At 39.0% G+C, this 144179-nt stretch overlaps 1 protein-coding gene across 8 annotated transcripts; it reads right to left on the reverse strand.

Moving 5' to 3' along the window:
* Positions 1-16644: 16644 nt before the first annotated feature.
* Positions 16645-119577, reverse strand: DEUP1 (deuterosome assembly protein 1). Of its 8 annotated transcripts, XM_057507128.1 has the most exons (15): positions 119438-119577; positions 118269-118341; positions 108525-109667; positions 107081-107176; positions 100475-100609; positions 93488-93727; positions 87095-87240; positions 84793-84898; positions 80157-80354; positions 78549-78635; positions 61876-61899; positions 57936-58132; positions 52112-52226; positions 51656-51730; positions 42498-42576 (listed from the first exon to the last, which is right to left on the reverse strand). In XM_057507128.1, the coding sequence occupies exons 3-14, from the start codon at positions 108660-108662 to the stop codon at positions 51656-51658; spliced, it is 1557 nt and encodes a 518-aa protein (XP_057363111.1). In that variant the 5' UTR covers positions 108663-109667; positions 118269-118341; positions 119438-119577; the 3' UTR covers positions 42498-42576. The 8 variants fall into 8 exon arrangements, 5 of the variants coding, with proteins under 5 accessions (XP_057363110.1, XP_057363109.1, XP_057363112.1 ...); XM_057507127.1 differs by lacking the exons at positions 42498-42576; positions 51656-51730 and adding an exon at positions 16645-18838; XM_057507126.1 differs by lacking the exon at positions 51656-51730 and having other exon boundaries at positions 41567-42576.
* Between the last annotated feature and the right edge of the window lie 24602 nt (positions 119578-144179).

Below are 144179 nucleotides of genomic sequence, written 5' to 3' on the forward strand. Positions count from 1 at the left end.
TGGTGTCAGTGCAGGAAAAGAAGAATTAGGCCCTAGTAAGTTATTAAACAGGGTCGGGGGTAGTGAGGGAGGCCGAGGGAAGGTGACTTGCAGACCCCTCCCGCATGCAGTGACTGGATCTGCCTTAGCTGCAGCCCTGCGCGGGTCTGCAGGGACGCTCCCACTGCCGACCTGGGGATCTCCATAGAGCCTGCAGATGGGCCGCTGGCAAAATCAGGAACCTTCTCTTCAGGGCTCGAAAGCCTTCTGGTTCTGAACCCTGTGACCATCCTTATTGACTATTCAGATTGTAAACCAGCTTACTGTTCAGCAAAAAAGGTGGCATTTAAATTAAAGATCAAATATTTAATCACTTATTAGTGGTAACTCAACTTCAACAGCCTGAGTTCCCGGTCTGATGGGGGTCATTCTCCTTCCTCTGCCCCAAAGTCGACACCCTGGAGACCCCAGAGAGCATGGGCAAACCATCATGGAACTGTTTGGTGGCATGTTGGTTTACTGTCTGCCTTTTGCAGAGTATTTGAATTTTGGAGCAATCAAAGCCTGTAGTGAAGCACAGATAACAGGCTTTGAGGCATTCACCTGTGGGTCTGCACAGTTCTTTTTGGACTGATCTGTTTACCTCCTGTGCTATTCCTCTCCCTTGCCATCAGCCACATGCTATAGCCAGACTGGCACTCCAGGGTTCCCACAGACATTCTGGGTCACTCCTACCTCTGGGCCTTTGCCTTTCCCATTTCCTGTCTGGTTCTGCCTGAAGCTTGCTCCCACTTTTCCTTCAGGCCTCTGCTCTCCAGTCTGACCAGTCCCTTGTAAGTCTCTATTACAGCACATTGCTACTCCCTGTCACCTGGTGCACTTCCCTCCTTGACACGGTACATATTTATTTGTTACTTGTCTGTCTCCCTTTCCTAGAATGTGCATTCCGTAAGAGCAGGAACTTTGTTTTGTTCCTTATTCTGTCCCCACTGTCAGGACAGTTGCCCAGTATGTGGTGAATCAGTGACTGATAGATGGACCAGTTAATCAGGCTGTATATTCACAACAGTTGCTCGATGCCTGGCACATGGCAGGTGCTCAGTGAGTGTTTGAATGACTGAACTGGGAGTGAGGGACGCTGTGATCAGCCAGTGCCCGGCACTTGAGGTGCTCAGCAGGTGTTTGTTGAATAAGTGAATGGTGAGAGAGCTTGTCTGCCTCTTCTGAGACTGACCCTCTCGATGGAGTGAGCTCCCAGTGTCCTCGGGTGAGGAAGGCCTAGAGGTGTGGGCTAGGGTATGTGCAGTTGCAGTTGCTGTTTGTATTTGATGATTCAGTCAATACCTCCTTCTCTCAGTATGTCTACCTTCATCCAGGTGTTGCAATTAACTTGCTGTAATTTAACTTAGAGATGAATTTCTCATTTTAAAGATGCCATAAACAACCAGCGCTTGTGATATCCTGGTTGTTAATGAAGCTCATGCCTAACAGAACATGAGGACTGTGTTACCCATCGAGGAGAGAAGAGCTGTTAGCCTTTGCCCGGCCACAGAAGCGTTAGGACAGGCCGGTGAGTTGTGAAGGCATGATTCACCTTTCCCAGGTGCTCCGTGGTGTGTGGAGCCCTGGGGTGAGTGTGTGTACTTGTCTCGAAGGTCATGCTTTACCCAAAGATTTGGGGGAGGTAATATTTAAAGAATATTAAAACAAGCATGGATGTTTGTTAGAGGAGAATTCAGCACAGCTTAGAACTTAAGAGCAGTGCTCTGGGACAAGCCTAGGTTTGAGTCTGGCCCACCACTTACTTGCTCTGAGGTCCCAGGCAAATTACATTGCCTCTCAAAACCTCGTTTCTCACCTCTAAGATGGGAGCCTACAGCACAGGGATGTTGTCAGCTTTCAGTGAGAGCCACAGCAGGCTTTTATCACAGTGCCGTGCACATCCTAAGTGAACAAGGACTAATGATACATATAATTGCTTGACATTGTATGATAACAGAGGAGACAAATGAAGGTTTTTTTTTTTTTTTTTTTTTTGCTGTGGCTCTGCCCCAGACCTGGCCTTCAGGGATGAATGGTCACTCATTTCTGCTGTGTTTGAGCTGAAAAAGTTAGCTAAATAACCCAAGACATACAATTGGCTGGTATGCATGTCCCCCTCCCGCTTCCAACCTTGCCTTAGGCTTGATCTGTCACAGAGTTGAGCTGTCATTATCAAAGTGATCAATTTGTAAAGCTTGCTTCTAGTGCCTCCTATCTTAATGTACCTAATTGAGTGGCAGATGACGTTGAGGGAACCTACAAGTTTGGGTAAGAATTGCCATTTAAGGATTGACAGTACTTAGAAGAGCTTGTAACCTTTCTGAGGTTTGCACACCCATTACTTCGTTTTGTTCTCATAAGAGCTGGTTATTCATCAAGGTAGAGAAGACTGTCAGAGTGGAAAGAAACTTGAGCAACTCTTGGGTCCATCTCTTCCATTTGATTCTGGAATCTTCAGCAGCATCCTGTTCGTCTCCTGGATTCTCCCAGAAACAGAGCTCCCTGCTCCAAAAGCAGTCCAGTCTGGCTGCCTGGTTCAGCCTCTGTCTCCTAGAGCACAACTAAACCTGGCATTTCAACAAGGGACCGATGTTCTCTTTGATATACAGACCTCTGGACCTAATGGTCCACAGCTTCACTGGGGACGTGATGTAACCATTTAGTAGCCCCACTGGTGGGAGGGCTTCTTAACCTGGTGTTTAAATAGAAAATAGCAGCATGTGTTGTACATAGGAAGCTTGCAAACCTTGTAAAACTTTGGTTTCAGTTTAACTGCTGTTAATCACATTTCTTTCTGTGCAATATAACCATTTCAAAAGCCACTGTTCTGATCCTCTTGCAGGAATTTTAAGTTATTTCTTTTCTGTTCAGTCACTTTCTTTATCCTTTCTTAGTTGAATTTGCTTCTGGTCAACTAGCTAAAAGGTAAGCTGCTGTGCCTAAGGTGGCTGATTGCTATGAATTTAGCTCCTCTATAAAGAAGGACAGTGGGCTGGCTGTCCAGCATTCACAGCAAGATCCATCAAAGGTCCTGCTTCAATCTCTTTCCTTGCCTTGAGGGTTACATGGAACTGTAGGGCAGGGCCAGCAAAGCCCATATTTCCTCAGGGCTGGGAGAGATCCCCCTTTGCTGCTGGTTCTTGGAAGGAGCATGTGGGGTCCAGCCTGCACGCACTATGTGGGCTGCTTTGTTTTCTGAGACAAGCAGGAGAGGCAGCATCTGGTCACGTCTTAGCCCCAGAAACGTGGTAGTCACTTGAACTGAAAAGGGAGGGATGGGGCTCAGTGGGAAGAGCAGAACTGAAAGTCCAGCAGGGTTTCAGGTCTTGAACTCTGTGTGTATGTTGTGAGGGATGATGTGGGGGCTCGTTCCTTGGACAAACCCCTTAGCTCTGAGTGACAGCAGCATTGCCAGGTCCTGTGCCAGGCACTTTTGTAATCCCATGGAACCCCCACATTATCTTTCTCTCCCTTTGTCACAAGGGCCTGGCCAAAGCCCTGCCCTGGTTCAGTCTAGCGCTCCGACTCCCGACCCCATCCCCAGCACTGGCACCTGCGCATTTGGTGCCTCCTGACTCCTCTGGCCTCAAGGTCTGTGACCTGTGACTGCAGGTGGGCCCTGTGCTGCTGGTGGTTAGTGAACAGTCCTCTGTCCTTGTCGCCCTCTTGCACCGCAGCTGCAGAGCTTCCTGTGTCTCCTCCCTGCTTGCCTTCCCATGTTGCGGAGAACCAGAAGCAGTGGGCTGCTAACTTGCACGGACTCCCCCGCCCAGGGCCCAGCCTGCTGCTGTTCCAGACCCAACCCAGCTCCGCAGGGCAAGCAGCTCCACCAGGACCTTGCCCTTCCTTCTCCTGGTGCATTTTCACTCTACTACAAACATTCTGTAACTGCCTTAAGAAATAAACAGAACAAGACTCCTGTCCTCATCCCCTTCAGATCCTGCCCCTATGTTTATAGTGATGATGAACCAGGCATTGCTCTCAGGTAGCAGCATTAGGTATGAGCATTAACCTCATTTTCAGATGTGAAATGAAGCACAGAAAGATTGATAAGTACCTTGCTGGAGGCCACAGGGCTGGTAAATGGCAGAACTGGATTTCAGCGCGGACACAGCCTCCCAGGCCTGTCTTGAGAAGAGTTGCCTCCTTATGGGGGGTATCCCCTCGCCCTTCCTCCCTGGGACCTACCCAGACCTCTGCCCCCACCCCAGCTCTCCCCCAGCATGGCTCTGTCACGTCACCCATCACCCACATGTGACCAAATCAAATGCTCTGTCTTCTTCCCTGGGACCCTTTATTCACTTTCCTTCCATGGAAGTCACCATATTCTTCCTGTTTTTTGTTTTTTGTTTTTCCTTTCATACCGTTTAGTTTCTCTTATGGGATCCTCTTCTAAGGCCTGAACGGTGGGCTGCACTGGGTTGCAGGCCTTGGCCCCTTCTCTGGGTGCCCACTCACCAGGCTCACAGCCTTCAGTGCCGGCAGCTCCCTGGCCCATCTCCAGCCCAGCTCTCCCGCTGAGCCAGCCTCCTGCATCTGCCTGCTTGGCCAGGGTCTCCGCTGGAATCTCCCACCTGGCACACAACTTTCCTCACCCCCACACCAGGCCTGCGCCTGCTGCACCCAAGGCCCCTGCATCTTCCCACATCCCTAAATGGTGCCTCCACATTTCCACTTGCTCAGGCCACAGAGCCTCTAGTCTGTTTTCTTGTTTCACACTCCAGGACCTTCAAAGTCACTCAGGATCTGTGCACATCTGCCCCTTCCCTGGAGCAAACCGCTGTGTCTCACCTGAATAATTCATTAGCGTCTGCCCTGATTCCTTGCCAAGCCCTGGCCCCCCGGTAGCTGGTTGTCCAACAGTGCTTGTTTTAGATTCAAGCAGTCTCTTGTGGCCTCCATCTCACCATCTACCTGCTCCCGCTCTGACTTTACCTCTAAATGCTCCCCTCTGCCCTCCAGCCATACCAGCTACTATGTTCCTTCTCAGACGTGCGGGGGCCGAAGATGGGGGGCTACCTTAGAGCCTTTGCACGTGTCCTGCCCTGGCTGGGAGATCTTCCCAGGAATCCGCAGTGGTCATTTCCTCACTTCCCTTGAGTCTCTGATCCAGTGTCACTTTCTGAAGAAGTCTTGCTTGATCGATTACTCTAAATTTGCAGTCTCTGTGCCACACCCATGCCGCTTATTTTCTTTACTGTGCACAGCATCATCTCATACATATTCTGTTCGTTTGTTAGTTGTCGGCCTCCCACATTCCCTGTAAACTTACCTGAGGGCAGTGGTTGGCTCGTTTTGTTCATAGCTGTATCTCCAACATGTCCCCAGTATATAATAGAGGCTCAAAAAGTATTTGAACAGTAGATATTTAGCCCTATTTTACAAGTAGAATGATTGAAAATCTGATCCATTAAGTTACTTGCCCAGGGCCACAGACCCTAGAGTGCCAGGACGAAGATTGAAGCCCTGACATGAACTCAGTTGCTCTGTATGCACCTTTTTCTTATTCCCTAAGTTCAAAAATACATAACATGCAGAGTTCCTCTGAGTATGTAACAGATGATGTACAAAAAAGGTCTTTGCCAAAGAGATACTGCTTATGTAATATATTGAGAATCCTAGCTTTTTATGTCTGCTATTCAGGAACCCACCCAGAGGTTCTTTTGTACTCTTGAGTTTTTATTTAGGAGCACCTGATATTGGCACCACCAAATGACTATTTCCTGCTTCCTCTGCCCTTGATGAGAGAAGTGTGTGCTTCTGTCCATCTGCAGCCCTGACCCTCCACCCTGGCCATCACGTCCAGAGCCCCCAGACCTCGTGGCCTGTCAGCAGCGCGGCCCAGAGCTGGGGTCTGTGTGGCTGTCATTTATCATGCCTGTGCTCCCAGGGAAGGCGTTTATGTTATCAGCAGGTGCTTAGCGGGTGTCAGGAGGCCCAACTTGCACAATTCTCCTGGCAGCCTGCCCACCCCCTGCCCCGACTCTCTGCGGCCAACTGGAGCGAAGTGATCACAGGCCCATTATGGCTAAATACCAGGGACGTAAAACGAAGCAGGCCCACTTGATGAGCCGCAGAGCCGCTGCTGTCCAGCGCACAGTTTGTGTTTCCCTGAACTCAGCGCAGCTTCCCCGCGCCCCAAGCCTGGAGCAGCTCACCCTTCTAATATTTCTGTGGTGATAGTGACACAGCTACAAGAAGAGGTGGAGACCCCCTCCCCCCACCACACCCACCCACACACTGGTCTTCTGTGCTATTAGTCATTCACAGTCCTGATTCTGAAGTGGGAGAAAAATGCAGCCCTTTTCTTAGCCCCTGAAACTGCCTTCTCTGAAGACAGGTTTGCTGTGGCACTTTAGGAAAGGTGAACAGTGCTGCCATTTGTCCTCCCTCCCTGGGAGTGGTCGTCCAGGAGCACTTCTGCCTGAGCCTACTTCATGTTCTTGAATCTGTTATACAAGGAGGTGGGGGAGCAGTTGACAGAGTCCTGAGCCACTTACCATTGTCACCAGGCCAGATCGCAGTGTTCTGGGTAAGCACCCCTCCAACAGCTTGTCTGACATTCCGGGGGCCTGGAGCAGCCTGGCCCACAGTGAGAAGTCAAACAGGACGTGGTGCATCTTTACACCCAGGATGCCTGCCCAGGCATCTTCTAGGAATCAGGGCAGGTCTGGCTGCAAGGAACAGGCTTTATCTGCTGCCAAGTGAGGCACACCGAGGGCACCCCTGTTGTCTCTCACACACCCTCCCTGTGTCCTCAGCCTCTGGAGGTGATGGGCAAGAACCAAGTGTGGGCGCTCGATTCTGCCTCCCATTATTTTTTGTGCCTCTAGGGGGTGTCCAGGCCCCCTGGTGGCCCCCCACTGTGTGGAGCAGCACGAGCACCATTTCCAAGCCAGCTGGGGCTGGGTTTGAACCGCAGCCGTGCCATTTACATGCTGTCACCCTCTCTAAGCCCCAGTCCCTTGTCCACAAGATGGGATAAAGGCCGCAGTGAGGTCTGCGTGTTTGAAGAGGTGTTCCATGCAGTAGCCTGACAGACAGTGAGCCTTCAGGAAGTGGTTGCTGCTGTTCTTGACCGTGGGGTGGCTGGGGCACCTGGCTCATGCAGAGAGGATGGGCGGGCTTTGGAATTAGGTCTGAGTTCAGATCATCATTCTATTCGGTCAGTAAATACTTAATGAGTACTTGTTATGGATTTTACAGGGTTGAGACTGCTGATTTCCTTACGCTCTTTGATCTTGGCCAAGTCCCCATACTTTTCTGAATCTCAGTTTCTTCATGTCAAATGGGGGTAAAAATACCAATCTTGCAAGGCTGTGTTGAGAACAGAAGGAGGATTTATAAGGGGTAGCTAGCTGGTTTATAATTTTCTACTATAACTTTACTGTAGAATTTTCTACTGTAACTTTATGGTTTGTTCATAAGATAAACTGCTTAATTTTATTTGGTATTCTTAATAAATTCCAGATTTGGTATTCAATCCCACAGATGTTTGTTGAGCACCAGTTATGGGAGAGGCATCATGCCAGCCCAGGAGAATATTATTACTAGCAAGATGCATTTGCCATCTTCAAGGAGCATTGAGTCCAGTGGGGACATCAGAGGCTCAGCTTGTTAGGCAGGGGCCCCTGGTCAGGGCTGCAGTAAAGGTGCAGACAAGTGCTAAGACAGCGCCAAGGAGGGAGCCACTGCTTCTCCTTGGGGAGGCTGCTGAAGGCCTTGCATGCATACGGGGTTGACCAAGGAGGAGAGACTGCAATGGGGGGACAGCGCAAAGGGAGAGGACGTTCTGCAGAGGTGCTGCATTGCTATAAACGTGCATGGTGGGAGCTCAGGGTGTCAGTAGCTGTGGGTCACGTTGGTGCGAGGAGGCCAGAGAGATGAGGTAGTGCTGGCTTGTGATGGTTAGGAAGTCCTCACCCCGGTGAGCTGGGGCTCTGACGTGGAAAGCTTGCAGGCAGGCAGCACATGGTGCCCCGTGTTGCATGGAGCAAGCACAGCCCTGTCTGGTGGAAGTGGAATGGGAGCTACTTGTGGAATTTAAGTGTTCCTAGCAGCCACATTAAAACAGTAAAGTCAATGAAATTAATTGTAAAACATTCTGTCTAACCTAGTATATCCAAAATATTATTTCAACGTGTCATCAGTGTAAAAAAAATTTAATGACGTATTTTACATTCTTTGAGTACTACATCTTCAAACTCTGGTATGTACGCTGTACTACATTACCACTCAGCTGGGACCACAGCCAAATTTCAAATCTCATAGCCACCTGTGGCTAGTGGCTACCGTGGTGGGCGGCGTGGGTTAAGTGAAGTGGGTCTGCAGTGTGCAGTGGGAGTGATCCGTGTAACCCTGAAGCTTCCCTCTGTAAGCTGAAGCAACCTTCTTCTCCTAACAGACCTTTCAACAAGCCTGCCCAGCAGCAGGTTGGCGACTCTGGTTTTCAGCAGGGAAAAGAGAAAAAAAACTGGGGGAATCCCATCACCCACGAATTATATGGTTCAAAGGCAAAACAAGGCAGAATTCCCTGGCATTTACCCCCTTATGCGCATCTCCGCTGGACAGACCTCCCTGTTAGCAGGTGCCTGTGTGCCATTTACCGAGCATCTGGTATGGCCTGCTAATAATGTACTGGATACTCAGAAGATTCTTTTAATTTTGTCAGTAACTCTACAAAGCGAGTGTTCTTATTCCCATTTCACAGAGAAAGAGAGCCAGAACAGGAGAGATTAAGTGCCATGCCCGAGGTCATATAACTAGATGTGGCAGAGTTGAAGCCCAAACCTGGTCTCAAACCTGTGTTCCTACCTCTGCTCCTAGCTGTTAGCCTCATAAGGGTCCAACTCTGTAGGCTGATCTCTAAACTGGAAAAAATACACACAAGGAACTTAGTAGGCATGTGTGTATGTACATGTATATAAATATATATGAAGAAAGACTGGAGAGCTATAATTAAAGGTAAATCACAAACTTAAAAATGATTCTATCAGAAGGGATTTCCCCCCTCCCTCCCTCCCTCCCTTTGCCCCCCTAACCCCTCCCCCCTCACCCCCCACACACTGGGGCCAGTTGGAATGTTCCAGTGCTGACCAGCTGCTGTGGGGGTAGAGCAGGTGGAGTTTCATCGGAATTGGGTGGAACTCAAGTGTTTATGAGGTCTTCCGTTTCCCTGGTTAGGGGAGCCTAGAGGCAGTGGGGGGACAGGGTGGCAGTTGCAGCTGTAAAGCTGGGGTTCAGCTAGTGGTGTCTCTGTCCTGTGTGGGCTGCCTGCTGGGAAAAGCCAGGTTGTGCTGTGTGAGCGTCACCTTTGATTTCCTCTCTGCGAGGGGCCGGTAAGCGATGGCAAGGCCCCAACGTGGGGGACAGTACAGGACCCAAATCCAGCATTGCTGCTCCGTCCTCACCGAAACAGTGAGGAGGTGCTTTGAAGCAGTGCCCTTCCTGCTTCTTGGTCCCTGGGACCCCTGCTGTCTGCCTTTCTTCCTCCTGCCTCTTCTCCCCAGGCTCCTGGGCTTGCTGATCCCCTGCCTGTCGTCTGTTGGGTGCTGCAGGCCTGTGTCAGGCCCTTTTCGCCTCTCTCTTGGCCTTCGTGAGCTCACCTCGCCCAATAGCTGACGACTTTCCAATATACACTTTCAGTCCCGACCAAGCGCCTCTTTTCTCCAAACGCCCCCTTGACATTTCATGGCGAAGTCTAGTAGGCATCCTCACACACGGATAGGCGTGGGCAGAGCCGGTAGTGTTCCTTCCCAGATCCATCCTCCCGCACCCTGCTCTCCCCCGTGTGCAGGACCACCCAGCCCCTTACTCAAGCTCTAGACCTCAGGTCCGCCTGTGGTCCCCCCTTACCCCCACACAAATTGGGAGCTACTAATTTGTCAGCTCCTTCTGCTGTACCCCCCAAATATTAAATATGACCTGACTCCATCCTCCTCTGAGCCACCCCCCTACCTCACTTGTTCCAAGAGCCTCCCTTCCATTCCCCGTGGCCCACTGTCCATACACCAGTCAGAGGGAGCTTTTTAAAACGAGTGCCTGTGTGAAGCCTTATTATGCCGCTGGAATAAAGTCAGATTCCTTACAGTGGCCTGTGAGGCCCTAGGTGGCCCCACTTCTGCCGCACACTTTACATTCATCTCCTGTCCCTCTCCCGGTTCCTTCCACTCCCTCTGCCTGCCGCTCTTCTCCACCTCTGTTCCCGTTGGTCCCCAACACTTCTCAGTTTGCATCTCAAGATGCTTCTCTGACTCTTTGGCCCCAGGGAGAGTGTGGTTTGAGGTCTGCACCAACAGTGAGTGACAGCAGGGTGGCCGATGGCTGCAGCCTAATGGAAAACCCAGAATTCAGACCCAAGTGTTTGTCCTTTAAACCTGACCAGGCCCGTGCTGTCCCCAACAGCTCGAGGCTTTTCCCCAAGGCTCCAGGAACTTTCAGGTGCATCTTGCAAATGTCAGGAGCTGGTCATCATGAGGCTGGTGGCTTTGAATGTCAGCTGCACACCCACGGGCTGTGCAGACAGCAGCTAAAAGGCCGGAACGAAAGGCAGGGCCCGGGCTATTTCCCAGAGCAGCCGGGGCCCTTGTTGACTCTGGACCTGGTGTTGCCTGCCTGCGGCCCATCCCATGACGACAACCGTGGGGTCCTCCTCCTTTCCACAGGCCTGTCAGGCCATTAACCCTGTGGGGAAATGGCTGCAAATCAGAGTGCTGCTAAGGGCTCATCTCTTTTTAGACAATTTTGTGAGTCCATGTCAGGGAGAGAATGGACTGTGGTTCGTAGCTTTGCCCAAGGGCTCTGTTGCTCTGTTAAAAGCCACTGATGCCATTTTCAGATGGGCTGACTGCTGGCTGGACAGTCTTCCACTTGCTCCTTGGTCTCCTTGTCTCTAAAATGGGGATGAGAAGCCTGTCCTGTCAACCCGCAGGCTGTCAGTGTAAGGCCCCTGGTGCCAGCTAACGCGGATTGAGTGCCTTCTCTACACCAAGCACCGTATCACGTGGATTCTTGTCTCATGCTCACCACAGCCTGTGAGGGGGGAACCCTGATTACTGCCACCTTCCAGGAGGAGGCTGAGGCTCAGAGAAGCTCAGTGAGCTTGCCCAGGGTGGCAGAGCAGCTGGGCGGAGGGGAGAGAGGGCGCCGGCTCCGTCTGCATGGGCCGCCCGTGCTGCCTCCCTGCGGGCAGCAGAGCACCTCGGACTGTGTGTCTTTACATCCTCCTGGTCAGCCCCTGTGAGGACAGCTGTTCATTGTTCAGACGAGGACATGGAAGCCTAACGTAGTTAAACGACCTGCCCAGAGCCGCCTAGTCATGAGTGCTGAGTCCTGGGTCTGTCCCCAGGGCTGTCTGAAAGTTCTTTGAAAGATGTGAAAAAGAGAATTGGTAAAAGCCAGGGAATCTTAACACCTGTCAGGTCTCAAAGTAATAATGGGTATTTTTAAAAGCCCGATGGAACTTGTACATTTGCCCACATGGGGCTGCCCTCAACTTTAATACTTGCTTCTGGCTGGCATTTTATCATCCCAGTGCAATATTAATCATCTTGCCCCTTAAGAAACTCTGCCAGATTGTGGATGATACAAAAAAAGTTGTGGGGTCCACATAGGATGAGGGAATTGGTAAGAGATGAGGACCCCCGTACCCACAGGAAGCACCAGACAAGACCTTTCCTGACTCGGAATCCAGCTTTACATCCTGCCACTTACCACCGTCACCTGGGTATAAATGTCATCGTCTTCATCAAGGTGGTGGCAGGCCACCCGCTACCCTGGCTCAACACATGCAAGACTTATCACAAAAGTCCCTTTGTTAGAGGAATACTGTGCATACTGCTCTTCTGCCTCTGAGGGCACTAAACTCCATGCTGGTCTCCCCAGATACTATGGTGGGCATTTGTCTTTTTTATTTCCCTGCCCAGGATCCAACCCGTGCTTCTGCACTGTGTTTAGAAAACACTGCACTTGCCACAGAGGCTGTGGGCATATTGGCCTCCCCTTAGGTAGTCCCGCACACGTGGGAGCCAGGGCACGGGAGGGTTCTTCCAGAGGCAGTGACAGCAGCTGTGTCTAGTTTCTGGGGGCAGTGGCCTCAGCACCTCCTGCTCCAGGGCAGCATCCAGGAGGCGATTCGGCCAGTGGCACCCTCACGGCCCGCAGTGTAAGCCAGGCCCCACCTGGGTCCCCAGAGCTCCCTTGTCCTGCCAGCTTCCTGAGCCTGGTCCTCTGGCTATCCTGGGGATTCTGTGAGGTGCCAAAGGCCTTGGAGTGAAATTCTCAATTTAAATGAGACAACGTCTGTTTCTTGTGCCTAAAGCTCAGAGTCAGACGTGCTGGAGCTGGTGCTCTCTGGTTATTCATGGGTTTTCATTCATCCCCAGGCCCCTGAGAGCACCGCCTCACTTCTCAGGGCACAGAATTTACGAGACTACTGGGTTAAGAGGGCGGCACCACCGCAGGCGCAGCCAGTCTCCCTTCACCGTCTGTCTGACCCAAAGCTCTGCCCTGCCTACAGCCACGGGGCACCTCTGCACCACAGGCTCTGAGGACAGGGCCGAGTCTCCCTGCCTTCCTCAGCCATGCCAACACCTACTAGGTGCTCAGGGAGGTTGGATGGGTGGGTAAAGGGACCAACGGAGAGATGTGAGAAGTTGGTGCCTCTGGGCTCTCCTCGGCCCCAGTGAGATGGATGTGGCCTGGGGCTTGGCAGGAAGGTGGCCTTTGGTTACACACTGGAGGTGGGCTGGGGGGATCACCGGGTGTAGGACGGGGAAGTAGGTAGGTAGAGCCTTGGAAGGGCAGTGTAGTTAGTACCCTCCAGGTCTTTCGTGTCATGGTGGCATAGAAAGTGGTGATGTTTACATGGTCCCCAGGGCCTTGTCCTGCCGCCCAGGAGCTGAGAGGCCCTCTGAGCATGCTGGTGACCTGTTGGCAGTACGCCTGTGCTTGCCAGCCAGGATGTGCCAACAGGCGGGACCCTGGGGCATGGTCCCCACTGCCCCCACACACACTCAGAGGGGCAGGTCTGCTGTGTGACCTTGCTGTTCCAAACCCTGTCTTATTAAGTTGCAGATATGTTTCCTAGCTTAGCATTTGCGTTTAAGATTTCTTTTTCCTTTCACTCCGTTCGTTCTTGATGATGGTTTTCTCTACAGGAAGTTCTGCGCCTTGACCTGAGGAGTGTGGCCCCTCCTTCAAAGCTCTCTGTGGACGTGGCTTCATAGCCTCTCCTAGAAATATGCGGCAGCTCAAAGGGAAGCCCAAGAAGGAGACATCCAAGGACAAGAAGGAGCGGAAGCAGGCCATGCAGGAGGCCCGGCAGCAGATCACCACAGTGGTGCTGCCCACGCTGGCCGTGGTCGTGCTCTTGATCGTGGTGTTCGTGTACGTGGCCACGCGCCCCGCTGTCACCGAGTGAGCGCCAGGGTGGACACCCTCCCACCGCCTCCCGGCAGAGCCAGGAGGCTTGGGAAGGGGAAATGCCAAAGAAAATGGCTTTCATAGAGGTTTTCCTGTGCTGAGCTCTAAGCAGGAGCCCGTGTGTTCTCTGGTCTTTGACTTGATTAAAGTTTCTCCAATTTTCCTGGGAGGGAATAGGGAACATTATATCAGTGAGCGTGCCACACACCCTATGGTCCACTTCATGTGCCTTTCAGACTTCAAAGCAGTGTGTATGTGTGTGTGTGTGTGTGTGTGTGTGTGTGTGTGTGTGTGTGTGTGTGTGTGTGTGTGTGTGTGTGTTTCTCTCCTGAAATCAGTATGGAGCTCCACGCGGTGAGAGGGGGCATCTCTGGGTCATGAATCAGTTGGAATCAGTGTTCACCCCATCCCTATTGCTTTGAACATGACCCTTTTCCTACACGTGGTCACAATTTCCAAAGGGACTGTATTTCTTCTCTGTGCTTAATGTCATTTGAAATATGTCGACTCAAAAGTGAAATATTTATTTTTTGAATAAAGGAGATAATAGCCTTAAACTAGATGTTTGTTTTGTTTTGCCAGGAGGTGGCCATGCTCTCTGTGGAGGTGCAGGGAGGCGCTGTCTGTCGGGCGCTGTCTCTGGGCTGTGTCCCTCTCCCCCCCCCCACCTCCCCTGAGGCTTTCTATTCCCCATCCCTGGCTCCTTGCTGTGACTCCCTGCCAGGAAAACTGTGCCTTTTGTCTGGATCCTTTTATGGCTGAGAGAATCTTGAGAGGGACTGGAAGCGTGTGTTAATTGGTCTGTTTTGGCAAAATAAAAGTTCTCATTGGACTATGACCATAAGTGCTTTTTACACCAGTTTGCAAACAGTCGCCCAAAGGTGGTCCTGGAGGTAGAGGCCAGGCTTGGCTCTGCTGGGACTGAAAGGATGCAGTGTTGGCAGCCCCGTTGATGTTTTGAGGCAGCCTGGCCTTGCAGGCAGGGTTGCGTCATTGTCCTGCTTCCTGGAGAAGTGGCCCCGTGTTGGAAGCCAGATTCATGGTAACTGTTCAGACTACGTCTGTTCTCCTATCATTGCCGATCACAGAGAGATTTGTGGGGACACAGGCACTTTTCTAATCTCATTGTCTGCGTGGCTCGCTCAATAATGGCCCAGGCTGTTGCTGGGGACCTGGCCTCTTGGAGTGAGTCTCTCAGGAAGACAAGCAGCTGCTGAAAGTGAGGATCCAGCTGATACTCGGAGGTCCCAGAATGAGGCAGGGCTGAGAGCCCATCCCAGAGGCAGACCCCCTGCTGCTCGCTCACGGCATCCCCCTGCACCACCCCTCCCCCCACCCTGGAAGGAGATTGGCTAAAGTAGGTATCTAATGTGGATGCTGCTAGCGTAGAGGTCCTCTTAGGTTTCCGTCCCCCGCTCCCCGCCCATTTGGTTCTCTTACGGTTGGTGCTTGTTGGTCTGGGAAACACAGAAGGCTCCTGCCCGGGGACCGGCTCTTCATGGTGGCCTCAGGGCCACTGAAACGCAGGATGCCGCCTTCTCCCTCCACTTGCCCCTGGGGAGGAGGTGGGAGGCTGGTGAGAAGACAGCCTGTCCTCTCTGGTAGGAAGAGCCAGGCTGCTTGTGTAACCTCCTGTTCTGCGTTTAGTTCCCAGCCTACCCCTCAGAACTGTGGATCACTCAGACCCACTGCACCTCAGTTTCCCCACCTGCGGGTAACTGGTCAAGTCACTTTTGGGGAAGTACACCATCTAAGAGAAAACAGGTATTAGAAAAACCTGGGTTTTTATGAAGGTTTTGCTGCCAGAACCGCACTGAGTCCAATTCTTTGTAAATAGTTATCTTGCCTCATAGGATTTTTGGAGGAATCAGTTGAAATAGTAGTACATTTGTAAAGCCAAGTCTGGGACCTGGATGTGGTGGTTATTCTGTAAAGAGTCATAGTAGCTCAGTGTGTTGCATGTATTAACTCTTTTATTTTGCATTCAACTCAGTGAGGTGGGTACTCTAAATACTCAATTTTACAGATGAGGAAACTGAGGCAGTCCAAGAAACTTGTCAGTGTTACACAACTAGTAAGTGGAGGAGCCCAGGTTTGCTGATTTTTTATGCTTTTTTTTTTGAAATTTCAAATATACAGAAGTAGAATAAATCACCTCATGTACAGGTTGACCAGCTTTAGCAAACCCCAACACATGGCCACTCCTGCCCAGTCATCTCTCCCACTCCCCACACCAGACACCTCAATGCACACTTTGGTTTGCTCTGCAAGAAAATGGGAAGGGATTTAAATCCAGACAGTCTGGCTCCAAGTCCATGCATGTCACCATTAAGATTTATTATCTCTTAATAAACACTTCTTCCTCTTCACTCTCCTGATGTAAAGAAATCCTTCCTGGTGAGGTGTGTGCAAACAGTCTTCATGGTAATAGTTGCAACAGCCTTAGACAAACAAGCTGTGAATTCAGCTTCACCCATGGGGTATCTCACGCCTCACCCCATCTCTCATCTTTTGGTGGAACAGGAGCCTTACCCCAGGCACGATCAAGGAGAAATATGTGTTCCTTATTAAAACACTTTGATATTTTTGCTTAGGACATCTTGGGCATGATGTGGGAAGAACATGAGCTTTGGGGAGCAGAGACATATGTGAACCCTAACTCAGCCCCTTTCCAGCCAAATGACTTCAGTCAGATCCCAGTGCCTGAGCTGAAGCTGCCCCTCATTTACCAGCTTCTGTCAAGGTTTATTTTACTCTATAGAGGATGATGGGAGGATAAATTGAAATAGGAAACAGGCATGAAATCATGCCCAGTACCTTGTAGACATTCACTAAGTGACCTTTCCCTTCTTTCTTGTCAGTGTGTTCAACCCTCCCAGAACATACATCAAGGCCTTCCTCCCAAGGCTTGACTTGCCAGGCTGACACTACCCCACACATGGAATAATAGATCCTTTAGGTGCACCTGGCTCTTATTTTCACCCACTGTTTTTCTCTGTTGTCCATCAGGAGGTTTAGTGAATTTGGACTGGGTTTTCAGGAGAAGGCAATTACTAGACAGGCTTGGTGAAAGCAGGCTAAAAATGGACTCTTGAAAGTTAACACAACTTTGATGTGAGCCACCTCCTGGCAGGGATGAGATGCTAGTTTACTGTGGACTTGCTGGGTGGAATTGAACAATTCTTAAGGTAAATAAGACACCAGCTTCCAAATTATCCCCAGTTACTCATTGGATTCCAGGCAAAACTGAATGATTTACTAGGAGTTTCACAAAAAGCCATGCCAGGTTCTGTGGGAGGATCTGGGGCTCTTGGCTTTCAGAGTCCTCATTACTGAGCCCAACTTTCTTGAAGAGCAAATAGGAATTAGGTTAGAAATCATTGTCATTGGTTTAAAAGATATCACTTTACATTTTAAAAAAATCATGATATCAAGATATGTTTGTGTATTTGCGGGCTCTGAAGCCACCAGCTTTAATTCCTTCCAGGTCGGTTCAAAGACAGAGCAGCACATACCCATCTTTCCTTCTTGGTCAGTGTTGCTCTGGGAGGAGGGGGCTCCTCGCTCTGGGCAAGTTCACTATGAATTTGGGGAGACGAAATAGTAACAATGGAATGTTGGAGGTAAAAATGGGCAGCTCATACCAAGGTATGAATAGATTGAGTGCTAGACTCCTGTCCACCCATCTCAGTCTCTGGCCGCAGCTCCAGGCTCTAATGCCCAGGTGCTGCCTTCACTCGTGGCCCCAGCTCCATTCCCTCATGCTGTTAGCATCAGGCTCTGCTCTCCCCTCTCCTGCCTCCCTCTCTCTTCCTGTTCTCTTCTCTCTTCCTAGCATAGGGCTCCGAGGCATAGGCTTCTCTTCTTAAAGCAATATTGGCTATAAACAGTTTACTTCTAAAGGATATGCAAGCAGGTTAAGTATTATGTCATTGCATGTATATAGTGGGTGATATTAAGATCAAGTGAGAATACTAGCCATAAAATTTCCATTTTCCCTATAGTCAGTTTAAAGACAGAGCAGCAGACACCCCTCTTTCTCTCCCAGTCAATTTAAAGACAGAGCAGCTCACATCCATCTTTCCTTCATGTGCTATTAGGAAGGAAACCTGCAGCCGGACTCATCTTTAAATTGGAGAGGGTAACACCTGCCTCAGGGTTGTTAGGAAAACAAAAGAGATGATTGTTCTTCCCTTTTCCCCAAAAGAAATGCACATCATTATTTACTTGCTAGAGGTAGAAAAGAAGAAAATCTCTTGAAATTATGGCCCTTAGATTTCTTTTGGGAAGTTTACCATCAAATGTGTGTGTGTGTGTACATACGTATATCTCTAGCGTTTACAGTCCTGTAATGAAAATGCTTCCCATCGTCTGTCACCTGAAGGTACCTGCCTGCCTTTGGATGCAGTTCTTTTTTTTCAGGAATCATCTAATAAGTTCTAAAGTTAGAAACTGTCTAATTCTGTGTTCTCTACAATATTTGCCATAGACTTGCTTAAATATTAAAAATGAGATACTAAAAAATATGTAATATTTAAACTTTAAAAATGATTGGATAGGAACTATATGAGTAGCTTCCTCTTGATCCTTTCAGAATATCTGTACAAGAACTGGATAAGGGTTTGCACATCCTCTGGGTTCCTGTTCCACTTTTCTCCATGGGCTTCAAAGATCAAGAAGAGCAATGATGCACATATATCTTGCCTCACCCACTCTATTAGGCTTAATTTTTCTTATGGCTCTTTGTGTAGTCCTGTAGCCAGTCTGTCCTCTTCTGTTTGAGTGTTTTCTCATTACAAGGCAAATGTGTCTGACTTCGTTGTATTTCATTTGGGTCATCTGTATCATCTCCCTACCTGCCAGTTCTGTAGAAAGTGGAAAGGAGCTAGTCTTTTCAAAAAGCTTTTAATCCCTTGAACTGTTGAGTAATAATTTAAGGAATGTAGACCAGAACATGCATTTGGGTCAGTAATGTCATGGTTAAAGATCTCTCTCCTTCCCTTGTTCACTTCCCCATCATTAGATGAAGGCTGGCTGTCTTTGAACCCTCCTGGGAAGGAAACTTCTTCAGCCTATGAATATTCTTTTTTCAGTTGAAACAAGGCATAGCTGGCCACTTGTTGATCACTTAAACTCTTTCAGGAAGTATATTAAACCTTTTGGGATTAGACCTAACCCCCAAGCCATCAACTTGTTTGGACTGGAGTAAATTAAGGAAGCCATCGTGTCTCCTTTTACAAGACCTTCCACCTTGAAATATCTCTGCCCCTCACTGTATTACAGGCTCACTCAAAGTTCAGCCCATCTATCGCATCCATTCAGATTCTCTGGAGTCACTGAAGTTCCCTGCCTTGTATAGTCCTCCCAGATTGGATTTTAAAAGATGTAGCAATATCTGCAAAAAACATATTTAAAACAAAAGTGTACCAAAGTTTAAACATTAAAAAGGTGGGCAACGGTGTGTCAGGCTAATTGAACAAAAGCTGTGGCAGCAATTTTAACATTAGCAGAACAGTTACAGGATGAACATGCCATAAGGGGCAAAGGATGACATATACTAGTAATGTAATAACAAACGATAATTACGATCATGGACTTGTATGTTGCTAACAGTATAGCTTCAAAATATGTAAAGCAACTATTGACAGACTAGAAATAGATCCAACAGTTTAAGTTGAGGAGTTTTAATATATACCTTCCAGAAATGGATAGATCAGGGACTTGAAAGAGCAAAGATGTAGAAGACTTGAATGATAAAATTAATAAACTTGAGCTAGTAGATCAATGCACGCATACCTTGGAGATATTGTGGGTTTGGGTCCAGACCCCACAGCAATAAAGTGAAATCACAATAACACAAGTCATATGAATTGTTTTGTTTCCCCAGTACATATAAAAGTTATGTTTACACTATTTTGTAGTCTAGTAATTGTGCAATAATTGTCTTAAAAAATAATGTGCATACCTTAATTAAAATATACTCTCTTGCTAAAAAATGCTAACCATCATCTGAGCATTCAGGCAGTCATAATCACTAGTTATATTACCATAACAAATAATGATGAAAAATTTGAATAAAGGAAATAATAATTCAACAATAATGGAAAACTATCATGTGAATTGTCAAAATGTGAAGCAAGCAAATGGTGTTGAAAAAATCGCACCAATAGACTTGCTTGATACAGTGCTGGCACAAACTTTGATTTTGTGAAAACATCTGCAAATTGCAGTAAAGCAAAGCACATTAAAATGAGGTATGCCTGTTTCAATCTTTTCACTCAACAGAGAATAAACTTTGTTTTTTAAAGGCACATATGGAACATTAATAAAAATTAGCTTAAACACTTTAAAATTTGATGAAAAATATAAACCCACAGATTCAAGAAGTTCAACAATTGCAAGCAAGATAAACACAAGTCATGTGAATTGTTTTGCCACATCTCAGCACCTCATGGTCAAATTGCTAAAAACCACCACAGATTGTAATGGGAGTAGAAATCACATAGTCCTCCAGTTTCCTTCTTTATCATTTAGCACCAGAAGAGCGATGCTAATAAAATTCTTTGGAGGAAAAAGCCAGACTCAAGACCTTTTTTTTTTCTATTTTTCCTTTGTGTATTATTCATTTAACAAATATTTATAGTGCAGTTATATGGCAGGTTCTGTTCTTTGCATTGGAGATAAACCAGTGAGCAGAACAGACCCATACTTCCATCTATGTAATTTACATTCTAGTGAGGGATTGTATCAATCAAACTACCACTTATGTGTGAATGCATTACATAAACATTTATAAACATGGAAAAGTTCAGGAATGTATTTCTCATGAGCATTTTGTAAAGAAACTACAAGAGGATAGAATCCAACCGATCAAGAGATAAATGGAGAAACTACAGCAAAAGAAGCTACCGTAGGATGAACGGACCAACTGTGGAAATTATGGTTACAAAGATGTTTCGTAGTAGAAATTGGAAATGAGAAGATACAAGGTGGCATAACTTATTAAGAGTAAACATTAGAGTTGATAATATACTTTATAAGGGTAAGTACTGAAAGAGTAAATAGAAAAAATCAGCTAATTAAGTAGAAGAGGAGGTGAGGAAGTAAAAGCATATTATTGTTGCTTATAAATGGTGTCAGTAGTTAGAAGTTAAAGCAGTAGATTAATGAATTTGACTAAAAGTAAGACAAAAACTTTCAGAATGATCAGAGCATACAGATGAACAAAGTCAAGTCACATATTGGACGTTGTTTTAATCGATCAAAGTAGAAAGTGTGATGTAATATATGATAGAAACAAACCAAACATCTGTCACATCTAAATGCAGAAGGCTGAATATACTTATTTTAAGAAGAAAGCCAAATTACAAAGGAAAACCCAAGTATATCCCATATTAAAAAAATACACCTTAACTGATTCTAAACGGTTGAAATACAATGGATGAACAAAAATGTATATTAGTAATACATGTAGAAAATAACAATACCTCTAAAGGAGTGCTGAGAGGAAAATCCACAGCATTAAATACTTATATCTGTAAATGTGGAAAAACTAAATTGTCAGAGAAACAAAGGAAGCAGTAGTCACAGCTCCATGATTAAAGTTGAATGGAACAAAAAGCTTAGAAGACATAAAGGACACGTGATGATGACAACGTACATAACTCATGATGAAGATCTGGAAGGTATGGATATATATGCAAAAATCAAATTTTTCTTAACGGCATTACAGAAACTACAGTAAGTGGTCATAGAAACAGTAAATGGAGACTTAACATTCACTATCTTTAGCCCCTGATGGAGCAAGCAAATAAAAGAGAAGGGTTTAGAAGACACAAACACCAAATAAAATAGATCTGACTCACATATGTCCGTAGATTAATGAATGTAATAAATTCTGTCACTAAAAACAGGTTATTTTTTTTTCAAGTTTCAGAAACATTTACAAAAAAACTATTGAATTATGTGCTTACTCCAAATCATGAACTCTGTGAGACGGGAAGGGAACTTGTGTGTCTTGTTAACTGTATTTCCCCAGGAGTTAACAGAGGTGACCAATAAGCATTTTTACATAAAAGAACACAGAAGTCACAAAAGGAAAATACAAATGGCTGGGGAGTGGAGCCAAGATGGCGGCGTGAGTAGAGCAGCGGAAATCTCCTCCCAAAACCACATTTATTTATGAAAATACAACAAAGACAACTCTTCCTAGAATAGAGACCAGAGGACACAGGACCACATCCACACCTGCAAGAACCCAGTGCCTCGGGAAGGGGGTAAGATACAAGCCCCGGCCTGGTGGGACCCGAGCGCCCCTCCCCCCAGCTCCCGGTGGGAGGAGAGGAGGCAGAGCGGGAGGGAGACGGAGCCCAGGACTGCTGAACACCCAGCCCCAGCCATCCGGATCAGAGCACAGACACAGTGCATGCGTGGGGTCCTGGATACTAGGGAAACAGGGCAGCAAGACCGGTGAGCGGGTCCCTGGGGCCGCCCGGGGACAAAGAAAAGTGAGCGGCTTATTTATTTATTTATTTATTTATTTATTTGGCGAGTGCTTTTTGGAAGTCTTAAAGGGACAGTGACCCCAAAACCGGACGGAAGCATCCCGGGACACTTAGTCCAGAGGCAGGGAATCTGGGGATCTCTGGGCACTCTAACCCCCTGGGCAGCAGGGAGCACGGAGGCCCCTCATGGAGATAAATAGCCTCCCAGCCGCTCCTGCTCCAACGCGACTCCACCATATCGGAGCAGCAGCCCGAGGCAAGCCATGCCCACAGCAACAGCAGAGATAAACTCCATAGCAGCCGGGCAGGAAGCAGAAGCCCTGTCTGCGCGCAGCTGTCCAGCACAAGCCACTAGAGGTCGCTGTTCTCCCAGGAGAGGAGGGCCACAAACCAACAAGAAGGGAAGTCCTTCCAGCCGTCACTCGTCCCAGCTCTGCAAACTATTTCTATCACCATGAAAAGGCAAAATTATAGGCAAACCAAGATCACAGAGACAACACCAGAGAAGGACAAAGACCTAACCAGTCTTCCTGAAAAAGAATTGGAAATAAAAATCATAAACATGCTGATGGAGATGCAGAGAAATATGCAAGAGCTAAGGGATGAAGTCTGGAGGGAGATCACAGATGCCAGGAAGGAGATTACAGAAGTGAAACAAACTCTGGAAGGATTTATAAGCAGAATGGATAAGATGCAAGAGGCCATTGATGGAATAGAAACCAGAGAACAGGAATGCATAGAAGCTGACATAGAGAGAGATAAAAGGATCTCCAGGAATGAAAAAATATTAAGAGAACTGTGTGACCAATCCAAAAAGAACAATATCCGTATTATAGGGGTACCAGAAGAAGAAGAGAGAGAAAAAGGGATAGAAAGTGCCTTTGAAGAAATAATTGCTGAAAACTTCCCCAAACTGGGAGAGGAAATAATCGAACAGACCACGGAAATACACAGAACTTCCAATAGAAAGGACCCAAGGAGGACAACACCAAGACACATAATAATTAAAATGGCAAAGATCAAGGACAAGGAAAGAGTTTTAAAGGCAGCTAGAGAGAAAAAGGTCACCTATAAAGGAAAACCCATCAGGCTATCATCAGACTTCTCGACAGAAACCTTACAGGCCAGAAGAGAATGGCATGATATATTTAATGCAATGAAACAGAAGGGCCTTGAACCAAGGATACGGTATCCAGCACGATTATCATTTAAATATAATGGAGGGATTAAACAATTCCCAGACAAGCAAAAATTGAGGGAATTTGCCTCCCACAAACCACCTCTGCAGGGTATTTTAGAGGGACTGTTCTAGACGGGAGCACTCCTAAGACTAAACAGATGTCACCAGAGAAAATAAGATCACAGCGAAGAAAGCAGACCAACCAAATACTAACTAAAGGCAAAAAAGTAAAATCAACTACCCACTAAAAGCAGTTAAAGGAAACACGAAAGGGCGCAGAATAAAAGAACCAACATATAAAGAATGGAGGAGGAGGAATAAGAAGGGAGAGAAGAAAAGAATCTCCAGACAGTGTATATAACAGCTCAATAAGTGAGCTAAGTTAGGCAGTAAGATACTAAAGAGGCTAACCTTGAACCTTTGGTAACCACGAATCTAAAGCCTGCAATGGCAATAAGTACATATCTTTCAATAGTCACCCTAAATGTAAATGGACTGAATGCACCAATCAAAAGACACAGAGTAATAGAATGGATAAAAAAGCAAGACCCATCTATATGCTGCTTACAAGAAACTCACCTCAAACCCAAAGACATGCACAGACTAAAAGTCAAGGGATGGAAAAACATATTACAGGCAAACAACAGAGAGAAGAAAGCAGGGGTTGCAGTACTAATATCAGACAAAATAGACTTCAAAACAAAGAAAGTAACAAGAGATAAAGAAGGACATTACATAACGATAAAGGGCTCAGTCCAACAAGAGCATATAACCATTCTAAGTATATATGCACCCAACACAGGAGCACCAGCATATGTGAAACAAATACTAACAAAACTAAAGGGGGAAATAGACTGCAATGCATTCATTCTAGGAGACTTCAACACGCCACTCACCCCAAAGGATAGATCCACCGGGTAGAAAATAAGAAAGGACACGGAGGCACTGAAGAACACAGTAGAACAGATGGACCTAATAGACATCTATAGAACTTTACACCCAAAAGCAACAGGATATACATTCTTCTCAAGTGCACATGGAACATTCTCCAGAATAGACCACATACTAGCTCACAAAAAGAGTCTCAGTAAATTCCAAAATATTGAAATTCTACCAACCAACTTTTCAGATCACAAAGGTATAAAACTAGAAATAAATTGTACAAAGAAAACAAAAAGGCTCACAAACACATGGAGGCTTAACAACATGCTCCTAAATAATCAATGGATCAATGAACAAATTAAAAAAGAGATCAAGGAATATATGGAAACAAATGACAACAACAACACAAAGCCCCAACTTCTGTGGGATGCAGCGAAAGCAGTCTTAAGAGGAAAGTATATAGCGATCCAGGCACACTTGAAGAAGGAAGAACAATCCCAAATGAATAGTCTAACATCACAATTACTGAAACTGGAAAAAGAAGAACAAATGAGGCCTAAAGTCAGCGGAAGGAGGGACATAATAAAGATCAGAGAAGAAATAAACAAAATTGAGAAGAATAAAACAATAGCAAAAATCAATGAAACCAAGAGCTGGTTCTTTGAGAAAATAAACAAAATAGATAAGCCTCTAGCCAAACTTATTAAGAGAAAAAGAGAATCAACACAAATCAACAGAATCAGAAATGAGAACGGAAAAATCATGACAGACTCCACAGAAATACAAAGAATTATTAAAGACTACTATGAAAACCTATATGCCAACATGCTGGAAAACCTAGAAGAAATGGACAACTTCCTAGAAAAATACAAACTTCCAAGACTGACCAAGGAAGAAACACAAAAGTTAAACAAACCAATTACGAGCAAAGAAATTGAAGTGGTAATCAAAAAACTACCCAAGAACAAAACCCCCGGGCCGGATAGATTTACCTCAGAATTTTATCAGACACACAGAGAAGACATAATACCCATTCTCCTTAAAGTTTTCCAAAAAATAGAAGAGGAGGGAATACTCCCAAACTCATTCTATGAAGCCAACATCACCCTAATACCAAAACCAGGCAAAGACCCCACCAAAAAAGAAAAATACAGACCAATATCCCTGATGAACGTAGATGCAAAAATACTCAATAAAATATTAGCAAACCGAATTCAAAAATATATCAAAAGGATCATACACCATGACCAAGTGGTACTCATCCCAGGGATGCAAGGATGGTACAACATTCGAAAATCCATCAACATCATCCACCACATCAACAAAAAGAAAGACAAAAACCACATGATCATCTCCATAGATGCTGAAAAAGCATTTGACAAAATTCAACATCCATTCATGATAAAAACTCTCAGCAAAAAGGGTATAGAGGGCAAGTACCTCGACATAATAAAGGCCATCTATGATAAACCCACAGCCAACATTATACCGAACAGAGGAGATGAGCTCCTGATGCTAATAGAAAATCTACAACAGTAAAGGGATTTTGAAGATTCCAAACCCAGAGGAGTCCATATCCATGCTCTTGCCCCTTTCAAATGAGGATTGGCAGTAGACAGTTGCCCTCTAGAAAACCACTACATTAATTATAAGAACTAATGACTGAAGACACATTTTAGGACCTGACTGTGTTTAGATCTCTGTAAAGTTCTAGCATCTAAAACACCATTGAATGAACATACAGTGCTTCCTGTGTTTGCATTGAGCTATAAACTTCTACAGCCTGTGAGCCAAATCCAATCGGCTACCCATTTTCAAACAGGTGGAGAGCTAAGAATAGTTACTTTTTAAGTGAAGCTTTTTATTTAATGGAAACTGTAGATTCAAATGCAGTTCTAAGAATACAGAGAGATCCTGTGTACCCTTTACCTAGTTCCCCCAATATTAAATTCTTCAAACCTGTAGTATGTTTTAGTACAACGAGGACGATGGCCCAGTCAAGATACAGAACAGATCACTGCAAAGGACGCTTAGGTTCTTGTTTATAGGCACACCCACCGCCCTCTTGCCCTCACTCACTCACTCATTGTCTCATGACACCCAGCAGTCTGGTCTCCATTTCTATAATTTTGATATGTCAAGAATGTTAAATAACAAAATGTGACCATTTTGGACTGATTTTATTTGCTCATCATAATTCTCTGGAGAGTCCTCTATGTTTTATATGAATCAGTTGGGTTTCTTTTTTTAAATTTTTATTAAGGTATGACTGATATATGCTCTTATGAAGGTTTCATATGAAAAAACAATGTGGTTACTACATTTACCCATATTATCAAGTCCCCACCCACACCCCAGTGCAGTCACTGTCCATCAGTGTAGTAAGATGCCACAGATCCACTATGTGCCTTCTCTGTGCTACCTCCCTGTGACCCCCCACACCATGTGTACTAAACATAATACCCCTCAATCCCCTTCTCCCTCCCTCCCCACCTGCCCTCCCACACCCCTCCCCTTTGGTAACCACTAGTTCATTCTTGGAGTCTCTGAGTCTGCTGCCATTTTGTTCCTTCAGTTTTGCTTCATTGTTATACTCCACAAATGAGGGAAATCATTTGGCACTTGTCTTCCTCCACCTGGCTTATTTCACTGAGCATAAAGTCCTCCAGCTCTATCCATGTTGTTGCAAATGGTAGGATTTGTTTCTTTCTTATGGCTGAATAGTATTCCATTGTGTATATGTACCACATCTTCTTTATCCATTCATCTATTGATGGACACTTAGGTTGTTTCCATATCTTGGCTATTGTAAAAAGTGCTGCGATGAACATAGGAGTGCATATGTTTTTTTGAATCTGAGAACTTGTATTCTTTGGGTAAATTCCAAGAAGTGGGATTCCCAGGTCAAATGGCATTTCTATTTTTAGTTTTTTGAGGAACCTCCATACTGCTTTCCACAATGGTTGAACTAGCTTACATTCCCACCAGCAGTGTAGGAGGGTTCCCCTTTCTCCACATCCTCGCCAGCATTTGTTGTTCTTAGTCTTTTCGATGCTGGCCATCCTTACTGGTGTGAGGTGATATCTCATTGTGGTTTTAATTTGCATTTCCCTGATGATTAGTGATGTGGAGCATCTTTTCATGTGTCTGTTGGCCATCTGAATTTCTTCTTTGGAGAACTGTCTCTTCATATCCTCTGCCCATTTGTTAATCAGGTTCTTTTTTTTTTTTTAATTGTTGAGTGGTATGTCATGGTATGGATGTACCACTTTTTCTTTGTTAAAATTGTTTTTAGTAGCATTTAGTCACATAATTTGTAGTGCCATAGGTTTATAAAGGATTTTTAAGACTGGCTGGTAACTTAGCCTTATCTTGGGTTGTCTTTCAAAAGTGAGATAGGAGACTAGTCATGAATTAAAGGATTTTTCAGGATGATATGTTAATTTAAACTTAAAAAGTACACTGATATAAGTTCTATAAACAGCAAATAAGAGAAACATATTTAAGCTTATTCACTTTTTAAAAAACACCCTTATTTCTTTAAAGTTAAGTAGTATAATGGTTCTTGAAAGTCTAATCTGAACATAATCTACTTAGTTCAAGTTGGGGGCTGGAGGGTGAATTTGTGACCCATTCAGAATCTGATTTAGAGTTAAAAATCAAACTGTATTGCAAAGAGGTCACCATCACGAGTAGCATAATTAGATCCTCAGATAATCCAGCTCCTAAAACTCTCACCATCCTGTTACCCTCCATTTTTGCTTTCACTTACACATACCTTTCTTTCAGAGAAGCAAATAATGTAAAATTTCACCAAGATTCTGAAAGTCAAAGTTTGTTTAGCACTGTACATTGGCATTTGAAATTATAAACTTTATCTTGTTTTCATCACACAGATTTTCTTCCTTCTGGGTCAAGCCAGGTAAAACAAGAAAAAAATAAGATTCCCAAACACGGGCTTGAGTTATGCAGTGTCCAGATGCGTGTGAATGCTTCAAAGCTGCCTTTTGCTGGGGTGCAAATGCGCTGCTGCTCGACATGACCCTGGAAGTCCTTAACAGAGGATCTTGGGAGTGCAGGCTAGCTTCAGGCTGAGTTGTTGAAGACTGGTTCTGCATTAGTAATTTTCTTTTCTTTTTGTCCAATTCTGCTGAGACTGTAACTCTATTTTTGTTTTGAAAATCTTTCCAGCTTCTAGAAGCTGCCTGAGTTCCTGGGCTGGTGGTCCACCTTCAGGGTCTACCTTGGCTTGTGGCTTGCCTTTCTCCACCTTCAAAAGCCAGCAACATTGCCTCTCTCCCACCCATTTGTGGTCAATTCTCTCTGCCTTTTTTTTTTTTTTTTAATCATTCACTTGTTGCAGCACATCTGTGCTTCTACTTTGGGGCTGTTATGAATAAAGCTGCTATGAACATTTATGTATAGGGTTTGTGTGTGTGTGTATGTGTGTATGTGTGTGAACATGTCATCACTTCTCTGGGATAAATGCCAAGGAGTGCAATTGCTAGATCATATGTTAGCTGCCAAACTGTTTTCCAGAGTAGCGGTACCATTTTACATTCCTACCAGCAATTTAATCCAATTTCTTTTCCTTCTTGCCAGCATTCCATGTTGTCACTATTTTTAATTTTCAGCTATTCTGATAGATGTGTAGTATTATCTTATTGTGGTTTTATTTCAAATTTCCCTAATGGTTAATTATCTTGAACATCTTTTTATGGGCTTATTTGCAACCTGTATGTTTTACTCTTAAGTGAAATATGTCTTCATGTCTTTCAATTATATTCTGTTTGGATTATTTATTTATCTTTTTGCTGTTGAGTTTTGAGATATTTTTATACATTCTAGGTGGTAGTTCTTTTTTGGATATGTGGATTGCAAATATTTTCTCCCAGTAGCTTTTTTCAGTCTCTAAACAGGGCCTTTAGCAGAACAAAAAGTTCTTAATTTTGATGACTTCCATTTTATCTATTTTTCCTTTTATGGATTGTGCTTTTCCTTCATGTCTAAAAACCTTTTGCCTAGCCCTGGGTCCCATAGCTTCTTTCCTGTGTTTTTGTTCCAAAAAATGTTACAGTTTTACATTTAAGTCCATAATCCATTTTTGTGTAATTAATTTTATAAATTTTTAATTACAAAAAAATTACTTTTGTATAAAGTATGAGACTTAACATGTCTTATGTCTTGCTTACTTTTCTTATGTATTAACAGTTGAACTGGGTAGACTGAATCCTCTTGTCTTCCAAATTGTTTTAGCTATTCTAGTTCCTTTGCCTTTCCATATAAATTTTAGAATAATCTTCCTTATTTACCAAAAAATCTTGCTGAAATTTTGATAGGAATTGTGTTCAACCATTTTATAGATTTTCAGAGGACTAAGATCTATACTATTTTAAGTCTTTCATCTGTGGTATATCTCTCATTTATTTAAATCTTCTTTGATTTCTTTCATCAAGTCTTTAGCATACAAGTCCTGTACAAGTTTTGTTTGATTTACACGTAGATATTTTCATTTATTTGAATGGTTGTAAAAGACACTGTATTTTTAACTTCAGTGTCCATGTGTTCATTGCTGGCATATAGAAAGACAATTGATTTTTATATGTCTTCCTTGTATCCTGTGAACTTGCTATACTCACTTATTAATTCTAGAAGTTTTTAAAATAGATTACTTGGTACTTTCTACTAGACAATCATGTCATCTGCAAATAGGGAAGTTTTCCTTCATTTTTGATCTGGGTACCTTTTATTTCTTTTTCTTCACCTATCACACTGGCTAGAACTTCCAGCACTGTGTTCAGTAAAAGTGGTGAGAATGGACATTCTTGCCTTGTTCCTGAATTTGGAGAGAAGCCTTTTCTTTCACCATTAAGTAAAATGTTATCCATAGGTAGTTTTTTTATAACTGTTATCAAGTTGAGGAAGTTCATTTCTGTCATAATTTTTCTATGAGTGTTTTTTAATTATGAAAGGGTGTTTAGTTTTGTCAAGTGTTTTTCCTCATTAACTGACATAATTGTGTACTTTTTCCTTTAATTTTACAATGTCTTTAGTTGGATTACACTGATTTTTTAATATTGATACAGCATTGTATCTCTGGAATAAATCTCACTTAATCTTGGTGTATAATCATTTTTATATATTACTAAATTCTATTTGCTAAAATTTTGTTAAGGATTTTCATATCTGTATTCATGATGGATATTGGTCTGCAGTGTTTTTGGTACTGACTTTGTCTAGTTTTGTTATCATGGTAATAATAGCTTCATGAAGTGGATTGGGAAATCTTCTATTTTCTGAAAGAAATTGTGTAGAATTTATGTTAACTCTTACTTAAACTTCCATTATAATTTTCCGGTTAAGCCATCTGAGCCATGAGATTTCTTTTTTGGTAGTTTTTAAATTATGAGCTCAATTTTCTCCTAGCTTTAGGGCTTTTCAAGTGATCTATTTGATAATGGGTGGGTTGTGATATTTGTGTTTTTCAAGGACTTGGAGTATTTTAATTAAAGTTGTCAAATATTTGTGTTCATAGCATTCCTTTATTATCTTTTTGGTTTCTGCAGGGTCTGCAGTGATATTCACTGGTAACTTCTGATATTGGTAATTTGTGTCTTCTTTTTTTCCTTCATCAGTCTCCCTAGAGATTTGTCAATTTAATTGATTTTTTTTCAGATAATCAACTCTCTGTTTCATTGATTTACTCTATTGTTTTTCTGCTTTCAATTTCATTGATTTATGCTCTTTTTAGTTCCTTCCTTCTGTTTGCTTTGTATTTATTTTGTTCTTTTTTCTAGATTCTTGAGAAACTAGCTTACATTAATTGATTTGAGACTTTCTTTTTTTCTAATGTGTGCATTTAGTGCTATAAAGTTCCCTCTTGTCATTGCTTTAGTTCTTTTCCATAAATTTTGAAATGCTGTATTTTTATTTTCATTCAGTTCAGTGCATTTTCCCTTGAGACTTCATCTTTGACCCATTGATTTTTTTAGAATGTTATTTAGTTTCCAAGCCTGTATTGATTTCTAGTTCTTCTGTTATTAATATCTAGTTTGGGTCCATTGTGGTGGTAGAACACACAATATTATTTCATTTCTTTTACATTTGCTGAGGTTTGTTTGAGGTATGGTATATCTTGGCATACATTCTAAGGGCACTTGAAAATGTGTAGTCTGCTGTTGTATGGCATATCTATACATGTTGATTAAATTTTGTTGGTTGATAGCATTGTTGATTTTTTTTCCATAAAACTTTTTCTAGTCTCACATTCAATCAATTGATGAAAGAAGTGTTAAAGTCTCCAACAATTATCGGGATTTGTTTATTTATTTAAACTTTTGTTCTATCAGTTTTCTTTTATATATTCTGCAAATGTTTGGTGCATGTACATTTAGGATTGCTTTCTTTGTGGGTTGACCTTTTATCATTATATAATGTCCCTCTCTGTTTCTGATAATTTTCTTTGCTCTGGAATCTACTTTATGTGATATTAATTTAACCACTCCTACTTCTTTTCATTAGTTGCATGATATATTTTTCTACACTTTTACACTTTTTAACTTGCCATTCTGTTTTTTAATTGGTATATTTAGACCATTTGTATGAAATGTAACTATTGATATTTAAGGGCTTAAGCCTGACATTCAAAATTTTGTTTGTTCTTTTTAAATTTTTTTCTGTTTATTTTTTCCTGCCTTCATCTGAGTTATGTTTTTAAAGAATCTGGATGTGTATATATATATGTATATATATATATATACATATATATATACACATACACACACACACACACACACACGTATATATAACTTATCACAGTCTTCTTGTATTATCATTTTACCAGTTACAGTGATGTGAAAATAACCTTACGTTCTTTCTGTCTCTTTACCCTGCCTTTTATAACATAATTATTTTAAACAATTCTTCTACATATAGTTAAAATCATATTATGAAGTGTAATAATTTTTCTTTAACCATCAAACACTAAAAAACTCAAGAAGGTCTATTGTATTTAAACATTTTTACCTGTCTGGTGTTTTTTATCCTTCTGATATTCCAAGATCCCTTCCACTATCTATCCATCTACCTATCTATCATCTATCTATCTATCATCTATCTATCTATCTATCTATCTATCTATCTATCTATCTATCTATCTATCTATCTATCTATCTATCTATCTATCATCTACCTACCTACCTACCTACCTACCTACCTACCTACCTACCTATCTGTCATCTATCTATTTTGTTTAGACAACTTTCTTTGGCAATTCTTTTAGGGTGGATCTAATGGTAAAAAAATTCTCTTAGTTTTCCTTCATATGTGAATATCTCAACTTTCTCTTATTCCTGAAGGATACTTTCACTGGGTATAAGATTCTGGGTTAATGGTTCTTTTCTTTCAACACTTCAAAATATTGTGCCATTTACTGCTGGTCTCCATGGTTTGTGATTAGAAATCTTCCTTAATTTAAATTGTTTTCTCTGGGTAAGTACTGTGTGGTTTCTCTCTTCCTGCTTCTCAATTTTTCTTTGCTTTTGTTTTCAGAATTTTGACTAACATATGTCATAATGTGGATTTTGTTGGGTTTATCCTACATGGGTTTTGCTCAGTTCTTGGGAAGTTTTCAGGCATTACTTCTTTGAATACGTTTCCAGTCCTGAGCTTTCTCTCTTCGTCCAAGACTCCAGGGACACAATTGTTAGGTCCTTTATTATAGTTCACCTATTCTTGAGATTCTGTTATTTTTCCCCATTCTATTTTCCCTCTGTTGTTCAGTTTCTGTTGTTTACTGATTGTTTCTTCTGTCTCCTCCATTCTACTATTCAGCCTATCCACTGAGTCTTTATTTGATAATTGTATTTTTCAGTTCAAAGATTTTCACTTGGTTTTACTTTTTATGTTCTATTTCTTTGTTAAAGGGGTCTTTATTTTCATTTTTTCAGGCATGTTTCTAACTGCTTACTGAATCATTTTATGATGATTAAGTTTTTGCCAGATAATTCTAACATCTGCGTCATCTTAGTGTAGTCTTCTACTGATTGTCTTTTTTCATTTAAGTTGAGATCTTTGTATGAAAAGTCAGCTTTGATTGACACCTAGGTATTTTGGGCATTATACTGTGGGACTCTGGATCTTGTCACTGTTCAAGTAGGGAAATGTGGTGTAGCGTCATTACTGCCAGATAGTAGTGGAAGCCCAAGTTCTTTACTGAGCTTCTTTTGACACCTGGGCAGAGGGGCTCCTCATTGCTGCTGAGTGAGGGTGGGAGTTCTGGCTCCCCATTAGTCTTTTGCTGATACAACCCTGGCTGAGAGGGCCAGGGGTGCCTTATTACTGTTTCCTACATGGACTCTAGTGACACTGTTGGGGGTGGCATGGTTGTAGTTTCATTGCCACTGAGCTGTGGTGAATTTCCTGACTCTCCACTAGGTCTACTGACACTACCCTAGTGGAGAAGAGTAGGGTTGCCTTGGTAGTGCCTTATGGGAGCTCCCCACGTAGTCTCCATTGATACTGTGGAGGAGGATTGCCCCATCACCTGTTGGCAGACATGAAGTTTTTGCCAGCCTATTCAGCCTTCTCTGACACCACTGCAGTAGGGAATTTGGGACAAAGTTGGAAATCTAGGCTCTCCATCCACTTTTGCTGGTGGGGGTGAGAGTGGTTTTTTTTTTTTTGGTGTTTGGTTGTGCCAAAGTGGTTATTGTCTAAATGTTTTCTGCCTCTGTGTGTTTCCCCCCTTCATTGTCTTTTGTCTAGAGAGAGCAAGCTTTGCAAGGGCTTTTTTGTTTGAGCCCACTGTTTCAAGGTTGTCAGCTTTTCAGCTTCAAGTCTGGGATATATACGTGTACTAGTTTGCTAGGGCTCCTGTAACAAAGTACTACAAACTGGGAGGTTTAAACAACAGACCCAAAATGTTGAGTGCCTTATATATCTAGCATAGTGTCTTCAAGGAAATAAATGCATTTTCTAAAAAATGAAGATCCTGTGTTTGGCCATTAAGTCCTATATTTCCTTAAATACTCACATTTTTAATATTAAAAATAGTGACCAAACTATGTGTTTGCTTTATAAACTCTGAGACTGTTCCTGACTTGTTTGTGTTTGTAAGCCTCTATATTGAGATACAATTGACATACACAAAAGCTGTGCATATTTAATATATGGAACTTGATTATTTGGAGTTTATGTACATGAAACCATCACTGCAATCTATGCCATAAACATATCTATCATCTCTAAAAGTTTCTTCCCACCCTCTTTATTTCTTTTATTGATGATTATTTTCAGAGCTTCATGTGTATCTATATGTATGTATGTGTGTGTATACACTGCATACATATTTGTATATGTACACATGTACAGACATATCTGTGTATGTGTGTGTATTCTCCCAAAATTATTGGGTGCAACTCTTGTTAATATAAAAACATTTGGTTATAAACCAAACTCTGTATGTAGCAAACTTTATCTTTGAAGCCAAAGAGCTGTTTTAGTTTGGTTATTCATAGTTTTATCCATCAAAATCATTTGGAAATGACTCATCAGATAATTTATCTCAGCCAGGAGATATGTTTGGGATTGGAAATGTTTTGTGTTCAAACAGTACAGCCTTCTGGAAGATTTTTCTCAAGTGATGCAAATGAGGAATTTCAAAGCTGCAATGTTGTTTTCAGAAGCACAAAAGCAAAAGAAATCATACCAAGTGGGAAGAAGGTTAGCTCAGTTCTTTTCTCTTTTTCATTTTAATGTATAAAATTTTCTAACAGAGAGCTGTTGTGCATGACTCAAGTATAACATAGCATCTTAGTGTGGGTCCTTTGGCCTCATCTTATGTAATAATCTTTTAGGCAGTTCACCGTACCTGATAAAGAATTATTGGCTGGAAAAGTCAAAAGCTTTATATCTTATTTTGTGTGAAGCACAAAGCCAAAGAAATGTTATCTCTGCTGAGTTCTTTGTTAGGGGAAAAACCATATCATTTCTGTTTTTAATAAACAACATTTAGGAAGTCACACATCAGGTTCTTATCTAGCAGAGGCCTTGATTATCAATGTCAACTGTTAATGTCAAAACAAGTGTGGTTCATTCTAACCACTTAGGTCCTTGGGTGTTTTGTTTTCCCCCTCTCTGGTAGGCAAAGGAGGGAAGTGTCAGTTTAAATTGTTAAGTGCAGCCTGTCATTGGGTGCCTTCCCAGCAGGGCTTCCCTGGGAGCATCATTCTGGCACTCATAAGGCAGCAGTTCTCCATGGGGCTGCCTTGGAGAACCCTGGTCTGTAGGCAGCCTCCCTGCTGCCAGCAACTCCCATTCCAGGGAGACACAGTCTCTGAGAAAAGAAAAATTTGGATGGATTAGGGCATTTATAGTGGTGATCCTGGGGTATGTGTGGGGGTCACTTTAAAAAGCCCTCCATCTGTTTTGAGGCAATGTGGCCTGGTGGAAACAGCATGGACTTTGAAGCCCTACAGAGTGGCCATTTTCCAGATATCTGACCTTGAAATAAATCACTCTGTCTTTTAAGTCTCAAAATAAATTGGGCCTAATTCTTACTTTGAGGGGTTATTATAAAGATTAAATTTAAAAGCCTAAGTAACCAAAACTGACTCAAGAAGAAATAGAAAACCTGAATAGACCTATAACAAAGAAAGACATTGAATTAATTAAAATATTTTCCCACAAAGAAGGCCCAGATAGCTTCACCAGTAAATTCCTCCAGAAATTTGAAAGAGTAATACTACTCCTTTATGAACTCTTCCAGAAAATAGACGAGTAGGGGAAACATCCCAGTTCATCCATGAAGTAAGAATTACCCTGATACCAAAGGCAAACAAAGACATAACATGACAAGAAAACTGTAGACCACTACCCCTCATGAATATAGACACAAAAAACCTCAACAACATATGAGCAGACAGAATCCAGAAACATATGAAGAGGATTATACATCACAATCAAGTAGGATTTATCACAGGGATGCAAGATTGGTTTGTCCTAAAGCATAAAATTAACATAATATACTTCATTAAAAAAAGACAAAAACCAAATGATCACCTCCATAGATGCAGAAAAAGCATTTGACAAAATCTAACATCTAATCATAAAACCTCCCAACAAACTAGGAATAGATGAGAACTTCCTCAACCTGATAAAAATCATCTCCAAAAACCTGTAAGTACCATCATATGTAATGGCGAAAGATTGAAACATTCCCCTTAAGATCAGGAATAAAGCAAACATGGTAACTCTCAGGACTTCAATTTAACACTGAATTGGAGTTTCTAACTAGTGTGATAAGGTAAGAAAAAAAACAACACCCAAAATGGTAAGGAAGAAATAAAAGCTTTCCTTGTTTAAAGACAACATGATCCTGTATATAGAAAAATTTAAGGAACACACATTGCTATAATAAATGAGCTCAGGAAGGTCACAGACTACAAGACCAACATACAAACATTGATTATATATTAACAATGAATCACATGGTCAGAAAAAAATAAGAAAATTCGATTTGTAATAGCATCAAGTAGATAATACACTTAGAAATAAGTTTAAGAAAAGAACTGCCAAGACTTAAACATTTAAAACTGTACAGTATTTCTAAGAGAAAGAAGATCCAAATAAATGGAGTATTTCATGTTCACTGATTAATTGGAAGGCTCAATATTATTAAATGGTAATCCTCCCCAAATTGAGATTCAGTATAGGTCAGTTTGGAGAGAATTGCCATTTTAATCTTTATCAAAATCCCAGTAGGCTTTTTCTGCAAAAATTGAGAAGCTCACAAGCTAATCTTAAAATATATGTGGAAATTCAAAGGGCCCCAAATATCCAAAACAGTCATGTAACTTGGAAGATTAACACTTCCCAATATCAAAACGTACTACAAAACTACTAATTAAGACCATATGGAACTGGCATAAGAATAGACATACAGATTAATGGAACAGAATTAAGAGTCCAGAAATAGACCTTTATATTTATGGTCAATTGATTTTTTTTTTGACAAAAGTACCAAAACAGTTCAATGGGGGAAAGAAGTCTTTTCAACAAATGGTGCTGGAACAATGGAATATCCACCTATAGAAAGATGAATCTAGACCCTTGCACCATAGAAAACCTTAACTCAAAATGAATCATAAACCTGATGCAAACCTTAAAACTATAAAACTGTTGGAAAAACTATAGGAGAAAACATTTGTGACCTTGAGTCAGGCAAATATTTCTCATATATGATGCCAAAAGATAAGCCATAAAAGAAAAAAATGGATGAATTGTACTATATCAAAATAAGAAATGTATGTTTACAAGATACTCTTAAAAAAATGAAAAGATAAGCCACAAACTGGGAGAAAAATATATGCAAATGATATATATGATAAGGGACTTGTATCCAAAATATATAAAGAATTCTCATAATTTGAAGGAGAAATAATTATAAAATGGGCAAAAGGAATAGACATTTCAACCAAAAAAAAATACATGAATAGTCATTAAGCACACAAAAGGATGCTCAGCATGATTATAATTAGGGAAGCACAAATTAAAATGAGAAAGAAATACCACTTAACACACACTGGAAATGGCTATAATAAAAAAGATAGATGATAACAAGTATAGGAGACATACAGAAAAGTTGGAACTCTTATACATTGCTGGTGGGAATGTAAAGGGGTACAAGTACTTAGGAAAACAGTTTGACAGTTTCTTTTAAAAGTTAAGCATAAATTTATCATGTGACCCAGAGATTCTGCTCCTAGGAATCTACTCAATAGAAACACAAACATGTCCACACATGGACTTGAATGTAAATGTTCATAACAGCTTTAGTCTTAATGGCTGGACTGGAAACACCTCAACTGTCCATAACTAGTGAAATGGATAAATGTGGTTATACAACAAAATAATACTCAGCAATTTAAAAAAAAAGAACAAAATTCCAGTCCATGCTGCAATATGAACCACAAAAACATACTAAATGGAAGAAGCCAGATGCAGAAAGCCACATATTCTATGAATCCACTTATATGAAGTGCCCAAGTAAATCATAGAGACAGAGCATCGTTTAGTGGCTGCCTGGAGGGCACAGGAGTAGGGAGTGACTGCAGATGCGTGTGAGGGATCTTTCTGCGGTGATGGAAATGTTCTGAGGCTGGGTGGTGGCAATGGTTGCACAACTTTGTGAATAGTGAAAGTCATTATTTTACCCTCAAAATGGGCGATTATGGTATGTAAATGATTAAATGAGTTTATATTATAGTGGCTGGCACATGGTCCTCAAAAAATGATAGTATTATTCTTAGAGGATATATTTCATCTTCTGAGCTCAGACCTGATGGCTAAGAGGGCAAGGATGGCGGTAAGTACTAACAGCTGGCATTCACGGAGTACTCAGAAGGTTCCTGACTCTGTGCTAACCACTTTATGTACATTACCTCCTTTAATCCTGACAACAGTCCTCAGACATAGATGGGATTATTATGCCTGTTCTACCGATAAGGAAATGGAAGTTTCCTTAAGGTCATGGGACTAGGATATGGAGAATCCCTTGCCTCCAACAACAGATCTAACCTCTCCTAATGAATCAAGAACCTTTAAGACTTAAGAATTTCTAGTGTGGCCCAGGGGCCAGTAAGATTGCTCTGTGCATCTGCTCTCTTCTGTGCTTGGCCCTGTTAAAGCCTTCTCCCTGTTTGAAACCTTGCTGTTCTAGATTACCTAGCAGTTCAGTTGTGCAATTTAGTTGATGGTTACTGTAAGAGGAATTGCCTGCCTGACTCATATTCATCCTTGTTACAAGACTGTGACCCCTCTTGACTCACGATGGAGGATGGTGACGTGTGGCGACTTCTGAATGCTGCCTGGGTGATGGCTGTGACTCATGCCAATGTTTGTGCCTCACTTCTGGCCTGGGAGTTCCTCAGGAGTCAGGAAAAGTTTCCCCAGGCTTACCCCTCAGCCTCACTCTGTAGCCCCACAGTCCCTTCGGTATCATCCTTTGGCCACGGTGCTGCTGCGCTATCAGAGAAAGGGCCTCCCATCTCCTTGGAATGCTTTATCCCTTAGGGATTACACTGCTGGTGATGCTCTAGACTATGTGTTTGGAAGGATGGAGCAGATTGTCAGTTGGTAGTTGGGCTTTAATGTCCCTGGGCCCAGTTCCTTCTCACCTTTCCTACTGCATTGCTCAAGTCCTGGGACTCTTAGGGTTTCCTTTGTTCTGACCACTAAGCCCCATGGCTAATGTTCTCTATTAGGTTCCTATTAGAAATATAAACAGAGCGTGTAGATGCTCAGAGGTCCTGTGTGAGATCAAGTATGCATGCAAATCAGCCCCATCTACCAGCTTTTAGGCAAATTCAGTGTGTGCACTTTCCTGCAGCTGATAATTTGATATGTTTAGAATTTTGTCACTGTGCCCTAAATGCTTCAGACCCCTCTCCTCTTTGCCTTTGTAAGACATCCCTGGTGTCTCAATTCAGGTCACCCATCAGTCACTACTTATCTTACCTCCCAAGACAAGGACCTGGGCTAGGAGCACAAGGCAGGCAAAGCAGCTCAGAATACTCCTCTCTCCTGGGAGAGTTCAGGCCAGTTGGAGAGATGAGAGTGGAAATACAAAGAGGAAATCTACACTGAGATAATGGGGTGGGGAGGGGTTAACCCCAAATCATTGTTAAAACTACAATCAATTTGATTCTAGATTGCTTGGGTCAGACTGGCCTTGGCTGAGGCCTCACTGGGCCCTAGACAAACTCACCTGCAGGGCAGGCTGCTTCCATTAGGCCGCCAAAGCTGCCTGGCTTTGAGTGCTCTGCCCGAGTGGGAGGGAATAGTCAGGGCCTGGGCGGGCCAAGGCTCAGAATAATGGTACTGGGGAGCCTCTAAGCTCCCCTTAGCCAGAGCAGCTCTTGACAGATAATCAAGAGTTGTCTGTCATTTTTGTTTTAACTGAAGTTTGGGGGTTATCTGTGATTTCCCAGCAGCCCTCCCTCCTCCAAATTTGCTTAATTCCTAAACCCGTTAACATGCTCCTGGGCAATTTCAAAGTAAAGGGATATATTTAAGCCACTGTAAGGCAACAGTTAACTCAGGTCACTTTGAGCTGACTTCCAGAGTTGGATGGCCTGATTGGCCTTTCTCTCACGTCCCTCCTTCTGCTTTCATCATGTTTCAGCTAACTCATGGGCTAAACTGGCTTTCTGTGGTTTGGAGGAGGTTGTAGCCATTAGCCATAACATGCTTTCTACAGGAAAATGTGTTCTGTGCTGAAGTAAAACCTATGCAAAGCTGCCTTTTCTTCAGTGCTTCCCAAATCTGGGGCCACTGCTCCCTGGAACCGCTCTGGTCTGTCTCCGTAGCAGAAAGGAAAGGAGTGCAGCGGGGGTGGGGATGGCAGGGAGGTGTCACTGCTCTCCTTTCCACATTCAACCAGAGCTGCTTGCTTTTTGTCTTGATTATATATGTGTTGGGCTTCACCATATGATTTCTTCTGAACACTGAATCCTGCTCTTGAGCAAAAAATATCGAAAACTACTCTTATGAAAGCCAGTATTAAGTGGAATGCTGTATTAAGGGATTTAAAAGGAGTTTGCTTATAGACTTGAAATAATCCAGATGGGAAAATTCACTGTTAGTCCTGGACATACTCCAAGTTCATGCTCTCTTGACTGCTGAATTCTAAGAATATTGTAGCCTAGATCTTCCTTTCAGCATGCAATTTTCAATCACATTTTAACCCTGAAGAAAATGAAGTGGCATTCAAGATTTAAGGAATCATAAAGGTATGTATATTTAAACCTTTGCATAGTTTGCACTTGCATTACATATGTAAAGGTTTTAGAATTTGTTTATGGAATGCCATTTTCCTAAACATACTTTTTATTCCCATCTTGTAAAGATCACATGGAAAAATATTTTATTGTCTTGGTGTCCAGATTAAATAATTGAAAAGTATTGCAACTTTTATTACTATCCTCATGTGGGGCTTTTTGGGGTACACTAAGGGCTTGGTACCCCTCTGGTGTTGTGTCATGAAACATGACTTCTGTGGATACAGCACTGCTCACCACCTGCTTGCTTACGAGAGGGCAGGAGTAAGAGCTGGAGTCAGGAAGCAGCAGCCAGGCGCTTCTGACTCTTTTTACCAAGATTCTAGTTAAGTTTCTTAACTGCTTGATTCCTAGGAATAAGGATCCCAGCCTTGCTGACTTCACTGGCCTGTCTTGAGTTGAGATGAATAGTGCTAGGAGAATGGATGTTGCAAATATCAAGAGCTGTATAAACCCACGTGGTCGTGTCACCTACAGTGAACAGGGCTCTGCATTTGTCACGTGACAGTGACCCACGTTACCTAAAGGCATCTTGACTTATCTTTCAGTATGTTGAGACTGAGTTTCTTCAAAGAGAAAAAGAAAACTGTAAAAGCTGTAGGACTTACCTCGATTAAAATAGGGATTCCTAAACTTCATATAAATGTCATTTTAAAAGAAAGAATAATGGATATCATACTTGTGTTTTATTATACTTTGTGATATAATAATGGATATCAAACTAGAGTTTTATTGTTTGCTGTCATGCTATTGCTCTTCGCTACAGATTTGGCATTTATGCATTTAAGTTCATCGAATTTTACATTTCTTTATTGTATGAAAAACAGAGGTCTTACAAAGGAAAATGTAACAACAGTTACATTTATACCTCTTTTATCTCTTACAAAATATAAAGCATTACTTTATTTTTTACCATGTTCATGTCCATAAAGTAATTAGTACTAACAGGAAAGCATTCATCTTAGGCACATATATGTCACTGTGTAAACAGCATATTCCATGTCTTGTCTTGTGCTAAAACAGAGACATTACAAAGATGACTGCAGGAACAGTATAGCTGTACCTTTCTTTTTCCTAAAATAAATTTTAGGATGTTTATATATAGCCCCAAATACTTAATACTTTTCATTTGTAAAAATTCTTGAGTTTTCAAACCTTAGACAACTGAGCGGTACTTGATTTGCTTACACTTGAAATAAGAAGGCTCTTCCCTTCCCTCATGTTATCTTGTTACAGAGGAAATGGGTTTTCAGTAAACATGATTCAAGTGGGAAAGAAAAACTGCATATTTAATTCCAAAATATTCCTTAGACTGGAAAAAAAGCCTCTTTTGTAGTCATGTTTATTTTATAGTAACTCTACAGCCAAACAATTTATTATGTTAATGCAGAAACACAAACAGCTTTCATGAAGAAAATACTTACTATTTTCTAGCTGCCTTACAAAAATGAAAACAGAACAAAATTTCTCAGTTTCATTAATCAGCTTTGTAAATATTTTGCCAGAGCTTTTTTTCTTGGGGTAGGAGAAGCAAATAAAAAAGTTTAAAAGCTCATATGTGTCTGTTCTGTTTGAGCTTGGTGTATTTATTAAGAGTAAATTCTGTATGTCTTTGCAGTTCATCAATATGTGTATTTAGAAGTCTTTCAAATTCTTTTGCTCGCTTTTCTTCCTCCAGAAAGAACTGCTGTGCAGCCAAAGAAGCTGGGAAAGATATATCTAGGGGAGACTAAAGAAAGAAAGAAAAGTTAGATAAGGAACACAAAGCCTTCTACCTCTTGCTATTTCCAGGCATGCTTCATCCCTGACATATTGTCAAACCCTGCAACTCTTAATGAAAGACTGTATCTTAAGCGGAACTCCCTCTACCAGTGTAATGCAATCACTGCTAGCAAAATCCTCCAGGAACGTCGCAGACGTTCAAGACGTCACAGCCTTAAAGAGCTCTGGAAATGAGTATATAGTGTCTGACTGCAAATGCAGGAACAACATAATTACCACGGAACATGCCTAAGTCATACTCCGTGAATTTGCAAAGCCAGTGATTTCCATCTGAAAATAGGCAACTCCAAAAAGCTAAAGTAAAGATTATAGTAGAATTAGGCAAAAAAAGTTTATATAGGGAAAAAAAAATTAAAGATTGGCCTAAAAGGGGGCTAAGTGTTGTTTGGAGTTAGCCAGGTGAGGAGGAGTCAGGTAAGGCTGCAAGCGGCTCCTGAGTGGGGAGGGCCGTAATGCGGCTGGTTTGCCCAATCATAGTCCAGAAAGCTGCGCTACGAGGGCTCAGCAACTCCCTCCATGGTGATACGGGAGTGCTCGGTTAACTGCGTGCGACCTGTTTAGTGCTCGTTTACACACACACACGAAATCTGTGGCTGAGGAATAAAGATCAGTATTAGATAATTTTACAGTGCTTCATTCAAAATAATTTTTAGGTTAATTAAAAAAAAATAAGGTGGAAATTCTTTAATTTTCTAGGATTGTGGTCTCTAGACTCTTCAACTTTTGTTTGGGAAGAATGGGACTTTAATAAGTGTTTGAAGAGTTGACAATTTATACGCAGGTGAACTTTGTTACAGGGAGATTTAGTTCGCAAATGTGGCCCCTGCCGAGAGTGTGTAGATCATGGCAGATGACAGTAAGATACTGTAAACTTATCCCATAGTAGCCCCGACTTTAGCCGCTGTGCAGAAATATTATCTTTGTTAAAGTAGAATATCACATCTGTGGGTGCATGATACGCTGTGGTTTATCTGGCAAATGCATTCCTTTTTTATTTTTTGAGTGTGTACAATGAAATGCACAAATTTTGGTGTGCAGCTTGATGAATTTTGACGTGTATACACTCATATAAGCATCACCCAGATCAAGATATCAAACATTCTAGTTTAGTTCCCCATTCACCTATTTCACCCATACCCCCACCTCCCTCCCTCATGGCAACCATCAGTCTCTTCTCTGTGTTTATGAATCCTTGGTTTTCAGATTCCACATATAAGTGAAATCATATGTATTTGTCTTTCTGTCTGACTTATTTCACTTAGGACAATGCCCTCTAAGTCCAACCATGTTGTCACAAATGGCAAGATTTAATTTTCTTTTATGGCTGAGTAATAATACAATAGTCCATTTTGTGTGTGTGTGTGTGTGTGTGTGTGTGTGTGTGTAAATAAATATATATATATATATATATTTATGTACACACACCACATCTTCTTTATCCATTCATCTATTGATGAACACTGGTTGCTTCCATGTCTTGGCTATTGTAAATAATGCTGCAATAAACACAGGAATGCACATACCATTTTGAATTAGTGATTTTGTTTTCCGTGGGCAAATTTCCAGGAGTGGAATTACTAGATCATATGGTAATTCTATTTTTAGTTTTCTGTGGAGCCTCCATACTGCTTTCCATAGTGGCTGCGCCAGTTTACATTCCCACCAGCAGTGTAGGGGGTTTCCCTTTTCTCCACATTCTCACCAACACTTGTTATTTCTTGCCTTGTGGACGTTAGCCATTCTGACTGGTATGAGGTGACATATCATTATGGTCTGGATTTGCATTTCTCTAAGGATTCATGACAGCATCTTTTCATGTTGACCATCTGTATGTCTTCTTTGGAAAAATGTCCTTTCTCCTGAGCAGTAAACTCTGTGTAATTCTTGCCCTTTTAGCGCCCCTCTTGCTATTGGGAAGTCTTTCTAAGTGCCTGCCTTTTTTTGTCCCAGAGTGGCTGGTTATGGGTACTTGTTCTCCACAAGTGTCTGGAATCTCAGTCTCTCCGAGTTTTCTGCCTAATCTCCAGAGCCCTATGTAATGTGGTCTGTGCTCCTGGAGCAGATCTCCAGGGGTGGGTAGTTAGCGGTCCTGCGTTTCTATTCCCTCCCTGCTCTGTTTCTTTTCCTCCTGCCTGTGAGCTGGGGTGGGGGAGGGATTGGGTCCTGCTGAATCATGGCTTTGCTACTTTACCCTTTTCTCTGAGGTTTTTCCCCAGATATAGGCAGTCTGTTGCAGTCTTCAGGTTGCTCTTTCAGGATTAGTTGTATTTGCTGTATTTTCATGTTATGTGTGGTTCTGGGAGGTGGTTTCTGCCTCACTTCTCATGCTGCCATCTTTTTCTGGTTTGAGTTCAGTCATTGGGCCATTTTAACAATATCAATTCTTCCTATCCATGGGCATGGAATATCTTTCCATTTATTTGTGGCACCTTCAGATTCTTTCATCAGTGTCTTTTACTTTTCAGAGTACAGGTCTTTCATCTCCTTGGTTAGATTTATTCTTCAGTATTTTATTCTATTTGAAAATGCATTTTAAAAAAATATCCAATGAGGAGGAAGAACAGAAGCAGTTAGCATTCATGTGGGATACCCAAAAGTACACATCCACACTCTTGCCTCAACATTATGTTTACATTAATGATGCTGTCACAATACCTTCTGAAGGATGCTGGGCCATCTGGACACTAAGGACTATAGACTGTAGGACTTCATTATTAACTTTAACATCATTCTAAAACCTAATGAGCAAAAAGTGCTAAGGCTTGGAAAGGTTGTACTCCAGAGAGTGAAAGATAAATGCCATAAATGATTCAGAGGCTTCACACATTGTTTTTAGGTATCCAGTCATATGGAGCATGTCAGGACATCTCTTAAGCACCAATTAATGCATCTTGCATTTCTTATCAGTATGAAAGAAGCACAGAGGTTGGTAGGTTTTGAGTGGAATAATCGGATTCTTTATTAGTTGACAGAGAAGGCTGTTTTGGGGGGTGGGTCTAAAGCAAGAAAGGGCTCTGAAGTAGTTTGGGAATGGAGTACAAGCCCTTGGGCCAAATGACTTAGCAGATCCAATACTTAAAGACTCTCTAGTAGAGAAAAATGCCTTGTGGGACCTCTGGAAGGTTTTAATGGGAAAGTTGTGCTGCATATCCTTAAGATTCTGGAGCAAGGCCATGCCATCTGCAGCAGAAATCTGTATATTATTTTCAGAACAGCTCATCATGCTATTAAGCCCTGGTTGAGACAGAGCATCTAAGAAGTGGACAGCCCCTTGATCCAGCCTCTGTCCTTTAGAAATTATGCATGGGCCCCAAACAGCTTGGTTTCCAAAGGTTAATCAAGCTACTGTTGCTATTGAGTGATCTGCTTACAATAGAGACCAAAGCTGAGATGCTGAGGTGACACCATTCCTCAAGAAGACCAACCAGCTTCTTGGTGGCAATTACATCAGGTCCCTTACACCTTGGAAAGGGCAATGTTTTTCCTTACCAAAATGGGCATGTACTCCATGGGTTTGCCTTTCCTGCCTGTAGGGCCTTGGAGTGAGGGCGCACAGACTGACTGATTCACTCACATGGGGTCCTGATTAATAGTAAAAGAATCTACCCTATAGCAGCGGACTATGGCAGTGGGGGCATGACCATGGTGCCCATTGGTCCTACCATATACAGAACCATCTGGAAGATGACAACCCGAGAGGCTTCTTGAAGGCACACTGAGGCATCAGCTTGGAAATTATATGCTGTGAGGATGGGGTGCCAATCTTCAGGATATGGTATAAACTTCAAACCAATGGCCATTATATGCTACTGTGTTTCCAATAGGTGGAATGCATGGATCTGAGGGAAAAAAGGCAGGATGTAGGAGTGGCTCCATTCTCTATCACTTCAGTTGATCCACAGATTGGAGAATTTGTGCCTGCCTTCTGTCTCTGTATCTTTAAGTTCTGTTGGTCTCACAGGGGGAATGCCACCAAGAGACCTGTAAGAGGCTCAGTAAACTTAAAGCTTTATTGGCACTTAGTCACTGTGGGCTCCTTGGGCTGACAGATCAGAGGCACAGAAAAGAGGCACTATACTGGCAGAGGTAACTCATGCAGAGGTAAGACGACTGCTACAGAATGGGGGCAGTGGAGTACATGAAGTGCCAGCTGATGGGGAGGGGAATCTAGAATGGGCAAGGAGATAATGAGTTGCAGTTAAGTCCTTGAGACCAAGTGCAGCATTTAGGCTATAGTTTGTCCCACTGACCCTCTTCTTACAAGTTTCCCCAGAAAGTATGCCAGCCAGAATCTTGGAGAAGCTGTACTTGAATGGAATGAACATGAAAAGAACATGGATCTGTCAACAGGTGGCCCCTAGGGGATGCAGTGGGTGCCCTACCCAAGTGCCCTTCACTAGGTTAGTACATCTGTGCTTGGCTGCTTTGGGTGTGGCTGCTTATAGCTCCCAGCTAGCCACTTCTCCAGAGACCTGCCTTTGGCCAAACTGGAGCCTCCTGCCTCATCTGGAAGTTGCAAACCCCCTCAGCCCATCCGCTTTCCTCTCAGAGACAATGACTGATTAATGCAGGTACACAAAAAGCCAGACTTATTGTCTCCAGGGAAACCAACTCTTCGGCAATTCATGCTTCAAGCTCCTGGGGAGATGAAGCTAAACTAATCGCTAGCTGAGACCTCTTCCTTGTTTAGCTTTCCTCCCCTCTCCTAGACTGCTTGCCTCACTGCTGCTGTTGAGAATATTCCCTTAAAAAATTGCTTTCGCAAGCATCTCCATCTCAAGTTCAGGAAGCCTGACCTCAGACAGATGACTTCCTAGATTCTGGCTTGAGTGACTGGGTGACATCGATGCCACTTATTGCAAGAGGGAAAACAGAAAAGGAGCCCATGGATAAGATCTTATTTATTTTTGACAGATTCTGGCAAAGTATATTTTCAATAAAATTTTTGAATTAATATATGAATGAGGGAAATGCATTTGATTCTGCAGAATACTTGGGACTCAGATTGTCAAGTAGGAAGTGGGATAGATCAGTCTAGATCTCATAAGATAGGTCTGGGTCAGAGATATATATTTGGAAGTTATAAATAATAATTAAAGCTGTGAGTCCAACTGATATCATCCAAGATATGCAAATAAATACTTGGTATAACCCAGGCCTAAGCCATGCCTACACCCGGGCTGCTGAATGCTGGGGAAGCCGGACGGAGGAGGAAGTACAGTACTGCAAAGCATGGCTCTCTTTCAATTCATGACCACAAATGTCAAATGGTTAGTTCCACTGCCTGACCATTCTACTGTTCAGTCTCGCAGGCACTTGCTCGTGGCCTTGACTCTTATGTGGGGGCGCCTTCATCTCTCCACACCTGTTTGTACCTGTAGCCCTATCTAAGGCCATGCTCTATTTCAGAGACTCTTCCTTCTACCTGTACTGTGGATTCTATTCTTCCCCAGTTTCTGATGATTGTACCACTACAAATGATTCTTGCCCCTCCCTGAGTTCCATCTCCTTTACCTTCAGACTTTCTTGTTCTCCCCAAGGACTCCCATTGGACCTCTAAATGGTATGGTCTAAGGCTTTGCCTTGGAATAATTTCTCTATTTCTATTCTTTTAAGTATTCTCATCCAGTCCTGCAGATTGAAATATCTGCCAAATGCTGATTACGCCCATATTTTACTCCCAGCTCTGATCTCTCCCTTGAATATCAGATTCGCATATCCTAAAGCCTATTTGATGTCTCCACTTGCATGTCTAATGTACATTTTAAATTTAAATGTCCACCCTAGAAGTCATGATTTTCTCCTCTAACCTTGCTCCTTCCCCTAGTCTTTTGTGTCAGGAAGTGGTACTAGCTTCCACCCAATGCTCAGGATAAAATCCTCAGAGCCATCTTTGCACCCACCCTCTTTCCCTCACTCCCCATAAACAACCCATTGTCAGTTTGGTCTATTTTCCAAAACATTTCCTGAATCCATGTTGCTCTACTTCCACTGCTACCAAACCCAGCCTCATCTCTTGTCTGGACTGAAATAGCCTGATGATTGTTCTCCCCAATTCTACCTTTGCCTCTCTAACTAATTCTTTATTTTGCAGTCAAAAGGATCTTTTAATACAATTTTAAACAGATCATGTACTCCCCCACTTGTGATTTTCCAATGGCTTCCTAGTACTTTAAAATAAAATCCATATTCTTTCCCATGGCCTACAGTCTCTACACATCTGGATTTCCTCTGTCCCATTTCATTCCATTCTCTCTTCCCTAAGTTCTAGACCCCACCCCCCACCCTGTCTTGGTTCTCAAACTTAGCAAACTTACAGATGTGCACCAGTAGTTCCCTCTGCCTGAAACCTTATTCTTCCAGATGTTTGTGAAGCTGGATCTTTTTTTTTTTGTTATTAAATGTTCAACTTAAACTCAACTTAAACGTTCCCTCCTCGGGGATCATTTTCCTGGGCTCTCAGCCTGAAGCAATTCCCACACGCCCATCACTTCCTTCGTGTGTGCCTGCTTAGCTGAGAACGAACAGCAACTAGTGATCCTAAAATCATCTGCTATTAGGACAATGGCACATTTAGCCACTTATCCCTCTTTTATTTCTCTTGTTTGACTGGAGTATGTGCTTACTTTGGAGTCCTGAAAGTTGAGATGAACACAAGAGAGTATTTCAGGGCTTTAGAGATCTGTAAAACCTCAAAAGTTAAGTTTTAAGTTTTCTTCTTCCACAACAGCTTAAATCTTATTTCCAGTCTCTACCAGGAGAAGGTGAAAGAGTCGAAGAAAAGCAGAACAGAACTCATACTCTATCCAGTTTAAAATTTTTCTGTGTTTGCTTGTTATTTTTTAGAAGATGTATGCAATATTAGTATATTATGGAGAGGCACCGAAAAATGACATAATATATTTTGAATACAAATGATGGTACTTGCTAAGAATACTGCTACTTATTTTCTGAATTGAAAAACTACATACCTTTAAAAAAGTGTGATTATTATGGTCAATAAATTAAATCACAAGATAGAAAATTTCATCAGAGAGCTAGAAACTGTAAAAAAGAATCAAGTGAAAATTCAAGAACTGAAAAATATTAAAACTAAAATTAACCAATATGAGGCTACTTCCTCAAGACTGGGAGAGTTGCTCTTTTTATCTTTTACATAAAGACCAACACAGGGAGTCAAGGAAAATGAGGAAACAGAAGAATATGAAACTAAGAACCCTTCCTACCTGTTTTTTTGGGTCAGTATAATTTAATACCAAAGCCTGACAAGGACAACAAAGGAACATTACAGGCTAATCACTCCTGTGAACACAAAGCAAAAATTCTAAACTAATGTGAACAGATCAAATCCAGTGATCAAGCAGGGTTTATTCCAATTAATTCAATTAACCAAAGTTGGATTAATGATATAAAATCAAGAAAAAACATCACATTAACAAAGGAATGGAGAAAAATTGTATGGTTACTTTAATAGAGCCAGAAAAAGAATTTGATAAAATTCAATATCAATTCATGAAAATAAATTTAGCAATCCAGGAATAAAAGGGAACTTCTTTAATCTTTTAAAAAGAATCTACAAAATATCTACAGCAACTATCATACATAATGTTAGCATATTGAACGCTTTCCCTTTGCAATGAAGAATGAAAGAAGGATGCTGGAAAAACCACTTCTACTAAACATTTACGGGAGGTTGCAATAAGAACAATAAGGTAAGGCAAATTTTAAAAGGTATGAAGATTTGGAAGTAGAAAATCAAACTCATTATTTTGATTCTGAATATAGAAAATCCAAAAGAATCTACAGGACTGTAATACATGTGCAAATTCAGTTGAATATTTCCAAAGGGATTGAGAATCCTACCTTACACCCTGTGCAAAAATTAATTCCAAGTGCAGATCTAAATATGAAAAGCAAAGAGCCAAAGCTTCTAGAAGATAACATAAGATAATTGTATAACTTTGTGACAGGGCAAGTTTAAACAGGACACCAAAAACATTAACCATAAAGAAAAAAATTCATAAGTTCAAATGCAAATGTATTAAAATTCGGAACTTCTGGCCATCAAAAGATACCACTAAGTAAAGATGCAAGTTAAGAGTGGGAGAAGAGGACTCTCTTGTCCCCTCCTGGCGTGAGCCGGGAGCTCTGTCCTTTCACTGTATCTCTAAATAAAAGCCTGAAAATAAAAAAGAGTGGGAGAAGATATTTGTAATACATATCATCAACAAAGGGCCTATATCCAGAATATATAAAGAACTCCTACATATCAATAAGAATAAAGACTATTCAGTAGAAAATTAGGCAAGGAAATTGAACACTTTACAAAGGAGGATTATCAAAATGGCCAAGAAATATGTGAAAATGTATTCAACCTTATTAAGCACCAGAGAAATAAGAATTAAAACCACAATAAGATGTTAGTACACACTGACCATAAAAGCTAAAATTTAAGATTAGTAATACCAGAAGGTACTGGAAAGAATGTAGGATAAGGAGAGCATTCAGACACTACTTGTTGGGGGTATTAACCATCTCAAACAGTTAGGAAAACAGCTTGGCAGTACCTTCTAAAGCTACCTTATGGGTATCCTATGACCTAACAATTCCACTCTTAGGAAATATGTATACATGTGTACCAAAAGACACATACAAGAATGTTTTTAGTAGTGTTATTTGTAATAGCCCTAAACAGGAAATAACTGAAATGCCCAGTCAGCAGTAGCCTGAATAAGTTGTAATATCATTCTATGTGTATCTATATACAATGGAATACTATAGAGAAACAAAAATAGATAAACTACCACTACATAAAACAATGTAGATAATGAACTCAGAAACAATGTTGAGCAAAAGAAGCCAGACATAAAAGAACACACAGAGTATGATACTATTTATATAAAGTTTACTGATGGCCACAACTAATTTATGATATTTAAAGTCAGGACAGTGGTTACCTTGGGAGCAAGTCATGAGAGTGCCTGGAGGGGACGTGAAGGGAGTGCTGCTAATGTTCTGTTTATTACCTATGTGGTAGTTGCAGTGATGTGTTCCCTTTGCGATAATTCATCAGGCTGTCCAATTCTGATCTGGTCATGTTTCTGTATGTATGTCAGAGACAGTAAAAAAGATTTTTTCTTTAAACTAGCACAAAAGATCACTTGTAGTTCTTTAAAAATACAGATCCTTGAGGACTCATGGAATGTCCAGGGCTGAGTTCCAAGCACTTGAATTTTTAAAAAGCACCACCAGTACTTCTAGCGTGCACTAGAGGTGAATAACCACCACTGATTGAAATGCTTCATGGAACATCACGAATATCTCTTCCTACCATAGATAGGTATGGCCAAGAGACTCACAGACCCATCTTGGGGTCCTAGTCAAGGAACAACATTTTTTAAAACAACTATGTACACATCAGTACATCAGTAAGAGTAAGCATCCCTTAAAGGAAAAAATATAATCAGTAGCCAGCAACTCACCAGTGGGAATACTTCATCATCACCAACCAAAGGACTTGCCATTTCTTTGGTTTGAAATGGCAAAGGCGGCGACAGGGACGTTGTGCTTCTGGTCGGCTCACGATCTTGGCTGAGCCTGAGAGAGAAGAAATGGTTGTTCTGGTTAGCAAGGACTCATGCTTGATTAGGTAGCTAAGGATTTATATTTCTGGATGTCTAACTTGGGGGAAAACACAACATGTTTGGGCTTGTTATCTGGGTATTTCTTTGAAGATAATTTTCCTGATGAATTATTTCTACTCCACTTAAAGGACTTAAAACAATTAATAGTGAAGCAGAAAACTGTATAATTGTCAGAAATATTCTCCTACTTGTACTGCTTCCCTTTCTGCGTTTTACTTTTATATCTGTTTGCCACTTAATTAAAACACATGAAACCAGTCTGAGAAAAATCTCAAAACAGCTAACACTGCTGCCCTTGACAGTTCTAAGTAGATGCTCTTTTTCTATTCTCTAGTTCACTTAACCTCTCTGACTTTTCTTAAAAGAACCATATTTTTTGATGCTAGAACAAGTCTCTGTATAACAATGATTCTGATTCCTATAGGGCTTGATAATTTACGTTTTCAGTTTACATCATCTCCTTAAGTTCCTTCACACTTAGTTGTATGGCTTTGACCAGGTGACTATATCTGTCTGAGACTTTCATTTTTCATGTATATAAAGGGTTGTGATGATAACTGAACTTCATGCTATAATATAGGGTAGAAAATGAGACTGAGTAAAATACCATTGATACTTAAGATTCTGGTATGCTGACTAATCAAATGAATAATAAAAACAAAGGAACAAACCTGGTTTACTCTAAAATTTTCACAAAAAGGTCTTAACAGCATGGGCTGTTTGGGACTAAATAAATACCTTTCTGAATGTTAATTCGTGAAAATGGGGTTGAAATTGAATCAAAATCATCAAAGACTATGAAAATATAAAAATCCCTTCAATTTAAAAATATTTATTTATTTTTACTAATGATTCAAGTCCTCCACAGGCATTGATTAACCATTTTCAAAGTCTTCATAGTCTAATTTCACACAACTCAAAAAATTTTTACTTTATTTTTCTCTGCTTGTATCCAAAGATTGTCTATGTAGATTTGTTTCTTATTATGTAAACATCTTCAAAGCTGTGCATACAAATAGCAATAAAAGTTAAATGAGGCATCTGTAAATTAGTACAAAAAAACAAACAACATGTTTTCCATTTTTACTTATCTTGAAATATATCTTTTTAAAATCCATTCTCCCAATCCATAATTACCATGGAAACAGAAAAGCAAATTAAACTGAAATAACATGGTTTATGAAGTGTACAATAAGTTGAAACATCCCACAGTTCAAATAGAATTATAACAATTGCATAGGACATCTGCACAGAATATTCAGCTGAACCTTTTAATTTGAGTGAGGTTACCATCTATACTTCAAAGCACAGTGGAAAAATAAGATAATTATAGAAGTGATTCAAGAAATCTCTCTCTGTAATCTCAATTATACAGAGATTTCAGGGAAAGTATTATTTTTCCTAAATTATCTAAATAATTATCTCAATCATCCATTTTGCTTTGGATGTATAGAAGCAGTCTTATGGTATTAATTACTAAAATTTATATATGAACAAATTCTTTTTATTGTAAGATCAGTAAGATGTAGATATTGGAAGTGAAGACCACATTATGAAGTAAAGTACTTTGTTTTAAATCATCTTTATATCTGACAATTTCTTCTCCTAGAATATAACTATTCAAATACTTCATAAAAACACCTTGCAAAAAATGCTAAGTGTATCAATTTAAAAGCTATCTTAAAAGTTATTTCAGAATGCTTTTAATACCCCCTCACAAGCTGGTCTGTTCAGTTAGCTTTTTCACAGGCCCTATTCCATGGCCTCTGCCCACTTTTGCTAAGAGGGTAGGAGCTGATGGCTTTCTTGGGGACCCAAACCCTAGCCACTTGAGATTTGAGTCATTTCTCTGCACAGCTTTCAGAATTATCTGAGTGTACAGCTGGTCCTGGCCCTCCATTAATTTTCCCTGGACTCTAGGATAGTGTCCTCAGGGGGGAACAGGGTCCCTTCACAAACTATGCTAATTTACCTGCTTCCAACCTCACCTTCTAACACACCACATAATGCTCCCTCTTCTATGACCTACTCATTATTTCCTGGCCTAGAATTCTTCATACTGCAAGTTTTGCTCCTTATTGAGTAACACCATGGTACAAAATTCACTTCTAGATGATGATTCCTTGACAAAGAATCCTGTGACAGTGGTTATGACAAACCTACTGACTGTGTGATTTTTTTAGGATTAGAAACTTTTGATTTACTAACCACATGTGAAGCAATTTTAATGATTAATGTTTGTGATTTCTAAAATCTTTCCAATGCATGATGTAACTTAAAACCAAACATTCATTATTTTAAGTATGTACTGTAGGTAATGGTACAACTCCTTTTATTAAAAATTGTCATTAAAATTAGTTATGTATTAATCACTGTAGATACCACTATTCCAAATTAGCTTGTAAATTGTCCTTAAACTTCAAAACTTTAACTTTTAAAAACTTTAAGAGTATTCAGTATGTCCTCACCAAATTCAATTACATCTCATTCATATATTTTTTTAAGTGCTAGATAAATTTCTTATTGGAAAGAAAATCCTTTGGAATATCATAAAATGCTTCACATTTTAAGTGGAGAAGCATGACAAACGTCTTATTTCTAACAGGAGTAAAAAACAACAAAAATTGAGTTACTTCCAAATGGATAGATTATTTCAATAATGTATTACACAAATCTCTCTCAGTTAAAAGCAGGAAGTGGCTAAAAATTAGACCACAGACTTTAAAATCTGTGGAACATTTATCTTTATATACTTTTACATAAAAGCTTTTTCCTTCCTAAATAGTTTAAAAAGACCTTATTGCACTAGCCATTGATATGTAAATATAACCTACACATTTTCTGATTATTTTATGCCTAACAAATATATATACATATATATTTGACTTCAGTGAGCTTGCTGTGAGGGAAATAAAGAATATTTTATTTTTCACTTGCTAAATTAATAGATACGTGCTTTACAGTTCTCCACTGCTGAGTTCACAGTGTCCTTGCATCTCAACAACTCTTTCCCCATGGTGGGTTTTACATGGGTAATAATTTATTCAGAACATTTGAAATGCTGTTTCTTTTAAAAATCAGGTCACTGGAGAACACTGAAATCAGACAAGGCATTAAAACAAATTTAAAGACACTTTCAACAAATGGGATTGCAGGACACAAGGCGTTGCAGCAGGGAAAGAAGTGCAACCAGCTTATTAAGATAATCGTCCGCTGAGCATTTTGTCTCTTACCCTGCTTTCTGTGTCCCCTACTGTCTTGTTTTTGCTAGGCACTTTAATACATTCTGTACTGCCCAACAAGAAGAAAAAAGGGGCAACCCAAACAATAAAAATACTTTTTAAAAAGAATAAAAAGTAGACTTTTTGTTTAATTAACAACACCTGGTACCTTATCTAAGGCTAAGTTACTCCCAACAAGCAAGAACAGGAAACAATATTCTGTGCTGAATTGGTGCTCAGTACAGACTAGTCCTCACTAGCATACCCAGGAAGACCCTTTATAATACCTTTAGGGGCCTGCTTTTCTCTTATAATGAGAGAACTATATGCACCTGACTCTTAAAAAACACGGGTTGGGACACCAACCACTCATGCAGTCGAAAATCCACATCTTTCTGACTCCCCCCAAACTTAACTACTGATAGCCTACTGTTGACCAGAAGACTTACTTATCACATGAACAGTCAATTAACGTACATTCTGTATGTCATATGTATTATATACTGTATTCTTAAGATAAAGTAAGCTAGAGAAAAAAAAACATTTTTTAAATTGTTACAAATCTCCAAAAAACTTTTCCAATATATTTATTTGAAAAAAATCCATGTATAAGTGGACCTGCTCAATTCTAAATCATGTTGTTCAAGGGTCAACTGAACATGGGGTTGTGATTTGATGAATGGAGAAATGAATCCATAGGGTAGGGGTAGGAAAGCATTTTGTAAAGGGCTTATTCTATATTAAGATATATTTTTATACCCAAATTGAGATTAGACCCCTTTTGGACAGATTTTCAGTTCTATCAGCCAGTCAACAGAGGTAGTCACCATAACCCATATTCACCACAGCCCATGGCTATGGCTCTGTGACCCCTTCCCCCCTCCCTGTACTGCCTTTGTGCACAATGCTCTGTCACCTTCCCACCCCTCTACCAGGGTACTTTCTCAGGGTAGCAGGCAGTGTTCCCTCATTCCCTTCCTTCACTACCTGAAGAGGTAATTAATTTAGTACTTTGGAACGGTTGCTATTTCTTACATTGGACTAGGATATATCCTAATACACACAAGGCTGAGGTGGTGAAAATGGGAGTATGCTTTACTACATCCACCACAAGGTCTGACATGTTTTTTTAATACGTTCCATGGATTTCTGGATTTATCTAGCTTGAAGAACTGGGGATGCTTGGTTCCAGGGATGAGCCTCACATCACCCCTCCCCCACAGGGCTACCTTTAAGGAAATGTCAAATTCAGCCATTCGTCTACCCACCAAAACATACTTTAGGCACTGTGCGTTGTTGAAGTATTAGTATTACTATAAACACTAACAACTTTGGTAGTAATAATAATAAGATAATGATAATGGTTAACATTTATGGAACTATATGTTTTATATGAAACTATATGTTCTCTTATAATCATCCTCACAAAAAACCCATAATTATTATCCTTATTTGTCAGATGGGAAACTGAGGGTTACAAGGGTTGAATAAATTTCCCCAGGTTGTAAATATTAATTATGTTGTTTGAAAACAATAGTAAGGTTTTCATGCTCAGTATTATGAGCAAAGGAGGTTGTTTTGGAGTTGGGTCTGGACCTATTAATTCAGCATTTCAGCACCACAGAATGTTAATAAATCTGATATCAGTAAGTTGGGGAGATGTCCACACCGGACCCCTCCTTGGAAGCTCATGATGTATTATCAGCATATTAATGGCTCTGAGATCTTAAAGCAAAGAAACTTGTTCTGTGGAACATTCCCCAAGTTTGGAAAAATACTTTCACTGTTTTTTCAGGCCACCAGAGACAGTTTTGACCCCATAAATAAATATTTTATTGAATTTGAATAAGTTATGTGATTTTATGGTTGCTATATTTGCTTAGGTTTTGAACTAAGATGTTTTGAAGAGCATGGGGATAATGTGGACAGCAGATACTGCTTTTCCATATGCTTCTCTTCACTAAGAAAACCTCTCTTACCCATCCACAGATTCTTTCCCTGTGAAATGACCAAATTTATTTCCACTGCTGGAGTGTCAGTATAAAGTGTATATATTTTTGAAGTTAAATCAGAAGCAACACTTCCTATTGTTTCTATTTTGTTTGAACAACATATGTATATTATAATCCAGTTTTTCTTCCCTATGACTATGAATAAAAAATAAGATTACTTCTTTGTGTATTTTGTATGTCACATCAGCTTCTAAGAAGGGTCTGAAGTGAGTAACTAAAATTCACTCTACCCATTTCACTGTTACATTTGGAAAGCTATTGAGAACACAGAATTTCATATAAAGCAATGTGTTCTATATTACTGCATTATCACTATAATAAAATTTAAACTGAAGAGAAAGTGTATAAATTTATAATTTAAACTATTTAAAAATAGATTTCAATTAAATGTTTATACAGTCATGTCCATATAGAATGGAGTTAGCATACCTATCTTCATCTTTTTCCATTTTTATTTGGCTGTGGTAGGCGTACCGTCCTGTTTCTTCACAGGTATTTTGATTAGCCCATGCTGATTTTACACTGGTATGGAGTTTTGCAAGATCGTTTCGGAGCCTTTCATTCTCATATTCCAGTTTGTTAATAGATGCATACCTTGAATGTTCCCTGTTAGTGAAGCCCATACCCTAAAGAATAGAATAAACCATCACTGAAAAAATCCTTCCTTATAAGTGATGCATATTTTCTGTGCACTTGGATGTGTGCTTGGAAAGGCCCTTTCATCTGAGTCCAGTGACGTGGCTGTACCCTCGTGTACCTCCAAGTGCTCTTTCCCACCCTCACCTCCTCACCACACAGACACTCAGTGGCCGCCACTCAACACATTGCAGCAAAAGTAATGCATACACGTCTGCCTATGTTCTGACACAGAAAAGGTTCATTCATGCCTTAGTATCTGTATCTAGAACAAATTGGCTAGACTTAAGTGTTTTGGTGTTTATAGGGTTTGCTTTCTAGTGTTGGTTAAGGATGGAAGCAGAATTTAATACATTTCGATTTTAAAAGAATTTTTTTTTCTGATTAAAAGAATATATGTCACTATAAAATCACAGACTGGATGCTGCAGCAAATGAGATACTGAATCCCATGCAGAGCAGGGTCTGATGCTGGGCCCCTCAGGGCCCAGGACCTCACAGCTGAGATCGTGCCAGTGCCACCGTAGCCTCATGATAAACTTTTACTATCTGGTATGTGCCCACCAATTTTAGGGTGTCTTTGGAAGAGAAGAAACATGTTCAAATCAGAAAATGAGAAATTTAGACCAAGAACAAGTATTTCTGATGCTGTTTGAATTAAATGTTGTAAGTAGTTTCCTAGGGAGGGTCTCAACTTTTCTTTTTACAAAGTTTTTAAAACAGGGTATGTTCTCACATGAAAACTGATGAAAATGTTTTAAATGACTCTACATAGTCCTTTTTAGTCCTATGATTTGAATATTTGTGAGTTTCATAGTTACTGATGAAAGCACAGTTCCCTGCTGTCAGAGGGGTAGTATTTTAGCACAAAAAGCACCACATAGATAAAATGTCTCCTTTGAAGCTTCAAATTTCAATTAAAAGCCCATGAGACTTCAGAAAAGTATGGCTTAGAACTTTGATTTTGAAGTTCCTAGATTTTAGAACGTGAGTGCCATTTCATATGGGCTAGCACCCCATAAAGTCATTCAAAAAAAATTTAACTGTACATTTTGAGTTATTCATCTACTATCATATTAGTATCACTTCTGATAAAAAGTATAGAAATATATATATATTAGGTATTAAAAATGTTTACCTGTTTGCTTTATTTTTTGCATCAAAGGCCAAGCCTGCTTACTACATTTTCTATTTACTGCCTAACATATTAGTTTTGCAATATAATGAGTCACAAGAAATACATATTTGGTCATTCATATGACCAAATATCTATTTCCCAGGTATATTAGGTCTTCATCCACAGTTCCTGAAAACACTGCAGGATCTTAAAGGGGAAATGGGTGTCTTGTCAAGTTAATGAAAGGCTTCTGGATTCCCATCCCAGGGCGGGGGCTAGAGGTTGAATCAACCGATGGCCAATAATTTAGTCAGTCATGACTATGCAATGAAGCCTTCACAAAAACCCCTGAGAAGAGCTTCTAAGCTTGGGGAAGCAGAACGCCTCCCCATGCCACCGAGCCAGGCCCCAAGCTCCACAAAGATAGAAGCTACTTTATTTGGGACCTTGCCTGATGTCTCTATTCATCTGGCTGTTATGTTGTACCCTTTACCAAACTGGTAAACATCAGTGTTTTTCTGAGTCATGTGATCCGCTCTAGCAAATTATTTGAACCTAAGGGGAAGGTCGTGGGAACCTCCAGTCTGTAGCTGGTAGGTCAGAAGCAGAGGTAAACTGCCTGGGGCTTGGGACAGGATTCTGGAGCGGGGGATGAAGGGCAGTCTTGTAGGATGGAGCCCTTAACCTGGGAATCTGGTGCTATGTACTGGCAGATAGCATCAAAATTAGAGTTGAGTTCTCCAACACCCTCCTGGTGTTTGAGAATTGCTTGGTGTAAGTATGTGTGAGAAGACCACCTCCCACATACTTACACACATTGGAATCTGGTCCGGGTACCCGAATGGAGTTATACTACTATTACTGCTGTATATAATATTGTTTTATATATATATATATATATATATATGTAGAAAAAGAACACACCCTTGTGAGTTAATAAATCTTTAGGAAGGTCTCACTTTTGAATGAAAGAAAATGTTCCCAGAGGGCAAACCTCTTCAAACAATTCAGAAAGGGTTAAGTACTTACAGATCTACTGATCAAGGTGTCCTTTGGAAAAGAAGGACCACTGAAGGTGTTTTTCTGCTTACTAGGCTCTTCCCTTTATTATGTCTTTAACATTTGTTCATTTGAGATACACCAGTACAGATAAGAGAGTACTCTGTAGTCTGATTTAAAAGAGAAAGGTTTATTCTAAAATTAGGGCAGATTTGCAATAAATATAAAGGAAGCACAGTCTTAAAAATTTTTGCCCTTCACAAGGAAAATATTCATTTAAGCAGATCCAATAGGAAAAGGTCATGGAAAAGATTTAAAATTTTACTCCTAAAAAGGCATCTTACAGTCATGTAATTCCTGATGGTCTGCTGCTCAGGTACAATTTTATTCAAGCTTTTTCTATAAAATTAGATTTCAACGGTGACTCTTTTTGGTCCAGTGTGGGTTTAAAGTAATTAAGAATGAAAGTGATGATTTTTTTTAAAAACCCACAATTTTCTAATGTACCATAATTAAATAAATGTTGAGAGCATGACCTGAAAGGATTATGCAAAGTATTTACATGATTTATATTTAAAAGTGTATCCCATTTTCCTTGACAACTTTCTTGGGCTTTCTCATTTCATCTTTTTCTTAAATACTTTTTTTAGCAATTTCAGGACCCTATCTTCCACTAGATGGTTATCATGTGAAAATAGGCATTGGTTAAATTCTACTTTTATATTTCTGATGGGTTATTTTATAGGCCTGTTATCTCAATTTCTTTTTCTTTTTTTTTAATTTTAGGGTTCTGTAGTTTTAATCCATTTCTTTATTCTTACAATGGCAAAACCTCCTAGTATCTATCTGGATGCACTAGCATGAGACCACTTGAATTATTGCAGTGTCTGAATAATAGTATTTTATATATATACTTTTTCTTTTAAATTCTGGTATATTCAACAATGATAGGCTGACAAAGTATTTCTACAGAAGGACTGGCTTTAATCATATTTTATGGTTAGTATGTTAATGGATATTTTTAGATACTTGTGAAGGTACTCATTTTTATGCTACTATTTTGTATAGCAAACTTTATGGATAGTAAAAGGCAAATTGGTCTTAAAAATTACCATAAATTCTGAGTTCTGATTAAATCTGATTTTGTGATGCCTTCATTAAATGAAAGGAAATTTGATAAATACATTTACAGGTCTAAGTAAATATGGGATTGCAAAAATCATAATAAACCTGATTCTTCTAGTTTTCCAGAAGTAGAATAAAGGTAAATTCCTTACTTTTCTCCATGTAGCCAGGTTTTTGCACAAATCTAAGGAAAGCATCATTTTCTGAGCCAAGAATGTCTCACTGGTTCTGTTACTATTCTAAGTATCTCACTGATACTGAGGAGAACTTAGATGCCAGGTGGTCTGTCCCATCAGTCCGTTCTCAGAGGGAAATGGGAGCTGCCACGGCCCCAGACGTGCAGGGGACGCTGACTGAGTGCAGGGCTCCTAAGCCTAACACTGGCTGGGTGCTTCTCCACAATTTTCTTTCTCTAAGTGTAAATAAGCAAGGACTGCCACAGTAAGTCAAGTAGAAAAATTTTCAAAGCTCTAGTTATTTAGAAATGACCTACCTTAATATCAGTAATTTCATTTGTCTAGAAAGGAAAAAAAAGTAATTGTTATTTTAATATTATCCGAATACCACATATTTTAGAAGACCTAAAAATAATGATATAAATATTTTCTTCCTTATTGCCTGAGGTAAAATTTCAGCACCAGTATTTAATTCTATGCTTACTTATCCATTCCACTTATGTCCAAAAGAATTAACTGTCTAAATTATGGGATCTTAACACATAACAGATAAGAGATTTCCACAGGAAATCTTTAAAGTAATGATTGCTAAACAAGTGACATAATAGATTGTAAACTCTTAAAGAGCAAAGAATTGTAATATAACTCTTTCTTTTTATTCAATAGAGACTTAAGATTTTTCTCTTCAGGTAGTGGCTTGACTACTTCAATTATCAAAGTTAATTCCAAATCTTCACATACAATTATAAAGTCAGCTTCCTATATGAATCACAATCCTACATAAAATATATATGATTAATATTATTTTAGTAAGCATCACCTTGAGGACTATACATAAATGGCATTCCATTTTCTGATATCCAATTAACCAATCTTTAAATAAATATGTATTGTGCGTGTATGTGCTAAGTGCTGGTAACCAAATATGAAAAAGTGACCCTACCTTCATGAAAAATACAATAAAATTGACTAAACTAACATGTATGAAAAAATAGTGAATAATATAAGGTATAATTATGTGTTAAATTATGTTGCACCAAGTAGGTATGCAAATGTTCTTTTATCAATGAGTGGCAACACTTATTGGGACTGAGATAATGCAGGAAGTGGGGTAAGACAAAGCTTTGGTGGTATCTTTAATGACAGGAACATTAATTTCCATTATAAAAATTTTTTAAGACTGTGCTTCCTTTATATTTATTGCAAATCTGCCTTAATTTTAGAATAAACCTTTATAATTTATTCATACCTCTTAGGCTAAAGGTGAGAACCATAATTCAAGAAGCCCTGCTCTCTATCAAACCCTCTCTGAAGTCGGACGTATAGTCTACTTCTTTCCTCAAGGAGTCAATGACTGAGGACACAAAACATACATATACTGAAATTTAAAAACTAAAAGAAGGGAATTCAAAACTTGGTGTTGAACTGTTATGACAGTACTAAAGAAAGACAAAGAGGAAGAAATAAATGGGGCCTAGAGTAAACAGATGAACTCAAGAAGGAGAGAATTTAGTCTTGGTCTTAAAGGGGTGGTAGGATTAGTAGAGCAAAGAATATCTACTTTAGTAAAAGAAAAGCATTCAAGTGGAAGACATAATATATTCATTCGTTCATTCACTCACTCATTCGTTTGTTCAGTCATTCATCTAACAAACATTGTTTTCACTGCCCTCTGTATTCAGGCATTGTGCTAAGTGCTAAGGTGTACTGGTAAACTAGGGCCGTAACTGCCCTTGGTGAGTAGACTGGTAACGGGATGGGTAGCGGACAAGAAAGAGGTAATTTTAATATTGTGCTATGATAAGTGTTATAAAAGGTGCTATGATGGCTTCAAGGAGGGTCACTTAACAGAACGGAGAAAAATCGTGGAAGATTTTTGTATAACATGTAAAGTTTATGCTGAGAAACCTGAAACATTAATAGGGCATGACATGTTAGGTAGGGAAGGGGGATTTTTAGTAGAAGGAGAGTATGTGGGAAGACTTGGAAGGAAGGAGGAGCATGAGAAATAAGCATCACATACGCAGAGGAGGCTAGGACAGGTCTAGTCAGAGCAGAGGGTTTGTGCAGGTCACTAGCCCACTAACTTCACAGAGAAGGAGGTGAAGGAAGCCATGGAATATGAAGAGTTCTGACTTGCTACCGGAAATTGAGCCCATGTTATTGATTGGAAGAATAACTCAGAAAAGGTTATGTAAGGAAAGTACATCTGGTTTGAGAAGTGGACAGCTTGGAAGCCACTTGGTGATCCCGAGGAAAAAACTGAGGTGGCTGATGATCTACCCTGCAGGGAAAGCTTATGGCCAAAGGAGCAGAGGGCCAATGGCAAAACTGGGGGAACATGTAGAGGAACAAACAGAAGGGTGAGGAGCTAGTGGAGAAAACAGAAGAAATGGTGAAAACTACAGGATACTGTAACAGTTAATATTCATTTGGAGTTATCCAAACCAACTTACAAAATAGGTGATCTTGGGCAAGTTACTTAAAAACTTAAAAGTCTTAATTTCTTTTTTTTAATTAATTAATTTTATTTATTTGTTTTTGATAACTATTTTTTTATTAAGGTATCATTGATAAACATTATAAAGGTTTCATGTGATAAATATTGTAGTTATTACATTCACCAATATTATCAAGTCCCCCACATGCACCCCATTGCACTCACTGTCCATTAGCATAGTAAGATGCTATAGAGTCACTACCTGTCTTCTCTGTGCTATACTGCCTTCCCCATGACCCCATGACATTATGTGTGCTAATCATAATGCCCCTTAATTCCCCTCCCCCTCGCTCCCCCCCCCCCTCCCTATCCCTATACCTTTGGTAACCACTAGTCCCTTCTTGGAGTCTGTGAGTGTGTTTTGTTCCTTCACTTTTGTTTCATTATTGTACTCCACAAATGAATGTAATCATTTGGTACTTGTCTTTCTCTGCCTGGCTTATTTCACTGATTGTAATACCCTCTAGCTCCATCCATGTAGTTATAAATGGTAGGATTTGTTTTCTTCTTATGGCTGAATAATATTCCATTGTGTATATGTACCATACCTTCTTTAACCATTCATCTACTGATGGGCACTTAGGTTGCTTCCATATCTTGGCTATTGTAAATAGTGCTGCGATAAACATAGGGGTGCATCTGTCTTTTTGAATCTAGGATCTTGTTTTCTTTGGGTAGATTCCTAGGAGTGGAATTCCTGGGTCAAATGGTATTTCTATTTTTAGTTTTTTGAGGAACCTCCATATTGCTTTCCACAATGGTTGAACTAATTTACATTCCCACCAACAGTGTAGGAAGGTTCCTCTTTCTCCACATTCTTGCCAGCATTTGTTGTTTCTTGTCTTTTGGATGTTGGCCGTCCTAACTGGTGTGAGGTGATATTTCACTGTGGTTTTAATTTGCATTTCCCTGATAATTAGAGATGAAGAGCATCTTCTCATGTGCCTGTTGGCCTTCTGAATTTCTTCTTTGAAGAAGTGTCTGTTCAGATCTTCTACCATTTTTTTAATTGGGTTATTTGCTTTTTAGGTGTTGAGGGGTGTGAGTCCTTTATATATTTTGGGTGTTAACCCTTTATTGGATATGCTGTTTATGAATATATTCACCCATATGTAGGATGCCTTTTTTTTCTCCTGATGGTATACTTTGCTGTACAGAAGCTTTTTAGTTTGATGTAGTTCTATTTGTTCATTTTTGCTTTTGTTTCTCTTGCCCAAGGAGATGTGTTCAGGAAAAAGTTGCACATATTTACATTCCAGAGATTTTTGCCTGTTTTCTTCTAAGAGTTTTATGGTTTCATGACTTACATTCAGGTGTTTGATCCACTTTAAGTTTACTTTTGTGTATGGAGTTAGACAGTAATCCAGCTTCATTCTCTTATATGTAGCTGTCCAGTTTTTCCAACACCAGTTATTGAAGAGGCTGTCTTTTCCCCATAGTATATCCATAGCTCCTTTATCATATATTAATTGGCTGTATATGTTTGGATTTATATCAAGGCTGTCTATTCTGTTCCATTGGTCTATGGGTCTGTTCTTGTGCCAGTACCAAATTGTTTTGATTACTGTGGCTTTGTAGTAGAGCTTGAAGTTGGGAAGCTTAATCCCCCCAGCTTATTCTTCCTTCTCAGGATTGCTTTGGCTATTTGGGGTCTTTTGTGATTCCATATGAGTTTTAGAACTACTTATTCTAGTTTGTTGAAGAATGCTGTTGGTATTTTTTATAGGGATTACATTGACATTTTGACAATATTAATTCTTCCTATCCATAAGCATGGGATGTATTTCCATTTATTGGTGTCTTCTTTAATTTCTCTTAGGAGTATCTTGTAGTTTTCAGGGTATAGGTCTTTCACCTCCTTGGTTAGGTTTATTCCTAGGTCTTTTATTCTTTTTTATGAAATTGTAAATGGAAATGTTTTCCTGATTTCTCTTTCTGCTGTTTCATCATTAGTGTATAGGATTGCCAGATTTCTGTGTATTAATTTTGTATCCTGCAACATTACTGATTCATTTATTAGTTTCAGTAGTTTTGGAGTGGATTCTTTAGGAATTTTTATGTACATCATCATGGTATCTGCAAACAATGACAGTTTAATTTCTTCTTTACCAATTCTGGATGCTTTTTATTTCTTTATGTTGTATGATTGCTGTGGCTAGGACCTCTAGTACTATGTTGAACAAAAGTGGGAAGAATGGGCATCTTTGTCTTGTTCCTGATCTTAGAGGAAAAGCTTTCAGCCTTTTGCTGTGAAGTATATGACGTTGGCTCTGGGTTTGTCGTATATGGCTTTTGTTATATTGAGGTACTTGCCCTCTATACTAATTTTCTTGATAGTTTTTATCATGAATGCATGTTGAATTTTGTCAAATGCTTTTTCAGATTCTGTGGAGATGATCAGATAATTTTTGTCCTTTTTGTTGATGTGGTATATGATGTTGATGGATTCTCAAATGTTGTACCATCCTTGCAGCCCTGAAATGAATCCCACTTGATCATGATGGATGATCTTTTTGGTGTTTTTGAATTCAGTTTGCTAATATTTTGTTGCGTATTTTTGCATCTATGTTCATCAGGGATATTGGTCTGTAATTTTCTTTTATTGTGGTGTCTTTGCCTGGTTTTGGTATTAGAGTGATGCTGGCCTCATAGAATTAGTTTGGAAGTATTCCCTCCTCTTCTACGTTTTGGAAAATTTTAAAAAGGATAGGTATTAGGTCTTCTCTAAATGTTTGATAAAATTCAGTGGTGAAGTTATCTGGTTCAGGGTTTTTTTTCTTAGGTAGTTTTTTTTATTACCAATTCAATTTCATTGCTGGTAATTGGTCTGTTCAGATTTTGTTTTTTTCCTGGGTCAGTCTTGGAAGGTTGTATTTTTCTACAAACTTGCCCATTTCTTCTAGTTATCAAATTTGTTAGCATATAATTTTTCAGAGTATTCTCTAATAATTCTTTGTTTTTCTGTGGTGTCCATAATGATTTTCCTTTCTCATTTCTGATTCTGTTTATGTGTGCAGACTCTCTTTTCTTGATAAGTCTGGCTAGGGGTTTATCTACTTTGTTTCTTTTTTTTTTTTTTTATCTCTATGTCAGCTTCTATGCGTTCCTGTTCTCTGGTTTCTATTCCATCAATGGCCTCTTGCATCTTATCCATTCTGCTTATAAATCCTTCCAGAGTTTGTTTCACTTCTGTAATCTCCTTCCTGGCATCTGTGGTCTCCCTCCAGACTTCATCCCTTAGCTCTTGCATATTTCTCTGCATCTCCATCAGCATGTTTATGATTTTTATTTTGAATTCTTTTTCAGGAAGACTGGTTAGGTCTGTCTCCTTCTCTGGTGTTGTCTCTGTGATCTTTGTCTGCCTGTAGCTTTGCCTTTTCATGGTGATAGGAATAGTTTGCAGAGCTGGGACGAGTGACGGCTGGAAGAACTTCCTTTCTTGTTGGTTTGTGGCCCTCCTCTCCTGGGAGAACAGCGACCTCTAGTGGCTTGTGCTGGGCAGCTACGTGCAGACAGGGCTTCTGATTCCTGCCTGGCTGCTATGGAGTTAATCTCCGCTGTTGTTGTGGGCGTGGCCTGGCTCGGGCAGCTGCTCCAAAATGGTGGAGCCGAGTTGGAGGGGTAGCGGCGGGGAAGCTATTTATCTCCGTGAGGGGCCTCCGTGCTCCCTGCTGCCCAGGGGGTTAGAGTGCCCAGAGATCCCCAGATTCCCTGCCTCTGAACTAAGTGTCCCAGGATGCTTCCGTCCGGTTTTGGGGTCCCTGTCCTTTTAAGACTTCCAAAAAGCACTCACCAAAACAAAACAAAACAAAACAAACAAAAAAATTAAATAAATAATTTAAAAAAAAAAAGTTGCTCACTTTTCTTTGTCCTATGGCACCGACCTCAGGGACCCGCTCACCGGCCTTGCTGCCCTGTTTCCCTAGTATCCAGGACCCCCCACATGCACTGGGTCTGCGCTCTGGTCCGGATGGCTGGGGCTGGGTGTTCAGCAGTCCTGGGCTCCGTCTCCCTCCTGCTCTGACCCTCTTCTCCTGCCGGGAGCTGGGGGGAGGGGCGCTCGGGTCCCGCCGGGCCGGGGCTTGTATCTTACCCCCTTTGCAAGGTGCTGGGTTCTCGCAGGTGTGGATATGGTCTGGATGTTGTCCTGTGTCCTCTGGTCTCTATTCTAGGAAGAGTTGTCTTTGTTATATTTTCATAAATATATGTGGTTTTGGGAGGAGATTTCCCCTGCTCTACTCATGCTGCCATCTTGGCTCCACCCTCCTACTTTGTTTATTTTCTTGAAGAACCAGCTCCTGGTTTCATTGACTCTTTCTATTGTTTTATCTTCTCAATTTTATTTATTTGTCCTCTGTTTTTTATTATGTCCCTCCTTCTCCTGACTTTGGACTTCATTTGTTCCACTTTTTCTAGTTTCATTAATTGTGAGTTTAGAGTGTTCATTTGGAATTGTTCTTCTTTCTTGAGGTAAGCCTGTATTGCTAAATACTTTTCTTTTCAAACTGCCTTCACTGCATCCCACAGATTTTGGGGTGTTGAATTGTTGTTTTCATTTGTCTCCATATATTGTTTGATATGTTTTTATTTGGTCATTGATCCATTGATTATCTAGGAGCATGTTGTTAAGCCTCCATGTGTTTGTGGGCTTTTGTTTTCTTTGCATAGTTTATTTCTAGTTTCATACCTTGTGGTCTGAGAAGCTGGTTGGTACTATTTCAGTCCTTATGAATTTACTGAGGCTCTTTTTGTGGCCTAGGAGGTGATCTATTCTGGAAAATGTTCCATGTGCACTTGAGAAGAATGTGTATCCTGCTGCTTTTGGGTGGAGTGTTCTGCAGATGTCTGTTAGGTCCATCTGTCCTAGTGTGTTGTTCAGTGACTTTGTGTCCTTACTTATTTTCTGTCTTGTTAATCTGTCCTTTGAAGTGAGTGGTGTGTTGAAGTCTTCTAAGATGAATACATTGCATTCTATTTCCCCCTTAAATTCTGTAGTATTTGTTTCACATATTTTAGTGCTCCTCTTTTGGGTGTGTAAGTATTTATAATGGTTATATCCTCTTGTTGGACTGACCCTTTTATCATTATGTAATGTCCTTCTTTGCCTCTTGTTACTTTCTTTGTTTTGAAGTCCATTTTGTTTGATGCAAGTACTGAAACTCTTGCTTTTCTCTCCCTATTAGTTGCATGAAATATCTTTTTCCATCCCTTCACTTTTAGTCTGTGTATGTCTTTGGGTTTGAAGTGAGTCTCTTGTAGGCAGCATATAGATGGGTCTTGCTTTTTTATCCTTTCTGTAACTCTTGTGCCTTTTGATTGGTGCATTCGGTCCATTTACATTTAGGGTGATTATTGAAAGATACGTACTTATTGACATTGCATGCTTTAGATTTGTGGTTACCAAAGTTTCAAAGACGGCTTCTTTACTATCTAACAGTCTAACTTAACTAGCTTATTACACTATTTCAAACACAATTCAAAGGTTCTTTTTTTTTCTCCCTTTTCTTCATCCTCTACTCTATATTTTAGGTGTCATATTCTATACTCTTTGTGTATCCCTTAACTGACTCTGTGGATAGCTGATTTAATTTTGCATTTGCTTAGTAAATAATTGGTCTACTTTCTTTACTGTGGTTTTATTTTCTCTGGTGACTTCCATTTAGCCTTAGGAGCCCTTCCATCTAGAGCAGTCCCTCCCAAATACTGTAGAGATGATTTGTGGGAGGCAAATTCCCTCAACTTTTACTTATCTAGAAATTATTTAATCCCTACTTCAAATTTACATGATAATCTTGCCACGTAGAGTATTCTTGATTCAAGGCCTGTCTATTTCATTGCATTAAATATATCATGCCACTCCCTTCTGGCCTGTAAGGTTTCTGCTGAGAAGTCTGATTATAGCCAGATGGGTTTTCCTTTGTATGTGATCTTTTTTATCTCTCTGGCTTATTAAAAATAGCTTATTACACTTTTTCAAACACATAATACTATGTCCTTGTCATTTTAATTATTATATGTCTTGGGATTGTCTTCCTAGGGTCCCTTGTGTTGGGAGATCTGTGCACTTCCATGGCCTGAGTAATTACTTCCTTCTCCAGATTGGTGGGGGGGAATTTTCAGCAATTATTTCCTCAAAGACACTTACTATCCCTTTTTATCTCTCTTCTTCTTTTGATACACCTATAATACAAATATGGTTCCATTTGGATTGGTCACACAGTTGTTAATATTCTTTCATTTCTAGAGATCCTTTTTCTCTTTGGGCCTCAATTTTTTGTATTCCTGCTCTCTAATTTCTATTTCATTTACCATCTCCTCTATCTCTTCTAATCTGCTTTTACATCCCTCCATTGTATGTTTCATTTTAGATACTGTATTTTTCAAAGTTTCTATCTCTTTCTTGAAGCCTTTCTGATGTGTTGAATATTTTTCTGTAACTCCATGTGTTGTTTTTATTTTGAAATCTTTATTAGGAAGATTGGTGAGTTCACTCTCTTTGTGGTGTTTGAGAGATTTGGGTTTGTACCAGGTTCTTTTGCCATTTCATATTCCTAATGATTACTATGGAGTAATAAGTTTGTGTCTGTGGCACCCTCTAGTGCCAGGAATCTCTACTCTTTGAGCTTCCCAGTCCCTGGAGCAAGGTGGGGGTCTCAGGCACCCAGGTCCATTGCCTACAGGAAGGAAAGAGCTCTTGCCTGCTACCCAGCTGCAGGGCCTGCCTCCACAGCCAGGTCCAGTTGACCGAGTGCACAGGGAGGAGCCTCTGTGTTATACCCTTGTAGCTGCCATAGGTGGGGCCACCCTCTGGCTGGCGTGGCATGATGGCAGGCACAGCAGGTTTGTGAACCTGTGCTAACTGGGAGGAGGGAGCAGCAGGCTGCATATAGCAGTGGAGGACCTTGATGCTGCATTACCATCCAGGGGGATGGAGCATGTGAAGCTCCTGAAAGTTCCCAAGCTGCTGGGCTGAGTGTGCTGGGAAAATTTTGTCCACCTGTCCTTTTTTCCCTGGTAGCAAGCTGTGTAATCCTTGCCCCTTTAGCAGCTCTCTTGCTGTTGGGAAGTTTTTCAAAGTGCCCGCCTTTCTTTTGTCCCAGAGAGGCTGGTTGTGTATACCTGTTTTCCACAATTGGCTGGAATCTCAGTCTTTCTGAGTATTCCACCTGCCTCTGCTTTCCAACCCCTCTAATGTCCAGAGCACCATGTAATGTGGGTTCATGCTGCTGGAGTAGATCTCCAGGGGTGGGTATTTAGCAGTCCTGGGCTTCTACTCCATCTCTGCTATGTTTCTCTTCCTCCTGCCAGTGAGCTGCAGTAGGGGAAGGATTTGGGTTCTGCGGGATCCTGGCTTTGCTACTTCACCCATTTCCGGGAGGTCTTCTCTCTTTCCCAGATGTAGGCCATCTGTTGTGGTCTTCTTTCTGGTTGCTCTTTCAGGATTAGTTGTATTTGCTGTATTTTCATGTTATAGGTGGTTTTGGGAGGAGGTTTCTGCCTCACTTCTTATGCCACCATCTCGTTTAATCTCTTATCTTTCTTCAGTCAAGTGAGAAGAGTAATACCTACCCCTACATGTCATTATAAGGTATAGAGGCTAATGTACGTAGAGTTCAGCAGGATGTAAGGCATGGAGTAAACAATGAATTAGCAGCTCTTTGTTACAGTCCTTCCAGTCTCCCTAACTCACTCTTATCTCTGGTCTTTGTACATTCTCTTCCCTCCCATCACTCTTTCCCACCAATCTGTCTGGCTAACTGCTCCTCAGGTTCCTTTTCTGACTCCCAAGACAGGATCATAAAACCCCTGTTAGGCCCTCTGTACTCTGCACTTTACTATCATTCTTTAGCATAATTGTCTAATTAATTATCTGTATCCATTAATGTATGGTCTCATTCTACTAACATTAAGCTCCATGAGCTCAAGGATCTAGAGACATTCACAATTTGAGCATGCTGCCAGACACACAGTAGGCATTCAAATATTTAGAGAGTGAATGAAAGCATTCTGTGGTGGTTGTGGCATGCAATGAATAGAGAACAGAACAGAGAGCCGAGAAATAAACCTACATATATGTATGGTCAACTAATGTTTGACAAGGGCACCAGATACCATGGGGAATAGATGGACAGTCTCTTTAATAAATGTTGGGAAAACTAGAAATTCACATTCAAAATAATGAAACTGATACCCTATATTACACCACTCACAAAAACAAACTTGAAATGTATTAAAGACTTAAATAAAGTCTTCAGGAAAGACTTCTTTAGTGAAACTGTAAAATTCTTCAAGGAAAATTCAGGGGCAATAGATTCTTGACATTGGTCTTGGCAATGATTTTTTTGCATATAATGCTAAAATCACAGGCAACAAAAACAAAAATAAACAAGTGGGACTATATAAAACTAAAAAGTGTTTTAGCAATCAATAGAGTTGAAGAGGCAACCTATGGAATGTAAGAAAATATTTGTTTACCATATATATGATAAGGAGTTAATTTCCAAAATACAAAAGGAGCTCATACAACTCAATAGCAAAACCAAACACAATTAAAAATGGGCAAAGGACTCAAAATAGACATTCTTCCAAAGAAGACATACAAATGGCCAACAGGTAAGTGAAAAGGTGCTCAACATCACTAGTCTTCACAGAAATGCAAATAAAAACCATAGTGAGCTGTCATCTCACACCTGTTACTATGGCTGTCATCAAAAAGGCAAAAGATAACAAGTGTTGGTGAGGATGTGGTGAAAGGAAAACTATGTACATTGTTGCTGGGATTGTGAACTGATGCAGCCACTGTGGAACACAGTATGAAAGTTTCTCAAAAAATTAAATTGATCAGCAGTCCCACTTCTGGGAATAAATCTAAAGGAAAGAAAACCAGTATTTCAAAGAGATATCAGCACACCCATGTTCACTGCAACATTATTCACAATAGCCAAGATAATGGAATCAGTGGGAGAGTGGACACAGAAAAATGTGGTGTATACATATATACATACACACAATGGCCTGATCAACCATAAAAAAGAAAGAACTCCTGCCATTTGCAACAACATGGACGAAATTGGAGGATATTATGCTAAGTGATGTAAGCTAGACAGAGAAAGATAAGTGCTGCATGATCTCACTTATATGTGAAATTAAAAAAAAAACCCTAAACTCATAGAAGCAGAGAATAATAGAATTGTGGTTGTCAGGGTTTGAGGGGGTGGGGAAAATAGGCAGATTTAAGTCAAAATGAATAAGTTCTGGGAATCTAATGTACACCATCGTGATTATAGTTAATAATACTGTATTATATACTTGGAATTTGCTAAAAGAGTAAATCTTAAACGTCTTCACCACACACACCAAAAAAATAACCATGTGTGTGATAGACATGTTAATTAACTTGATTGTGGAAATCATTTCACAATGTATACATATATCATATCATCACATTATATAACTTAAATATATACAGTTTTATTTGTCAATTTAGAAACCAGTTTGAAACTGTATAATTTCATTGAAACGGGAGCGTGACTTTCCCTGTGGGTTACACAGTTTCTACTATTCTCGTTTCGAGCAGTAAGGGGGCCATAGAAGCTGGCATCATGTGTGCATCCCCCTGTCCCATATCTATTTCTAACCCTTCCTTCCTGAGCCAAGTAAAAGGGACTCCTTGCTGCCAGGACTCCTTCCCTCCCTCAGAGCCAAGCAGGGCCACACAACCTGGGAAGGGCTGGGCTGCGTCGCCTTAGCCGTCGAGTGGGCGTGGTCTCCCCTCCCTACTCTCGGAGACCAGGCCCGCTCTACTCTATGATCAGGAGGACGCATGCGGAAAGAAGAATACAGGAGGGCAGTTCGTGGCAAAGTTGAAGGGATGCAGCAAAAGCTAAATCCAGAGGAACATATTTGACTTTAAAAGCCTTTACAGTTAAAGAAAAAGAAAGAAAATTAAGAAAGTCAGCACTTACCTTGGGAGATTAGACAAAGTGCAGCAAAACACAAAACAAACCAGGAAGAGAAAACTGGTTAAAGCTAAACATAATGAAATTAGATAGATTGAATAATAATAAATCCAAATGGCCTATACTTTTAAATAGTAATAAAATATAAAATACCCTAGTGTACCAGACTTAAGAAAAAGAAAGAGGTGAGCTGAACCAAGCAAGTTGAGGAACAAGAAAGGAAACATAAACATCAAATGAAGAAGAGCTGAAAAGAATTGTAGGGTACTAGTACTACCGTTAGTGATAAGGAAACAAATCGTAATGTGTAAGTATTTCCCAGAAAAATACAAGTTACCAAAAACAACCTTAGAAGGGAGATTTTAATATACCAGGTACCCCAAAAGAGAATGGGAAGGTAACTGAAGATCTCCTTTGTCGAAACTTCAATGTCCAGATGGTTTTACAGCTAAATTCCTTCTAACTTTAAAGAATTGATAATTCCATATTACTTAAACTATTTTAAACCACTCATAAAGATGGAAAGCCCCAGTTTGTTATAAAGCCAGCATAACTTAAAACACATAGAAAAAAGAATTATACACAAATCTCATTTCTACACACATCTTCATTTCTAAATAATATATCATCACATGTAATCTAGCTATATATCAAGATTTAGTTAGAATATGACTGTTATGGGTTGAATTTTGTTCCCTAAAAAAGATATGTTGAAGTTCCTGACCGCTGGTATCTCAGAATGTGACCTCATTTGGAAATAGGATCTTTACAGAAGTATTTAAGCAAAAACGAGGTTGTTAGGGCAGGCTCTCCTCCAGTATGATGAGTATTCTATGAAAAGGGGAAATTTGGACACAGAGACAGACAGGCATGAAGGGAAGATGATAAGAAACAGGAAGAAGAAATGTGAATGATACCATGTGAACACAGGGGGTTAGAATGATGCCTCTGCCAGCCAAGGACTGCCAAAGATTGCTGGCAAGTCACTAGAAGCTATAAGGAGGCAAGGGAGACCCCTCCCTGTAGGTTTTAGAGAGAGCTTGGCCCTGTTGACACCTTGATTTTGGACTTTAATTTTCCAGAATTGTGACAATATGTTTCTGTTGTTTGAAGCCACCCAGTTTGTGGCACTTTGCTATGGCAGCCCTAACAACTAAATACAATGACCAAGAAGGTTTATTCCAGGAATTCAAAGGTAGATCAAGATCAGGAAATCTGTCAACGATGGTCTATTAGACATCAACAAATTAATGGACAAAAAATACATGATGTCATATATGCTGAAAAGGCATTTGATAAAAACCGGCAGAAAATCTTAAGAACTCTCAGGTAAATTAGGAATAGATATAACACACCAGCAACCAAGAACAAATATCCTGAACAGTAGAACTCTAAGTCGATTTTATCTAAAATCAGAAATAAGAGAATTTGTCAGCAATCTATTTTTTTAAATGTTCTTTTGGAGGTTTTAGCAAATGCAACATGACAAAAGTAATAATAGGAACAGTAGAAGAGATAAAACTATTTTTGTGAATATGAGTATAGATCTCAAAGAAATTTAAGAACTTCTAATAAAATGCCTACTAAATTTAAAAGATAATTTGGCTTTTTTTCTATATTAGCAGTAAGTTCTTAGATATGGAGAAAGGTAAATATTCTACTTAAAACAGTGACAAGAATTATAAAATATCTGAGAATATGTTTTTTAAAAAGACACAGAACCTATGCAAAGAAAACTGTAAGATCTTATTGAAAAACATAAAATAAGATATGAAGAAATGGAAAGCCACTTCATATCTTTGGATGGGAAAAGTTATTATCATAAAAATGCAAATTCTTTCAAACTTAATATATAAATTTATTTTCATTCCAAATAAATCCAAGAGGAAGTTATCAGGAGAAACTAGATAAACTTAGCCAACATTCATATAACATTTTAATTTGGGTTCCTGTTTTATATCACATATAAAATTACAATTCAAATGAATTAAGAACTTAGATGAAAAATATAAAAATCTTTGAAAAAACTCTAAGAAACTATACTGTCTAGAAGTTGGAAGAACCTTGTTATTCAAGAAAGGATATTCAGAACCTATAAAAAACAGATATACATATTTGACAAATGAAAGTCTAAAACTTTTTGTAAGGTAAAAATATGACATAAACTTACAGGAAATTTAGAAAAGTACTGTTATAAGAAAAAGCTGGCCCAACAGAAAAGTGAGCAAAGAATATGACTAATTCATAGTACACTGCCAATAAATATACAAAAATATGGTCACTGTCATCAGGGAAATGCAAATGTAAGTACTATTGAGAAATCACTTTATAGTCATCAGGCTGACAATCCTGAAAAGCAGTAACTATTGCTGCTAAGGATGAATGAGAAGGTACTCACATACAGGGATGGTAAAAATATAATTTGACAACAAATGTTTTAGAATTAAAACACACATATCCTTCGAATCAGCAATTCCATTCTTAAAAGCTATTCCAAGATCATGTCTTTGACAGTAGTGTTTGTGCAAAAATCTAGAAACAGAGTTGAAGGAATTGTGAATGACTCAATTCTGAAAAACAGTTGAATAAGGTCTGATACATTCACATCATGAGATATTATTAAGCCATTATACAAAATGAAACAGGCCTAGACCAATTCAGTTGTAAGGATTTGCAAAGGATGTTGAGTGAAAAAAACAAGACCCAGAGAAGTGTGTATAATGTAATCCAATTTTTGAAAAAAGTTAAATGACTACATATATGTGTATACACACATACATGTGTATATATATATATATATTCTCACACATACATATGATTTCATATATGTAAAAAAATACAAAATGACAAATACTGAAGAGTTAATATGTGTTACCTGGTGGCTGGGTATGAGGTGGGTAGAAAAATGGAGGAAAGGAAAAGGTGAGAAGCAAGAAAGAGAGACGTCACTAAAATCACTGGTATGGAAGTTATGATTCAATTTACTAAAATTATATATGTTTACATGAGCATGTATTTATCTTTCCTAAGACATTAGGAGAAATATAAAGATGTTTCTCTGCTGTCTTGCAAAGATGTCCATGAAATAGAGTAAAAAGCCAGTTTACTATACATTTATTTCTGTAAAATAATACTCAACGCAGCTCTTGTATATGTGCACGAGCAAGGAGAAGGTGACAGGATGCTCCACATGAGCATGTAAGCACTGGCTGTCTCTTGAGCCCAAACAGGGGTTGGGGACAGGAGTTGGCATGATTAGCAGCTTCTTTACACATCTTTAGGTGTTTTGTTTCAAAAAAACAAAAAGACATGAGCAAAGCCAAACGCCTACAGGAGCCAGAGTGAAGCAGACTCAGAGTGGGCGAGAATACACACCTAAAAACCTTCAGACTGAAATTTAAAAAAATAACACGAAACCATTTCCTGAGAGAAAAAGAAGACCCTCATGGGGGCAGGATCCAATTTAACTTCTTATGTGTCCAGTGTTTAGAAATAAAAGTCCTACGTGTCACACAGATTTTATGTAACAGGTAGAAAGCCACATATACTTTTTACCTATACTCCAATCACGGGATCCATCACCAGGCATAGAGGAAGGCAGAGTGCTTCCAGAATGCCTCTGGTCTTTGATGATAGAACATGAGAACAAGTTCATACTATCATGGAAATGCAGCACATTGGGGTAAGCAGGGACCGTGGTGAATGCCTAACCTAACGTCCTCATTTCATAGCTGAGGACACTGAGGCCAGGTAAAGCAACTACTGTACTCATCTCTTATCCTCTCCACTCCCTAAATGGTTGAAAAATTACTTTATTTCATAATCTTCTCTCAGAGCAAACAAATGGTAAACAAAATCACTGTATTTCATTAGTTCAAAAAATAAAAGTTCTCTTATTTACATATAAAAACTTACCTTCAACTGTTATATTCAATAATTGAAATGAAAAGCACAGAGCCTGTTTATGTTGCCTTGTGTAAACCTGCAGAGCTACTGGTTTAAACCACAAGGTCAATCCTCAATCATTCATTTATTCATCCTTCGTTTTATTCAACTAACTTCCACTGAACTATACCCCTGATGCTGGGAGGCGCTAGTGATACGAACAATACACGGGGTCTGTTCACCATCCAGTGGGGAAGTGACAAGCTACAAAACAAGTCTGGCCAAAATACAAGCCAACTGTGGATGCAGCAATTCATTCTCTCTGGAGTTCCAGGGCCAGGTTGATGCTTGAGTCAGGCCATGTAGGATGGAGGATTCCAGAGGCACCAGCAAGTGCAAAAGCAAGGAAGGAGCATGTTTGAGGAAATGATCAGAATGAGCCCCATCCAAGAACAAAGGAGAAAAATAGAAATTCACATGTGCTGGCCTGAGGATCAAAGTAAATTCACTCTAAGTGCAAGATTATTTCCCGACCCCAACTCCTGTGAGTATGATACATAGGAAGGGCTCAGTAAGTAACGTCCTAAGTAAATAACCACCTAAGTCATCTTTTGGTTCAATTTACTGAATGATTTCAGCATATTACCATGTACTGTCCCGGGTCTAAATCTCCCATCATTCCTTTTAGATGTGTGTTTTCAGTTCTGACGGCTTTATACCTCATGTTTGAGACCTGAAAGGAGATTAATAAGTAAAAGTGTAGAACTCACAAGAAAAGCTCACAATTCTATTAAAGTTAGTTATATGCTGTTAATATAAATACTTTATAAGTGTGCTGAAGGGAAACACTTCTTAGGCATGGGCATCATAAATCAGGTATCTCGTGCTGTCTTCTATCTTTGGCAGGCCCCACTTTACTTGTTTTATAAAAATTTAGTGCTAAATTAAAAATGGATACTTAGGACAATGATTCATTTAATTTTTTTCCTTTCCTATTCCAAAATCCCATTTCTCGCTTCTGTTTTCTATTGAACGCAAATTGTCACCAGAAAAGCACAATTTAAAAACATACTTGAATAACACTGTCCATTAAATTTCTTCACTATCTGAACCATTTTTATAATATGCAAATATGACTTTCATGTTTAATTTTGTTCTTCCTGATATTTCTGCCAAATTTTCCTTCTTTTTTTGTGACTACTACATTTTGTCTCCTAACTTCTTCCCCTTATTTCTTCTACTTGACAGTGTATATGCCCTTTTATTTATCCTACATAAAACACTTTCCTTAAGAGGATTTACTTTTGCAAATTACAAAATATATTCTCCTTGACAAAAAATGAAAAAATATAGAAAAATATAAAGGTGAAAGTAAAAGTCATTTATAATCCAACTACCTAGATCAACATTAACACCTGTAAAATACCCTTTTCAGGTACTACCAATGCTATCCCACCTATGAGGTTTTCCTGTGTATTGTACAAATTAATCACAGGCAAAGGCTGAATCTTTTCTTGTTTTTATAATGCACAGGATTTAAACAGCTATGGAGTGACTATCAAATGCCTAGAAAATTATTGACTGGTGCTCTCAAAACCTCTAATGTGGGGTAAAAAAAGCAGATAAACTCTGCTCTTGGGAGCAGGTCATCATTTTGATGATGAGTAAGGGATTGAGGGAATTTCAAAATAAGTAGGAAGGAAGCAAGGGAGGAGGGGGGGAAACTTAGAAATTACCTGCAGTATATTTACAGTAGAATGTTTTAATTGCTGTTTTTCCCCCATGAACCATGAAATCAGTGTACTGATTTTCATGTTTCAACACCCATATTTCTATATCCTAAAATAAATATATGAACTGGGAGTGGGAAATATCCAAGAAAAGCTGGAATAGAGGCTTTTTTTTAAAAAAAAGATGAAAGTGTTAATGGAAGGGAACATAGAAAAACTGAGGAAGAAATCTTTGACTAGAGCATTCTGTGGGGGGGTGATCAAAATATGGGTTGTAAGAAAATGTTAGGGTGAGATTTCATGAAATTATCTTGTGCTGCCACTTATTTCCCTGGTTCTTTTTGGTGATATTTGCATTATCTCACAAAGGTCTTAGGTGACTCCACAAAGCATTTCTGTGACATTAGTCTAGTCACAGAAACAATACCAGAACTTTTATGCTTCTATTAGACAATAATGAGGGGTGCTCTGTGCACTGAGCAAGATGGTGACCTGGGCAGGTGCTGTCCTGCCCACCTGCATACCTGTTGTTTTGCTAACATTTTTTCTTTTATTTCTAACTCCATTTTTAACTGTCTTTCCAGAAGGGAGGCTTTCTTCATGATTGTTGCTATAGTGATATCCTTCTGATGAAGCTCCTCTGTTAGGTCGCAGATCTCATGCCTCATTCTTTCCCGCTCAGAGCTGCGGTACTCTTCCTCCTGATAGAGTTGGCTTCTTATCTGCGGCAGATATATTCCAGAAAATATTAACAAATCCTTTTATTTATAAAGCAACTTAAAGCTTTTTGAGGCATGTTCAGTCTTTCTAGACTATCTTAAAACGTTGGCAGCCCTATTTCACCCACCTTACCTGATCAATGCGAACTTACAATAATGGTTCATTTGAATTTTTCCTTCCAATTTCATATTTCCATTTCTCACTTCTATTTTCTATTATATGCAAATCATCACCTCTTACTGATATTACTTTGATACATACTTTGATGGGAAGGTGGAGAAAGTATTATATGATTTTTCCCCAGCTTTACTGAGTTATTAATTGGTATACAAAATAATTGCCCATAACTAATGTGTGCAGTTAGGGTACACACTTACAAATGTTGCTATCACCACAGTCAAGGTAATACATCTGCCTCTTCACTCCAAAAGTATCCTCATGTTCCTTTGTTGTTTTTAACTTTTTTGGGTGTGTGGCAACAACACTTAACATGAGACTACCCTCTTCACAAATTCTTCAGTGCACAATGTCTTAGTGTTAACTCCAGGCACTATGCTGTGTGGCTCATTCTGGAACTTACTCATCATGTATAACATAACTTCATACCCACTGAACAACTACTCCAGAGTGGTGTGGTGGAAGAGCACGAACCCACAACTCAGAAGCTGAAGGACCAAGCATTTTTGGGAGCAGAAAAAAAATGGCTAAGTGACTTGCTCAAAGGCATAAAGCTATTAACTGGCAGAGCAAGGGCTAGAACCTAGGACTCTTGGCTTTAAACTGAGTGCCTTTTGGGGGAACAAAATTGTGCTGTACTGTTTGTAAATACACACTATGTTTTTTAGAATCATGTTATAATAAGTTTCACACATAATATGTCCATGAAAATGCATCAGCTCCTCCCCTTAAGCCAGTGGACTCTCAGGTCTTTAACCACAGCTCAGCCTTCCACGTGAGGGACCTCTGGATCGCCTTGACTCTGTCCTGCCCTTGGTCTCCCAAGTCCAGTCAGGCAGCAAATTCCGTCCCTTCTATTTCAACCTCTCTTAAATCTCACCTCTGCTCTCCATTCTTACTACTATTGTCTTAGTCCAGCCTCTTACCGTCTTTCTGGAAATCATTCATTGCCTCTAGATAAAGTACACAATCACCAATCTTAAAAAAAATCATAGTCCACTGGGGGAAACAGAAAAATAAACAGTTATAACACAGTGTAGCAACGGATGTCAGTAGTAGGTAGTGGAGTGGTACTTAACCCCACGGGGATCTCAGGATAGGATTCCCAGAGGAGTGGACATCAGGCCAAATACTGAAGAATGAATGGAAGCCAGACAGAAGACAGAGATGCAGAAGGGCTCCCAGGCAGAGAATACAGTGAAGGCAGAGGGATGAGAGAGCGCACACTCGGGGAACTGAAAGTGTTTGGAGGGGCTGGGATGTGGCATGTTTTGAAAAATAAAGCTGGAGAGTTTAAGTAGAGGCCAACCCACAAAGAGATTTATATGAATTTGCCATCAGGCACTTACTTTTAAAACTTAATTTTTTTTCATTTAATCTTTAAACATAGGATATAACTTTGTGTGTGTATGTGTGTGTGTGTGTGTGTGTGTGTGTGTGTATGTGTGTGTGTGTAAAAGAGGCATAAAAGATATATTAAAAGGATAAGGGCACTTTTTTCAACATAGCCAGAATACCACTATAATGTCTTAAAAACATTAATAATAATTCCTCAATATCATGAAATATCCAGGCAGTATTCAAATTTAAAATTGTGTCACAAGTGTAATGAATGTTTTTAAAATTTATTTGAATTGAGACTGGCTCATACCTTCTTAAAGCCGCTCTTTTTGTACTACTCATACATGATCTCATTTAATCCCCACAGTATCTATTTTTCAGATTAGAAAATTAAGGTACGCAGCTTTTCACAGTCACATTCCTGGTGACAGGCAGTCTGACTCCAGGACCTTACCAACCGTGCATGTAACCTCTGTGAGCAGAGCCCTAGAAGGTGGTTCCTAGGCAGGAAAGAGATACAGTGGGATGACCCAACGTGGAAAGCATGCAAGTCCAGAAGACAGGCTTGATCCATCCTCAGGCTTCATACCACCAGCCCCTCATTTGATTCTATTCTTACTACTAACATTTTTAGAATTTCAGATTTGGACAGGACTCTAAAAATCACACGATCTAACCCCATCATTTAAAAGAGTGAAAAAACACCCAACTCACATGGAAGGGAACTGACTGGGCCTAAGTTCTCCAGCAGCTTAGAGCAAAAGAGGAGCCTAGGAGACTGGGAGACAGATACCCTCAGCCAGAGGACAGTGTTCCAAGTCGCCTTCCATCTCCCATCTTCTCTCTCCCATTTTTTTCCTTACAATTATTTGGTGTAATAAATGGGCTGTTCTGTAGTTTGCCGCAGTTTGGATTTGCTGAGTGCATCCCTGTGGCGCAGTTAGTTAACATGTGCTCTTAAAATGGAACTTGTAAGATGGGAAAAAAAAATGAATATACTATTATGAAAAAGGAGTAAACTATTCTTATTTTCACAACATTTAGATATTAAAACAACATGCTCTACTGCAAAGCTTCTTTCTAAATGAAATTAATTTATCTAGTGCTAAATGACTTTGGGCTTTATTAAAAATGTCAATTTTATCACAAAATAAATGACTAAAAATAGTCCTGGATTGGATTAAAAAAAAAAAAAGAAATATAACACTTGCAAGATTCGTAATACATGGATTTTGGTGGTTTTATTATAAGAGAATGAAAATCCTCTACACAAACACTTCTGGGAAGCTATTGCTATTTATACGCAATTCATGTGTTACCTCTTCTACACAGCAATGCATTCTCTAGAGGTCTCCAGAAGCCCATGAAGAGATTTGTGCCTCGGATTCTCTCCTTCCATATCAAAACCATGCAAAATCAGTAGATTCCTTATATTACTCAAAGTTTTGTTACTCTACCTAAATCTATGAGGTTAAGAATGCTTTAATCCTACTTTAGGTGGCATTAGTCACACTTGTATCATAATGCATTCACTGGGGACACCACTCAAGAGCAGTTTTTTAAATTCTATTTTTAAATAGGAAAATAAGTTTCACGGGTTATGTGAAAAACATAAGGAAAATGATCATCAATTCATAACACCTTTTCTACACTGAACAGTCACCTGACAGCCATCTCTTTGGGAGACAGGATTTGTCTTTTGCATTATTGTATTTCCTATGGAAATAAACAGAATGGCTATTGTCCTACTACATGCTCAATAAATGTTTACTGAATGTATATAAACAGCTAAATTTATGACGCTACACAATTATGTGAGACCTTAGCCTTAATGTTAATGAATTCATTCTCTAAATATTTCTTTTATTTATTGTGTATCTGGTACTAGATGATAATTCAAAGCCATGCCTAAGTTTTTCCTACTTTTCACCATTGTTTGATTATATAGCATTGAATATTCTGTTTGATCCACAAACCTAAAGACCAGAGAAGTGGGTAGTAGCCATGATAAACTCATGCAAAGAAAGCCACCACTGGATCTTACTAGAGGGAGAAGAGAATATACTTTTTGTAGGAGAAGCAAGAGCCATGAGGTCTTCAAGGACAGTGCCCAGGTCTTATTCATCCTTGTATTCCTAGCTCCTGGGAGAGTACCAGGCACAAGTTAGATGTTCAGTGCCAAAATGTGGGTGTAACCAATAAAATTGGGCAGCCACCATTTGCTACGTTTACTTCTGAGCTAGCCAGGCCCTGTTCTGAGCACTTTACATGTGTTGCTTTATGGATTTTAACTTAAGGGAAAAGTACGGGCTCTGGAGCCTGATTGCATTCAAATCTGGCCTCTGCCACTTACTAGCTGTTTAATATTTTCTGTGCTCTAGTTACCGTAAATGTAAAAAGAGGATAATATTAATATCAATCTTGTTAAGATAGTTGTGAGGAATAAATGAATTAGGATTTGTTAAGCCCTTGGAACAGCAACTGGCATATGGCAAATGCTGTTTAAGTGGCCACTATTGTTAGCTCATTTAACCCTCATCACAGCCTTAAAGGTAAGTACTAATTACCCCATCCTGCAGAGGGCTCTGATCAACCTGCAAGGGCAACTTCCCCCAGCCTATGCACCTAACATGTGGCCGAGTGCCAGGGTCTGTGCTTTCATACTTCCTGCTGTAAGCTGCTTCTCACAGAGCTACAGGCCCTCCATGTTTCACGGGCTGTCTCCCAGCGACACAGTGATGACCCAACGTTTGTGTTTTTTATAGCATCACACAGAAGAGTGTCAGAATTAGCGGCTTGATAGGCTATTATCTTAGAAAATATAGAAGGAAGAAGAAGGGAATGAGAAGGAAGATTTTTTCCCCCTTTTCTATTAAAAAACTTCTTATCTACCTGGAGAATGGAACTCATTATTTTCCATACCTTGCTCAATTCTTTTTCATGATTTGGTTTATCTGGGGTCACTGAAAACACCTCTTTCTTTTTCCTTTCTGGTTCTTTAAGAGGAGGTGAATAAGATGATTCAAGTCTACAAATTAAAATGAGTAAAAATTAAGCTTAACTTGATAAATTGGTATGATATACTGTAAATTTAGATCATTGTAGTTTAAGGGGTTATTAGTTTGTTGGAAACATTACTAGTTTTCTGGTACAAACAATTAGAATGTGTTGTACACATTATTTTTCAGTCCCCTTTTGTTTCCCACTCAGTGATATACTGTGAACATTTTATGCAATATTTTCCTAAAGCATTATTTCAGGACCAGTCTTATGTTTTTCTCATTTGCTATGATTTGGAAGAGGTAAAAAATGAAATTTCCTGTTTTTCAATTCTTCCTAAGCAATTTCAGGGAGTGAAATGCTGAACTGAATGGATAAAAAACTCATGATCTTGTAAATGTCATTAAGTGAATGGAACAAATGTCAAACTTCAATGTGGACAAATTCAAAGAAGAAGACAGTAATCATGCTAATATTAAAATGCTAATATAAATATATAAAGGAAAGATCATTTGTCAGGTAGGAAAGGAGTGTTGGAATTACTTTTAATAACTCTCAGAACATGTCAACCCCAGGTGCTTCTACAACTGAAAAAAAGAAAGAAAAAGCTAACAAAATGTTAGCATTAATGAAAAAGTTTCTGAAAATGAATGAAAACACTGCAGTGCTACTTCTATAAAACTATTGTGCATTTGAGCTGCATTCGGTATCTGGGCTGCGTTATCTTAATACAACTGTAAAGAAGAAACAGAGTCCAAAAAAAAGAAACCAAAACATTAAAGAAGATAGAACTACATTCACATGAGAACCAACTCAAAGGATTATAAACTTTCAAATGGGAATGATGAAAGCTAAGGAGTCTTATACACAAAGTCTAAAATACAACGTAATCTGGAAAAGTTAAATATCTTTCATCAAATCTCAGAATACTAGAACTGAGGAAAATCGTGAAAAGAGAAAAATACAGTTTGGAGACCAAAATAAATACAAACTTAGAGGAGAGCAATGAGGCATAGCAAAAAAGTTGTATTGGTCAAATATGTGAACAACTGCAAGATTTTAGATTAAATCATGTGTTGAAGGAAAGTTGGCAATGTTTGCAGTTCAGCAATGGCCTTGTGAGACAGCTTTGTAGGAAGTACGTACAGTGCTCTTCCCAGAACTAGAGCTAGACGTGGGCTGAATGGTTTGCTCTTCTAGGCAATTATGTTTTTAGGCAAGTACATTTTTTGTGCAAAGACATTTCTCACCAACTCACCGCACAGAGACAGTACCTTGCATATAATATTTTTCCATTATATTTATTAATGATTGGCGAAGATGATATATAGCTTGCATGTGGAGTGTTCAATAATGCTGACTAGCTAATAGGCATTCTGCCATCCTTAGTGAGACATACAGTAGGCCATTTTGGGGGATCTTAATTTGGCATTTGTTGTTAAGTGTAGACCTTAAAGAAATGTGAGCAGGTCCCACAACTTTGAAGAAATAATTATTGCCTTTAAAGCAGTATAATTATCTTTCAGTAAAATATCCCTCACTCACCATGTGGCTAATCAATTGTCTGGCCTTAGCCTTCAGATTTAAGAAGGATTCAAGTTCTAATGAGACTTAGAACATCATTGAATGGTTAGAATAGTCAAACTGCCTAGTCATAAGCATAAAACATTTAATAATCCTCAGCAATCCCATTACCTTTGTGGTTATGCAGTCTGCAATATCTGTCTGATTTTAAAAGAAAAAAAAATATCTCTTCTAACAAAACCCATAATGGAACTGACAAGATGGTGAATGTGGAGGCCAATATAAATAATATTTACAAGTGAAAAAGTTAATAACAGGTTTATAGGAAGTCAAAATAAAAGCATTTGGAAAATATGGAATAAATCTTATTTATCAACATACAAAATTAAATACCAGCTCAATACTATTATTTTTACAATATCCTGAAGAATAAAAGTTCTATGAAAATTTCTGACTCAGTGTGACACATTAAATGTCCACAAATCAGAACATGATATAATTTTCTAGGTAGGTAAAGATATTAATTTTGAAGATAAAATAATCACTAATTTTACTTTTAATATCTAATATTACCCAATAATTAACAGTATCAAAACAAAACAAATAGACTTTTAATTCTACTTGCAAATATAAAGTTCTTAAAAGTATTCAAACGTCATTATTTTGAACAGTGTCAGGCTTCTGAATATAAAGAATTTACCTTTTTTTATTTTCTTGAGCATTTTGGCACTCTTCTATTCTTAATAATTCTCTGTGCAACTGCAGTCGTTCCATTTCTGTAATTCTCAAGAGATCATCACGTGACTGCAACTCACTTTTCACCTCTGAGAGTCCTGCTTCCATGGCCTAAATAAAAATATAAAAAATTTTCAATGCTTATATTTGGATATCATGATGCATATGATACATTTAAAAATATTTAACATCTGTGAACCAGCCTAATTTCAAATCAGCTGATATTTAGTCCTTACTTATGTTTAGGCTCTGTCTTACAGAATTTCATTCCTTCATTCATTTATTCAACATTTACTGAACTCTTATTATGAGCTCAGCACTGAGGATACAGACACTGATTTGGTTCTCAGGGAGCTTACAGTCTAGGGATAAAGACAAAGAATAACTAATCACACAATATGGTTACACTGTATATAAATTTGAAAGCAGAAAACATAAAAGTATGAATAAAACATCAAGGCATAAAATTTGGATGAATGCAAATAATTCCCAATTTAAACAAGATAACAGCCCCCCCACCCCACCAAAAAAAGAATTTCAAAGCTGGCCAACAAGGTAAATTGTAAACCATGGTAAATGGTTACATTATTGCCCAAGAGTAGCCCCACTTTAGCTGGTAACTAGAAATACCAGCAATCCTGTGAGTCTCATGTTTTATTTTGTTCATAAGAAAGGCTTAAGCACATTTAAAAGCTGTTGGGAAGGATGCAGTTAGGAGAGAAAAGGTGTTAATAGTAATGGTGTCACATTCCTGAGAAGGTAGGTGGGATGGGTCCCAAAGCAAAGTGGAAGAATTGCCTGAAATCAAGAGAGACCCTCTGCTATTGCAATAGGAAAGGAAGGAAGGAAGATGGAATGTAGGCAAGTATATGCATTTGCATAGACAGTGGCAATATGATAGACAGATTTCTGTTTTCCTTGTAAAGTAAAAAGGCAACATCAGTGGAAGGAGAAGGGGAGGTGGTGGTAGTGGAGTGATTTTGCAGAGTGGAGGTTTCAACGACCTGCAGTGGGACCCGGTAAGCTCGTTGACGGAAGCAACAGAGTTAAAAGAGTCCCGGCCGTGCTGAGTACTCATTTGAAATTTGGGACCGTGACCTGTTAAGCCATTTTGTCCAGCAGTACTTGGCTGTTTTCAGAGGAATGGCAAAGTCCTTCCCTATCATCAGGCCTCTTTCACTCAATTTTTCAGGGAAACTATTATTTATAAAGTGTACTTGACCCAAGCCGTCCTATCCATTGCCATTTTTATAGATGAGGAAATTGAGGGCCAGACTTGATCCAAAGTTACACATTACATAAGTGGCAGATTTTGGAGCAGAAAATTCCAGATCTTTTGTCTACTAGTCTAATTAGAATATGCAAGATGCAAAAATAATGTGTTTCATGTAAAATAAGTGAAACAGACCTGTAGTTTATTGGTAAATACAGGGTGGGGTGTTCTAAGGGCATAAGTTTCTGCAGGCTAACGAAGGCTATAAAAAACACTATAGATTTTTAAAAAATCATTTGATAATTCCTTACATCAACAGATTTATTCAAATATAACCTACATACCATGGGATTAACCCATTTAAAGCATACAATTCAGTGGATTTTAATTTATTCATGAAGTCATGCAAGCATCACCACTATCTAACTCCAGACATTTCATCACTCCCAAAATAACCCCAACACCCATTAGCAATCACTCCCCATTGTCCCTCCTCCCAGCCCCTGGCAGCCACTTCTGTTTCTATGGAATTGCCTACGCTGGGCATTTCATACTTATGGAATCATACAATATGTGGCCTTTTGTGACTGGCTTCTTTCACTTAGCATAATGCTTTCAAGGTTCATGTTCATGTATCAGCACTTCATTCCTTTTTATTGACGAAAAATATTTAATTGTATGGATATACCACATTTTGCTTATTTATTCATCAGCTGATAGACATTTGGATGTTTCTTCTTTTTGGCTATTATGAACAATATTGCTATAAAATTTCATGTACAAGCTTTTATGTGGACATATGCTTTCTTATTCACTAATTCCTACCCCAAAATTAACAAAACCTAAAAAAATGACTGTGTGGACAATATAGGACATACAAGTCCCCAAACTTTTTTTTACAAAAACCTTAAACATTTATTATTTTCCAGGATATCTAGTGACCTGGGTTCAGTGAAGAACCTAATTGCAGAAGTTCCTGGCTGACTGGGAAATAAGTATAACAATATATTCAAATAGGTGATTTAATTGTTTGGATAAAGATTTGTTTGGTTAAAGTCCCTCTTTCAAGGGATTTTTCAGATGAGATTAAAATTTCAAAATAAAAGAAAATTGAAATAAGAGATAAGCAAATAGAAAGCAAATTAATTTGATGTGAATGTCATCCAGACTTTGCCCAGTCGAAGGGGACACTAACCCGGTTCCCTGCTCCGCACATTTGCCCCCAGGGAGCAATCTAACACGTAGGAAGGTAGGACTACCTTCACTTGTGGGAGAGGGGCAGGCACAAAAGTCTCTAACTCCAGGTTAGCAAATTATAGGGTCTGTTATTAGAAAATAATGCCCAGCAGGGTGACACTTGTAGATGTTATTAAGGGGAAAACATTTGTTATCTAGCTACACAGATATTTATGTTAAAATGGAAACTTTTCCTAATACAAATCAATAATAATGATTTGACCCATTTTTCTAACATGTATGAAAAGGCAAACTTTTATATTATAATTGACAGCATTACGTAAATTGATATAAAAGTAAGAGACTTTGTTGATATTGATAAATTGTGGGTTGTTTTTTGACTTATGCAATATCCCTTTGAATTCAATGTTAGTAACACTGAGTTGACATAAGAATTGGTGAATTTATTTAATTTAGATGAAGTTTTAAAATTGGCATGCTTTTGCATAAAAGTCAAATCAATTACTTGTCAATGTGGATGCAAATTTTCAGGAAGATGATTCTCTGGTACTTGATTTAGTTACTGGAACATTTTTAAGTTTGTTCGTAACAACTTAGGTATGTAAATCTACTTCTTTTAATTGTAAATTTTATGAAATCTAAATACAGGTAATCAAGTAATTTTAGTGACTACTTAGCATCTAAATTGAGATATGTTGTAAGTGTAAACTTCACATCAGATTTTGAAGACTTAGTATGAAAAGAAATGTAAATATCTCACTAATTTTTTATATTAGTCACGTGTTGAAATGATAATACCTGGGATATATGTTGTATTGAATAAAATATATTACTATTATGTATGAATTTCTCCCATTTATTGCTTCTTTTAATGTAGCTAGTAGAAAATTTTAAATTAGATCTGTGGCTCATATATTTCTATTGAACATTGTTGCCCCAGTGCCTTAAGGTACATTAACAAGCAAACAAAAAAGGTCAGGTTTTTTGGCATAAATGTTAGAAAAATGCAGAACAATTAATTTTTGTCATTAACCTTTAATGGGAAATACTGCCCATTCAAAAAATGGGAGTGTAGGGCAGCACAGTAAATAAATATATGCAATGGAATATGTATACTACACATTTCAAGGTTGTAGAAAGACAAGTGAGAAGATGTGATTCATGTGGAAATTCAGGATGCATCTGGCATTAAAGTGTGTTGTAAACTAAAGAGAAATTTATATGCAATAAGTGACAGTCATTCAAATTGATATGGTTGTCTTTTTAAATTCATGTGCAAGATGTGGAACACTGTCATGACAGTTTTGCGGAAAGAGAAGAGAAACTTCTCTCTAAATACATGCACTGCTTGCAGTGATTATTTATGTCTAATTATTCCCATTTGGTAAAATGTAAATTTTGTAAAACAAGTTAAGGCCCAACTGTTTAGTTAGAAATTTGCCTAATGGTTTTTTGAGAGAAGCAATGATTTAAAAACTTCAAATCAGCTACCAAATAATAAGTAATTGATATCTACTAATGCGAAAAAGAATGAAACATAAGTAAAATTTGGAAATAAAAGAGGAAAAAAGCTAAAGAAAAGCATTATTTTTAGCATTTTTCCCTAAATGCATCAAAAATAGTATTTTCCTGGGAGTAGACATCTTATCTTTTTGAAAGCTCTAAGTTTTTAAACAAATAACTTCTTAAAAACCTTTTCATTAGAACTATAACATATTTATGTGTGTATGTGTGTGAAACATATTTCAGAATAATTTGGTATGTTTTTTAACACATGCGAATCCTTTGTAAAATATAAAACAGAGATGCTTCATTTAAATTGAATAATGCTCCTAGACCCAAGAATAATTAAATTTTTAATGAACAAAACTTTGTAAAAATGACTTTGGTAAATTTCTTCATAGAAATTGGTGGATAAAAAATAACTAACATTAAAATCAATTATTAACTATGGAACCACCATAAGGTAGAGTTAGAGAATTATTGGTGAAAAATATGAGAAAAAATAACATTTCAAAATTTAAAGCAAGGTTTTGAACCTCAGCACTTTTTACATTTTGGTCTGGAACATTCTTCATTGGGAGGGGTTGTCTCGTGAACTGCAGGACACTTAGCAGCAACCCTGGCCTCTGCCCTCCGAGTGCCAATAACACCTTTTCCCTCTGTTGTGACAACCAAAAATGGACCCAGTTCCTGTCACGTGTCACCTGGAAACAAATCACCCCAGTAGGAAACCACCGATTCAAAGAAATGTCATAACGATTAGGCAATTGAGACTGTTACTTTATAACCATTGGTATAAATATCAACAAAAAATATTTCACAATTATGTCGACTTCTATGAGTAACTGGGTTTTTATTTTATTAGTATATGATCAGGAACATTAATAAATTAAGCACATTAATACATGGATACATAAGGAAGAGTCAAAGTGGGTAATATGAACATTCCTTAGCCCAAACAATTTACAGAGCCTTCTCAGGAATGCATGTAACCCCTAGAAGTGTCTAGAGATTGTGGTGGGGATGATCATATCCAGTTGCACTTGGGGCAGGAGGATAAGTCGGTTAAATGGCGTTACTAAAGGATCGTGTCTCTTTGGCCATCAGGTGGTTCAGAGTCCTCTACCTTCCTGCTACACACTCAGACTCCCAGGTTGCATTTTCTTCTTGTCAGCAGGAGTATGTCAGTGCGAGAAGCAGGGGTTTAAGGCATTTACTTGGAGAGAAGGTAAAGACTGTAATCTGAACTGGGAATGTCACTCATCCTCTGCAACATTCTTTTTTTAAACAAGATTCTCTAACTTCTGAGAAGGAGAAAGGTGGGGTCAGTCAAGGAAAGCATTACAGAGAAAGTCAGTCATGCTGCCAGGAAAAGGGAACAGAGGAAGAGAAATCTATTCAACCAGTGAGCCAAAGAGCCCAAAGCTGACCTCAGCCTATAAGGATGTTCTTGGATGCTGTAATAGGTCCAAACAGAATTCTTGTCGGGGAGATTATAAGGAACTGATGTTAGTGGAGAAGTGGAACCTCACTGAAGAATAGAACCAAGACTTCATAACTGGACTCACTAATGAAATATGTTCCAGGCAAATGAAAGAGAACAGAACAATATAGGTCTGAACAGAAAACACATTTCTAGAGACCAGGGCCAAGAAAACCTCACGAAGGGACAAAGAGAGCTCCTCAGTTTACTCAGGATGACTTGAAGTCCAGGGGAGAATATTAGGGAAGTACCCAGAAAAATAATCTCCTTATTTATTGATTGTGTTCCTGGTTCAGATGCTGGCAGGACAGACAGCTGCAGAATGTCTTTAAATCGGGGCCAGGGGCATGACCAGTGGTCCCATACCCTGGAGAAGAATGGGAAGCAGCTCCTGAGAGGGACAAAATCCCATCAGCACCAGCAATCTTGCAAACCCAGCTCAGACGGGACCAGGAAGGCTGGCTGGCAAGCTAAGTGCTAGAAGCCACATGGACAACCTCTAAAGTGGAAGAGTGAGGGCTGATCTCATTTATATTACAGCAAAGCTAGAGGAAACATCACCACCACCTTTTCCGTTTCTGGAGATGGATGGCTTCCTCGAGTTATCACATTGCTGAGCCCCTAATGCCGTCCTGGCTCTCTGATCCAGGATTCTTGTGAGTCAAAGAGGCATAAGGTCAGAGAGAATGGTTTTTAAGCATAGACGTCTATAAGTGACTGACGTTGTACTGCGCTGGTAATACATATCACCATACGGTGGCAGAGCCAAAGTTCACTCTCATGGAGTAAAGTACCTGTGGGATTACTGAATTTACTCCTCAAGTGAGAATTACTTACTCGGAGGTAATATGAACCAAATTTCCACATGTAATAGAAAATTAGCTTTCTAATCCTTACACCTGTTGAATCAGCGTTTATATAACTGTTTTGCAGTAACAGTTGAACAATAAATAAATCATCACCTGGCACTGTCTTTGGTACATTTTCAGTTCTTGTAAGAGCTTCTGATTTTCATCTTGTAGCTTATTCCTGCTTAATGCTATTCCACTCACAACTGATTTTAATTTTTCAATAATGAACTCATCTCTTTCTTTTTCAAAACTGTGATCTGGTTCACGAATCAGCTGAGGAGTTTCAGAGCCGCTGTCTTCTGTGCACTGTTTCTTACCATTTAGTTGAGTCTGGTAACTTTGTGCCTGTTTCTGAGAAATATGAAGACCATGTCAATTAAGTGGAGAATATCATATTTAAGCTTATGTAAAGTTCAAGCATGACAGAAAAGACTTAGGAGAAACATCTTTAAATATCTTATTAGATAATGAAGCTTTGCCCTTTGTAATTCAATCTTGTGTTTATTCTAAAATCTCAATTTCAGATGGCATAAAGAGAAAATAATATTTGTATAGCCTCAGAGCAGAGATGTAGAGTAGGGTAGGGGGCTGGGCATAGGGAAGTCTTACTAAGCAAGAAAGAACATTTAGAAGCTATAAAAAGAGGAAAATTATGGATTCAATTACACAATAGTTGAAAATGTCTCTATGACCAAAAATAAACAAACAAAATCAAACAAAAAGCAGTTGGATCGTAGGAAAAGTTGTGAATGCATATAACAAGGGTTAATAATTCCTAATGAACACAAACTTCTGCACTTCAGTAAGAAAAAGAGAAACAACACAAAAGAAAAACGAGTAAAGTTTTTAAACAGGCAATTCACAGAAGAGGGAAAGAAGCTAAGAAGCATATGAAGACGTGCTCAAGCTTACAAATAGTCAGAGAATCGCAAAATCAAGCCAACACCATTAGGAAAAGTTAGTGAAAAATCAAAAGACTGGTGAGACTCTCACCAAGCTGGTGAGAATATGGGCACTCCCATGGCCTGTTCATGAATTGTAAATTACTATAACCTTTTGGGAAGTAATCTGCTAGTATCATTAAAAATTTGAACATACTCTTTGGCTCAACAATCATTTCTAGGATTTTTATCTAACAAAAGGAAAGCACTAGTATTTAAAGATCCATGTATTCAGGGGTATTTGTTACAATATTGTAAGAGCAAAAAACTGGAAGCCACCTGAATGTTCATCAATAAGGAAATGATTGAAATAATTATGGCATGTCTACTATATACTATATCATATATATGGTATATAAACCATATACTATGAAATATTATACAGAATTAAGTAGAACTTTATGCAGTGACCTGAAAAGATATCCATGGCTTGTTATTATTTTAAAATCTTAAAAAGGAATAATATACAACTTCCACACAAACACATATTTTACATGTTTGTACAAAGAAAAAGTATGGGAAGATAAACACTTGTTAACACTGTTTAAATTAAATGGGTAAGAATGGAGTAGAGGATAAAGTTGTTAATTTTACATTAGATTATTTTGTATTGATGAATTCAGAGAACATATGTAACTTGTATAATAAGTGACTTAAAGAATGACAAATAAGAATATCAAACAAAAGCCATAGCTTCTCACTGACTTTAATGAAAATTCCAAATTCACACCTTTAGGCTTTATAATCAGTATCCAACTTGCCAGGCTTGCTGTCTACCATTCCCCACTCCAGCCATTTGGCCCATTTTCCATTCCCAGAATTTGCCTTTTTCTTCCTTGCCTTGTGATCTTACTCATGCTACCACCTAGAATACATTTTCAAAAATATGGGTCCAGGCCCAGTCCCAACCCTGCTGGAGGACAGTTTTTCATTATCTCAGCCCCAATTTTTCTCTTACTCCTCTGCACTCTAGAAGGATTTGGACCCTTTCCATTTACTTGTCAATTATCTGTAAATATGTACGTGTATTATCTCTGCATCTGAGCTGTCAGGTTCTTGAGGGCAGGGACCAAACAATCTTAAGCTTTCTAAGGGGCCTTCCCACAGGCATGCGAAAACATGTTATTTAGACATAATTACAATGGACACTTTTAAGAGTACCATGCTTTGAGACATGCAGAATAAATGTACCATGATAGATATTTCATACACTTGTGACTTTACCCAGTGCTGGACCTACTCTGGTTATTTTTTCCTTAGTTGGCATTTCTATCTGTAAAAAGATTACATGTTGAATGGCAAAGATACTAAAATTCAACCTCTAATTTCTTCTGACTTAGAGGATAGTATTAGATAATGTACCTGAAATTGTTTACACTTCTCAGATAATAATTTTTGTTGAGCATCTAAAGAAACCAGATGAGTCTGATATAGTATCTCTTGCTTGTCCCATTCTCTGGAGTTTGCTCTAAATTACTTAAAAAAAAGTGAAGGGACAAACATAAACTGAAGAAAATTATTCATTTTAAAGTATAATGAATAGGGGCTTCTTTCATTGGTTCATCTTCATTCTGAGAAAAAAAAAACTACATACAATCTTTCCCCATTAGGAAAACAAATAAAGCATCAAATCCAAGGATTTATTACTAAATGTAGTTTCTAATTTTTGCTAGGAAAATGTGGAATTTGTAACTTAATCCTTGTATTAAAAAAATAATCATTTTGTGTATTCAGAGCATATTTTTATTTTCTAAAGTGTTCCATTATAGGATGTTTTTAAATAAGAAAAAATAATTGAATACTTATTCAATGGGAGTTATCTAGACTAAACTGCATTATCTTGAACATTAAATATTTTGTCAAAGATGTAAAAAGTTTCTCTGATAACAAATGCTGATTACTAAGAAGGGAGTTTCAAACAGCTTTTCGCATCAACCAGTAATTCTTTTCTATTTCCTGAGGCTGACACCCTAAGTTTTTTCCCTTCTTTCATTCTCTACACTCAGTCACCAAACCTGTTCCCTTGTTTGTTGGGGGGCTGGAGCTTGGACTGATGAGTGACTTTGTCCCCTTGTGGCTTTCACAGCTACTAAGTGAAGACAAGATTAACATATTCTTGGGAACAGAATAACCATCTCAGGCCTCACTGAGGCAGAGCCAGCTGGATTAACCAGGGGAAGAAGGAGTGGAAACAGCTTGATACAACATGCTCAGTGTTTCAAGTTTTTGCTCAACTATTGTATTGACGGCGCATGAATGTTCACAATTTCACACAAGGAAAAGATATGGCCAAAGAAAACTCTACTGCTTCTTAGTTTTGCCTAGGGCTAACCATTATATCTTATCTTTCTGTCCAGGCTGTAAGCAACGACTATGTATTTCATTACTTTTGTATTGCTCACAGAGCCTGACAAAGTACAGGCACCACTCTGTGACATGAATGTAGAGACAAAAGCATGCTATTAATATTTCTTAGAATTTATATATTTCTCACTAAAGTTTGCAAAGAAAACAAACAACATGGCTGGAAGTAAACTCTATAGCTACTAAGTCCATGACCATATATTATTTCATATAGATACATGGCATGAATGAATTGAGGTTTCCAAGCATCAATTCACTAATTTTTATTAAGCACCTAGTGTCCCCATGCTGCTGTGAAGAGAAAAGAATTTGGAAATATTTCATGATTAAAAGAAACAAATTTTGGAAAGAAAAAAACCAAGGAATATATAACAAGTAGGGAAATGCACATGTAAGCAAATAATTTTAAGTACAATAATAGTGACACATAAAAGCCCTGTAGAGAATGTCATGATGATCTTAGCCATCTTCAGTAATATGTCAAGTTGGAAAGTGATTTGTACTGTTTTGAAGATAACTGAAATGACTGGATTGGCTATGCTGGAAAATACACTAATTTAGAGAAGGAAAGCTACATCTTGCTCAAAATGAGAAAACATGGCATTTCATAGTTTCTACAGAGCAATGATTTTGACAGACATTTGGGGAAATTTGCAATTTATAAATCCACAAGTCCCAAAATGATCAGTAAAGGCAGGCTATAAATTAGGTTTCTATAGTAATTAAAGGTGACCTGAAATTGAGTGGTAGTAACAAGATTGGAGAAATATGGGTAGGCCCCCTTTTAAATATATAATAATACCTTATGATGAATAAACTACATTTATTAAGATAAAAGTAGTTCAATTAAAGTTATTGACTGATTCTGACATTCAGGAATTCAAAATTAGGTACATGAAAACAGGGTCTTTTTTTAATAACAACTTTACAAAAAACTAAGCTCTAGCACAAAATAGGTAACATTTCAAATCAATACAATGTAGATTTTAAAATTTGTTTTTTTAATTTAGAAAGTGGTTTTTAGAGTCAAAAGTCAAAATGGGGGCCAGGTTGATTTATACAGTTCATATCTTTGAGATAAGACTAATATTTAGTATTACCAACCCAACAATCTCAGTCTTGACAATAAACATCTCTCAGCATACTTTTAGGAGGAGGCAGGGGCATTCACCTCAATTCCTTACAGATTCTACAACAGGTAGAAATGAGGCCAAGAAGGAAGCTAAGCAAGACTAGAAATATGTGTCACAGACATATCAGCGGGTGCACGTTAACAGTCCTGGCTTTCTTTGTCTTACAGATATATTGGTTTCAAGATGAGCAAGCTAGCACAGTATATCCAGTAGCTATGGAGCATACACAGACCTAGAGAGCTTTATAAAGGTTTTTGTAGAGACAGGACGTATCTGCTGATTTGGAGAGTCTGTAGACTTGCCCAAACCTCCAGAGTAAGTTCCCCATGACTGGAAAAGCTTTTCTGGTCTTGAAGGCTGAGAGTAGGTTAGGGTCATTAAAATTAGGATTTCTAGGGGAAGCCACATGATTAGATTTTTAAAATCCTTCTACTAAATATACAGGGATGGAACTAACTGCTTTTTTGTCAATTGTTGTATGTCAGGTTTTCTACAAACCTCCACCTGTAAAATAGTTTGAACATTATGAAAATTTTCATAATTACATAAAAGTAGAGTTAAAAAAAAAAAACCATGTACCCTTCACCCAATTTAACTACCATCGACCTAGTCCATCTTTATTTCATCTCTCTCCACCTTTTCTTGTTGCAGTATTTTTAAGGCAACTTCTAGACCTCATGTATTTTCGCCCCCAAATGCTTCAGTGTGCATCTAAACACACACACACACACACACACACACACACACACACACACACACACAGGCATTTTTCTTATATAACCACAATGCCACCTTTAAGATATTTCTAACTCAACAATTATTGGTGAAAAAATGGTATTTCTGTGAGGCTAACGATTTGCCAAAAGGTCACAGGTCAAATAAATTAGGCAGGAAGTGTTTTAAGTTATAAACTATGATGTTCTTCCACAACTTGCTACTTCCCATTGCTCTAGTACTATACCAATGTATAAATATTTGTTCCAAAGGAAAAACATGCTGAGATGTAGACTCAAACTGGAACAGTTCCATCTCTTACACATTAATTTTTCACAGGTTAAAGTAACAACAGGTACATGAAGTGTTTCCATAATCACACAGCTTAAACTACCTACTTAGTGTGCTAGAAGTTTCATAGAGGTACTAACATATTAAGCCATATTTTGCTACTAATTTCCACTATAATTTCATGAGATATAGTTATGTAAACATTTTAATTCCTTAAATGTAAAATATGCACTCTCCAAGTACTTAATTTAAGGCTTTCTTTAGTTTAAACAATTTATAAGAATGTGGCTCTCCCACTAATCCCCCCAAAAGTCAGCCAAATGGATAATCAGTGACTTGATCTGTACATTTTCCATGAAGACATGTGTATTACAGTGTACATCTTTGGGCATCTTCTGTGAGAGAAGGATATTTCTGAAGCCAGTCTGGTTATACCACCATAAGACCCAGTCTGGTTATACTTGATGCATTTTCCTAGAGGATTAACTTTACGTAGTGGTAGTAACTTGTATTTTAAAAAGATGTACATTATTCAGTAGAATGTAAAATTTACAGGAATTTAAAGGCTAACAACAGTGTTTTTCCAACAGACTGGTTTTAGGGCTGTAATCCTAGATTTCTTTTCTTTCTTCTATTAAGGATATTTTGGAAGAAAAGTTTGAGAAAGACTGTTAATTGAAGAGTAGAATGGTGAAATATGAAACAGGGCAATGACAATTAGATTGGAGGAAGAAGGATATAAGACGCATTAGACCAGGGAAAGGGCAAACCTGGGCTGGAACGGGAGGATTCAGAGAAATAAATAGCTCAAAGATTCCTAAAAGGTTTCTACTTGGGTGATTGGGAGGTGCAGAACCATTACCTACCAATGAAATAGAGAAATTGAAATCATTGGCTGGGGATAGGGAGAAGTTGGGGTTTGGGGCTTGAGAATAAAAGAGGAATTTGAGTGGGCTAATATAATAAGGGTCAACTTGAGGTCAATTAAAAAGCAATACTTGAGCAGCACTGGAACTCAGCTAAGAGCAGAGAATCAGAATTTACAGAAGCTATCTGCTGTCACGTGACCTGTAGCAGGCATGCTTAAGAGTACAGGGAAGAAAAGTAGCTCGTTTGTTTTTCCATGGCTGGGAAATTAGGAGATAAGAAGAAGTGCACCTAGGTCATAGTAAACCTTTTGAGGGACCAAGATTTTAGAAATTTGGGTGATATGGGGGTGCTATAGTGGAGTGGCACTACTTCTTTAAAGAAACGCCAAGCCCTGTTCTGCAAACCTTTATGAGTCTTCACTGGGATTTAATAACCTAATAGTTAAATAGCCATTAAAAGATTTATTAGCTATTCGATTTAACTGACCCCAGGGATGTCCTTCAGTTTCACTCAGCATCTGCAGGTTCTTTGAACTGCTTTTCTGGCTCTCCAAAAATGCTGATAAGTATAAAAGATGTATAAATCAAAGTGATGTTTTAATTCACTAAGTGCCTGAAGGGAAGGTGCCCTAAGAAAATATATTCAATGGGAAGTTGATTTGTAATGGTGTTCGTTACTACAGCTGTACATGCTGTTGTGTACGCTGCAGACAAACAGCTCACAACAGCGACGACGAAAATCAATCTTCACAATACACATGAAGAAACTAAGAAAAGATAGCTTACCTCTAATTTCTGGTTCAAGTTGCTCAGTTCAAAGGGTATTTCTTCTTCAGGGTGCTGTAACTCTTTTCGTTGAAATTGGTTTTGTTTCATTTGGTGTAATTTCAGTCTTTCAAAGCTATTCGTTAGTTTGGAAAACTGTAAATAATAGAGAATGCTAACATTTTACGATTACTGATTATTTCTAACTTGATTTCACTATAGATCTTTTCTTGTGTACCTCTGAAAATTTAAGTGATGATTAGAAAAGGCAGTAAAGCTTAAATGTTTCAATTAGTGAAGACAGAACCAGTTATTAAAACTAAATTACTGAAGTTGAACACAATTCAGCTTTCGTGTAAATGTGGGACTTAAGTAACTGCACAGTTAAACAAGGATTCACTTGATAAATATTTGGTTGAGTTTTGTTTTAACCATATGTAGCAAAGCTCACAATTTCTAAAAACCAAGTTTTTTTTTTACTTTTATTTAGTGCCATCTTGTGTTGACAATTCTAATTTCTGTAATTCAGTCTACAAAATAACCACCATATATTTTACTCACAAAAACTAAATACTTAATTTAAAAGAAACAAGCTACTGATGTTGATATGTTTAAATAAATTCAAATAGCAAAACTGATATAATCTCTCACCAATAATTCTTTGTATAACGTAGACTTTGTATTAATTTTTTTGTTTCTTGTTCTGCCTTCAACTAATACATTGAAAGCAACATGGTCTACTAACATCTGTGCAGAAACTTCTATATAACTGTTTACAAAAGGTTTTTATGTTTATTTTTTATTTTGAAATAATTATAGATTCACAGGAAGTTGCAAAGACATTATAGAGGTTTTCTGGGCCTCTTCACTCAGTTTCCCCCAGGGTTTACATCTTATGGAACTATGGTGCACTATCAAACCCAGGAAGCTGACACTGGTACAACACTGTGTGTGTAGTTGCTCGCCATTTTATCACATGCGGATCTGTGTGACCATAACCACAATCAGCACAGGTGTCCCATCACCACAAGATCTCCCTGGGGCTTTGTAGTGATCCTCATCCCCCTCCTCCTGTCACCCCTAACCCCTGGCAAACCACTAATTTATTTTCCATCTCTACAATTTTGTCATTTTGAGAACGTTATAAAATGGAATCAAACAATATATGACCTTTTAAGATTAGCTTTTTTTTCCACTCAGAATAATACCCTGGAGATGCTTGCGTGTATCAATAGTTCATCCCTTTTTAGTGCTCAGTATGATTCCATGGTATGGATGTAACCAGTTTGTTTGACCATTCATGTATCATGGCATTTTGGTTGTTTCCAGTTTTTGGCTATTACAAATAAAGCTTTGCATAATTGGGTCTGTTTATCTGGTATTAATATAGTCATGTCTGCTTTTTCTTTCTCATATAATTTTTTAAATTGAGATATAATTCACCTACATAAAATCCACACTTTAAAGTATAAATTGATTGGTTTGTAGTATATTCACAAAGTTGTGCGACCATCACACTATCTAATTTCAGAATATTTTACTCACCTCAAAAAGAACCCCAGACCTTTTAGCAGTGACTACACATTTGCTCCTGGCCCCAGCCCCTGGAAACTACTAATCTGCTCTGTTTTTGTAGATTTGCCTGTCCTGATCATTTCATATTGGTGGAATCATACAATATGTATTTTTTGGTGTGTCTGGTTTCTTTTCCTTAGCATAATGCTTTTAAGATTCATCTAGATTGTAGCATAGATAAGTACTTCATTCCCTTTTATGGCTGAATAATTTCCATTGCATGGATAGACCACATTTTATTGTCCGTTCATCAACTGACAGACGTCTGGGTTGTTTCCACTTTGGGGATATTATGAGTAATGCTGCTGTGAACATTTGTGTACAAGTTTTTATGTGGATATATATTTTTTATTTTCTTGGGTATATATCCTATATATAGGAGCAGAATTGCTGAATCATACAGGAACTCCAAGTTTAAGAACTGCTGAACTGTTTTCCAAAGTGGCTGTATCATTTTCCATTCCCACTAGCAATGTATAGCGTTCCACTATCTCTGCATTCTCACCAACACTTGAGATTGTCCAGCTTTTTCATTATAGCCATCCTAGTTGGCATAAAGGAGTATCTCACTATGGTTTTGATTTGCATTTCTGTAAGAACTCATGATGTTAGCATTTTTTCATGTGCTTACTGGCCATTTTTAACTCCTATGGAGAAATGTCTATTCATATCTTTGCCATTTTAAATTTTGGTCATTTGTCTTTCTGTTGTTGACTAGTAAGAATTATTATTTTAAAATTCTGGATACAGAATGAGTCCTTTATCAGATATATGATTTGCAAATATTTTCTCCCATTTTGCGGGTTGTCTTTTTACTTCCTTGATGGTGTCCTTTGAAGCACAAAGATTCTTAAAATTTTGATGAAGCTGAATTTATCTAATTTTTCTTGTGCTTTTGGTGCCAAATCAAAAACCCATTGCTTAATCTAAGTCATGAAGACTATACTCCTATGTTTTCTTCTCAGAGTTTTATAGATTGTTTTTCCATTTCAGCCTTTGATCCATTTTGAGTTAATTGTTTTCCATGGTTTAAGTAAAGGTCTAACTCAGTTCTTTTGCATGTGGAAGGTCATCTGTCCCTTCACTATTTGTTGAAGAGACTATACTTTCTCCACTGAATTATCTGCTTTCCTTTGATTAATATTTGCATGGTATATTTTCTTTATTTTTTTTATTTTCAGCTTACTTATATAGTTATGTTTAAAGTGAAGTTTTGGAACAGATCATATGGTTGGGTCATATTTTTAAATTTACTTTATGAATCTCCATATTTTAATTGGTGCATTTAGTCCATTTCCATTTACTGTAATTATGGATATTGTAGGGCTTCAGCCTGACCTTTTCATCTGTTTTCAGTTTGTTACCCAATTTTTGGTTTCTCCATTTTAGCTTTCCTTCTTCCCATAGGTTATCTGAACATATCTTTAGAATTCCATTTTGATTTATAGATAGTGTTTTTGAATGTATCTTTCTATAGCTCTTATAGTTCTAGGTATTATGTTATATATACACAACTCATTACAGTCTACTGTGGTGGACATTTTTCCAGTTCAATCCTATCTTGGGGCCTTGGTGACACATATTTTCAATCTTGTTATTTTCTACATGTCCGTGAGGTTCGTTTTCTTTTAGTCTGTTTCTCTCTGTTGTTCACACTAGGTAATTTCTATTTTGCTGTCTTCAATTTCATGGACTGTTTCCTCTATCCTCTCCATTCTGCTTTTGAGCCCATCCATTGAATTTTTTAGTTTGGTTATTGTATTTTTCGTTGTAAAATTTTGAATTGGTTTTTCTTTATAGTTTTATTTCTTTGCTAACACTTTCCAATTTTTCATTTTTTTCAAGAGTGTCTTTAATTGTTCACTGAAGCACTTTTATAACAGCTGATTTAAAATTCTTGTCAGATAATTCCAACATAAGTATTAACTCAGTGTTAGCATCTCTTGATTGTTTTTTCTCATTCAAGGTGAGATCTTTCTGGTTCTTGGTATTATGAGTGATTTTTTAATTGAAACCTGGACATTTTGGAGTATTATGTTAGGAGACTTTGGATTTTATTTAAATATTGTTTTAACAGCCCTCTTTGGACAACATTTCAGCAGGGAAACTGGCATGCTGCCTCATTACTACCAGGTGGCAGTGGAAGTCCTGTTCTTAACTTGGCCTCAGTCATCATTCCAGGGAAGATGCTCCTTACTTCTGCAGAGTGTGACTGGGGGTTCAGGCTCTCCACTAGTCCTTCACTATCCCACCTTGACTGGAGAGGCACAGGTGCCTTATTACTGCATCTCACCTGGCCTTCAGTGGTTCTGTAGTGAGGGTTAGTGGCCTTGTTACCACTGAGAGGTGGTGGACATCCTGACTCCTCACTAGGCTTCCCCTGATACATTCCAAAAGGAGGGGAGGGGTGCCTCATCACCACCAGATGGGCATGTAAGGCCAGGCTTCTCACAGGGTCTCCACTGACACCATGGGTTGGGAGGGCCTTGTTAACGCTGTGGTGATGAGAGCTCTGGCTCCCCACTTAGTCCTCCATGACCCCACCCAGGCAGGGGGGCCTCTGCTATCTCATTATTTAGTCTGGTGAGGGTGGAAACCGAGTCTGTCCCCTCTGCTGATGGGTTGGGTGTGGGGTGTAGTCTTGTTGTGGTGGTTGGCTGAAGTAGAACAGTTATTATCTAAGTGTTTAATCCTGCTAGGAAGTTTTTTTCCTGGTCTTGGGGCAGCAGAGAGCAGACTTTCTTTGGGGCTTTGTTTGTGCCCCTTGGAGTGTCTGGGTTGCTGGATTCTCTGTTACCCAGTCTGAGATGTAAGAGGCAAAAAGAAGTCCCAGGGAGCTCACTGCTGTGCTGTTTCTTCGGTCCCAAGGTTCTAAACACCCTGTCCCTTCCCTTCACTTCTCAGAGTCTTATGTTGTTTTGTAAATAATGTCCTGGATTTATAATTGCACTTAGCAGGAGCAATAGGGAAAAGAACATCTATTCCATCTTTCCAGAATTAGAAATCTCAAATATAATGTATGTAGTTTGATTATAGTTTTGCCATGGTTAGAAGGAAAAGAAAATGCCCCTTCTAAAAAATGAAGCAGTTTAAAAAATGAAGCAATTTCTACAAGAAAGTTGTGACAAAGTTGAGTTATTCAAGACAGAGTGTGGTAAAATGTATCCTTAAGATATTTTAGGAAAGTGAAATTGTAAATAAGCAAGGAATTTCAAAGAAGGAAGCCACAGGGTGATCCAGCAGCAACAAAAGCGTGTTTGTCACATGACATCATTTCTGGTTAGAAAAATATGTTACCAGCTATTATGCAAACCAAATCAGTTATATAGTACTTTTATTTTTCTTTCTGTTTTTTTACCTCCCTCTTTCTTTCCTTCACTTCTGCTCCCTTTCCTAACTCTCTTCCTTCCTTTCTTTTAACCAGAGAAGTAAAAAGAAGCAGAAAACTGGAGTGGCAGCCGATGGCTGTCCTCTTAACAATAATGTAGCGTTTCCAAAGTGTATTCTATGAAAAACCTGCTTACAGTGTTTATACTGTAATACTGTACTACAGTATTATTAGGTTTTAATTTTAAAGATAAAGAGATTCACAGTCAAATCTGTTTGGAAAATGATAGATTAAAAAAGGCTAAGTGGAATTTGTTTAAAGCAGGATTTCTCCCAGCCTGTAATATGCTAACATTAATATGCACAGTGAATTTCCAGGAGCGGAGAAGGAGTAAACAGCATGTCCTAAACTCTCAGTATTCGCATTCCACAGAACAAATTTTTGTGAAATTGCCATAAAGACATTTGTTGGTTAGGCAGCAACCAAGTAATAAAGTGGAGCTGCAATGCGTCAAATGGCAAGGATTCATATGTTAAGTGACTACTACTCTACACCTGTAAACAAACCCAAAACTTTAAACAGCAGACCTGAATGAAAAGCCCAGAAATTAAAGAATTGGTAAGCAGTGATGAACTAATTAAATATAATTTAGAGATGGTATTTTACTTGTATCTAGATTTCTATTTTTCATACTTATTCCACATTGTGATCTTTTTGTTTACATTGAACACTTACAATGATTTACTATTTATGTTGTTATTTTAGAACTTTACATAGAAAAAACAAAGTTGACAGCCTTAAGTGTTAAATGCTTAGTCTTAGCTAAGAAAAAACTTAAAAATTTTCATAATTCAAGATACATTTAGTGGCAGCTATTTAAATTGCAGGCAAATGTCTGGGTAGATTTAAGAGCTAGTCTTGTAAAAGCATACCTATTAAGTGGCATTAAATGTTCCATATTCCAGTCTTAATGGCTGATGACCTCTTTGAGAAGGTACTTAAGAAAGCTTTAACTACTTTGAGCTCATTTAATTATATTATCATTTATGAAATCTTTGTACTCCAAAAAATGTTGGTTGTAAAGTAAAATTTCATAATCCAACCATATTTCTTATTGATTTGCTACGTGCAGCAGGGATATAGCATCTACTAGACCCAGATGCTCAGATGATTATGCCCTGTGTGTTATCTGTAGTAAGGGAGAGAAGATGTTATGCCTGCCAGCCCAGTGGGGAGATACAGGGATAAAGAAGGAAATCAGTATCTCTCTCATCCTGTATGCAAAATGCCTGTCATTTATGAAACAGCCCTACCAAAGTAATAGAAATCAATTTTGTTCTTGCAATTAATCTATTTCATCAGAGCAAACTGCCATATTTTAAATTGCCATAGAAAAAGGGGACATCCCTAGCAGGGAATAATGACTACAAAAGAATTTTTTTTTATTGTTCACATAGCTAATTATTATCATATAATTAATCAACAAGTCACTTAATAAATAGAAAGCTATTAGTCTAGCACTGTGCTAACAATTAAAGGGATAGAGAGCTGACCACCTAGTAAAAGAAACAAAATCAATACATATAAAACAACGAAAGACAGGGCCAAACATATAACCTGTAGTTAAAATATAATAATTTTTGCTTGTATTAAAGACAGTTTGTTTAAATAAAATTAACACAGTTTTTAGAAGTGTGATATTTGATTGTAATATGTTTCCTTACTTGAGCTTTCAGAGTTTGTAGTTGGCCTTCATAATTCTGAGTCATCACTAAGTTACATTTTTCCAGACTGTCCAGCTTCTGTCTAAGTAGTCCCACCTGCATTAAGAATAAAATTTAATTTTGGTTTTTCTGAATTTTCCCTGACAAAATCAGAAGATGTGCAAGAGAGGAGTACAAGTCAAATAAAACTGCTGTACCCAAAAAAGAATAAATATTTACTGCCATTCTTAAAACAGTGATTAATAATTAAAATCACAAAAAGCAAACACTGTCAGCACTATTCCACTGGGTACACATTAGGACGGCTCGGTATGAATGTTTGACAAAAGATTCCTATCACCATCACATTTTAAATCAAGGTCTGGAATTTATTCTGCATCACCTTTTTGAGAGGCTTACATCATCATTACTCAGGCAGAACCTCTATGGACACATTTGAGCTCTTACTTGAGGTCCCTCTGCCTTTGGTGGTCACTCTGCTCTGGTGATACCATGGAGTAATTGTTACATTTTTGGAAGAATGAGCAATGTACTAAAAAGAAAAAGGAAAGTGTCTAAGAAAAGTTCTGAGGATTTGACTTACGGAATTTGTCTGCTTAAAAGGCAAGCGAAGCATCTGTTTACACATCTGGGCCACTACAGGTATAAGGTGTATGAGAGGTCTGATGACTTGGCCTACCATGCAGGGAGACCAGATGCCCATAACTAAGCTGACTATGCCGAACAATAATGTAGCTCACTAGATCAAAAACTAAGTTCCACTGAAACGTTTCAGTATATGATTAGTGAACATTTATTTCTCTTATGCCTTACCCATGAGTCAGCTTCAAAAAGTCCACATTAGGTGAGCCACCCGGTTTTCCTGAGCTACTCTGCAGGCCTGGGAGCCACTCATACGCTCTTCTACCATCACCAGCATGGCTGTAAACAGCCTCGCAGGGGCCAAGGGCGTCCCTCTTAAGTGGGTGTCAGAAAGACTTACACACCCCCTTGACCAAACTCTTTTCTCCCTTGCCCTACGATCACGTCTGGACATTTCACTCTTTGCAGGAAATGTTTTTCTAGTAGATTGGAAGAAGCAAATGACCTTGAACTCTGCTTTGTCCAAAGATACAGCTTTCACAACTACTTCCTTATCTCTACAACAGCAAACGCACTGATGCCTTTGCTTGCAAACAATAATTATTTTATGTCTATACTGAATGTTTGCTCACTTTTCTAGATGGTGTCAACACTATGTATCTGTCTGCATCAGCAGACTTTTATGGGTTTAGGCTGTGTCACTTATTTAATAGAACCCATATAACACACTATGACAGAACTTCAAGCAATAAATGCTATTGCTAATGCCATGATAAAAAGTATGTGTGATGAAGAACATATTCTGATAGAATACTATTTATAACAGTCTGAGGAATTAATGATTTATTAACACATTCTATACCTCTTGACCTTTCTGATCCAGACAAGTTTGTGCATTTGCCAACTCTTGATCCTGAAGATCTAATCGTGTCTCCAAGGCCCGCATCTTCCTTTCCCAATCCAGTTTTTTGTTGCTTACCATGATGTCAATTTGTTCCATTAATTCCTGAAGTTCAGCCTCACAAGAAGCACTGGCAATTGTAGAAAAGTAAAATGCATTTTAAATGAGTGAAAGGTGAGGACAAGAAACATTAGTATAATGCTCTGAATAGCTGAATCATTACTTCCTCAGATTGTTCAATTACGTAAATAGGAAAAGTCAGAAAGCTAGAGGTTAATTTTTTAAAGTTAAAACTGAAGGTTAATTTCAGAGCTCACAGTGTATATTCAGCACATTAGATATTTTAAAATGACATTTTCTAAAATAGAGTTAGTATCATAATGCAATACATTGATAAACTCACTACTGCCTGCATTTTCTTCTTAGTGCAGACAGTAGCATGTGTATCTCCCTGACACCAAAGTTCTGACTTAGACAAGGAAATAGTAAAATGAAAATACATTATGCAGATTATGTCAGAAATAAGGTCACAGTAAAAAGCAAGCTAAAAATTAAGTAAATAGATAAAACAACACTTTCTTTGGAGTGAGATAATTCTAATAAATATTGTAATTATGAAAAATGGCTCAATACTCTTATATGTAAATACTACAGGTACCTCTGGCTATCATAACAGAGGACTTTAGTCACGCCTGTCAGGGGTAGAAAAGCAAGCCTGGGCTAGGCACGATCAGATTCAAGGGTGCCACCTGAGCGACAGTGCTGCTCCTCCAGGAGGGGAGCCTGGGATCATCTGGCTGGTGTCTGGGAGGAATCTGATCAGGCAGGTGTGGGCAGAGTCATATAAGTCTTTAGACAAAGGGGATACTGTGTAAGTCAGATAGGTGTAATGTCTGGGCTCTTGGAGGGTCTGTTGTGTTTGAAACAAGACTCTTGGTAGTTGTTAGGATTATAGACCACAGGCTCATGAGAAGTCAGCTTGTTGGGTGATACCAGCGCAGGGCTCTCCTTCAGAGCAGCTGAAGCATTCCCAGGGACCTGGCATAAACCCAGTCATTGTCCAGACTAGTTAAACAGGTAGCTGTTGAAGCCTCAAACTTCAGCCTAAGGAGTACATAAATGTTCAGATTAGGAAAGCAAGTTATTTCAGTGTCCATTCAATGGTGATGAGGGGGCTTCTAACGTATTTGCGTAGCCGGAGGAAGGCGGGAGGGAATGGCAGGTGCAAAATGACATTTCTTCTATTTAGTTTCACCACATCAGAATTTTAGGGTTAATTAAGGATCATTTAGCATTGTGAAAAAACAGGCCCAGAGAAATTAAGGTCACACATTAATCAGTAGGAGAGCCAGAACTAGATCCTAGGCAGTTGTCTCCCATTTTAAGCTCCTTCCTGTATACCACACAGCAAAAGACACGGTATTTTGCATAAAAACTTGCTTGAAAAATATAGTACAAATTAGCCCCACTGCAGTAGGGTTAGAAATACAAAGAACTTGGAATTTCCAGAAGGACTTTCTAAAGTACCCAGAGGAAACCTAAACAAGGGATATCCCTCCAATTGATTTATTCAATGGCTGACTCACCAGTGTTGACCTCATAGAGGTTTAAGTACAAAGGGCCATTCTGAAGTCTAGTATCCCTGGGCTAAGGCCCAAAGGCTCTATTTTTATTTAAAACCTAAAACAAACCTGATGAAAGGAAGTATTAATTCCTCTATGAATAACTTGATTGAATTTTAATTGAAGTTATGATGTGGGGAAAAGCAAGAGAACAAAAAGACTGGTTTTCACACCATTTTCTTTTTCATAACAACATGGATTGCCCTTCATTGTAAATATACTTTGTCTATTTTTTCTGCTAGTGTAAGCTCTGAAAGAAAAAGCACTGTATCAGCCATGCTCATCACCATCTCACCAGAGCTCAGTGCAGTGCCCCAGCACATAGCAGATGTCAATAAATCTTTGAAAAATGAACACATGAGTTTTCATTGCTATATCTTTGGCATGTAGGAATGCACCATGCTAGTGGAATTAAAATATAGGCCTCAAATAGAATGTGGCATAATGTAAACTATTCAATGAATATTGCTAAATAAATGAATGAATAGTTTATTTCCTGGTTATCACTATGGTATTCAAATGTTAGGATGTGAGAATTTTACAAGTCATCTAATCCAACTACCCATTCAGTGTTTGCATATCTTCTGCAAATGTTTCTTAAGAGACTCATCCATTATACCCCATTGATCAGATTCGGCAGGTCTAGTACAGAGCTGCTGTGCTCTGTGTTGGTAACAAAAATATCAAGTGATTCTGGTGCACACAAAGGTTTATGATCTATTTTAAAATATCATGGTCAAGAGGTCACCCAGCTTAGGTCTGAATTCTTTCCTTTAGTAGGTAACAACTGGGAGATTGTATCTAGTTAGCAATGAGTTTTTTAAAGTTCTTTTTTACACTGAAGGACTTCTTCAACCACTGTTCCTAATTTGATTAACCATTCAGAATAAATGCCTTTTCAGCACAATAGATGTTAAAGTACTTCAATACAGTTATCAGTTCTTTTTTTCTTCTCTATGTTAAATATTAGGAACTGAACATACAGACAATGGCCAGAACATATGACAATAGACTCTGACCTACAACCTCTACATCAATAGTTGAGAATGGTCAGGACTTGGTCAATGGCTGACAGCTTCCTTATTTTGCCCCCATGTCCAACTCAGGACCAACTGGAGAAGGCCAGTTATGCCCCAAACCAATCACATAAGATGCCCTGCTTCTAGTTAGCCTGCTTGTAGCTTCCCTGTGCCAATAGTCTCTAGTCAGAGCACACTGGGGGCCTTTTCTCATTCGCTATAAAGCTTTCCCACTCTCCTGCCTGCTTCTGAGCCTCTGCCAAATGCAAGTGATGGTGGCTGACTCCCTTGCTACACAGCAAGCTCTGAATTAATGGGCTTCATTTGTTCTCATCTGGGGGGGTCTCTGTTTATTTCCACAAGTGTCTATTTCCTTCAACTGCTCATGGATTTTTTTTTCTCCACCACTCAGTAACCTACTATATTGTCTGAAAAATACTAGATGTTTAACATACGTTTGTTGAATGAATGAAAAAGTGAATGATGATGGTAAGATTTTCAGACCCTTCATAATCCTGGTGGCTTTTCTCTGAACAAGTTCCTGTTTGTTGATTTCCATCTTGAAATGTGCTATTCAGAACCTTATGCAATATCCTAGATGTGGACTAACAGCTTGGAGAGGGACTCTCAGACTTTGTTTTCTGGGCTGTATACTTTTATTCAAGCAGTTGAAGATCACCTTAGCTTGGAATTCAGGAGGCTTGACGGGCAAAGTAGTGATAGCACACCATTTCAAGGTGAGTTTATTCTTGTCTGAACACATTCTTTTTCATGGGTACTACAAGTAAATCCACCTAGTCCCCATCTTGTGCCTGTTTAGTTTTTTAGGGATGCTCCATAGCCAGGGATTTATATTTATCCTTATTAAATTTCAGCTTGATAGTTTCAGCCTCTCAATATGGACGGTCATCACTAGTTCCTTAAAGAGGTAAAGATTCATTAAGTGACTGCTGCCCACTCTGTAAAAAACTGGGAAAAGAGAGACACAGAAGAACTTTTTGTACACAGAGAGATTTTCAAGGCAGGTATAAGAGCCTGATGAACACATGCAGCTCCTTTGGGAACAGAAAAGAAGGCACCGAATGCAGACAGGGAAGACTACCATAGAAACCTTCCTAAGGTGGTGGTAACTTATGTTAACCTAAGGTGAGCTTATGTTTTGAGATCCTGTTTCTGTCAGAGAATGTATTCACTATACCTCCCAGTTTTGTGTCAGCTGAAGATCTGATAAACACTGTTTTTTATATATATGTTCTTTCATCCAAGTGATTATAAAACCACAAAGGACAGGATGGAGAACAGAGCCCTATGGCATTCCACTACCAAGTCCTTCAGGGAAAAGGGCTTTTATTATTATTTCTTTTATGATCATCAGATGAGAATCCACTTAATTAACCTTACAATTTTTTCTTTTCCTCCCACAAAACCGTCATGAAAAGCCCTGTAAGATATCAGGCCAAAGCTCAAATACAACTCTATCTCTATGTTCCTGATGCACCAGCTTAGGAGGCCCGTGAATTCACGCTGGTCTGGCATGCAGAGATGAGGATGCATCCATGCTGAGTCCTGGTGGCCACGGCTTTCTCCCCAGGTTGCTCACAAATGCCAGTGATTTCTTCCAGAGTCTTACCTAAGATTTGGTCAAACTCACTTTTACATTAAACTCAGCTTTTTGTCAAATTTAATATTCTTGTTTGAAATTCAGTTGCCCAATCATCCAATATATATTCCTTTCTTTAGTTTTTCAGAGATAATTAATAGCAGTTTGGCTGTCTCATTAACATCAACACTTGTTCCTACATCTATTGAACTTTAAAATGAAATTCAAAAGACTTATTGAGCCTCCTTCACAGAGCTGGGCACCAACATTTCTTTTTTCATTTCTTCCTTTAGTCAAATGCTGACCGACACCATGCTAATTACTTTCCTGTACTTCTTCTTATGGATCCCCACAACATCCCATAAAGTAGGTTTTATTATGCCAATTTTAGAAAAGTTAATTGAGAAGCTAAAAAAAGAACAGAAATCCTCCAAGCCTTCCAACTTTGGAGACTGGATGGATTTGCCTATATACTACTTAAGACATGCAAACCATGGCTCTTGCTATTGGGTTTATCCTTGGGAGAAATTCACAAGAGAAGGATCCTGGGTCAGGCTGGAGGTCTAAATGCATTAAGCCGGAAGGGAGGGAGCATGCTAAGACTTTCAGGGTGATATACCAGTCTGGGGAGCCTAGAGTCAGAGTATCAGGATATCAAGTTGTGAGATGAAGAGAAAGCAAAATGAGAAATGGATATAATGGAGGCAGTAGTGGCAGGTATGTTGGGAGGGGCAGGGGAATGGAACATGAAGAGAATCATTCAGAGTGAAAAGAGCTGGGGTAAGATACATGGACATACAGCCACTCAACTGTCCTGTCACATATCAGCTTACATGCCGGTTCTTAAAAGGGCAGACCTTCATCAGACAGACACCTGTGGGGACCATGTGATCTGTTATCCAAACTAGGATGGTTTTGAGAGAATATCTCATGGATAATAGGAGACTACCTCATGCAAAAAAAGACTATTTCATGAAAATGAGTTTTAAAAGGCTGACGAGCAATGTGAACAACTATATTAGGTCTCAACTTTTTCAAATACTTTAATGAAACTGATTCTAAAATGTATTAACATATTGTCTCAGTTATATTACATTTAGCTATGCTAAATATAATTTAACTTCTCTGTGATGGTTTACAGACCCTATTCTGTACACCAAACACAGTGCCACATCAGAAACATACATGGAAGCAAACAGGAGAGGCTCCAGGAGAAGTGCTCGAACTCACTTTCACAGATGTGCCTGTGGTGTCAGCCTGCTCTTTAGTCAATTGTCTCTCCTAATCAGTAAAGTGGAATATTTATTTCTTCATTACTTTTAGGTCATAGTTTCATGGCTGCCCTTGTTCAAAATTAATTATCGTATTATAGCTAAAAATAGGTTTTCCTTAAGCACTTTTCTTGTTTTCTAAAAATATTATTTATTATTTACTGTCATCTTTGGAGTTGCTGATTTAGCAGCATTATAATATCTACTTACTGTGCATTTGAGATGGTGGCCCATATTCAGTCCATTCTTCTCCTTTGCAATAAGCTTAATGTTGGGATGTGAAGGAGGTATAAAATTCCACCATTCCAAAAAATCATGCTTAAATGTACTTATAAAGGTCTTACTCTAACACCTTCATCATCATAATCAAAGAAAGACATTTATGGAAATAAAATGCAATGCAATAGCTCCCAAGTCCCTATCAGTGTTTTATCAGAATTCTACATACTACATACAAATTTAAAGTCTCATTTTTTTAAGTTCTAAAATGAATGGAAAATCTGTTAAGATACCTACATTCAGGTAAACTTTTTCCTGAAACTTTTTCTATAGTAACTACTCATATCTGAGGAACATCTTGGTTTACAGACTGAATGAGGTAAGAAGGCAGTGAAATATAAGCAAGCCCAAACCTTTTATCTTCAGGCTGGTTTTTACAGTTATCTAGAAATGTAAGTAACTCCACTGTCCATAAACTTATATATCTGAAATATTATTTCATATTGATGCATAGAAATGTATGATACAATTAATAATAAACATTTACCTATATGTGGACTAGCTTAGATCCTATAAACCAATCTCTAGGACAATTAAAATTCCCTCGACAAAATCCGGAAAAGTAGAATACAAACAAAAAAAATTAACTTATATTTATGAGTTATTTTATAAAACAAATTCATGCAATATACATTGATTTAACATCCATGAACCCCATACACTGAGGAATGTAATGCTGAATATGTAAAACAGAAACTGCTTGAAATATAAGAAGAATTGGACAAAACCAGTTATAATAAAGATCTTTCTTAAAATTTGATCAAATAGATAAAAATGTAACTATATTTGAAAAACACAATTTAAACATAATATGGTAAATAATAAAAAAGTAAAAGGCCTGATTATATGTGTAACTTTTAATTAGACAATAGAGAATATACATTTGTTTTCAAATGCCCAGAGAACATTTATAAAAGTTGATCATGCAATAGTTTAAAAAATAATCTTAATGAAATTGAAATATCATATAGACTATACTCTATAACCATGGTGTTAAGGGGATCAGAGAGTAATAATAAAAAGATAATTAGGCCTCCCCACCCCCAGAAGTTTCATCTCCTATTTCTTGAGTCAAAGAAGAAATCAAAATTGAAATAATAAGCTATTTAGAAAACACTAAGTAGCATAGTGGGAAAACTAATCCTATGGCCCACAGCAAAGATGTGGTCAAGAGGAACTTTAGATCTAAATACCTTTATCATTTAAGGAAATCATGAAATCAGAAGTCATGAAAATAACTGAACCATATTTTCCAACTCAAAAATCATAAGAACAAGATAATTAAAATAAATTATAAAAGGCCAAATTAATAAGAGCAGCAATTCATGAATAAGAAAACAAGCAAAATCTAGACATGGTTCTCTTTAAAAAACCAATAAGAATAGTTGTTATTTATTCTATAATTATTTAAGTTTTGGGCACACATGCATTCTAAAAAAAAAAAGGATGAACTCACTTAAATGTAACTATTTCAATTAGGAGGAGTTTAGATTGATTGTTATGGCACAAATATAAACACCTATAATTGGGAGAAACCATGGATAAATTAAAACCAAACCCTGTTATAACCCAGATGTCAGAGAATAGTGATTCACCCACATTGTAAGTATTCTGTGTAAAAGCTCCCATTCTCAGCCTTTGCACTTTCTGTTCCTGCTCTCTGGAACTCTCTTTTCCTATGTAATCTCTGCTCAAATGCCACTTTACAAGGGAATCCTTGTTTGACCACTCCATTCACCTTCTTCCTATCACCCTATGAAAATGTTTGTATCTCCCACTTTCTTTTCTACCAGCGTATAAGTGGGAAGTGGTCTGTTTTGTTCACTGCTGTATTCCTGGTGCTCACATCAATTAATGGCTCATAGTAAATGCTAGATGAATATTTGATAAATTAAGGTTGCTCCACAAAACATTACTGTGTATGTAGGTGACATGGTCTGATAAACTACGTAACATGACCCAGATGAATGAGATTTTATTGTCTTTATGATCTAGATGTTTACACATTTCTCAATAGCTTGCAGGACAGAGACAAAGCCAATCTGTCTCTCCATGCTTTGGAAACCATGGGAGGTGATGTCTAGTCCTATGTCTGCTGTAATGAGTGGGGTAATTCTTCATTGAAACCTCCAGGAATTCTCATCTGCTTCTGGTTTGTAATTATGCTGTACTCAAACAAGCTCTATGGTTCCCTACTAAATTCTAAGTTCTTTAAGGTCTATTTCTTAATGTTCTTTGTATGAACCATAGGGCTTAGTGTTGTGCCTGGAATATATAGTTTTCTTCCAAATCAACGAGTGAGGAGAAATAGCAGTCTCCATGGCCTCAGATTTGCAGGAGTGAAGTGATATCTGGTACCCAACCTTAGGTCCAAGACCTTCAGACTGCATCTTAGCCCATAGTGCTATCATCACACCAGGGACAACTCCTGCTCAGTCCAGAATCCTAACCTGGCGCTGCTACAGATACCAGGCAGGCTGTTTTCTGCATCTCACTGCCATCCATTTCCAACATAGCAAAGAATGCAGGGATTGGAGCCAGAAGTGTCTGCATTCCAATCCTACCTCCTCCATGAACCAGATGTATATTCTGGGGTACGTTCCTGCTTTATATCACTTTTTTTCTACCTTTCTGAGCTCAGCATGACAGAGGTTGTTAGTTGTCCACCAATATCCTTTCTTCTTCTTTTCATTACAGAACTTCTAAGCTTTAGCTGGTCATATGGCTGCCCATTTAGAGGTCACATTTCCCAGCCTTCCTTGAAGCTAACTGTAGTGCTGAGACTAGGCTCTGGCCAATGGGAAGTGAACAGAATTGAGGCCTCCACTTCCAGGTCTTACTCTCTCCTTTTACTGTTTCTCCTCCCCGATGGCAGAGCTGAAGCAATCACTTGGGGCCCAGGGATGGAAATCATATGGTAAGGGTGGCAGTGCTGGCCTACCAGTCCCAGTCTGCTTATCCCTGGACTTGTACAGGAAACCGAAACAAACTTCAGTCTTATTTAAACCACTGTATTTTGGGGTCTCTTTGTTCCAAGAGCTTAGACTATAACTAATACATTTAATTTTCTTAGTTGTAAAGTAAGAATGATACCTAGCGGAACTGCTGTAAGAAGGAGTATGCAGTAGGAGTTTAAAAAGTGATAGCTATCCAGATTCATGCAACTTTCCTCTAGCCTGATGTCAAAGTGATGGTCTGAGCAGAATAACTGAAAGTGAGACACCTAATGCGGTTTCATTAGTGCCAAAGTCAGTCACAGTCAACACCCCACCTGGACACACAGCCCTGTCCCACCCCCCCTCCCCCATTAGTTGGCTAATGAAATAATGATAGGAAGACAAAGCACCACTTTTGTGGTGCTGGTGGCAAGGAAGGGGTAGGGACAAATATTGGTGAAAAGGAATTTAACTTTTTACAATGCCAAGTTCTATACATGGTCAATACCTTATCTCTTCTTGAAACTTTTGGTAACATATCGAGTTCTTGTTGCTGTTTAAGGAGCTATTTGTGTTTTCAGGCCATGTTAAGTGTTGAGTTCAGCCTTAGGGGCAATTGTGGAGGGAAGACTGGGACACTTGAGGCAGCAAGGAAGGAGCAAGCTGGCTAGGAGCTGCTGCCCTGTGGAAGCCCAAGAGCACATGAGGCCTGGGCGGGCACCCATCACCCTAAAACACTGGGAAAACTCATGAAAAGTTGGAAAATGGTGATTTCCAAGTGCAGATGCATAGTCAAAATTGGAAACGTAGACACTATAAAGTCTTAGTTCGAGTTACTTAAATTTCCTCCCTACTTTCCTCACCAAAAATAATTGGCACACTCCTCTATTAATACTCAATTTCAAAATTCATATATGATCAGGGAGGTTTTGGCATAGTGAAGCACCAAATTATTAAGTAAAAAATTTCAGCACTTACCCTGTTGTATTATGGGCTTTGTTCTCCATGTCAAGAATCTGCTGTGCCTGGTTTATAATTCTTGAATTTTAATCTGTTAGGGGGAAAAATGATGTAGACTCCTAAAATACTTATATTTATTAACCTGTTAAACAAGAAAGAAGAAAATTCTGCTATTGGCAAAGCATGGAGTATGAATTTTTCTGAGTGTAGAAGCTCATGATTCTATGAAATGTATACATTTGGTGTTTTTTTTTTTTCAGTGCTCCCTTGCGTTTAGGACATTAGCTCAGTGATGAGGTGAAATACACGGTACTGACATGAACACCCATTCACTACCTTAGTGCAGGTACTTTGCGAAGTGCTCAGTACATGAGTAAAACAGAATTCCTATTGTAGAGGAGTTCCACTAAATATCCCCAAACTTTTATTGTAGATCCCTTAAAAGTTTGCCTTTATTTGAGTAAAGTATTTCCGTGGCCCTTTCTGAGGTTAGAATGAATATACCAAGATTTAGGACAACAAGCTGAAGAATTAATTGCCTAGAAACAGAAATTTTACAATTCCTCAATTGCTCTGTGGACACCTGGTCACCTTTTGACAAAATAGGATGTTTGTACTTGCCTAAAGTAAAAAGAAAAAGTGTTTCCCAGCAGCAAAGTTAAAAAATAAAGTATTGAAAAGGACTTCCACTCCTGTGGATCACTGAATTAAACCCAGTGAAATAGCATTCAAGAGGGTAGGAGGAGAAGACTGCCAGGCTCACTTCATTTCCTAATTAATCAAAGGCATTTAAGACTGGTGTGTGTGGAGCAGAGGGGCGAGGGGCAGGGATGGGCAACGGAAAGATGAGCAGACCGGAGATGGGGAAGTTGATTTTCGACATTCTCAACCCCTTACTTTAACGTCAGGGAAACTGAGGCTCAGACCAGTTAGGTGACTTGCCCAAAGACCGCGCAGCTCGAGCCTCTAGACCTTCTAGCTTAGGGACCCCGCTCTGGGTTCCACGAGCACTGCCCCGGCAGCCCGGGCTCCCCCTCGGCCGCGCGCCCCGGGACTCCGACACCCATCCCCGCCTCTCGCTAGGTTCAAGCCCAGGCTCCGCGGAGCAGCCGGCAGGCTGGGGTCCGCCGCCGTCCGGGGGAGGCCGGGCCGGGGCCCCTCGAGGGCCTGGGGACCGGGCGGGTTACCTGCGCCGCGCCGCGCTCTCCGGGAGGTCTGCGGCCCCGGGAGCGGGAACGCCGCGGCCCCGCCAGCCCTGCCCCTCGGAGGGCCCCGCCGCCCGCCGCCGCGCTCCCGCCGCTCGGGCCCGCTCGCCGCGAGGCCCCCGAGGCCGTTACGGGCTTGGCCTCCCCGCCCGCCGCGAGTGCGCCCGCCGCCACTGGTCGCCAAGGGGACGCACGCCGCCTGGCCGCCCGCGGGCGGCCTGGGAGACGGGGGCGGGGCTCCCGCCCCCCGGGCCTCGCCGCCCCGAGACCGAGGCTCCCCGACGCCACCTCGGGGCCCTTGCCTCCGTGCGGCTCTCACCGCCTTGCCCAGGGTCCCGCGCCCAGTGGGGGTCCGAGAAATACATGCTGAATGTACGAACGAAATAACGATGGAAGAGGGTGTAAATAGCTGTGGGGTGGGAAGGGCTCTGTATCCAAGCTCCTTAAGCCTCCCAGACCCTACTCCGTTATACACATTTGAAAGGGCATGAAAAAGAAATAGACTTGGGGTAAAGACAGCTGCCATCCTGTTCGTCAGGTGCCGCCCAGCGGGCGAGAGCTGGGTGTTTTCTTAACTGCTTTGCTAGGTGCGCAGCTCCTGCGGTCGGGGCCCCAGAGGCCGGCTGCACCTGTCTTTCCCACCCAGCGCATTAGAACTTCTCTGCGACCCGGGCGGAGCAGACGGTATTGCCTCTCTTGCGGGGAGGAGGAAATAGCTCCTAAGTGAGGAACGCAGAGGGAACCCAGAGTGACGGTTCCAGATTCTTTCATTTTTTCACCAAATTCCAAGAGTAATTGATGACAGAAGCTCTGTCTCAACGCTCCTGATTTGAAAGAAATGATAGGGAAGAATATACATATATGCACGGACACACACACGCGTTTTTTCTGACTGATACCTTGTGCTTGTGTGATATTAGTAAATGAATTTGTGTTTGGAAAATATTCTTGCATCTGTTTTAGGGACAGAATTCTTTCCCAATATATCCCATTGATTAACTTCTAATTCTTACAATCTTTTATTTCACTCTTCTTTGATAACATTCACATTAATTTGCTCCTTTAATATGGCTATCCATTTAATCCTGACCTCGATCCCTCCATCCAGGTTCTATCTGAATTTCAGAAAATCATTTGCTAGGTTTTTTTTGACATTGAGTTTCATAGGTGAATTGTGTAAAGGAACTCAGGTTATTAGTTCTAAGAAGTGTTTCATAGCTCTCAGACCATGATTAAATGAAGAGAGTGATCATTTCATCTTAATTTGAAACTTTCCATTATTCTGAAAATCTTAGTCATATTCATTGTTCTTGTCTAAACTGAATGGGTCAATGTATTTATTCTGACCTGAGGAAGGGAAAATGGAATGAGGAATGAAATTTAGTGAGTTTCAGGATGCTCAATATCACTCGTGCTGTGTAGATCTTTACCATTGATAAGTACTTTCGTATGAGTTCATTATTTCCTTAGATGTTCAGAAGCATACCATGTGATACAAGTTCAACAGGTACTATCATAGCTCTTTTTAGCAGATTAGGAACCTACAGTTTAGGGAGAAGAAAGAATTTGTCCAAGATGATATGTCTAGTTCAAGAGCAGCTAAAACATGCACCTAGATTATGTTACTCCAAATCCAGTACTCTTCGAACTCTGTGCAAGATGAAGGTTGAGTAGGTTTATTTAGCAGTCAGAATCTTGCATAGGTAACTGCAGCTGTATTTAAAGCCACATTTTCATGAGAAAGAATGAGTATGTGCAGGGCTTGCAAAGCATTAAGTATGTGAGAGTACACATACTGTGATGGATTTTAAGAACATTTCAATATAGAATAGAAACATCCCTTTCAATGTAATAAGAATAAAGCCTTTCATTTCCAGATGCGACTTAAGGCTTCAAATGGAAGGGCATACCCCCACTCCCCAAGTAAGAATTGCACACACTTGAATTTACCCTGAAATTTACCTATTATTAGATCTTTTCAGATGAGGTCGTTTTGAAATAGGTAGTTTATCAGGAAGTCTCAGAGTCTAAAGGGGGGGAAAAGTGTGACAAGGGTGCTGGTGTTGAGAGCTCAGTCCTGAAAGAGAACTCCAGGACACAGCACGGTCATAATAAGATATAAAATACAACCAGAAATGGTCAAAAGAAAGTATGGAGACATACATGGCAGAGGAATGAGGATGATCTATGGAAGAAAAGCTAAGGGAACAAATATAGAATAATAATAATCACAGCCATAGGCTGAACCTTAAAAATGGAAGAACCTTCATTAACAAAACAATTTTCATGGCAAAATTTATAACAGCACAGAAAATAAACATGCAATTTTAGCATATATAAGGTTATACAAATTAGCTGGGTGCCTTTTTAACAATGGAAATATTCTAAAATTTTTATATTGTTTTCAAAAGCAGGATCAAAATTATATGTGCAACATACCAAAGAGCTAAATCTATCTTATGCATGGAAAAAATTTTAACATAATAATAATCAAATAATCATAGAATTGGAAGAAACAATAGAGGGGACCTAGTCCAACCAATTCATTCTGCATAAAGAAACTCAGACCCAGAGAGTTAAAAATGACTTGACAAATTTCACTGGTAGTTAATGACAAAAATAAATATCAGAACCCAAGTTGTTTTTTCTTATTATATCATGCTACTTCTACAAATGTGAGCAAGTTTAAGGGATGTTCTGGAGATGCTTCAATGCATATTCTAATTGTGAAAAAAATAAAACCCTTCAGAAAGAGGAGATTCAGACTTTAAAAGCAAGATCACCCAAGAGACAGGAATGACTAATTAACAGGTGAAATTAATTTAACCCAATATATCCAAAATATTGTTTCAACATATAGTTAATATGAAAAGTTGAGATATTTTACATTCTTTTTATCCATACTAAGCCATCAAAATAGGGCATGTACTTTACACTTACAGCACAGTCAGTTCATAGAGCTGTATTCAAGTAGCAGCCGCACATGACTGGTGGCTACCGTATGGGACAGCACAGCTCCAGAATACAGGTGCCTGGTCAGCGCACTTAAACCCTTTGTTAAGTGTGAATAGTCGTGCAGTAAAAGAGATTCTAAATTATTTGAGTGTGATTTTTGAAGGACTATGGAAGTCTCCTCCCTCAAAATCCTCATCAGCCTTCTCTGGATTCCTAAAGGGATCAGACATTTGAAGAGACTTACGTAACTGGGGCCCTTAGCCAGTCAGGGGGAGAGCTTCACTGCATCGTGACCCACACACAGTCCTGTCAGTTCCCTCACCAGGGCTGCTTCTCCAAAGAGACCTCAGAATAGAGGGGCCTTACCTCTTGGTCTTGACTGACCAGGGGCCTGGGTGCCAAAGGAGTGTGTCCTCCTGATGGGAGGTAATAAATACCAAGTCTCCTTTTAGGTTTAGTAAACAAAACCCAATTCCTTGGAAAATGGCTGTCATTGTATTTTTTCCTAGAACTTTTCCTTCTTTTAGATTCTTAGTGTTTTGGGACTATGGTTTTGAAAATGTCATCATCTCTTGGATTTTAGGGGGAACCAAAGGTTTTGTACAGTCTTGAGCTAGAATTGCACAGATGGAATAGCTTATTTCCTAAAATCAGGCATGATAGGGCAATGCTGAAGGGAAAGGTCCTCAGCAGGGAGAACAAAGTGGGGGCCACGGATCAACTCTTTCCAAGAGCTCATCTGTGATAAAATGTTTCAGGTCCCAAGCTCATATGATAGTGAGAAATTATTGGGTCAAAGTCTGGGAAGAGGCAGGAACCTAAAAGTGGGTCCAGCGCTCAATGCTGCTTTTGCCTAGAAGGCATGTAGTATAAAGCTGAACCACTAGGTTTGGTAATCTTGTGAAGACAAATCCCAGGCATACCGCAGGTAGGGAGACAATAAACACCCTCTGCCTTTAAGCTGGAGCCCCAAAGGGCATTGCCCTCAGGAACATAGCGAAGTGGAAATAAATCTGTACTCCCACTGACTTGCAGCCCAACTTTGGATCACCCCGTTAATCCAGGGCAACCTCAGTCTCTGAGCATGGATGAGGCAGTGCTGCACTGGTAGATTGAGACTCCTGGAGGAAGCAAGCAAATATTTTCTCAGGTGAAGATTAAAATCATTCTAGGCCTCAAATTATTCCTAAACATAATTTTTCAAATACAGTGAGCAGAACACACTCAAATATAATCCAGAACCAGCAAACAAGATACCAACAGAGAAAACCGGTAGAAACTACACATTATAGAAACAACCACAGAAGCTTTAGATATTGGAATCTTACAAAGATTATAAAAATATGGGTAGTGTATTTAAAGGAATTAACCACAACTTTGAAAAATCTATAGGGAACACTAAATATAAAAAGTAACTTAGCATATGTGAAAAAGAACCAAATAGAAATTCTAAAATGAAAAAAATTACTAATAACAAAAATTAAGAAAACAACAGATGTGTGTAATAGTAGATTTGATACAGGTGCATAGAGAATTTGTGAATTGGAAAACAGGTCAGAAGAAAGTTTCTACCTTGTTGGGCAAAGATAAAATAATGAAAAATATTTAAGATGGAGGTTTACAACTTTAGTACTTACTAACAGAATTATTTATTGTTATGAAAATAAAAATAGATACTATATATGAAAATATCTAGTACATTCCCTAGCATATAGTGGGTACTCAGGTTGCTTAATTTTAAATTGAAAAATAATAATAATTTGGTTATTTTGCAAACTATCTTTATCACTTTTTATAATTTCCATTTCTTTGTCAAAGTGTTCTTTCTAAATTTTTGAACATATTAATCTTAGTCATTCCCTATTTTATGTCTTATAATTCCAATCTCTGAATTTTGGGATCAACTACTACTAAGTCTTACATTGTCTTGTTTTCTTGCATGTTCTATGGTTTATGACTGTGAGATAATTTGGGGAAAAACTTATTTTTGAGACATGCTTGAGGCTAATAATGAGGTTAAATTCTTCCAGAGAGGATTTACATTTGCTTTTGAGAGTTGCCTTGGGGCATAGCCAACCCTAAATCAATTTGTATTAAATTCTTCATGGAGATTTTTCGTATAGTACGGGTAATATGAATGAATGAAAAGAAAAACAGGTGTAGGGGCAGGTTATGATATAAATTTCCAGAGAAAGAATTTCCTTTTACCCAGGACCAAAGTCAAGATAGGTTTGTTTTCTGCTATTCCATTTTTATGACTTAAAAAAAAAGCCTTTTATTTGAGAAGTTTAAGATTTATAGAAAAATTGTGAATATAGAGTTCTATATGCCCCACATTCAGTAGCCCTTATTATTAACATCTTCCATTAGCATGACCCATTTGTTGTTACATTTAATAAGCCAATACAGACATATGATTATGAACTAAAGTCTACATTTTACTCGGATTTTCTTAGTTTTTACCCAGTGTCCTTTTCTTCAGTTGCAGTGTCTCATCCAGGAGAACACACTACACTTAGTTATCATGTCTCCTTAGGCATCTCTTGACTGTGCCAGCTTCTAGAAATTTGTTTTTATGATTTTGACAGTTTTGAAAAGTGCTGGTCAGGGGTTTTGTAGAATGTCCCTTGGTTGGAATTTGTCTGGTGTTTTTCTCATGTCTAGACTGGGATTACAGATTTTCGGGGAGAAAAATCCCAGAAGTAAACTGCCATTTTCATCACATTGTACCAAGGATACATACCATCAGCATGATTTATGACTGTTGATATTATCTCAATCCTCATATGAGACAGTGTCTGTCAGGTCTTCCCACTGTAGGGTCACTCCCCCTTCTCTTTCCACACTGCTTTTTAGATGGAAATCATTATGTGTAGTCCACACTTAAGTAGTCGGGAATTATGCTCCATCACTTCCTTGTTGGTACTGTATCTGTATAAATTATTTAGAATTCTTTTGCACTGAAGATTTGTCTCATTGCTCCCATTTATTTACATCAGTATAGACTCATTAATATTTATTATATACTTTTAATTATAACCCAAAACTCCTTTATTTGTTTTGTTTCTCAAGTCGTTCCAGGTTTGGCCATTGGGAGTTCTTATATTCAACTTCTGTGTCCCTTTGACATACCTTCATCATTGTGCATCTCAGTTTAGTCTTGTTTTTCAGGAGCACTGCATTACTTTCTGGCATTATAAGATGTTCCAGGCTCATCTTGTGTATATATATTTCCTGCTTCTGTCTTAGAATTAGGTATTTCTCCAAGGAACATGGTTCCTTTTCTTTAAAATGCAATTAGAAACCATATGAGCACTAGGTGTGTTCACTGCTAGTTGGGAGTCATTGACTCTAGGCCCTCTTGGCTGACAAAGCAAGAAAATGTGTGTGTCTGTACTAATCCATGCATATATAAATATTTATAAATATTTCTATGTGTTACCATTCATATCTTTAATAGGCTAAATATGAGTTCCTGCTGTAAACTCCAACTCTAATCTATAACCCACATGGATCATTGTAGCTTCCTCCCTCTTGCTTTTCTGTAAACTTCTACTCTAACAGTAAAAAGCTGGCTCCCACTGTCCTCCATCCATTTGCTTAATTATCCATCTACAGCACACAAGTATGACCGTATCAGAATTGCTAACCTGTACGTATCCTGTGGACAACAATTTTATTAATTAGAGTATGGTACTTAGGTACAGTTCATTTGGCCTTTGGGTGTACAGATTCTATGCATTTCCAAAGTTAGTTAGATGGGCGTCTTTTCCCCCACCTCTTTCAGGGAGGTTATTTCATGCATTGTAATACAGCTCGATTCTTTGTCACATTTTGCATCCCATCCTTCAACCTTCTAAATTATTTTTTAAACATTGGTATGCAGTAAGGTTCACTCTTTGTATCTCATTTACTTTTATAGAGAGGGTAGCCTTGTGAGATACCAGTTTTATGCAGAAGTCTTCTACTGGGATCCTCAGTTGTCCTGGTCCTGGACTTTATATCCTATTACATTTTTGCATGTAACCATCACAGTGTAAGCAAAAACATTAAGGGCAAAGCTACTTTTAGCACTCATTCCCCTGTTAGATTTCTTACTTGCACATGGGTTTTGAAGCCTATTGTTCCATTCTTTTCATTCCAACTCAGTGCTACATTTATGTATTCAGTATTTTATTTGTTTCAGTGAAGAGGGTCACTCAGGGTATCTAATCAAACATGCTGCCAGAAATGGAAGTCCTTTCTACATTATTTAAAATTTTTTTGCATATTCCATTATATATAAATGTCTTTTAAGTTTTCATATCACTTTGTTTTTGGAAACAGGAAGGATAAAAGTTATGAATGGGTTAAACAAATAATGTTTCCAGATCAGACCCCATCTGCCACACATGGTGATTTTAGAGAAAAATTAACACTGTATCACCATTTATAGCAAGAGAATATGGCTTTAAAACATATCGAGAATACAGAATTTTGTATTAGGAAGTTCAGTTACTGTTCTTTTATTATTAATTTTATTGAAATGACTTCTATGAATTGAGAATTACTTTCAGTACATCTCCAAGTGTCAAGTTTTCTGGTTGTCCTATAAACAATGGTTAATGGTTAATGGCAGAATAAACTTGAGTGAGAGATACATGAAGAAATACTCAAACACACATTAGTGAATAAACATCCTGTCACCACCGTGAGCGACTGCAGCACCTGTTCCAGAGAGATAACCAGTGTTCTATCCACTTCACTGTCATCCTTCAGTGATCATGTGAATAACACGCAGGTTAAAGAAAAATGACTCCCAATCCCTTTGTTACTTAGGCTTGTGTTGCAAGACTACTGATTACGTTGCCACCATTATGCCTCTTTATGTTCTGGCATAAAGCATGTTAGCATTGTTGATGTTTTTACTGAATATGAGTTGTTATGCCTGTAACAAAACGTTATTCTTGGAAGCATCTGAGTACAGCATTGAGGGAACATGAGTTTGCCACATTCAGTAGGAAAACAAAAAACTCCAAACATTTTTGTTTTCCTTTTCCCAGACTAAAATCTCCAAAAAGGAAGCAGGGAACTGGTATCATGAAACTCATGTCACAGTACCCTCATATACAGTGCTGTTTACATCCCACATGGTCGCTGTCTACAGGGCTATGATTCTGTGCACAGCCTGTTAGAAACCAACTCTTGACAGTTTAGGGGAGTTATCTTCCTCCCAAAATGAATTTACATCATTCTGATGGAACATTTTGCGATGTTACCTGAAAAGTAGGCTAGCCTTCTGTCTGTGGTGACCTCAATAGCGAGAAACCCAAATTATCTCTGAAAGTTTGCAAATTGCTTTGTAAAGCAGGCATCAATCTCATCATCATGCATTGTGTTGAAATTCATTATGCAGTCTTATTTCTGAACTGGCTGGTAGGATTTTCTCAGCTTGACATAAATCCTTAGATGGTAGAAACTGATGATCATTGTGAGAAGAAAGCACATTTTCTTTTTTTCTCTTTTCAGAGTTAAATGTTTCAGTTGCATTTTCTCACTTAAACTGCATATAAGTCACTTATCCTGTGATGGCTGAATTAGGTTTGTAAACCATGAAAGAGAAAGGAAAACATTCATTCTTCTGAAAAATGAACCAATAGCATAAGTAGTTGTCCTCCAGGCAGGGAAATCATATAATTTCAAAGTTTATCATTTAAAATTACACAATTTTTTTCTTTTCTTGATCTTTCTCTGAACATATAAGGGAAAACAGCTATATAAATGATTTATTTCTAAGAAAGTCAGCTGAGAATTATAGAAAGAATATGGACTTTGAATTCAGAAAGACAGGAGTCTGAATCCCAACTGTACCGCTTAATAGCTATGGGATTGTGGCTAGTTTATTTACCCTAACTGACTATTAATATCCTCATTTCTGTAGTGGGAACCGATTATACAGGGCTATAGAAAAGAATAAATTATGTCAGTTATGTATATAATGCACTGCCATGTAGTAGGTGCTCAAGAATGTTGCAGTTATCATTATTATTGTTGTTACTAGTATTGTTATTGTATTTGTTATTATTTGTTGTTATATAGCTATTCTGCTGTATTGAAACAATCAGAAGGAAAAAGTATATGTAAACTCTCAGAAGCAGATTATTCTGAAAAAGATATAAAATAAAGAGCTTAGTCAGAGAATACTTAAATGATAACTGAATAGTGATAATGGAGAAGGGAAAATATAAATTAATTGGCTCCTAAGTATTTTTTTCCAATTAAAAGTCAATCCCATGGGGGTGAAATGGAGATTTTTCTGCATATCCAAATTTCATTTATTCCACCATTCATCCACTCAAAACTTCACATTCATGTAATGTAAACTCTATGCTAGGCATTGTGAAGAGAAAAGATCAAGGGATGGGCACATGCAAAAAAAATTTCATCTGAAATAAGCAAGGTACTCTTTTCCAGCCATAAACATATGAAAAGATGCTCATCTTTACCAAAAGTTAAAGAATACAAATTCATAAAAATGCCAGATGTTTCCTGTCACAGGACTGAGAAAAATTAGGAAAGACTAATAACATTTAAAATTGGGAAAGATACTCTCATTCACTGTTTGGGAGAATTTAAATTATTACAATTATTTTGGGGAGGCAATTTGATAATGTGGTTTTAAACTCAAAGTGTGGCTACCCAGAAATTTCAATTTTAAGAATTTATCCTATAGAAATAATGCCTTGAGAACATAAAGATATACATACAAAGTATGTTGCAAACTATGTTGCCGAGCATGTTGAAACAAATCAGCATTATTTATAATGATATAATGACAAAAAAAGGAAAGAAGGAGAACAACAGAATAGTATACCCCTATGTTAATTATACACTACTGTGTAACAGAGTATCCCCAAAATTAGCAATTCAAAATAACAAATATCTATTATCTCACAGTTTTTAAGGGTCATGAATTTGGCTGTGGCTTAGCTGGGTGGTTCTGGCGAAGGGGCTCCCATGAGGTTAGTCAAGATCTGGGCCAGGGCTGCAGTCTTTGAAGGCTTGACTGGAACTGGGAAGATCTGCTTGCAAGGGAGCTCACTCACATGTCTGTTGGCAGAGGACCTCAGTCTTTCTCCAAGCAGGCCACACGAACCTCTCTGCAGAGCTGCTTGAGCATCCTCACAACATGGCCGCTGGCTTTGCCCAGAGGATCCCAGAGAGAGCAGGAAGGAAGCTGCAATGCCTTTTATGCCCTAATCTCAGAAGTCACAGACTGTCATTTCTATAATGTTCTACATTGCCAATATTGTAGTTAATATTCTATCAATTTGACAATATCCCAAGTCACCAAATCCAGCAAATTCAGCTCCATTTTTTGGAGGGACAAATGTTGCATGATTTGTGGATATATTTCAAAACTATTTCAATGTGTCCTCTGGCCACAAATTATTAAAATTATTTTCACAGGGAAAATAATACTTGTCCCCTTTCAACCCCTCGGCCTGACCCCTGCCAGACCCAGGCTTCAACCCTGTGCAGCATCAGTTTCAAATCCAGAAACAGGTCATCTTAATTAGATCCAGGTGTGGCTGAGGCTTCTTCAGTGTCATTCCTTAAGTGCAGCAGCTTGAGTACAGTTCCTTCTATCTCAAGCCCTGTGAGCTTAAGAGACAAGCTCTCTGCTCACATACACACCCAACACACCTACGTGGGACAGGCATAGGAAAACCGCTCTAGACATTCTGGTTCAGAAAGAGGAAAATGGAAGCCCCAAAGCAATCACTATTCTAAGCAATTCTGAAATCCACTGGGCCACATGTTGGAAATTTCTTGATTCAGACTCAGTTCTGCTTGGCACTTGGCTCTACCCTCTGGAATCTTGGTTCCCTCCTATGCGTGTTTCATCCTTCCTTTTCCTTGGAAGATAGCCTCTTTTGGAGCTGTGTAGTTTCTCAGAAAAATTTTGAGTTCCAAATGCGTCTCTTCATTGTGCATTAGCTCTGTCTCCTTCAGTCTAAGCTGGTGGTAGTTCTATAATTAATAATTAGGTTTAGCAGATTTGTGGGCCACCTATGAATCTTATCAGAGTTCCTTTCATTGGGCAAAAGCCACACGCAGAGCTCTTCAAGGTATTATTTTCTACCTTGGGCTTCTGCTGAACTATGGAAGGACCCGATCCTTAAGCTTCTTCAAAGCTCCGTTTGAACAGTTCTCTGAGGCACCATCTTTCTGAGGTCACAAACAAGGTGTTTTATAGCTGCACCCTTAGCCTCATCTCTAGAACCATGTTTTCCTGGAAATGGCCCATATTTGATCTTTGCTGGGAAGCCATTTCATAACTGTAGCATTGTTTGCCCTCTGCAAACCCTGCCTTTCATTTCTCTTTCCTCTCACAGCCCTGCCTTTCATTGGTTGGAAATCTACATAAAATGTAGATTATTACCTAGGTCCTTTCCTCAGTAACACTCCCCAGGTGGGTTACTGCCTCTTCTTGAATCTGGCAAAAATCAGATGTTCACTCTCTGGAGATGTCAAACCAGAGATCTCTGGACTTAAGGCATCTGGCAAAGAAGAGGACAGGTGTACCACAGCAAAAATAGGAATTGAAGCCTCTATTCTGAACAGTCTCTTCTGGGGCTCAGCTCTTAGAATGCTGGCAGCCATATTTAAAGGCAGGAGACTCAAGGATTCCTCTGAGGAAAGGTATCAACCAGAGAAAAATGAGAAAAATAAAATATTGACACTTGGAGTCCACCAATGGAATGGCTGTGTTCGATCCAACTATCCTTCAGTGAAGCCCAGTCTTTGATAAGCCCTACTCTCTTCCACAATTTTAGGATCTTTATTGTAAATATGAGCCAAAATAAGAATGAAGAGAAATTTCAGAGAAACCTGTAACATCAGAGAAGCTAAAACAAATAGGAAAAGTTAACAAGGATGAGGCAAACAGTGTAGGAAGCAGAAGGAAAAAACCCAGTAGTTATTTTCAGGGCAATAGGAAAAGGCATTACAGCCATCACACGCACACACGCACACACACACACACACACACACACACGCACACACACACAAACACACACACGCACATACACACACGCACACACACACACACGTTATAAAAAGAGAACATTTAGAAAACAAGATAGACTTCTTAAAAAATTTTTAATATGATACAAGAAGTTACAGAATTGTAAGAAGTTGCAATTCTGGAATAAAATTAGACTGTGTTCATGAAAGGCATATAGAAAACAAACAAAGAAAGAGATAATTATGAATTCCAGGGAAAACATAATATTATATAAGAGAGGGATATAACAGAGTATGTGGCTTAGATAAAAATGATGTTTATGTAGGAAGAATAGTGTAAATCCAAATACTGATCTGTAAGAAAAACATGATATAAATGTATATATATATGGGTGGATGAAGTAGGAGAAGTCTGTGTGGGTGTTCAGGAAGTTATGATGGGTCTACAACAGTGAGAATAACCTAGGTAGTATCTAAAACACAAAATTAAAAAATAGTAAATAACGTGTTTATGTAAAAAGCTGTGGTAGACATTTATCATTTACTGCTGTCCAGCTTCTTTGGGAATTTGCTGCCTATTATTACATTTGGGGATTTACTGCCATAGGAGCCGTGCATCCCCAAAATGAACCCCCATATTCTGTTCCAGTGCCAACTGCAACTAGCACAGACGCATGTGACTTGGGCTCCACTACCAGACTCACTCACTTGAGATTTTGGCTTAGAAGTGAGCACCTTGAGGAAGGGGGCCACTTACGGGGGCATGTGGCTGGTGAGGGGTGTGGCAGTCAGTCCACTTTGGAGGGCGGCCACAAGGTGGAGCTCCACAGCCGAAGTGGCATCAGTGGGGCAGCTAGTGGTAAAAGTGTTTCTTTTTTCAGGTCAGTCTGCTGCCAGGTTTAAACCATTGTTCTTGGAAGCTTAGCATCCCCATATCAAGATACTCAGTATCCTGAGACAGTCTGTTGTTTGCAGGTAACAACTCTGAGAACTACAGAGGCAAACACCAACAGAATAGCTAATGAACAGGCAAGCTAATGCTTGCCTTTGGGAGTGAAATCAGGGGTGGGAAGATTGATCAGGAAACTACTATTTTTCATGAGAAGCCTTTGTCTTTCTATTGGTTTTCTAACCATGACTATTTATTTGACTTTCTAACCATGTATATATGTATACAGTTGATGAAAATTAAAATTGAAAAGAAAGCAAGCAAAGAGACCATAAGAGCTATCTTTTAGAGGGTATAAATGCGCATGGTGTCACCTCTTCCTTTTTTGTCCATGGAAGACATTACCAATTGATAGCTCCTCTCTTCCTCCTCAGAGCCTCGAGGCAGACTCACAATCCTTCCCAATGCCTATTCTAGGTATATTGGAGTTGGATGTTCAGTTGAAACTATTTGCCATTCTTGGCCTGAGAGGAAATGCTTAATCTTTTATAGGCCTGGCCTTGCATTTCTGAACTTAAATGCAAGCAAGCTCAGAATATGTTTTATGGTATACAGAATTAGAACGTATGTCCGGTATATGGAATTCTGACACACATTTTAATTAAAGGAGGTAAGTCATTACCATGGAACTCTATTATCCCAGTGAAATTGCTGCAGTTGAAAAGTGATTTAGGTTTCTGAACATTAACATGAAGATATACTGAAGTTTTATCCTATTATGGGTAACAGAATTTTATTACTTGAGAGTTTTCAAAGTAGCACAAATCTCTACACTAGTGATATTGGCATAACACTTAAAATAATGTTCAAATCAACATACAGTTAATTTACATTTGGAGATGAGGCTACTGTGACAATAGGACAATTTAACGAGTTTTAAACAGCTTCAGAAAAGGGAATGTTAAAAGGAAGAGAAAAGAAATGCTTGGTGATAGAAAAATAGAGTACCAGAATGACTTGGACAATTTTTAACAATCATTTGCAAGGACTTGTTGTTACTCTTTTATTATAGTTTCCTTCCTTCCTCCTTCCTTCCTTCCTTCCTTCCTTCCTTCCTTCCTTCCTTCCTTCCTTCCTTCCTTCCTTCCTTCCTTCCTTCCTTCCTTCCTTCCTTCCTTCCTTCCTTCCTTCCTTCCTTCCTTCCTTCCTTCCTTCCTTCCTTCCTTCCTTCCTTCCTTCCTTCCTTCCTTCCTTCCTTCCTTCCTTCCTTCCTTCCTTCCTTCCTTCCTTCCTTCCTTCCTTCCTTCCTTCCTTCCTTCCTTCCTTCCTTCCTTCCTTCCTTCCTTCCTTCCTTCCTTCCTTCCTTCCTTCCTTCCTTCCTTCCTTCCTTCCTTCCTTCCTTCCTTCCTTCCTTCCTTCCTTCCTTCCCTCTCTCCCTTACTTCCCTCTCCCTCTCTTTCTTTCATTTTTATCTACAGTGGTGGGATTATTTGTCTATGATGAAAATGAGTTTCATCATAGAAGCATACTTAACTCCATCAAACACAGCATCTCTTAAAATATGGCATGTTTCAATGGCACTTTTATATTACTTGGAATTTGGATTGCATTTGCCTCATCTTTATGTTAATCACATTACTATAATGTGCAAGGGCAAAAGTTTAAGGCTTGAATTTTATGGCCCACAAAGTCTCAGAGGAGGGTGCATCTCAGGTCCTGAAGAGGAAGATCTAATGGTGCATGTTAAATGTGATTTTAACATCATTTGTACCATTGATCATTGTTTGCAACATCACTGGTACAATGTTAGACAATGCATCAGAAAATGTAGGGCCTCCAATTCTGCCAAATGAGTATGACTTTGGGCAAGCCACTTAACCTCTGAATCTCACTTCTCTCATGTATAAAATGAGATGATTGGGTTTAATGGTCTCTAAGATCCTTCCCTGCACCCAAATCCCTTAATATTGATATGGCATATTTTACATCTTTTAAGAGTCCTATGGATAAGTGCTTAAACATAGAAAGTATGTAGGTAGGGTAGCCTGTATTCTTAGGGAAATCAGAAAAGCAAGACCAGTGTTAAGAGCAATGGCAGGACAGTGTGTGTGGGAATCCGTTTGGGTGGTTTAAGGTTACTATGATTCTATCTAGCCAGGGAAAGGTATTAAAAAGTCAAGTACCACTTAGAAAATATTTCTGTAGGAACTGTGTAAAGAATAAAGCTTCAAGGAAAATGAAACAATAAAATCCCTGAAGGCATGAAGTGATTCATATATGTTTTTGTTTATGAATAATGTATAAATAAGTATACTGTTTTGGTAAGGAGACCTAACTTGGTTGTAGGATATGGGGTAACAACACAGATCACAGCCTTAGAGCTAACTCATAAATCTGGGCAAATTATTTTTTTAAATTTCTGGGTCACCAGTTAAATTTTTAGTACTGTATGAAGGAACATAATTCAGCAGAGTGGTTAGGGAACAAAGACTCTAGAATCACTCAGAACTGGATTTGAATCCCAGCTCCATGACTTACCTCCTGTGTGTCCTTGGGAAAATAAAATAATCTCTCTGGGCTCAGTTTCCACATCTGTAAGGACAACATATCTGTGATACAAAACTTCAATTCTTGCCTACCTAGCATTTCCTTCTTATGGAATCCTTTCCTGTAGGCACACTCATTCCATGTGGTTAGTTCACATAGTGGCTGAACCCACTCTGTCCTCTTCACGTGACTGAGTGTGATCTAGGCATGGCCAACCCCATTATGCTTCTCCCTAACCAAAATCAACTTTAAAGATGTGCAGATGACTCAAGGTAGCCAGTCAGATATTCTCTGGAACTTTACTTCCAGACCTGTAGGGAAGATGCTTCCTGATGTTTGCTTTCTGTTTGGGCTGTTAAGAGGTTACAATGTAAATGTAGTATATTGGTGTCCACTTCAATTGCTATTTGAAGAGGGACTTCTGGAAAAATAGGGGTAAGGACAGGGATGGGACACAGAGATTGAGACAGAGGTGAGGATAGAGATAGAGATGGGAGAGGAATAGACTCAGGGATAAGAATAGGAATACAGTTAAAGATGGGGTAGAGGTGGAGTCAGAGGGAGGGATAGGGACAAGGACAGAGTCAGAGGGACAGGGACAAGGACAGTTAGGACGTTTTTTTTGTCGTATAGTGGTGATTCTAACTGGTGTGAGGTGATATCTCATTGTGGTTTTGATTACATTTCCCTGATGATTAGCGATGTGGAGCATCCTTTCATGTGCCTTTTAACCATCTGTAATTCTACTTTGGAAAAATGTCTGTTCAAGTCCTCTGCCCATTTTTTAATCGGGTTGTTTGTTTTGTTGCTGGTGTTGTTTGAGTTCCTTATGTATTTTGGATGTTAGCCCTTTATCAGATCAATTTATGAATATATTCTCCCATACTGTAGGTTGCCTTTTTGTTCTGTTGATGGTGTCCTTTCTTGTACAGAACTTTTTTAGTTTGATGTAGTCCCTCTTGTTCATTTTTAATTTTGTTTCTCTTGCCCAGAGAGATGTGTCCAGAAAAAAATTTCTCATGATTTTGCTCAAGAGATTTTTGTCTATGTTTTCTTCTAAGAGTTTGATGGTTTCATCTTATATTCACATTTTTAATCTATTTCAAGTTTACTTTTGTGTATGAAGTTAGACAGTAATCCAGTTTCGTTCTCTTGCATGTAGCTGTCCAGTTTTTCCAACACCAATTACTGAAAAGACTGTCTTTTCCCCATTGTATATTCATGGCTTCTTCATCATATATTAATTGACCATATATGTGTTGGTTTATATCTGGGGCCTCTATTCTGTTCCATTGATTTATGGGCCTGTTCTTGTGCCAGTACCATAGTGCTTTTTTTGCTTACTCTAGCTTTGTAGTATAGTTTGAAATTAGAGACCATAATACCCCCAGCTTTGTTGTTCTTTCTCAGGATTGTTTTGGCTATTTGGGTCTTTTGTAGTTCCATATGAATTTTAGGATTATTTGCTCTAGTTTTTTGAAAAATGCCATTGGTATTTTGATAGAGATTGCAATGAATCTCTAAACTGCTTTGGACAGGGTGGCCATTTTAACAATATTAATTCTTCTAATACATCAACACAGGATAGATTTCCAAGTATTTGTGTCATCTTTAATTTCTCTCAGCAGCACCTTACAGTTTTCAGAGTACAGGCCTATCACCTCCTTGGTTAGGTTTATTCCTAGGGATTGTATTCTTTTTGATGCAATTATAAATGAAAATTTTTCCTTATTTCTCTTCCTGCTAGTTCATTGTTAGCATATAGAAACACAGATTTCTGTGTATTAATTTTATATCCTGCAACTTTGCTGAATCCAGTTATTATTTCTAATAGTTTTTTGGTAGAGTCTTTAGGATATTCTATGTATAATATCATATTATCTGCAAAAAGTGACATTTTTTTCCTTACAAATCTTCCTTACAAATTTGGATGCCCTTTATCTCTTCATCTTGTCTGATTTCCATGGCCAGGACGTCCAGTACTATGTTGAATAAAAGTGATGAGAGTATATAGCCTTGTCTTGTTCCTGATCTTAGAGGCAAAGCTTTTAGCCACTGAGTATGATATTGACTGTGGGTTTGTCATATATGGTCTTTATTATGTTGAGGTACTTGCACTCTATACTCATTTTGTTGAGAGTTATCATGAGTGGATGTTGAATTTTGTCAAATGCCTTTTCAGCATCTATTGAAATGATCGTATATATGGTTTTTATCCTTCCTTTTGTTAACGTGGTTATAACATTGATTGATTTATGAATATTGTACCATCCTTGCATCCCTGGAATAAACCTCACTTGGTCATGAAGAATGACCCTTTTGATGTACTTTTGAATTCAGTTTGCTAATATTTTATTGAGGATTTTTGCATGTATCTTCATCAGGGATATTGGTCTGTGATTTTTTTTTTGTATTGTCTTTGTCTGGTTTTCATATTAAAATGATGTTGGCCTCATAGAATGAATTTGGAAGTATTCCCTCCCCTTCTAATATTTGGAATACCTTAATAAGGAAGAGTATTAGGTCTCTCTTCAGTGTTTGGTAGAATTCAGCTATGAGACCATCTGGTTCTGTGGTTTTGTTTGCTGGGAGTTTTTTGATTACCAATTCAGTTTTGCTACTGGTAATTGGTCTATTCAGATCCTCTATTTCTTCCTGTGTCAATCTTGGAAGGTTGTGCTTTTCTAGGAATTTTTTCGTTCCTTCTAGGTTGTCCAATTTATTGACATAATTTTTTATAGAATTCTCTAATAATTCTTTGTATTTCTGTGATGTCAATTCTAATTATTCCTTTTTTGTTTCTGATTTTGTTTATTTGGGTCATCTCTCTTTTTTTCTTGATAAGTCTACTTAGGGATTTCTCTATTTTGTTTATCTTCTCAAAGAACCAGCTCTTGGTTTCATGGACTTTTTTTGGTGTTTTATTCTTCTCTATTTTATTTATTTCTGTTCTAATCTTTGTTATGTCCCTAATTTTACTAAGTTTGCAGTTCATGTATTCTTTTTCTAGTTCTTTAGTTGTGAGTTTAGACTGTTTATTTAGGATTGTTCTTCTTTCTTGAGTTGGCCTGTATTGCCATGTACTTCCCTCTTAGTACTGCTTTTGCAGTGTTCCACAAATTTTGAACTGTTGTATTTTTTGTTTTCATTTGACTCCATGTATTGCTTGATTTCTTTGATTTGTTCATTGATCCATTGATTATTTAGAAGCATGTTCTTTTGCCTCCGTGTATTTGTGGGTTTTTTGTTTTCTTCATGTAATTTATTTCTAGTTTCATATAATTCTGATTTGAAAAGATGCTTGATACCATTTCAATATTTTTGAGTTTATTGAGACTCTTTTTGTGCCCTAATATGTGATCTATTCTGTAGAACATTCCATATGCACTTGAGAAAAATGTGTATCCTGCTGCTTTCGCGTAGAATGTCCTGTGTATATCTGTTAAGTCCATCTGATCTAATGTGTTGTTCAGTGCCTCTGTTTCCTTATTTATTTTCTGTCTGATTGATCTGTTCATTGATTTAAGTGGTGTGTTAAAGTCCCCTGATATGAATGAGTTGCAGTCTATTTCCCACTTTAATTATTTTTACATATTTAGGTGCTTCTATGTTGGGTGCATAGATATTTATAAAGGTTATATCCTCTTGTTGGATAGATCCCTTTATCATTATGTAATGTCTTTGTCTCTTGTTACTTTCTTTGTTTTGAAATCTATTTTATCTGATACAAGTACTGATATTCCTGCTCTTTTCTCCCTATTGTTTGCATGAATCATCTTTTTCTATACTTTTTTTTTTACCCCAAAATATTCAAGATTAAGAAGATAAATTAAAAAAATTAAAACAGTATACTCTAAAGTTCTATTATGGTTTAACTACTCATTGAGACTCTTGGTCACCTAGGCAACTAAGAAACTGACACTAGATTATCTAAAGTGGGGGAGCACTTCCTAATGAAATAGGTCCCTAGCTGAACCATTCATTCATTCACTTTTTTTTCATTCAGCATACATACACTGAGTGACCATAATGTGCTTGTTATAAAATAAATAAGGAATACATAACTGAGTCTTGCTTCCAGAGCTTATAGTTTAACATGGCAACAGACATACAAAGAATTTCAATGTAATTAGTTAACCCAGTTAAGGGGTATATAAGAGAAAGGACACATGAGCTTGATCTGTTTGGGGGAATCATGGAAGATTTCAAAGAGTGGGGTGAGCACTTGAGTTAAGACTTGAGATTTTTAAGTTGCTGGGTACAGGGGGCACATTCTAGACAGAGAACAAACACAAACCAGAAGTGTGAGGAAACATAGCAGTATTGGTGAGACATTGAGTTTAAAGATTAGGAGGATTGGTAGAGTGAAGCTGGACAGAGAGGCAGTCATCAGATCTTAGCAGACCTCCTGTGATTATTGTAGGATAGTAAGCAGGCAAGAAATGGCTCCTGGGAACACAATGGATGGCAGGGCTCAGAAAATGGACAAATGGCATCAGTGGCAGGTATGGAAAAAATGGCCAGGACCCTTTTATCAGTTAGGATTCAGTTTGCCTACACCCACAATGGCAGGAAAAACTGTGCCTTGAACTAGGCTTATTTCTTTCTTACATAAAATAACTTGAAGATAGGGGGCACAGGACTGGTGAGGTCCTCCAGTTGTCAGAGCAAAACACTCCCTCCAGCTCAGTGTATGGACCTCACCTGATATTCACACAAGATGGCTGCTGGAGCCCAAGCCATCAAGTTGGTATTCCAGGCAGCAGGTTGCAGGCTGATGGAATGGGTCCAAGGAGGGTCGGTCCATTTATGTCTTATGTAAAATGAGGTCATTTGCCCACACCTAGCTGCAAGACAGACTGCAATATGTGTATTTGGATGGGCAGCAATATGTCTAGCTAAAACACAGCATTGTATTATGACAAAGGGGAGAAAATGGATATTAGGAAATCAGCAGTCCCTTACACAGTAGTGGAAGGATGAAGCAGCATAGCTGGGATGAGGCTAAAAGCAAAGCTGTCTATCATTGCTCGAAGGGAGGAATCAAGAATAAGATGATCCTGCAGGCAACACTACACTCATGCATTCAAAAATCCCTTTTCTGTTTTCCATAAAGATCTGGGCACAAACACATACACTTACGCATAAACACTATACAATGGATCAAAAGTACTAATTAGTTCTAACTAACAAAAAATTCTAACAGTTCTAAAATAGTTCACTCACAAAGATCAAAAATAAATATGAAACAGCCCTGCCAATTTTAAAATTCAGATGATTCAGCTTTCTGTTTAATAGTAATAAAAGCAGAAACATCCTTATAAATATTTTAAAACATAAATTTCTATGCTATGTTCCTTACAAAAGTTTTCAATCTTAAGGGAACTCTGAATATTCTAGGATGCCAAAGGATTTTGGGAGATTTGGGGATTTTTAAGAGCTAATATTAAATACTTGGGGTAATAGTTAAACTAAGTATAGTCGTTAAATGACTGTTTTGGACACTGTGTGTATCTGTCAAAGACTAGTGTTAAAATAGCCAGGAGAAAAGGTCATTAAAATAAATATTCCAGAGGATTTTAGCATCAGCAATGAACAAACTTATGAAATCTATGACACTGTTAAATTTCCATCTGTTCCAGGAGCCATTGACGATACATGTGGGGTTATCCAGGCACTATTTCAGAATGATGTGAGTTGTGGACTGTTAATCATCCTCAGACTGTCTATGCAAGGAGGATACATGCCAGGTGCAGTACAGCAGATGCAGTCCCCAATTTACCAAGACCATGTCACAATTCATTCCCATTATGGCAATCTGGTGTTCAAAATCTGCTCAGAACTAGATAAACATATGCTAGATGGCTGCTAGGTGAGCATCTTTCTCAGAATAATGTATTATACCTAGCAGGTTGCTGAATAAATTAATTTATTCCTGATCTGCAAGAATCATTTGGACTTGTCTCTGGACATCCATGTCAAAACCTTAAAGTGCTACCGAATAGAATAGGATGAAACTCACAGGCTTGCCAGAACCACGACAGAGCATTCCACATTTGATGCTAATATATTGTAAAGTATGTGCTAATGAATTACAAATAGTGTCACACAGTCTTTGCACGTTGTCATATTAATTCAAGATTTCAGAATTTCAAAATGCAGTTTCAATATGATTCAAGTATATAAATATTAAGGAGGCATTAACCTTTATCAAAATGATTTTTTCTTGTGTTAAAATGATCACATTTTAACATAACAGGACACACAATTTGACTTTGCTATAAAATGGTTGATGAGAAGAGCTCTATCTGTCCTAAAATTATTCATGTAAAAACTGTGAAACCTTTCATTTACACTTGTTTGGGAATGGCAGGAGTGGGGATGGGAGTTAGGGGAGAAAGAGGAATATTGCAAGTAGTGAGAAAAGAGTAAATGGAAGAATGTCAGTTCTTTAATTAACATGCTGTTTTCATGTTTTAGCACAGAGAATAACAACAAAACCCTGCAGGCACTAAACAAAATGAGCCTTAGAGATGTTTCTCATCCTAGACGACCTACAGAGTTTGTGTCAATTTGGAGTCACTCATGCAAACATTTTGCTCAAATACTTTGTTTTCTAGCTGCATGGCATCAACAAGAATGTTTTCAAGGTCAAATGAATATTTTCGTAAGTTAGAATATGGAATTCCATGGACTGGCTTCCTTGAGCCTGATCAGGGACCTTGGTGAAGCAAATTGGAGCTTAAGCTCAACTCTTCAGGCCAGTGATATGCTTACACAGCTATCAATTCCCTTAAAATAAAAAATAAAAATAGCACTTTCTCTCCAGCAGGATTTGCAACTGGAGTCAATCAGTTCCACCCTCAGGGGAGCCCAGACCAGAAGAAATAAAACAGCAAAACTGCTTATTGTTGTCTTACCTTGTCAGAATCTTCAATCTGGGGGCAGGGGTTTGGGGCAGCTTTAAGCCCACAGCATCATTCTCCACACTGTTGGGGCAGCAATCACAGTGAACTTGTTTTGTGCCATGTCCTTGTTTTCTGGCCCAGTTCCTGGCACATAGCAGTGCTCAATAAATATGTGTTGAATAAAAAATAGTTATCAAGGGTTCAGACATTTAAAACTACCCCTTCAAATTAACTTAGGAAACATCCCAGGGAGTATTAAGCACTAATTAAAATCTCATATTATGACCCATGTCCCAGAAACTTCTTAAAAGACTTGTGAATTTCTAATATGCTTAAGCTCTCATTTTGCCAAAAATCTTGTTCGTGCTTCTGAACTTATATGCAAACAAATTATCGAGGTATTTATCAACACTAGATTATAGAAAATGAGTCCAAGTTATAGGGGCTTCCTGTCCTAAACCAAAGAAGATATACTCTCTGAGGGAATAATATAAATTGTGGGATATTTTAAAATTGTGATTACATAAACAATTCTAATGTTCCACCACCCTATGGAAGAGCAATACATTTGATCCAATTTTCCTCTCTTCCGTTTAAAGGAAAGTCCTTTCACAGAAACAATCTACACACAGCCACTGTTGGGGGTCACCATTAATGTTGTCATCACCTCAGTTCAGGCATTTTGGGTTGAGCTCTGATTAGCATTCCCATGGATTTACTTTGGAGAAAAGGGGGAGGGTGAGTGATTATTTCACCTCTGACGAAAACCACAGTGCACCATCTAGGCTGATTTTCTTCACCCCAGCCTCCGTTCCTGAGAACTGCCATCGCCAATCAAACTGGTTTCATTCTTTCCAGAGTTTATAATTCTAAAGATGTATCTTGTCATCTGCCAGAGTACCTCCTAAGTTGTGCATGTTTAATGCTTAATGCCATTTGTAAATGGTTGCTGTGGCACTGACTGTTAGTAATCACCCAATATGTTATATAAATGAACCGAAGGTGGTCTTTGTGTACTGACCCCTAGGCTATTGATTACTTCACTGAAGGTCAAGATCTGTTAGTTCAAAAGCCTACTGGCACCACACTGAAACACTTACACATCCAATCATTTTTTAAATAGCCCAAACTGATTTTTAGCCATTTAGAGTCTTACTGCTTTGTATACCCCATGAAACCTGGCCCCACATCTGTTGGCCATTAATAAGACAGAGCCTTGTGGTTATAAAGTCCCAAGCTGCTGTCACCCTTCGGAGCTCCCTAACCCAGGGACATATCTCCTAGTCACATAGCCTCTTTTTCAGTCCTCCTCTCTCCTGGGAGCTCCCCTGCCCTCCTCTCCTTCTGGATTCTTTCCCCAGCACTGTAGCCTCTGGACTTTCTCATGCAGTGAGACACTTCCCTTCTCATGCAGCTCTGTCCGAGCATTATCCACATGAGCCGACAGTTAAAAGGAAGCTGTCTGTGACCTAGAAAGTGGGCTTTCACCAGACACCCACTCTGCCCATGCCTTGATCTTGGACTTCTCAGACTCCAGGATCGTGAGAAATGAATGTTTGGTGTATAAGCCACCCAGCCTGTGGTATTTTTGTTTTAGCAGCCCTAACAGATGAAGGAACAGTCATCACTGCAGAAAGATCACAGCCACGGTTTGGAGAACTTGGAGGAGGAGGGGTACTTGGGGAGTAGCAAACAGTCCAACTGATTGAAATCATACCGTACGTGCAGGAAAGACTAAGAGGAAAGTTTGAAAAGTTGTGTTTGGGTCACGTTATAAGGCCCTTGAATACCAGGGCCATTGATTTTAGTCAGCAATGGAGGGTCCCTGAAGCCTCTTGAGTGAAATAGTGATGTGATGGGAGCAGTGTGCCTATAAGATTTATCTGGAAACAGCATGAGGCTGGACTGAAGAGGGAAAGACGGGAGATTAAAAAGATACTACTTCAGTGGCTTTGCAGTAATCCAGCAAGATAGTGAAAGTCAGAACTGAAGTGGTGGAGGGGGAAGAGGCAGGAGACATTCAGAGGTTACTGATCATTTCTACAACCATAATACAGACGCTGCCATCCTAAGTGTCTCATTCCTGTCTATTTTTATCATTGTTGCCATAGGTAGCTAGAAGCAGAGTGGCTCTGCTTATAATATAATCATATTTCTTCACAATGAACACATCAAAATACTTACCAAGACATCCTGAGCTTCCCAGAAATATGCAGAGTACCTAGGTAATTAACCAAACTGATAGAATTAAATAGTCTAATAGAATAAGAACAAAATGGTTAACTAAAGAAAGAGCCTTATTCCAGGAAACAGCAACTTCCCGTAAAGGCAGTTACTTACTTAAAAATGAAGTTCGTAAGTTCATGTGTTGATTTGATACTATTCTCTACAATACATTCGCATTTGTTTTTTTTCG

The sequence above is a fragment of the Manis pentadactyla genome, chromosome 9, assembly GCF_030020395.1.
Source record: "Manis pentadactyla isolate mManPen7 chromosome 9, mManPen7.hap1, whole genome shotgun sequence".
NCBI lineage: Eukaryota > Metazoa > Chordata > Mammalia > Pholidota > Manidae > Manis > Manis pentadactyla.

What these genes read in the sequence shown, in the direction of transcription:
- DEUP1 (XM_057507126.1), bottom strand. Translation starts at nt 108,662, where the DNA reads ATGGAACAAATTGACATCATGGTAAGCAACAAAAAACTGGATTGGGAA. An exon ending in TGTACCAAAGACAGTGCCAG is followed by an intron (nt 87,241 to 93,487) that starts GTGATGATTTAT and finishes ATTTTTATTTAG; the next exon opens with GCCATGGAAGCAGGACTCTC. An exon ending in ATGGAAAAAGATGAAGATAG is followed by an intron (nt 52,227 to 57,935) that starts GTATGCTAACTC and finishes CTTCTCTCTCAG; the next exon opens with GCTCAGCCAAGATCGTGAGC.